Source organism: Ictidomys tridecemlineatus, chromosome 3 (genome assembly GCF_052094955.1).
Source record: "Ictidomys tridecemlineatus isolate mIctTri1 chromosome 3, mIctTri1.hap1, whole genome shotgun sequence".
Taxonomy (NCBI): Eukaryota; Metazoa; Chordata; class Mammalia; order Rodentia; family Sciuridae; genus Ictidomys; species Ictidomys tridecemlineatus.
Window position 1 is genome coordinate 18,610,848 of NC_135479.1, and position 112,931 is coordinate 18,723,778.

The 112,931-nt window shown below is 49.9% G+C and overlaps 6 protein-coding genes and 1 non-coding gene across 21 annotated transcripts; 3 read left to right on the forward strand and 4 right to left on the reverse strand.

Moving 5' to 3' along the window:
- The first annotated feature begins 4,786 nt into the window (after positions 1–4,786).
- On the forward strand, positions 4,787–12,470 carry Atxn7l3 (ataxin 7 like 3). Of its 6 annotated transcripts, none has more exons than XM_078041037.1 (13): positions 4,787–5,037; positions 6,380–6,490; positions 6,782–6,914; positions 7,125–7,296; positions 7,453–7,550; positions 7,736–7,758; positions 8,060–8,126; positions 8,278–8,363; positions 8,788–8,856; positions 9,120–9,163; positions 9,427–9,498; positions 9,591–9,748; positions 9,853–12,470. In XM_078041037.1, the coding sequence occupies exons 2-13, from the start codon at positions 6,440–6,442 to the stop codon at positions 9,999–10,001; spliced, it is 1,122 nt and encodes a 373-aa protein (XP_077897163.1). In that variant the 5' UTR covers positions 4,787–5,037; positions 6,380–6,439; the 3' UTR covers positions 10,002–12,470. The 6 variants fall into 6 exon arrangements, with proteins under 6 accessions (XP_077897163.1, XP_077897167.1, XP_077897168.1 ...); XM_078041041.1 differs by having other exon boundaries at positions 4,788–5,037; positions 8,081–8,126; XM_078041042.1 differs by having other exon boundaries at positions 4,790–5,037; positions 8,335–8,363.
- Positions 12,471–12,549: 79 nt separating this feature from the next.
- On the reverse strand, positions 12,550–16,602 carry Tmub2 (transmembrane and ubiquitin like domain containing 2). 3 transcript variants are annotated; one of them, XM_013359878.4, is made up of 4 exons: positions 16,442–16,593; positions 15,828–15,887; positions 13,976–14,542; positions 12,550–13,740 (listed from the first exon to the last, which is right to left on the reverse strand). In XM_013359878.4, exons 2-4 carry the CDS (start codon positions 15,860–15,862, stop codon positions 13,377–13,379), a joined length of 966 nt encoding a protein of 321 aa, XP_013215332.2. In that variant the 5' UTR covers positions 15,863–15,887; positions 16,442–16,593; the 3' UTR covers positions 12,550–13,376. The 3 variants fall into 3 exon arrangements, with proteins under 3 accessions (XP_013215332.2, XP_013215333.2, XP_005328163.2); XM_013359879.4 differs by lacking the exon at positions 15,828–15,887 and having other exon boundaries at positions 16,442–16,602; XM_005328106.5 differs by lacking the exon at positions 16,442–16,593 and having other exon boundaries at positions 15,828–16,414.
- A 6,869-nt stretch (positions 16,603–23,471) lies between these two features.
- Asb16 (ankyrin repeat and SOCS box containing 16) lies at positions 23,472–32,857 on the reverse strand. The gene is made up of 5 exons (XM_005328105.5): positions 30,934–32,857; positions 28,155–28,422; positions 25,294–25,786; positions 24,795–24,908; positions 23,472–24,381 (listed from the first exon to the last, which is right to left on the reverse strand). Exons 1-5 carry the CDS (start codon positions 31,232–31,234, stop codon positions 24,196–24,198), a joined length of 1,362 nt encoding a protein of 453 aa, XP_005328162.2. The 5' UTR covers positions 31,235–32,857; the 3' UTR covers positions 23,472–24,195.
- A 1,866-nt stretch (positions 32,858–34,723) lies between these two features.
- Positions 34,724–49,547, reverse strand: Hrob (homologous recombination factor with OB-fold). Its single transcript, XM_040268718.2, has 10 exons — positions 49,279–49,547; positions 48,199–48,249; positions 44,647–45,834; positions 43,100–43,183; positions 42,016–42,156; positions 41,323–41,431; positions 41,049–41,134; positions 40,539–40,661; positions 38,947–39,067; positions 34,724–36,195 (listed from the first exon to the last, which is right to left on the reverse strand). The coding sequence occupies exons 1-10, from the start codon at positions 49,279–49,281 to the stop codon at positions 36,104–36,106; spliced, it is 1,998 nt and encodes a 665-aa protein (XP_040124652.2). The 5' UTR covers positions 49,282–49,547; the 3' UTR covers positions 34,724–36,103.
- Positions 49,548–57,130: 7,583 nt separating this feature from the next.
- LOC120884558 (U6 spliceosomal RNA) lies at positions 57,131–57,235 on the forward strand. Its single transcript, XR_005726993.1, has one exon. It is a non-coding gene; the product is annotated as a U6 spliceosomal RNA (small nuclear RNA).
- A 13,013-nt stretch (positions 57,236–70,248) lies between these two features.
- On the forward strand, positions 70,249–105,957 carry Hdac5 (histone deacetylase 5). 6 transcript variants are annotated; one of them, XM_021728323.3, is made up of 27 exons: positions 70,249–70,406; positions 75,774–75,984; positions 82,523–82,689; positions 93,585–93,844; positions 93,926–94,070; positions 94,170–94,284; positions 94,537–94,667; positions 94,824–94,970; positions 95,058–95,170; positions 95,499–95,630; positions 95,849–96,071; positions 97,804–98,015; positions 98,264–98,548; positions 99,273–99,438; positions 100,088–100,221; positions 100,551–100,671; positions 101,148–101,197; positions 101,330–101,437; positions 101,845–101,900; positions 102,024–102,111; positions 103,748–103,867; positions 104,124–104,221; positions 104,395–104,513; positions 105,018–105,151; positions 105,368–105,452; positions 105,584–105,749; positions 105,833–105,957. In XM_021728323.3, the coding sequence occupies exons 3-27, from the start codon at positions 82,539–82,541 to the stop codon at positions 105,870–105,872; spliced, it is 3,399 nt and encodes a 1,132-aa protein (XP_021583998.2). In that variant the 5' UTR covers positions 70,249–70,406; positions 75,774–75,984; positions 82,523–82,538; the 3' UTR covers positions 105,873–105,957. The 6 variants fall into 6 exon arrangements, 5 of the variants coding, with proteins under 5 accessions (XP_021583998.2, XP_005328160.2, XP_005328161.2 ...); XM_005328103.4 differs by having other exon boundaries at positions 82,615–82,689; XM_005328104.4 differs by having other exon boundaries at positions 82,618–82,689.
- A 1,860-nt stretch (positions 105,958–107,817) lies between these two features.
- On the reverse strand, positions 107,818–112,720 carry G6pc3 (glucose-6-phosphatase catalytic subunit 3). Of its 3 annotated transcripts, XM_013359899.4 has the most exons (7): positions 112,384–112,601; positions 110,005–110,083; positions 109,815–109,921; positions 109,356–109,446; positions 109,062–109,180; positions 108,712–108,853; positions 107,818–108,482 (listed from the first exon to the last, which is right to left on the reverse strand). In XM_013359899.4, the coding sequence occupies exons 1-7, from the start codon at positions 112,457–112,459 to the stop codon at positions 108,119–108,121; spliced, it is 978 nt and encodes a 325-aa protein (XP_013215353.2). In that variant the 5' UTR covers positions 112,460–112,601; the 3' UTR covers positions 107,818–108,118. The 3 variants fall into 3 exon arrangements, with proteins under 3 accessions (XP_013215353.2, XP_005328159.2, XP_040124658.2); XM_005328102.5 differs by lacking the exon at positions 110,005–110,083 and having other exon boundaries at positions 112,384–112,720; XM_040268724.2 differs by lacking the exons at positions 109,815–109,921; positions 110,005–110,083.
- Between the last annotated feature and the right edge of the window lie 211 nt (positions 112,721–112,931).

Here is a 112,931-nt window from a genome sequence, read left to right on the forward strand (position 1 = left end):
TGCCAGGCGAGCGCGCTACCGCTTGAGCCACATCCCCAGCCCTGTAATTTATTTTTTAGTTGGATACAATACCTTTATCTTATTTATTTTTATGTGGTGCTGAAGATCCAACCAAGGGCCCTGCACATGCTAAGCGAACGCTATACCACTGAGCCACAACCCCAGGCGCCCCCCCCCCCCCCCCCCCCCCCCCCGCAAAGACTTTCTTAAACTGGTCTTCCTATTTGCACTCTTGCCCCCTACAGTTCATACTGCACACAGCAGCCAAAGTTGTTTTAAAAACAAATTTGGAGAGATGGGGTTGTGGCTCAGCAGTAGAGTGCTCACCTAGCATGTGTGAGATGCTGGGTTCAACCCTCAACACTATTTATGTCTAAATCAATCAATTAATTAATTAAAGATATTGTGTCCAACTATAACTAAAAATTTTTTTTAAAAAAAATTGGTGGGCTAGGCTGGGGTTATGACTCAGTGGTAGAGCACTCACCTTACATGTGTGAAACCCTGGGTTCAATCCTCAGCACCACATAAAAATAAATAAATTAAAACAAAAATTGGCGGGCTGGGGATATAACTCACTTGGTAGAGTGCTTGCCTCACATTCACAAGGCCCTGGGTTCAATCCCCAGCGCCATAAAAAAAAAAAAAAAAAAATGGCTGGGTGGGTGGCTTGATGTACACACCTTTAATCCCCAGTGACCAGGGAGGCTAGTGCAGGAGAATACAAATCCAGTCTGGGCAATTCAGTGATATCCTGGCTTAAAATAAAAAAGGGCTGGGATATAGCTCAATGATAGAATGCTCCTGTGTTCAATCCTAATACAAAACAAACAAACAAACAAACACAAACAAAAAAAAAAAAAGAAAGCTAGGCAGTGTGGTGCACACTATAGTCCCAGCTCTTGTAGTGCTGAGGTAGGAAGATCACTTGAGCACAGGAGCTCAATGCCAGCCTGAGCAACATAGTGAGACCCCATTCTCAAAAACAAAAAACAAAACCAAAAATCTCTGATCACTTCAGTTTTCTTCAGATTACTCTGGTACTTAAAATTTACCATGGCCATAGAGGATGGACCCTGCATCCTCTCTTTCCTTTTGCTCCACTCTTTCTAATCATTCACAGTGATCCAGATAAGTGATCTTTCTTTTGTTTCTTGAGCATGCCTACCACAGGGTCTTTGTACTTCTCATACATACAACTGGTTTTCTCATCTTTTAGGCCTCAGCTCAAATGTTACCTGACAGATAGGCCTTTCCCAACAAGCCTCCCAAAGAGGCCTCCTCCTACATCTCCTTGTTTGTTTACTGGTCTATTCTCTCTCCCAAAGGAAATACTTTCTTGTTCATTGCAGTAATCCCACCACTTAAAACTGCCCAGCATATATATGATAACCAAGAAAAATGGTCTGAATGAATGACTAAGTATGGCCCACAGGTCCAGGATGAGGGGTCTGCTGCTCCTGCTGGGCTCCAATTCCAGCCAGCCACATTAGCCCTCTATGCTTCAAACATACCATCTTCTCTTCTAGGGTCCATACACATACTGTTCTCTCTGCCTAGTTCTCTGGGGGAAGAGGGAGGCCCTGAACCCCAACAAAAAAAGGTCTCAATGTCATGTTTCTTTGGCAGCCTGGACCTGGATGGACACCTTCATACTCAGACTTGTTTCTTCCAAGCCAGGTTTTGCTAGGCAATCAGCCCCATTAAGACAAGGTCTGTGTGACTCTCTTGTTGCTGTAACCCTAGGGCCTCACCCAGAGCCAGAATCACATCAGTCCTTAGAGTTTATAAACTGGTGCTAACTGTGGAGACTGGGCCTGTGCCCAAAGAGGTCACCACTACAGAATAGCCCTGGCCAAGCACCAAATAAATAGTAAGTCCAGTGGTAAAGAAGTTTGGTACAAGGGGCTGGGGATGCAGCTCAGTGGTTAAAAACTTGTCTCGCATGTGCAAGGCCCTGGGTTCCATCCCCAGCAGCAGCAACACCACAACAAAAAAGTTTGGTATGACAATGGCCATGATGGGGGGTGGGATATGAGGAAAAAATTAGGTAAAGAGAGAAGAGCCATGAAGGTTTCTTGGGCATGTGCAAATTCCTTAGGGGAGGATGTTGTGGATATGTTTAGGTAAGAAACAAAGCAGCATCACTGGACTAGAGAGGTAGAAGACAAGAGGTAAGGAAGGCTGAGGCCATGCTGTATAAGTTCCTAAAGATATATCCTCTAGATCCAAGTTCAACCACCTTCTGAGTCTCTACAGATTAGTCCCACAGTAACCCAATATATTCCAAACTGAACTTGTCGTCCTCCTGAATCCTCTGCAGAGTTCCTCACTAGTTAAACACGGTTTAAAATGTTTTCAGGACCTCCTTCTCCTTTACCTGATACAGCTCAACCAATAATGAAAACCTACTGCTTTTCAGAATGATAAACTTAAAGTGCAAGTCTGCTCAAACAATTCCCTTTCAGGACTCCTCACTGCTTATAGGGTTAAAGCCCACAAACTCCTTGGTGCACACTTAGACCTGTATGATCTGGCCTGCTCACCTCCTGCAGTTTCCCCATCCATTCCTGTCCCCAACAGTCCCAAGAGTGATCCCTATTCTGAAGCTCACTGTTGGGATATCTAATGCTGTCTTGACCTTCTAGTTCACCTTCCCCTGCAAGAAGCCTTTCTTTAGGGCCAAGTGCAGTGGCACACCCGGGAGGCTGAGAGTTCAAAGCCAGCCCCAGCAACTGTGAGGCGCTAAGTAATTCAGTGAGACCCTGTCTCTAAATACAAATAGGGCTGGAGATGTGGCTCAGTAGTAGGCTGCCCCTGAATTCAATCGTCGGTACACGCCCCCCCCCCCAAAAAAAAAAGCCTTTCTTGACCAATTCTCTTACATCCTTTGCTGCTTCTTTCTGGCTGTCTCTGAACTCTGTGCATATCTTTTTTGTTTTTAATCACACTATTATGCAATTATTTTCCAACAAATCTACCTACCTATCCCACTAGATTGTACATTTCTTGAAGAAGCACACTGTCATATTTCATATTTGTATCCCAGCACCCGCAGCGCATTAAGAATAACAGCCAAACCGGAAGGGGTGGCTCACGCCTGCAATCCCGGTGGCTGGGGAGGCTGAGGCAAGGAGGATCTAGAGTTCAAAGCCAGCCTCAATAAAAGAGAGGTGATAAACAACTCAAGTGAAACCCTGTCTCTAACTAAAATACAAAATAGGGCTGGGGATATGGCTCAGTGGTCGACTTCCCCTGAAGTTCAAGCCCTGGTACCAAAAAAAAAAAAAGAAAGAAAGAAAAAAAGAATAACAGCCAAGATTTACCAAGCATTTACACTGACCTACAAATCTCACGCACTGGCTTATTAATCTTTATGGTTTTTATACCCACTGACAATGTTAGAAACTGAGGTACAGGGAATTCACTTGCCAAATCCATTCACATCCGACTCCTTGGAAAACTAAAAGATCCAATCATGGTCTCAAGTATGTGATTTCAGACTTTAACCCTATCTCCTGAGGAAAGAGGGCTGTCACACAATCATTCTAGGGCACCAGACAAGACTGATGGCAATGCCAGTCTAGGCATCTACTGCGGCTGAGAAAAGGTCCGTTCGTCCGGAAAGGTAAAGGGGACTGAAAGCGTGCGGAATGTGCACCCCCTCACACCCCGGTGAGTAGCACTGGGTCGTAGGAAGGGTCGGAGGAAGGGTCTGGCCAGTGTCAGGGAGGCAGGCTGACACTGGGGGGTCCAGTTTGAGTTCCGGAAGCAGGAAGGGCGAGCAGGTGTGGGATCTAAATTAGGATGAGAGCTGAAAAGGCGCTTCGCTCAGAAGAGCGCAGCTCGGCCTCCGCCCTCAGCGGTGGACCCTCATCGCGGGAGCTTGTAGGTTCACAGGCCTGGAGTGGGCTGAGACCCGCCCAGAAACCGGGAGAACGAGCGTGAACGAGCCTCTTCGGCTCCAAGGGTTTTCTGCCCTGAAGTCCTATCTACGCCCCACTTCAAATCCGTCCTCTTCTTAGAAGTGGCTGCACGCCTCGGGGTAAAAGTGGGGAGCGGAATGGAGGGGGGGGAGGAAAGAGCGGGGAGCCCCGAGGGAAGGGCGGGGGAGCCTGGGCCGGAAGGCGTCCCAGGCTCGGCTGGGAGCCGGCGCTCTCTTTCGACGCCACCCGCTGCCCCCGCCCCTGAGCCGGCCGGGACGGCACAACGTCTCCGCCCCCAGCGCACCGCGCACCTCACCTTGAACGCTGCCCCACCCACCCTCGTCCTATTGGGCCTCCGGTGCCGAGAAGACACAGCGATTGGCTGGGGTGGTCTACGAAGGCCCCGCCCATTTCTCCGCCCCCGTCCCTGTCCGCCGGTACTTTGGACGGCGGCGTGGCGCCCCTCCTCCCCTCCCGGTCCCCGCCCCCTGGAGCAAATGCTGCCGAGCTGCGGCCGCGGGGCAGATGCACGCGCTCGGGCCCTTCTAGCAGGCGCGAGCCGTCGCTGGGCGCGCGAAAGCGAAAGAAGGAAGTGGAAGGGAGGGCGAGGGCGGGGTGTTGAGGAGGGGCGGGAGGAGGAAGAGGAGGAGGTTGGAGCGCGCTCGCGCCTGGCCTCGCGCCCGCGCGGAGGGAGGGGGAGAGGGGAGCGCGCGCGCACGCTCGCGTTCTCGCTCGCTCCATCCATCCATCCTCCGGTCGCGGCACGCGCGCGCGCTCCGGGCTCGCGCCGCACCCCCCGCCCGGGAGAGGCGGGCTGGAGTGGGGGGCGGGGGGAGGGGCGCGCGGACGGCGCGCGGACTGCGCGCGGGCGGGGTGAGGTGAGGAGGAGGAGGCGGCGACGGGACGAGAAGGGAGGGGAAGGGGCCATGGCCGCCCGGTGAGGCGGCGAGGCGGGGGGGCGGCCCGACCCCCCGGCCCCGGGCCCTGGGCCCCGGGGAGAGGCGAGGACGGACCGACGGACATGGGGCTCCGGAGCAGCCGCCGCCGCCGCCGCCGCCGGAGGACGCGGCCCTGAGAGGCCGCCGGGCCCCGGCGCGGCCCCCCGGGCGGGGTGAGTACGGGACGGAGACGGGAACGGGGGAGGGGCCTGCGGGGGGCGGGGCCCGAGGCGGGGCTTGGGCCCCCTCCCCCCCAGGTCTGGGTCAGCGCCCCTTCCCCTCCCCCCGGGCCGACGCGGAAACGCCCGGCTTCCCCCGGCTTCCCGGCCCGGCCCGGGCCCCCTGCTCTCCCCCTGGCTGGGTCCCCCTTGGGCGGGGCAGGGCCGGCCGGGGAGGGGGCGCGGGGCCTTTGTTAGGGAGCCAGGCCCCAGCCCCCGGGACAATAGACACCCTCCCGGACTCCTCTCCCTGGCCGGCCGGGGCTGTCGGCAGGCGGGGACCAAGAGGGGCCGGGACGCGTCCCACTCTGCCCACTCTCTGGGGGTCGGTCTGTCCCGGCCCGGCGCTGGCCTCGGGCGGCTCGACTCTCCTCCCCCCAGTCGGTATGATGCAGCAGCAGTGCCGCAGGGACGGGGGAAGAGCCGCGGCCCGGCCTCCTACCCTTCCCAGTGCCCCTGGCTCGTTTGTCAGTTCCCACCCCACTCTAGGCCGGCAGCTCCTTAAACTCGTACCCACCGTTCAGAGGGGCCCCCGGACTATGGGCGCTGTTTCTGAATCCTTTGGTGGGGGTTTCTGGACTTTGGGGCTCTTGGAGAGACTTCCGGGCTGGTCCTGAGGGAGGGAGGGTGTTATCTAAAAGAAGAACAGGTAAGGGGAGTGCCCACTCCTCTAGTGCTAGCCCACAGGGCTGTACCCCCTTCTGCTCCAGGTGGCTGGAAATGCCCCTTTGACTCTGCTTGTCTGAGCTCTGCTCATCTCCATGCAGTGGCAGGCTTATTTCAAGGGAAGACAGTGGGGTGAAGGTTGTAGGGTCCTAGGGCCATTCCTACTTCTGGTAGCAGTACCCCCCCAAGTGGACATCCTGGCTGAAAGCAGAGGTGACTCTGAGGAGAGCCTTTAGGGAAGGGGGTGTCTTTAGGATTCTGTGCAGTTCTTTGCCACACCCTGTGGGTTTGCTTTGAGGCCTTAGAGTTCCTTCTCCTCCCCCTGCTGCATTGCACCATGGGTATCAAAGAGGGGTTTGAGTTTTGGGGACCTGGGGTGAGCTGCTGCCTCCTAGAAACCCACACTCTGATTGGCAGTAGAGACCAGGGCCTGGTCTCAGGCCTGAGAAGGACTAGGCTACCTCTGGTTTTTAGTCTCTGAGGGACTACCCAGGCTTAGTGGTCCTGGGCCTTGGGGAGGGAGATACTCTGATGCCAGGATTAAGCCCTGGGCAGTGAGGTGAGGAGGGGAAGTGGCAGTCTTCAGAGATACCTTGTACTCACATCAACACCCCCATCCCCATGTGTACAGCCGTGTTGCCGCCCGCTGTGCTATGAGCAGTCAGAGCTCCGTCTCCACAAGAGTTTACAAATGAAAATGGAGGAAATGTCTTTGTCTGGCCTGGATAACAGCAAACTAGAGGTGAGGGCTCCCCCACGTGTGCCTCTAGTTCTTTTTCTTGATGTCTCTACATCGCTATATCTGGCATCCACGCCAAAGAGGAATTTGGATAGTTAGCCTTGTTCCTTAAAGGGAATAGCCAGCTGAAAAGACCCAACAATTGGGGAAGAAGAAAGAATTCAAAATCAAGATGGGGAAAATGGCAAAGAAAGCATGATATTTGGCCAGGGCCAGGAGATTTGGTTGGCGAGAGTCACTGGCAGTCTAGAGGGCCATGACTCTTGTGATTGGATATTTTCCCCTGGGGCTCAGGCCATCGCTCAGGAGATATATGCGGACCTGGTCGAGGATTCTTGTTTGGGATTCTGCTTTGAGGTACACCGAGCTGTCAAGTGTGGCTACTTCTTCCTGGACGACACAGACCCTGATAGCATGAAGGATTTTGGTGAGCTTCAGGGTAGAAGGAGAGTAGTCTAGCTAGCCCTGCCCAAAGAATGCATGGAGGGTTCTTCTCTGGAAACTGCCTTAGATGTGGATCCTGGAGCTCCTGCTAGTTTAGGCAGGGGGTTTTGAAGAGGCCATGGGACCACGCATGGGTGGGTATAAGGAGAGGGTTCCCTGCCCACCCTGATCGCCACGCCTCTCCTGTCCCCAGAGATCGTGGACCAGCCCGGGTTGGACATCTTTGGACAGGTATTCAACCAGTGGAAGAGCAAGGAGTGTGTTTGCCCTAATTGCAGCCGCAGCATTGCCGCCTCCCGCTTTGCTCCCCATCTGGAGAAGTGCCTGGGAATGGGGCGGAACAGCAGCCGAATCGCCAACCGCCGGTGAGGATAGAACTAGAGCTGCTCATCTTTTGCATCCTGTAGGCCCCTAGGGCATTTGTAGAAAATAGAGGGTGGGTTGTTCTTGACTCCAGATGTTCCACAGTACCTTTAAAAGTTGTAGGCACCATAACTCTTTCTCTCCCCTACCTTTGGCAGGATTGCCAATAGCAACAACATGAACAAGTCTGAGAGCGACCAAGAGGATAATGATGACATCAATGACAACGACTGGTCTTATGGCTCGGAGAAGAAAGGTGTTTGGGGACCTGAGGAGTCTTGGGGGACACTGGGATGAGGTGGACAAGCAGGAATTGAGTATACATTGATCACAATTACTGTTATAAATAAGGGGGGGAGTGTGTTTTTGCATTTTTTAAAAATAGTCTTAGATTGAAGACTTTTAAAAGTAACCTTGCTTTATATCCTTTCACCCTCACAGCCAAGAAAAGAAAATCAGACAAGGTGAGAGCCGGGGCGAGCATGGGGGAAATTTGGGCGAAGGACAGATACCCTCCCCTTTGGGCAGGGAGTCCTCAGGTGTCTTGACTCAAGTCTGAGGTCACTGGTCGCCTCTGGGTTTGGGGGTGAGGGTGTGTCTGTGGTGGGCAGGGAGGCAACAGAGGCCTTGGCATGGGGGAGGAAATAATAGGCAGACAGGCCTCTTAATGGGGGAAAAGAGTAGGAATTTGAGGATATTCTTTGTCAAATCTTTTTTCCTTCCCTGGGTTCTCGGCTCCCCCTTATCGTTGCCCTTTCCCCAAAGCTATGGTATCTCCCATTCCAGAACCCCAATTCCCCTCGAAGATCCAAGTCTTTAAAACACAAAAATGGTAAGTGGGGCTGGAGCAACAGGGGTGCTGCTAGCTGTGTCTTCTGGGATTCATTGTGGGCCTGGGGTGGAGGGAGAGGTGGGGGATAGGGGTGTGGAGGGAGGGCCTATGATCCTTCTGTCACCCCCACTTCCTCTCTGGTTATTTTCAGGGTTCTCTGTCTGTACCTCTGCATCAAACACCCTTCCCCTTCTTTTTTCTTCTTCAGGGGAACTTAGCAATTCGGATCCTTTTAAGGTGAGTAGAGGCTGCCCCCCTTATGCTCTTCCTCATTGTCTTTATGAGGTGGTTGGGATTTGGATAAGTAGGATCCGAATGTTGACAGCCACCAAGTTGGGCTGTTTGAATCTTGTGTTTATTCTTTCTGCGTCCCACTCCCTTATCTGTGTACAGGTGGAATGAAAGGACTCATTGGGAAAACTGTTCTATCACAGAGGCAGGAATGGGAGGGACTAATCCTCTGCTCCGTGTGTGTGTGTGTGTGTGTGTGTGTGTGTGTGTGTGTGTGTGTGTGTATTTGTGTGTATTTTACTGGGCATTGAATCCAGTACCTCACATGTGCTAGGCAAGTGCTCTATCACTGATGTGCATCCCCAGTTTCTTGCTCCCTTTTTGTCTGTGGCTTCTTTACTTCTCTGACATGCACTTCTGGTTCTCACAGTATAGCAACTCAACTGGGATCAGCTATGAGACCCTGGGGCCAGAGGAGCTGCGAAGCCTTCTCACCACGGTGAGGAACTGGGGCTGGGGAGGCTGTTGGGAGTGGGCTGGAGCCATAGACAGGTCAATACCCTGGAGGAGGCTGGTGACAGCAGTTAGAGCCATAGAATTCTTACTCTAGAAGTAAGTTTCCTGGCCCACAGTGGTCTGGACTGTATTGACACCCTGGGGCCATTTCTGCTTGTGCAGTCTATCCTTGATGCAGAAGGGAGCATCTAGTATCTAGAGTAGGTTTCCTTCCATCCCTCCTTTCAGCTTATATTCCTCTTCCAGCAATGTGGGGTGATTTCTGAACACACCAAGAAGATGTGCACAAGGTGAGCACAGAACCTAGAAAGGGGTTCGGGGCCCCTCCTGCACACTCATGCTGGGCATGTGTCAGGAGTACCCCTGGACTTGAGCAGTGGGGCTCCCGCCCTTTCCCTCCCCTCCTTCAATGATCAGGCCTTAGGCTTCCATCTGGAGGCTCTCCGCTTACCCCTTCCCTGTTCCTTTGGCCTCTGCTGAGGGGAGGGGCTCTCCCTGAGTTCCTCAGGTCCTTCCCTATTTTGTCAGGGTCTGATAATTATGTCCCCACCAGGTCTCTGCGCTGCCCCCAGCATACGGATGAGCAGAGGCGAACTGTGCGGATTTATTTCCTCGGGCCCTCAGCGTAAGTGATCCTTTCAGAAGGTTGTGGGTTGTAGCAGGTTAGGATGGTGATGGTTATCCCTAAAACCCTTTTTTGACGCTTTCTCTTTCCAGAGTCCTTCCGGAGGTTGAGAGTTCCCTGGATAATGACAGCTTTGACATGACTGACAGCCAGGCCTTGATCAGCCGGCTTCAGTGGGACGGCTCCTCTGATCTCTCACCCTCTGATTCAGGCTCCTCCAAGACGAGTGAAAATCAGGGATGGGGTCTAGGTATGTGATACAGTTGGGACCCAGGAATTTTCTGTTCACACTCAACCGATTGACACCTCTCTTGCCACAACCCTATTCTCATCCCTTGTAACTTTTCTCTGCAGGTACCAATAGCTCCGAGTCAAGGAAAACCAAGAAAAAGAAATCCCATCTGAGCCTGGTAGGGACTGCTTCTGGCCTGGGCTCCAATAAGAAGAAGAAGCCAAAGCCACCGGCACCCCCAACGCCCAGCATCTATGATGACATCAACTGACTTGGGTGCAAGGGATAGCCTTTGGCTGAGCAGAGCCCTCTCTCCCAACCCCCACCCAGGTGGCATAGCCTGGCAAATGGACGGCTGCTGGGGGTTTGGGCTTGGGAAGTTTGGTGGGCCAGGCAGGCAGAGGATCCATTTATGCACCCCTGGGGGGTGTCAGGGTCCTCTGCAATAGAGCACGACCCCTCAGCGTGCAGGACTCAGACCTGGACTTATTATGCCTTGGACATAAGTTTGGTGGGGAGGCAGTTTTCCTATTTATTCTGTGAGTTACTGGATGTCCAGCTAGGCCAGGGGCCTGACCTGGGCACTGTGCCAGCGCACTGCCTGCCCCCCACCCCAGGAACTGGACTAAGCCCTGCCGAGGGGCACTGTGGCTACCCGGGAGGCTGTGGGTTAGAAGCTGAGCCTGGAGGGGGCCTCCCCTGGCTGCCCTCAGCAATGTGAATGGGTCCGGTGCTTGGAGCTGAGGGGCAGGGCTGGGTGTGTCCTGTCTGTGTGCAGCGTCCTATCAAGTGCCCCCAGTCCCAGGGGTGGCAGGCACAGAGTGCTCTCTGCTGAGGTAGGCGTCCAGAACTGCCACCGCCTTCCCTGCCTCACAGGGCAGCCCTTTCCCCTCAATCCCCGTGGGCCTCCTTGGCAGCAGGAGCTGTCCTTTTGTTGTTGGGTGCCAGGAAAGGGCCTCCAGCCTCTACAGCTTCAAGGAATGGGAAGGGGAGGGTAGGAGGAGGGAGCTGCGTATCAAAATGACTCCCCCCTTCAATCCCTCCCTGACCCAGGGCTGGTGAGGAGTGGGGCCCCAAGGTGAGAGGGAACGGTGCTGCTTTATTTGAAATGTTTTCTTACCTCATTCCCTGCCCCAGGAAGGGGCCCAGCCTCACCCTCCTGGGGTGGCCCCATGTTCCTCCTGCCCACCCTGTCCCACCGCCCTGCTGGGGCAGCCTGAGTTCCCAGCTGCTGCTTGCCACCCCTTCACCTTGACCAGCTTCAGTTCCTCTCAATGCTCCTGCCTCCAAAGCCTGCCCTGTTTCCCTTTCCTTCGCCGCTTTTAAGTTATTTATTCTGTATTTGTGGTTTGGGGCTCTGAGGAAAATCCTAATCTTGTGCCTCTCCCCTTTGCTAGGAGTAGGGTGGGAAGAGGGTGGTCTCTGTGCCCTGGGTTGTCAGTGGAGAGGGAAGGGGTATCATTGCCTCTCTGGGACTGTCATGCCAGTGTGCCCACCTGACTGGTCTACATCCTGAAAAGATGTACCATCCCACCTCCACGCGGGCAACACCACCCCTAGGAGCCAAGCTGGAGGACTGCAATCTGGGCTGGGAGCAGAGCAGAGCTGACTGACACAGGGATGGAGTTGACCCTGAGCCGAATTATCTGGCACTTGCTGGACATGTCCCCTGCCCTTCTCCCAGGAGGAGCCACTCCCACATTTGGGTAGCTAGTACCCAGGACTGGTTGGACTGATTTGGGTTAGGGACCCTAGAGGGTTAAGGGAACAACAGAGATAGGGCAGCAATACCCTGTCTGGAACCCCAGTCTCCCCCTGGGGTGGTTCTGATTGTGGCTGATGCCTGGTTACGAATTGGTTTTTAACCCAAGCATTGTGATTATTTTTTAAAAAGCCAAACCAATTTTGGCAGGAGTTAGAATAAATCCTGGGGCCTGGGCTCCTCTGGTCTTGGCCCTCCACAGCCTTTTCCCTCTAAGGGGAAGCCAGAGGGTGAGGAGGATCTCAGCAGGCCTCCAGCCACTTCCAAATGAAGTTTTGGGAGTTGGTTGAAGGTGAAGGGAGGAAGGCCTAGGGCCACTCTCCCTTCTGAGAGGCAGCTGTAGCTCAGGCCCTAACATACCCTTTCCCCTCTGGCCTCCCGCTTTCCCCCTCTGGTCAGAGGAGGGAGAAGTGGGGAGTAGTTTGGGAACTGGTTTATCCACATAACCTTCCCCAGTGTTCCTTGGCCCACCCTCAGGGCAGAGCCCCCTGCCCAGGCTGGGTAAGAGATGGGCTTGGTCCAGCAGGGACCCTGAGGGAGCAAACCCCTTCCCTTCTGGGGAGAGTGCCCCCTCTACCATGTAGTTGAACAGGGGCTAGGAGCTCCCCGCCCCCTCCCTCTAACAGCAGGCTGTGTGGGTTTCAATTCCCATCCTCCCCGCCCCGGCTAGGTGTCGTCCGCCCTGTATCCTATCATGTGTCTGAGTGTGTGTGGGGGGGTTCTGTACTAATTTCCATGGCCGGTGGCTTTCCCTTCCATGCATCACTCCCCCCCGCATGCCCAGGGGCCACCCGCCTGGCATTACCGCATGCTGGGGTCATTGGGGGAGGGGGGTGGGGCTCACGCTGTCCTGTGGTCTTGAGATTTTTATTTTTGCATATGTAATCCATCCTGTACAGGTAGCTAACTTTGTAAACGCTGTGTATTCTCTCTGCCCCCATGGCTGCTGGTGTAAATAAACTGCATCTCCCGTTGGTAGCTTGGCCTACCCACCCTCATTACCATGTGCAGGGGGCAGAGGAAAGCCATCCTCAATGTCACAGAAAGAGGCTCCAAAGCCACAAAATGGAACTTTTATTTAGTCAGACACTGACCCTCCATCCAAGTGTCCCAGAGGCGAGGGCCCAGGGCTGAGTGATGCATACCCAGAACTCGTCCTTGGAAGTCAGGCAGGGTAGGATGCTGGCTGAAAGCCAGTGCTGTCTTGCTTACAGCCTTAGGCCTAGGGTAGCAGCAGCTGTGGCCTAGCCTCTCCCAATGCTAGGGGCTTGGCCTTGTGCCCCAACCCCCTTCCTGACTGAGCTCTGTAGAAGACTCTTTAAAAAAAAAGAAAAAAAAGTGCTTTGAAAAAAGGGGGAACACCCTATTCCTGCTACAAGGGTAGAGGGAGCAGGTGGAAGTAGCTGGGTGCCCATAGGGTAAGCTGGCACAGCCTTCATCCCTGTCTCAAAAGACACTTGTCTAAGGAATGGAAGGATACTCCAGGATCCCTACAGAAGTATGCCAAGGGTCATGCTGAGCTGCCCTGGCAGTGGCTTTGGGTGCTGAGGGGTAAACATGCAAGACACAGGGCCACAGCTGGGAGGGTCTCAAAGCCTGGCCTTTCTGTTCAGCTTGGCCTTTGGCTCTGAGCTCTTTCAGGATTCTAAAAGCATATGAAGGTGATATCCTTGTTTCTACCTGAGTTGTGCTTGCACAGGGGGAACATCTGTACCCCTGTGGACATAAGGGGAGGCCTTACACCTGCCTCCTGTGTCTTATGGATGGGGTGCGCACCACATCCTTTCCACCCCTCCCTCCCAGGCCCTTGGGCCCAGCTCTGGCCAGGAAAGTGGGGAGGCCATAAAGGAGGAAGACCATGCCTTTCATTTTCTCCCTATGTCCTTATCGTCCATACATCCCAAATATGAGGAAGCTGAAGAAGACTGTGACACCCACCAGGGAGACAGTAGCAGGTGCTGTGAAAAACTGACGGTAATTGATCCGGAAGTACCAGACAACACCCAGAAGCACTACAAACACGGGCACCATGAGACTGCCCACACTGATGCCAAGGCTGGGTGGCTCAGTGGCCGAGGGTGCCAGAGAAGTTGAGGGGCCTGTACCAGGTGCCCCTGGGGGTGAACGGTGGCAGTGAATCACACAGTTGTCAGTAATGTTCAGAGAACGCAGTGTGCGTGCTGGATCTTGTAGCAGGCGGCCCTGGTAGATCAATTTCATTTGGCTCTCCTGTCCAGGGAAATATTTGCTGAAAGGATGAAAAAGAGAGGCTGAGGCATAACAGAGCAAACAGGCCTGGACCAACAAAGGTGGGCAAAGGGAAAAACTGATGAGTAGATTTCTAAGGAAGTCTCCTCTCCACCCTTGGTAGGGGCCAAATTTTATGACCCCTTGCTGCCCTCAATTCTGCACCAGTTTCCTCAGAGGAGGCAAAGCCTTGGAACATGGGACATGAGCAGCTTCCCACTTTTCAACCCACTCACCTCTTCAGGGCACCCACGGTGTCCTCTGGCCTGGCCACAGCCAGCTCCTCAGTATCATTGAGGAACTTGAGCCGCACGTTGATGAGGCTGGGGCTGGGAGAAAGGCAGGTGCTATCCTCAGAACTCAGCAGGGCTTCTGGACTGCTGTTCTCTGTGCCCACTTGTCTTTTGGACAGGCCTTGGATGTCAAGGAGATGCTCAAGACTGGACTCCACACCACCCCCAGCAACAGGTTCCCCTGTGGAGTCTCCTCCACCTTCGCCAGTCTCTTCAGTCTTCTCATCATTACCCTCTGATGGATGGGGAAGTTCGGTAGGCTCTGAGGTGTTTTGGCCTGCCACCAGCTGGTCCACATGCCCTAGGTGAAGGACGGATGTGTCGCCTGCTGACACAATAGTGCCCAGGAGCTGGTTGCTACCGCTGTCTGCTACGTAGGTAGAGAGCCAAGCTAGGACCAAGGCTAGAATCAGCACCACCACACCTGCCACCACCATCACCTCATTACCCACACCCTCAATGAGGGTGACATCAGGGAGCTCCATGGCCTGGCTGCTGACTGGGTCCACGCTGCAGGAACAAAGGGGAATAGCATCAGCAGAGCCAGAGGGGTTGCAATAAGGCTCCTAGTTTAAGTTTTGAACTAAGCCAGTCCTGAAAATAAGTGGAGTTCAGTATTCTGGGGTGGGGTGGGGGGGGACGACAAACCTACACAGGAATCACATGTATTTCATTTGGTACTCTAGACTTCCAACCTCAAGCTAAGGACTTGGCCTTGGGCGCTATTAGAAAACTAGCTCACAGATGTCATGCCCACAATTTGCAGATCATCAGCCTTCTCATCATTACCCTATGAGGAAAGCCTCATAACTTTACTGCTGTGTCTATTGCAACTGCTTTTTTTTCTTTTGGTCGTTGATGGGTAAAACATTTGCTTCTTTGAACTTGGAGTTTCTCTAGGATTTCTAACACTTAGTCAAGCAACTATGCCCCTTAAACAGCCTCCAACTTGACTGCTGAGAGAGAGACTTTTAAAAAGCCTGAAATACTTTATTTTGGAGCTCCTCTGGAGGTGTTATACAGTCACCCTTGTTGGACTGTCTCATATGAGCCCCATCTCTTTCATTGTCACAGTTCATACCCAAATATCAGGGGCCAAAGAAAACTAATCTACTGTCAACAGAAGAGTTAGATTACCCTAAAGGGTCAATTCTTTAGGAGCCATAAGCAAACAGTAACTCTGCCTCCTCTCAAATTCTCTAGCAGGCCCAGGGGAAATCGTATGGGACAAACACCAGAAACACTACCCTTCTGGGTCACTGAGGGCTCACAACTGCAAAAACCGCTGTCTACATGCAACTGATTTGGAAATGATTCCACAACAGCTCTCACTATCACTAACTCAAGTCTCTCATATTGTGAAGGTTCTCACTCTGCAGTTTCTTACTGCATGGTCCTTGGAATACCTATTTCTTCCCTTGGAGAATCTGTTTTCACAGCTGTCCCTGGGCAAATCCATCTGACCATTATCATTATCAGACTATTCTCACAGCACCTATAAAATTTCATTATACTTACCTACCGGTCCATTTATTAGACTTCTAGAATATAAGGCTCACATGTATTTCTCTTTGTAATTAAGAGCCCAGCATAATGCAACCGTAGTTACTTCAAAAATAGTTGTGGAACATATCAACATCTGAAGAGTTTACACATCCTGACTTAAGAGACTGACCCTGAAGTCAGAAAACAAAATGAAACTATAATCTTGTCTCTTACTGGCCATGTAACCTCGATCATCTTTCCCAGAGACTTAGCCTTCTCATCAGTAAAATGGGTTAAAAATAGTACCTACCTCATAAGGTTGTTTTGAAGATGACGTGAAATCATTGAAGCAAAATAATCAGCACAGTGCCTAGCACATTGCAAATGTTCAATAAACAAATGGTAGGAATTATATATCACTCCCACAACTAACCCCCGACAGTAAGAAGGTTAATGCCATTAACCGTGGTTTACAGAAAAGGAAACTGCGGCGGAGAGAGACGAGAAGGACTGGCACAGACACAGGGAACTGTCGTGGGGAAGGGCCGGGTAGGACCCCAAGTCTCCTGCCTCGGAGGCCTTTGCTTTCTCCTCAGCCTGTGAGCGACCCTGACCACGGTAAGGAGGGGTCCCGGACCCTGCCTTTTCTGAGGCAAAGACTCCGCGTCTGGGCGGTCTTATTTTCGCGGCAATGGAGTGAAGTCCATGAGCCCCTGAAGCCAAAGGGCTACCGGGTCCAGGCCGCAGAGCTCAAGCCCAGATCTTTCAGTCGATGATGGAGAGGGGGGTCACAAACCATCCACACCCCTCAAACTTCGGGGCGGGGCTGGGGAACTAGGGGCGGGGCTTGAGGGCGCGGGGAGTCATGGGAAATTAAAAGGAACTTGGACTGGTACTATACTTGGATAGGAAGAAGGTCCTCACCTGAAAAGTCCAGGCTAAATGTTTTGACTTCGCCAGGACAACCCCTGGACTCGTCTTCCCGTTCGGCCGGGGGAGGGGCGGGCAATCCTCGATTTTGCTCAGGGTCCGGTCTCTTCCGGCCTTTCCCGGAAGCTGTTAGAACTAGGGACAGGAAGTCCCTCCTCCGCGCCTTGCACTGATGACGCAAAGCTACGTAAGGCGTGTTCTTTAAATAAGGGACAGGTTTCTCAGAGGAAAGAGGGGCGGAGTCATTGTTGGCGGGATCGTGGCCCTCCCCACATGGCACGCCTGGTGGGCGGGGCCTTAGGCTGTCGGGAAAAGAGGCAGTGCCAAGAGGGGAGGAGTGAGTTGAGGGAGGTGTTTGAGAAGGGGCGTGGTTTCCCTTCTGGAAGGTTTGCTCTGGTTGGCGCTACTGGGTAAATCCTTTAAAGAAGTTTCCCGCTTCCGGGCTGATGGGATTCATTACTGTTCTGCAATGTGCCCCAAATTCTAGGATAGTGGGAGCAATTAGGTCTCGTCTTTCTGATCTCCAAGAATTCCTCTATGAGTCGGAGCACGCCAGCTGCTTGGAAGGCTGGTAGAAGGGTCGCAAATTTGAGGACAATCTGAGCAACTCAGAGAGACCCTGTCTCAGAATAAAAAAGGAAAGGGTCGGAGATGTAATTCAGTAGTAGAGCGCCCTCAGCTCTGGATTAGTCAGGAAAACATACAAGGAGACAAGTTATTTGTCATCCAGTGCATGAAGAGTGCGGTCCAGATAGTGTGGAACCTTGATAATTTCGGTAAAGCATTTCAAAGACAAAGGTTCAGCGCAGTCTTAGGGCCCAAGAAAAGCAGGAACCAAAAAAAGAAAAAAATTCAACTTATAAGAATTTTTCCAATTTATTTTTTTTCTAAAGATATGCTGAGGGATTTTGTTTTATGATGGATTATTTTTCCTTTTCTTTTCTTTCTTTTTTTTTTTTTGTGGTCCCGAGGATTGATCGTTGGGGTGCTTAACCATTGGGCAACACCACCAACCCTTTGTTTGTTTTTGGTACTAGGGATTGAAACCGGGAACACTTAAACACTGAGACACATCCCCAGCCCTTTTTAAATATTTTATTTAGAGACAGGGTCTAGCTAATTTGCTGAGGCTGGCTTTGAACTTGCGATTTTTTAATATGATAATTACTCATAATGTAAAATTTACGATTTTAGCTGAAAGTGTATCTCCGTGGTAGAGTGCATTCCTAGCATGATTGAGGCCCCTGAAAAAAATTTTTTTTCATCCCAGCACTGGAAATTTTTTTTTTAACATGTATACATGTAGAGTTAAAACTTTTTAACATGTACACTTCAGAGGCATTGAATACATCCACAACATTATGCACCCATCACGACTACTGTCCATTTTCTGCACCTATTAAATAGTAACTCCCCATTCCTCCTCTTTCTCTAGTCTGGTTTTTATCTGTAAATTTGCCTATTCGATTTTGCTTACTTAAGTGAAATCATGTAATATTTGTTCTCCCCCAACCCCGTTTTGTTTTTTTTTTAATATTTATTTTTTAGTTTTCAGCAGACACAACATCTTTGTTTGTATGTGGTGCTGAGGATCGAACCCGGGCCGCACGCATGCCAGGTGAGTGCAATACCGCTTGAGCCACATCCCCAGCCTCTTTTTGAGATGAGATCTGCTTTGTTGCCCAGGCTGCCTTTGAATCTCTTTCCTCATCCATCCAAGTAGTAGCAGGGATTATAAGCATATGCCACAAGCATATGCCACTGTGTCCATCAAGTTCATTGCTTTCTAAGATTAAATAATATTCCACTGACTGTATATACCATATTTAGTTTATCTATTCATCTGCTCGTGGACATTTGGGTCGTTTCTACCTTTTGGCTATAGTGAATCATACTATTATGAACATTATTATACAAGTATCTGAGCTTTTTTTTTTTTTTCCTCCGCCATACTGGGAACAGAACTCAGGAGTGTTCTACTACTGAGCTATGTCCCCATGCCTTTTAATTTTTTATTTTGAGACGGGGTCTCACTAAATTGCCATGGGTGGCCTCAAACTTGTGATCCTCTTGCCTCAACCTTCCAAATTGCAGGGTTTATGAGGTGTGTGCTACCACACCTGGCTTGTATCTGTTTGAGTCCCTGCTTTCACTTCTTTGGTCTGGCTTTTTTTTTTTTTTTTTTTTTCTCCTCCTAGTGGTGAGGATTGTAACCAGGGGCTTGGACTTGCTAAGCAAGTACTGTACCAATGAGCTGCACTCTGAGCCTTTCTTAAAATTTTGAGACAGGGTCTTACTAAGTTGATAGAGATGGCCTTGAACTTGCCAGCCTCTTTTCTTAGTCCGGAATTGCTGTGTACCACAATGACCTGCTGTTAAGGTCTTTGATACATGGTGTCACATTGTCCTCTGGGGAAATATATATCTAATTCCCTTATTCCCAGCTATGTGTTGAGGTACCCCTAAAGTTCCCTTCCCCAAAGATATAAGGTAGAGTCTAGAGAGGAACAGACTAGATGGGGGAGGTTTTAAGAGATGAGAGAATCCTAAGGATGTTTATATGCCAAGGAGGAGGAGCAGAGAAGGGAAAAAATGAAGAGAAAGGCAATTTGAGAAGGGAATAATTACTGAGTAGTGTTCTCTGGAAGTAGAGAAGGGTCCAGCAGGTGATTGGGCTTGCCCTGGGCAGGAGGTGGGGTATCTGGTCTCCCCAGGGCACTGGGCACCTGACCCATTCATTTGGGTGGATTTAGATAAACACACACTATGTTCTTCCCCTCCCCCCACTACATGGACTGACATCTGCCATAACATTACACTATATTTGTCATTTTTCATTATTGTGTCTTACCAAATTGCCTCCCCCCACCAAATCTATTTCAGATTACTTGATACAGATTTTCCCCCAGTACTGAACCCAGGATGTTGCACTACTAAGCAAGTGGTCTACCACTGTGCTACATCCTCAGCCCACTGATAAAGACTTATTAAGTGAATGATGGTTAGATTCAGCAAAGTTGTGGGAAGAGGTGGGGAACTTGAGAGACTTCTGTCATCTACTGGCCAGAGGCAATGTCTCAAGATAGACTTGGCAGTGAGGTGAAATAGATGGAAAGAAGAAGGAAAGACTTGTTAGGGCTGGAGACATACTCAGAATGCCAGCACCTGGGATGAAGGGTTGGAAAAGTGAACAAAGCTGACAAGTTGATAGAGATGGCCTTGAACTTGCCAGCCTCCTTTTTCAGTCCAGAGTGTGAGAGTTTGAGGAGTGTGTCCAGCAAAAGAAGAAGAGGTAGCTGACTTAAAGGTGTCTTGAAAGAGGAGATTTTAGGGTTGGGTTTTTGGGGTGGAGAAATTGCAAGAGGAAAGCAAGAAAAGAAAGAAGTAGGCTTCTTTATATATAAATATAACAATTCTATATATAAACATGTTTCTATTTCCTCTATATAAATATAACAATTATATTTAAAACTAAGCTTTTTGTTTTTGTTTCATTATCAGGGATTGAACCCAGGGGTGCTTAACCACTGAGACACATCCAGAACCCTTTTAATCTTTTGAGACAGGGTCTCACTGAGTTGCTTAGGGCCTCATTAAGTTGCTGAGTCTGCCATGTGACCAGCGCTGGCTTCATGAGTAAATGCTAGGGAGTTTTAAATTAAGGAGATGAGACTCTTATTGCCTTTAACACCAGCTCGTAGATGGCTTCTCCTAGCTCCCACCTCCAGCCACCTAATGCTGTAGCGGGGTTTACAGAAGAGACTAGTGAGAGAGAGAGAACACGCTAGGGAGTGGGCTTTTATTGGGGAACCAAAAATTCCAGGGAAAATCCCATCCAGTGAAGGTTAAGGGGGGGCAGCATCCCAAGGTCAGGGGTGACAATTGGGTCTTCGGGGCAGTGGCCAGGCATGCCTCTGCAAGGACAAGCCCTCAGACCTAGAGAAGGGTGGGGAATAGCTCTGACACAGCTGTGTCTAAGCGCCTCTCACCCAGCCAGGGAGGTAACTCAAATCATGTGCGAGGATGGCCTCCCACAGCTGAGGCTGGCTTTGAACTTGTGATTCTCCTGCCTCAGACTCCTAAGCCAAGGGGATTACAGGCATACACCACCGTGCCCAGTTTGACAGACTATTTTAACGGATCCTTGGACATTTTAATGAGATGTTATTTTTATTAACTATTGAACTTAAGCATTTTTATGCCTTTATGTACAATTATAATAGCTATCGAATGGTGAATATATCTCTAAATCCTGCCTTAAATGCTTTTAGTGAATGCATTTTATTAAAAAATAGGACTGAGAATGGATATAGGTCAATAGTAGAGCATTTGCGTAGCATGTGTGAGGCCCTGAGTTCAATCCTCAGCCCCACAAAAAAAGAAAAAGAAAAAATATATACAGAGAAATGTATATGAGTGTGTGTATAACTTCAGAAGAATTCATAGATATCCATTTTAAAAAAAACAAAACTCAAATACCACAATAAAAAAATCCATCAGGTCAGTCCCTCTCCCTCTCCCCTCTCTAAAGGGGAATTCTTGGTCACCAAACTTCCAGGTTTTTTTTCTATTTTATTCTCATAGAGTTTCGTTTTGTTTGCTGTACATATCATATTCCAGACTGTTTTTGTCTCCTTAACAACAGTCTTGGAAATCTTTCCAAAGCAATACACATGCTGGTCAGTTGGAATTCTTTCCCAGTTCTATCTTGCTATGACTACTACCTTTTGTAAAGGCTAAATTGTATTCCATAGTATGGTACCCACATTGGGTTGCTCAAGCAATGCTGAGATGACTATTGTGGTAAATGCTCACCTTTTATGTAAATGGGGAGCAGTGTTTACAGATACTGCCAAATTGCTGGCCAGAGAAGTAACAGGATTTGCAAGAATCCATTTCTCCATCTCTTGTTATCATTATTATTTTTTTGGGGGGGTGGCGTATACTGGGGATTGAACCCAGGGGCACTTATCCACTGAGCCACATCTCCAGCCCTTTTTATTTTTTATTTTGAGATGGGGTCTCGCTAAGTTGCTGAGGCTGGCTTTGAACTTGTGATCCTCCTGCCTCAGTTTCCTAAGTCACTGGGATTACAGATGTGCACCAAAAAGCCCTGCTCATTTTTAATTTTTTCCAGTACTAGGGATTTAACCCAGGGCCTGGGGAATACTAAGCAAACACTCTACCACTGAGCTTCATCCACCCCTTTATTTCTTCATCTCTTCACCGGCACTGCATACTACCAATCTTTAAATTTTTTTCCAAACCAGTGAGGGAATGATAATGTTTTATTTGAATCTGTATTTCCCTGGTTGCTGGTGAGGTAAAGCATCAAAATTCATTTATTGACAGGTATGTGAGTGTCTACTCTCTGAAAGGCACTGAGTCAGCAATGGTGGATAAACTGGGTACAGTTAGCTCATGCCTATAATCCCAGCCAATTGGGGAAGCTGAGGCAGGAGGATTGCACCTTTGAGGCTAACCTCAGCAACTTAGCAAAACACTTTTTTTAATATTATTGTAATTTTTATACCTTTATTATTTACTTCTTATGTGGTGCTGAGGCTTGAACCCAGTGCCTCACATATGCTAGGCAAATCCTTTGTCACTGAGCTATAACCACAGCCCTGAAGACCCTGTCTTAAAACAAAAAGTAAAAAGAACTGGGGATGTAGCTCATTGGTAAAGTGCCTCTGGGTTCAATCCCCAGGATCTCCTTCCGCACCAAAAAAAAGTGGTCCTTCCTGCTCTCACTAATTGAAGAAATGAAGAATTAATGAAATAATACATCTTTATACATGTATCTTTAAAAACAAACAGGTTATCTTGTAGTTGTAATAGAAAAAGGGACTGGGGCTGGGGCTCAGTGGTGGAGCGCTTGCCTTGCAAGTGTGAGGCACTGGGTTCAATCCTCAGCACCACAAAAAAAATAAAGATATTGTGTCCAACTTAAAAAAAAAATAAGTATTAGAAGAGGCTGGACTGGCTGGGGTCTGTCTGCTATAACAGGAAAGTTTAACATCTGAGTCTCCCATCCAGGGCCCAGGACTAGGGACATTTCCTTTTCTTCTGTTAGGCCTTTTTGGCTCTGTGAAACTAAAACAAAACTTCCATCCAGAAAGGAGAGGTTGCTGCTCTGCTTAACCATGTCAAAGACTGTCTTGTGTTAGTGAAAGGGAATCCCTGCAGACACAACTCCCTGGAGAAGGGAAAGCTCAACAGGCTGCCAGAGGCAGACCCAGGGCTCCTGATCTCTGTTGCAGCCACCACTGATGCCAGACTCCAACTGGCAATGGGAGAGCCCAGGATCCCTCAGCTGAAGGACAGGAGCTCAGGCTTCTGGGCGACCCTCTGTTCCCTCCTGTGGTGGCTGCCATCTGCTGATCTGTGAGGGACCTTGTGTTCTATAATGTTTTCCTATTACCAGTACTAGTAGCTCAGGGCAGAAAACTTGGAAGCCACAAAAGAGCAGAGTGGGAAAATAAACAGTGATGGGACCTTAGTCACATTGAAACCTAACAAAGTCCATGCTTTTGTTCTATGCACAGATCATTTCTTTGTATTCACAAAAACTGGCTTGCCTTGAAAAGCTCCCTCCTAAAGGTAAGTGTACTTTTGACTCTGGGATCAGAAGTGACAGGGGGAACAGCTGGTCCTCCCGTCATGGGCCCTCAGAGATTATTTTGTAGTGACTGCTATTTAAGATACCATGTGTTACTTGGGGGTGGGGAGGCCACATCATAAATGTCCTAGGCTTTATACATTTACTGAAATGCCTGTTTAAGGAACAGAGCTCTAGTCTCAGCCTAGTGGAGGCAGATACTGGTACTTAATGAATAAGTACTAAGCCAGGGAAGGCTACAGCTGGGATGGTCAAAGGAAGGCCCTGAACTGACTCTTGAGGATCTATCTGAACTGAGTCTTGAGGATCAAATCAGCCCTGACTAGGCCAAAAAAAAATGTATATCAAGCAGAGGGAACCACACAGGCAAACTCCTGAAAGCAAAGAAGAGCTGGTCATATTCAGCAATTGGTAACTAGTTTACTAAGGTTGGATTCCAGGAATTTGGGACAAGAAGGGGAGTCTGGAAGCCAGAAAACATGCAGAGGCCAATGTCTAGAGACTTCATTTTGTTGAGGTCTTTTTGTTTTTTTGTTTTTGCAGTACTAGGGATAGAACCCAGGGCCTTGCACATTCTAAGCAAGTGCTCTACCACTGAGCTACACCCCAAGGACCTCTTTTGTTGAGTTTTGATTTTGCCTGAAGGTAGAGAGAGCCACTACTGGAATGGTCAGAGGTGTGACTCAAAGATTATTTCAGCATCCATTCAAGGCATGGGTTTCAAGACCCGCCTTGAGGTGACAAAGGCAGGTTGGGTGGGAACAGGGCAGGCAGAGGCAAGATCTTGTCACTCTTTAAGAGGCAGAACAGGTATATGGGTGGCAGGAGAGAGAGGCACCAAGGACACCACAGTAGATAGAGGAGCCATCCAATCATGCCCAGGCAGGGGAGGTGAACATTCCTTGAGTCTGGGAACAGGCTGAGTACAGATCTTCCCCTGGGGAAAGGGTCTGAAGCTCTGGATGGCTGATGGTCATCAGGTGGCTCAAGAAGCTAGTGGAGGGATGAGCTGGTCCAGGAGGGCGTGTGAAGCACAAAGATGAGAGCCAGCAATCATTTCCTTAGGGTTGAGGACAGGGACAGATAGAAGGGGCAGGACAGCCGTCGCAGTGGCCTGTCATGGAGCTCACTGGATGTGTCCCTCCACACGAAGCAGCAGGTAGTCTCGGAGAAGTGGGGGCAGTGGGAGCTGAGTGGCAGCCTGCCGACAGCGACTACCCAACTGGGCTCGCACAGCCAGTCGGGCCAGGTGCTGCAGCCGCCGCGGCTGGTTTACCATACATAGGGCCGAGCTGTAGAAGGCTTCATGCTCCTAGGCCAGGAAGGAAAGAGGGTTAGTTGGCTCAGCTCCCTTGACTCTGCCCTTCCATCTGGGGCAACCTAGCAGTGAGGTGCTGGGCTTCTACAACCTGCATCTACTTGGTATATCTGGAAGGACTTGGATTCATAGGTGAGAGGCCCTGGCATGGTAGGGGAGCTGGGGCTCTCTACACCTCAGGGCAGGGTCTCAGCCATGTTGGTGAGCAAGGCTGGGCAGGTGTGTAAAACCAGAGGTCAGCCTGTACTGCAAGAGTTGGGAGGCCAGGGGTTTCACTCTGCCCATCCTCTTCTGCAGAGGGCTTTCCTGCGCCTCCCTCCAAAAGCTGGTCCCTGAGAGACAAGCATGTGGCTCATCCTTTCTCGCCATCCCCTCAGGGAGGAGCTCTGCCCTTGGGGTGGACATACCTGCCACAGCTCAGGAAGCACTGCCTCCACCCAAGTATCACAGGATGGGATGCAAGGATAGGCATTAAGCAGAACTTCCAGAGCCCGAGGAAAGTTGGCACAATGTTTCAGCATCTAGGAATCAAAAGAGGGTCTTAGGGGCTCCTTGCCTCCCCCATCCAAGGGCAGATCCAAGCTCAGCCTAATCCAAATCCCCACTCACACCCTTGTTTGGGGAACTAAGATCTGAGTTTCTCATCCTTCATCATGCTTCTGTTTCCCCAGCCTCAAGAGTGGTCCAACCTCTTGGCTAGAGTTTCCTTCAATGCTTGGACACTGCACCCCCAACGCTCTCTCCACTCCCAAGATGGGGAGGAACTTCTGGCCACTGAAGGTGGCCTTTCTAGTCTCTTGGAACACCCTCTTCCCCAGAGGCAGCTGGGGAAGAGAGTGTTCCAAGTGCTGCAACTCAGCCCCAAAACCCTCATCCCAGCCTCCTTCCTCAGCCTCCCCCACTCACCTCAGGGCACACAGGCTGGGCCCCATAGTCCAGCAGCACTGAAAAGAGGACCTCGGGTTCCCAGTTGGGGGCATCCTGCACAGCCTGCAGAGCGCAGTCCATGGGTGTGTGGCCCGCTCCGTTGGGGAGCCAAGCGCAGGCTCCATATCGCAGCAGCAGCTCAGCCAGGGCCCCGCAGCCGTTGGCACAGGCGTTGTGCAGTGGTGTGTGGCGCTTACGCCCAGCTGCCCGGGGGTCAGCCCCGGCCTCTAGGAGGTGCCGTGCCGCAGCCTCATGCTGTCGGCTGCTGCCTGGGCCCTCAGCTCCAGCGCAGGCTGCGTTCAACGCTGTCTCCCCCTGGCTGGTGCGCAGGCCCACTTTGGCACCGTTCTGTAGGTAAAGAACCACGTGCGCCTCCAGGCCGCGCGCTGCCGCCACGTGCAGGGGCGTCACCTCGCTCTCCTTGGCTGCTGAGTTCACGGTTGCTCCTGCCTCCAGCAGCAGCTTGGCACACCTGGAAACAGGAATGCAAGGGCCCAAGGTCAGGACTGAGAGCAACCCCCTTCCTTCCCACCCCTCTACTTCGAGGTACATACAGCCTCATGTTCTCCAGATCACAAAAGCCCCATGACAGACACCAGAGATGGAAGGCCCCATCAGAGCTACCAGAAGCATCTTAATTTTCACATGAAAAAATTAAGGTCTTGCACAGCAGCTAAGGACACATAAATTAGTGGCTGCACCAGAATTTGTACTCCCTCCTTGATTTCATCCTTACTCTTCATTAAAATGGGACCCCAAGGCCTGAGCTTAGATCATTTGCCCGTGGTCTAACATTATGATAGCACAAGATTTTGAAAACCCATTCCTATGTGCAGTATGAAACAAATTTTAAAGCACATGAGGCATAACAATAAATAAATAGAAATCTTAATATTATCTCCCTGCCCCCAAATTTGAAGACTATTCTTCTAGACCAAGCCAGGTTCATTTGGGCAAAGAAAGGTACTTGGGCACCTCCCTACTCAACTTTCCCCCTAGACAAAACAAAATTAAACAAAAAGCATTTTAAAGAGTACATGTTTCACAGTCTCCAAGATCCTGGAAAAATTATTGGCCCAAACACCACTGCTGCAAACATGCATTATTACCCACCGTGGACAAAACCAAACATGCAACAAACTAATAATGATGAAACTAAACTAAGAGTCATTTATAATTAAAAAGCCAGAATGGGGGCTGGGGTTGTGGCTCAGCATTAGAGGGCTGGCACAGCATGTGTGAGGCTCTGGGTTCAATCCTCAGCACCACATAAAAATAAATAAATAAAATAAAGGTATTGTTTCTAACTACAACTAAAAAATAAATAAATAAATAAAGCCAGAATGGCAGTTGCTGGAAAGCTAAAAGCAGATTCATCAACCCCAGTGAAACCCTAATAATCAGGTATCCTTTCCCCAGATGGCTAGGATGCCAAGTTCAATAGGTGTTTTTCTCAGTGTCCAAAAGTCAAGTAGCAACCAGTTTTCCAAGAACTTCTGAACTCATTTCCTCAGCGAATTCTAATCATGGGCTAATTTTTGTTTCTAAATACTTAATTTAGCAGCTGGACATGGTGGCACGTGCCTGTAATCCCAAGCAGCTCAGGAGGCTAAGGCAAGAGGATCTTTAGTTCAAGAATAGCCTCAGCAACTTAGTAAGGCCCTAAGCAAATTAGTGAGACCCTGTCTCTAAATAAAATATAAAAGGGCTGGGGATGTGACTCAGTGGTAAAGTGCCCCTGCTTTCAATCCCTGGTACTAAAAAAAAAAAAAAAAAAAAAATTAAAGAGTCAGGCATGGTGGCACATGCCTATAATCCCAGTGGCTCAAGAAGTTGAGGCAGGAGGATCCCAGGTTCGAAGCCAGCCTCAGCAATTTAACAAGACGTAAGCAACCTAGTGAGACCCTGTCTCAAAATAAAAAATAGAGGGCTAGGAATGTGGCTCAATGGTTAAGCGCCCCTGGGTTCAATACCTGACATCAAAAAAATAAATACTTAAGTTTAAGTAACACGTAAAATTTCATTCAATAGGCTTCCAGAAAGTGGCCATTTTCACTTTGCATAGAAGGATAAGTCTGTTGGGAAGTGCTTGTTCCCAGCCACATCAGACACACCTATAAAAACCTAAGAAAGAGTTGGCAAATTTGGATCACTTCCCGGTCCACCACTGGCCTAGATCTAGCAGGGAGAGAGATCCCCAGCATGTGGGCTGTGCAATGTCTTGAATCATTACCTGCTAGCCCAGTCTGTTGACTTGACTTGTAAAAGGGCAAATATCATGTAAAAGGGGTCAACCACTGTTGACCTTAAAAAAGGAAGGAAAAGAAAAGAAGAGGGACTGATGGTGAGGCTGGGAAACATGGCTAGATGTTTCCTGGTGCCTTTCTTGATCTGGCTATAGAGGATTCACAGGGAATCTGAAACTAGGATTGGAACAGGGGTTTTCCCAAAAGAAACAAGGCTTCTGCCTCCTGAGTTTAACACATGTGATATTGGACAAGACACTAAATCTTTCTGAGCCTCAATTTCCTCATTCATAGACTGAGGCCTGTCTGCAGGTTGTTATGAAGATGTATATGGCAGTGGCTCACGCTGGCAACCCCAGTACTCAGGAGACTAAGGCAAGGGATCCTAAGTTTGAGGTCAGACTGGGCAACTTAGCAAGACCCTATCTCAAAAAAAAGGGGGTGGTTTGGGGTTTGTAGCTCAGTGGCAGAATGCTTTGGGAACCACAAAGCTGTGTTTGGATGTCAAGTTCTTCTTGTCTTGGCCATGCAAGCTAAAGACACAAATGCACACACACACTCCTGCCCAAATCATCCCCACCCATGGGCACTTACTGCAAGGACTCAGGGGTTGTGCAGAAGTGCAAGGGGGTAGTACCCTCCTCTGACAGCACGTTAGCCTTGGCACCGAAGGTCAACAGCAGCCGCACACAGTCAGTCTGGGCTCTGGCACAGGCCTCGTGCAAGGCAGCCCGGCCTCCAACACGGGCATCCACCTCTGCCCCCTGCAGGATCAGGTGGCGGGCGCAATCCGTGTATCCTCTGGCTGCAGTGATGGTGAGGGGTGCTGTCTGCTTGGTCTTGGGTGTCAGTACCCAGAACCCTAAGAACAAGTAGAATTGGTGGACTGGGTAAGAGGGTGGGAAGGGCAAGGTTGGGGATACTGGCTTGTAGCTGACAGTTAAGGCTGGTCTCCCCCTGCAGAGTCCACTAAACACACGCACTGTCTCAGGCTGTATCTGTGGAAAGGAACTCAAGGCCTGAATTGGAAGTATAAATTAGAACAGCTTTTTAGAATGATTTCTCAGTCTGTAAGAAAACATAATATGTATCACAGAAAAGAATAATTGCTATAAAATCACAATAGCCTTAGGGCTGGGGTTATGGCTCAGCGGTAGAGCGCTCACCTCACACGTGTGAGGTCCTGGGTTCGATCCTCAGCACCACATATAAATAAATAGTTATTGGGTTCAAATACAAAAATAAATATTTTTTAAAAAAATCACAAACGCCAGTTAAGGAAACCTCAGGGTCTTTGAGCTGCTAATGGATTTGGTGGCTCTTTTTGTTCACCTCTGACTTTGTGGTATAGTTATGCACAGGTGGGCCTGGGCCTGAGCCTAGGAAAGGCCAAAGAACAGAAATGAATTGTAGGATACTCCTGGACAGAGAGAATTGGGTGGAAGTAGGGGGAAGGATGAAGGGGAAGGATTAGAGGTGGAATGGAGAAAAAAAAGGATTGAGGAAAGGGGAATGATCATGTGACTAGTGTTAGATTCAAAAGGTGGAAATAGTTCAGGACTTATTTAAAAGGCATTGATACTTAATAGGTTATTTGCATGCTAGCAAAGTAAGTCCTTGGTTTCTCCAAATCTTTGGTAAAGCATGTTTTGCTTTTTATTAGGATTGAAATTAAGGCTAGGCCCCATCCAGGGAATGAGCCGCAGGATAAGACCAGGATGCCCTGGGTGAGGTCACAGTCTCACTATCACGGTCAGACAGAATTTCCAGCATGGAGTGACTGTGACTCATCTGGATCTGTAAGCTCTCCCCAGGATTTTGAAGGCCCCAATCCAAGGATGGGGTTTGAGGCAATCTTCTGCCAATCTTCATTGTAGTCTCACTTGAGGTATTCGGTTGATATGAACAAATCTGCAAGCCAGAATACATCCTAGAAAAATCTTTTGGCAAGTACATAAAGATGTTCATCACACTGCTATTTAAAATAGTTAAGGGAGCATGAGGCCCTGAGTTCAACAAAAAAATTAAATTAAAAGAAAAGTTAACGGGTGACTGGGGATGTACCTCAGTGGTAGAGTGCTTACCTAGCATGCCTGCATTTGAACCCCAGCACCACAAGAAATAAATAACTAAAAGTTTAAAAAAGCTTCTTTTTATGGGGAGGGGGTACTAAGGGTTGAACCTGGGGAGCTTTATCACTGAACTGCCTCCCTATTTCTTTTGTAATTTTTCATTTTTAGACAGGGTCTCTCTAAGTTGCTGAGGGTTTTGTTAAGTTGCTAGGACTGGCCCTGAACTTTCGATCTTTATGCCTCAGCCTCTCAAATCACTGGGATTACAGGTGTGCACCACTGTGCCTGACTTAAAGATACTTATGAAAAAACAAACAAAAAAAAAACTAATCTACCCACTGTATCTGGGGGCTTGTTATATAAATCATGGTGTACACCTGCATAGAATTTATGCACCTATTTAAAATATTTTATAGACTTATGGTTATTGGCATGGAAAGATGTTACATGAAAAAAAAATCAGGTTATCAAATTGCATGTGAGGTGGGGGTGTAGTCCAGTGATAGAATGCATGCTTAGCATGCAAAAGGCCTTGGGTTCAAACCTCAGCACCAAAAAATAAAATAAAATTTTAATGTGGGATGTAATTTTATTCTTTTTTTTAATTTTTTTTTTTTTAGTTGTAAATGGACACAATACCTTTATTTTATTTTATGTGGTGCCGAGGATCAAACCCAGTGCCTCACGCATGCTAGGCAATGATCTACCACTGAGCCACAATCCTGGCCCCTCATTCTCTTTTTTTTTTCCTCTTAGTTGTCGATGGACACAATACCTTTATTTTATTTTGTGTGGCGCTGAGGGCTGAACCCAGTGCCTCACTCGTGTGAAGCGAGCACCTTACCACTAAGCTATAATCTGAGCCCTGTAATTTTATTCTATGAAAGAAAAAAAATTCAAATGTGTGGGAGATATGTCTATTCAATTATCAATATAAAATTTACACAATCTGAATATAATATTCTTAGAGATTATAACTTTTGGGCTGGGGTTGTGGTTCAGAGGTAGAGCACTTGCCTAGCATGTGTGAGGCACTGGGTTTGATCCTTAGCACCACATATAAATAAATGAATAAAATAAAGGTCCATCAACAACTAAATATATATATATATATATATTTATTTATTTTTAAATAACTTTTAATTCTGAAAAGATACATAAACCACCACTTCGGATAGGTGGTGGCAAGGGATGGTCTAGTTTTGGGTGTGCAGGTAGAGGATGAACCTAGACTCTCCCCCTCCCCTCCCCCACCCCTCTTTGTTCTCCCTCCTCCCTGACCTCTCCCTGGTGCTCCTTACCCTGTTCTGCTGACCAGGCCAGCTGGTTGCTCACAGTCTCCACAATCATATTGGCAGCCTCTTCATCTTGGAACAGAGCTTGAACCTGCTGTAGGTCACCAGAGAAGAGGGCATTGTGGACAGCTGGGTCCCTGCAGGAGCGGCGAGGCCTTGTGAGTCGGGCCTGGAAACTTGAGGGGCACCTGTGGCTGCGGCACTGCTGGGCAGCTGCACGTCGCCGATCCTCCCATCCCAGCCACTCCCGCTGCAGGCGGAGAGCACGCAGCGTAGAGGAGGTGAAGGGGAAGGTCTCCCCTGCCATGCGGAGGGGCCCAGGAGACTGGGCAGTGGCACCTGGGCAGATCCTTGTTCCTCAGCGGGACTACCACCCTTGTTCTGGAGAATCAGCCTGTCTCCTGCCCCTCCCCGGTGAGCAGGGAGAAGAGCAGCTGAGACTATAAATAGGCTCTTCACTACTCTGGTAAACAGTTTGCCGAGAATCATGATCCTGGTGCAGAGATGGTGCTGGGCCAGTTCCTGCCCCATTTGATTGGTCAGCAGGTCCTCAACTGAGGCTACCTCAGGACTCCAGGACCGCATCCTCCTACATCTCTAGTGTGTCTCGGTTGGCAAGGTCCAAGGTGAGTGAAGTAGGCAGCCATGGGATGGGATGGGATGGGATGGGATGGGAAGGGCAGGGCCGGGCGGAAGGAAGGTGATACAGCCTCTGTGACGTTTACTAGAGGGCAGGAGCCCAGGTTGACCCATAGGGAGGAGAGAGGGCAGATCTCAGCACAGGAAGTAAGGGGAGGTTGGGACTGATAACTGAGAAGATGAACAGCTCTTCCTGGCACCTAGAGTAATAGCAATCACTGCATGTGGTGTGAACCTTTACAATTTAAGTCACGTTCATATCCATCCTCATTTGGGTGACCAGGTAAATAATACAGTAATACAAAACAGGTTTTGACAGTAAATGATATGGTTAGGCTAATTATCAATTGAACTCCCAAGTTGGGAGGTCTTAGCTCTGTTTTAAGATTTAAGGCTGGGGGCTGGGGATGTGGCTCAGCTGTAGAGTGCTTGTCTCGCATGCGCGGGACCCTGGGTTCGATCCTTAGCACCATGTAAAAAATAATTGAGTGAAATAAAGGTATTGTGTCCAACTATAAAAAAAAATATTTTAAAAAAAAACAAGATTTAAGGCTTAACAAGGAAAATCACTAGCTCATGGTCACATGGCTTGAGGGCCAGAGCCAAGACCCCATCATGGGCCTGATGCCATTGACAGTGCATTTTGGCCCCAGCTGCTGTGACCACATGTAGTGAAGTCAGTTCTGTAAGCCTCCCCACTCCCTGAGCGGGATAGTGTGGTCTTTGGTCTCCACAGACTACCCTCAATGATTACTGTCCCTCCAGCTCCTAAGGGGATGCACATGTGTGCCTGATGGGGGCAAGGGATTGACCTTGAAACTCTGGGGACTGAACTAAAGAGATCTTCAAGCTGCAAAACTGTTCACTCTGAAGAGAAGGCAGCTCTGCCTCCAGGAGCCTCTAGGGGGAGGAATGAGACCGTGAAACCACCCCAGCTGGTGTGACTGACATGCTGTGGAAGGGGAGGACAGAGGACACCACCCACCGCCCACTGAAGTTCTTCTAACTCCAGAATTGGCAGGATGAGGCTGGGCTGATGTCTGCCCCACAGTGCAGTGCGCTCTTGGTGCTCCTCCCTGCCCTTGCCCTGCCATAACCTCTGCATGGGTATCTTTCACTTTGTCCTCTCCCTGGTCCCTGCACACAGACTAATTCTAACTCCTGTTCTCACATTCTCAGTCACTGTCAAGTTCAGGCTCTCAAAGCCTTAAAGCAGGATCAGCCCAACTTCTGATTGGTGTTCCTACCTCTGGTCACACCTACCTCTATTTCCCTGCCAGAATGATCTAAAATGGCAATTCACTTGCTTAAAAACTAAAATTTATGCCAGGTGTGGTGGCACACGCCCATAATCCCAGCAGCTCTGGAGGCTGAGGCAGGAGGATTGTGAGTTCAAAGCCAGTAAAAGCAAGGCACTAAGCAATTCAGTGAGACCCTGTCTGCAAATAAGATACAAAATAGGGCTGGGAATGTGGCTCAGTGATTGAGTATCCCTAAATTCAACCCTCAGTACCCCCCTCAAAAAACAACAACAAAAAAAAAACCTAATGACTTCTAGCATTAGAATGTTGTCACTGCCCTCTCTAGCTAAGCCCCAGTTCCTTGGGATGGTCCCAAGACATTAGCATTCTCCTCAAGGCTCCTCCCTCCTCCCTGCCATTCCCTGCTTAAGCTCATGCCGTTGTATACTAACTCCTCCAAGCCCACTTCCAAGATCACCTGCTCTGGGGAGATGTCTCTACAGCAACCCCAGGTGCTCCAGCCTATAGTTCCAGCTACTCCCCAATCTGTGCTTCTAAAGAACTCCGGGCAGGCTTTGCAAGCACCTATCCCATGCTGTAGACATTACTCTACCATGCTGCATGGGGCTCCAGGGCACACAGTCAGTCTGGATGTGGTGTCTAGGAGCACTTGGCTCAAGGCAGGCCAGACTCTTAATGTGTAGTGCATTGAATGGAGGCCCCTACTCTCTGCCAGAGCAAACACTCATCCGCCCACCCAAGTGGGTGGCAGCAGCTTGGGCTTTTTCTGGCACTGCCCTGGCCCTCTGTTCACTCACTCTCTGCCTGGCCCCAGCATCTTGGTAGCATTCCAGGGTGGGGGATCCCAGAAGAGGAATGAGGTCATGCACAGTGAGGGCTTGGAGATCCTCAGAGAAAGGCTCCTCTATAGATGAAGCTGTGATTAACCCTATTGGAACCCATTCAGTGTTTTATTTGTCCCGCCAACGGCCAGGCTGAGCACCTACAGCTGGGTTCCCAGGATTGGGAGTCTGGCAAGGCCAGCTGGGGCCAAGAGGGGCCCAGGTGGTAGGCGTCCCCTTTCCCCCTAAGGCACACAACAGTTCCAACCCAGCCTCTTTTCCTGCCTTCATGCCACACAAGCATGAAGGTGCTGACTACAGCTCTGTCCCTTAGAGATCCTGTGTGTGGGTCTCCTTGTACTTAGCATTAGCTTGCTGAAGGCAGAGAAAGAAAGCCTTTGCTTCAGCCTGCCCATGGTCCCACAGGAGCCCAGAAGTGCTGGAGGAAACAGTGCCAGGAGATTCGATGCCCAGCCTGGCTTCTGAGAGCTCAGAGCCTGAAGCACACAAGAAACCAGGACATGCAGTAGTTTGGGATGAGTCGAGGCTGAGCAGTGGGGTCCAGGACTCCACTCCAAGTGTCTGGAGTGAGGGACTATAGGTCAGGGTGCTGGGTGGTCTAGCTACCATGGGATAGATGGGCTCTGTCCCAGATCTAAGCTACAGAGGTTAAAGCTGTGAACTGTGGGCGGAAGAAATGCATGGTATGTTCAAGTAGGAAGACCAAATGGGAACATGAAGGGGAAAGAGTGCTGGGAAATTAGCCCTCTCCTGCCAGGCCTAGGAGCACAAAAGCCTTCTGGAACAGGGCCCGCTTCAATCAACAGTCAACTGAACATGGAGTTTTCAAGGTGCTTGTTCACTTCTGCCTCTATAGGATCCACTGCTCTCTGGGAAAAGGAGATTAATACCTCCTCCCAGAGCAGTGCAGAGCCCAGGTCCATGGGAGGCCCCTGGCTGAGGCAGGGGAGGCTGGTGTCAACTGGGCTCTTTAACCTGCCCTTGCTTGTCCAGGAGTTGGGAGAGTTTTCCTCTCTGCCCTTCATCCCGGAAAGGAAAACAATGTTTGGTAACTTGAATAATTAATCCTTTTATGCCACACCCATGCCATTGTCAACTCCTGTCTGAAAGGTGGTATTGAGAAGCTCCAGCAATGAGGAGTTACTTGGCAAAGAAATAAAGTACTATTTGATTAGAACCCAAAGTATGAAATAAATTCCTGAGTCCATACTGATATAAATGAGGGAGAACAGACAAATTTCCTGTGCAGAAGAATTCAAAATAATATATGTAGCTCTTCTACCTTTAAAGAGGTGGAACAGAACTCCCCCCGCTGAAGTGTGTACTGTGCAGGGCGACTTCTAGCACAACAGGAAGGAGAAGGGAAAAGAGCCACTCAGCAGCGCAGAAGCCTGAACCTTACCCCAGCCAGGTGACCCAGGGCCACACAAACCCTGACAAGATGTTGAGGGAATGGCACCTTACCTCTTTCTTCCTCCCCAAAACCTATATAACCCCAGTCCAATCATGAGAAAAACACCAAACAAATCCTAACAGAGGGCATCCTACACTATGCCCAGCCAGTGCTTCTCAGAACCGTTGAAGTTGTCTAAACAAGGAAAGTCTGAGAAACTGCCACCAATAAGAGAAGCCTAAAGAGACAGTAAAATTAAATGTAATGTGGGATTCTGGATTGGACCCTGAAACTGTGGAAGGACATGAGGGGAAACTGAGTAAATCTGAAAAAAGTATGAAGTGAGTTAGTGATAATGTACTGATATCGGTTCATTCATTATGATAAATGTACCATATTAATGTCAGAGGTGAATAATAGGGGGAAACTGGATATAGAGTATACGGAAACTTGCTGAACTATTTTTATAGTAAATCTGTAAGTCTAAAATTTTCTAAAAGAAAAGGTGTTAAAACACACACACACACACACACACACACACACACACACAAAGAACCAGAGTTGCTTGGCTCTGCCTGAGGCTTCTTATTTCAGAACTAGGTACAAAAGCCCACATGGCTGCCCCTGCACCTGGGAATCTTGTCTTTGTCGTGGTACAGTCCTTCTTAGCACCTCAGCTTCCCTGGGACTGGGGAGTAAAGGGACAAGCAAACTAGGTCTAACATTCTCTCAAGTTCAGCTGAAATGAAAAGATGACACAACTTTCCTATTGGTGACCAAAGGAATGGAGGGCCAGAAGGCTTGAAAACAGGAAGGCTAAGAGCCAGTCCTTGGCTGAGGTCTGGGATGGCAATGCCAAGGACGTCTCAAAGCCGCAGCAGTGCAGAATCCGAGACGAGGGACTTTTCAGGTGCAGCGTCCAGGGTAGGAGCACCACAGAAGCCCAAGCTTTGGCAAGTTTCCAGTCATGTGGGCCTTCTTTCCCTTGGATGTGACCAGACATACCCAGAGCCTTGCCTGGGAGCTGAGAGGCTGCTTGCTTATGGTGGGTACCCTGCCTTGGGGCAGTCCCAACTCCTGGTCCCACAGAAGAAGTCCTCAGGGAGCTCACTCAGAAGTCCATCCAAGTCATCTGCAGGGGTAAGGAAGGCAGCCTCAGTGACAACATTAAGGTTCTGCTTGCCTGGGGTCTAAAGTACCTGCCCTTCAGGAGGGACAGGGCCTGGCCAGACGGAGAGGTAGCTCCCCCCAGTCAGTGGTGCCCATGCCAGTGGGCCTGAGACTGACCCGACTTCCATCTCCTTCCGCTCCCCAAGTACACGTGCACAGCAAAAGGCAGGACATAATGCCTGGGCTGTTCTGATAAGAAAGGGAGTCCCCCTGGGCTCAGTGGTTCCTCCCCTTTCATTGAGAGGCACAGCACCAAGCAGGAAGGCTTCTGAGGTCCCCTATGTAACTCTCTCATTGGATAGCAGAAGGAAGATGCAAAAGCCACTGGATATGTTCAAAATCACAAAGCTCATTCATTAATCTGGTATCTCTTCTAATGGTTGGAGAGAGCATCACACCCTTCCCCAAAATTCCTGAGTGGGAGTAGGGAATGAAAGTAACCATTCCTGCCAGGTAAAGTGGCACATACCTGTAATCTCAGTTACCTGGGAGGCTAAGTCAGGAGGATCATAAATTCAAGACCATAAATTCAGCAACTTAGTGAGACCCCACCTCAAAATAAAAAATAGAGATGGGGTTGTAACCTAGTGGTAAAGAGCCTTTGGGTTCAATTCCTTGTATCATACAATTAAAAAATTGTTACCGAACCACAGTTCTCAGATAATGTATGCTTAAGTCCAAGAATCTGGAAACAGAGCCAACCTTGTAATCCTCTCCTCACCACCACCCCCCCTTTTTTTTTTTTTTAAGATATTGGGGATTGAACCCAGAGGCTCTTTACCACTGAGTTACATTCTTTTTACTTTTGGAGACAAGTTCAAGTTCTTACTAAGTTGCTCAGGCTGTTCTCACTCTTGCAATCCTCCTGACTCAGCCTCCTGAGTAACTGGGATTCCAGGCATGCAGTAATCTTTTTTTTTTTTTTTGGTATCCGGGATTAAACTCAGGGCACTCAACCACTAAGCCACATCCCCAGCCCTATTTTATATTTTATTTAGAGACAGGGTCTCACTGAGTTGCTTAGTGCCTTGCCACTGCTGAGGAGACTTTGAACTTGCAATCCTCCTGCCTCAGCTTCCCAAGCTGCTGGGATTACAGGTGTGCACCTCCACGCCCAGCTTGCAGTAATCTTTATTGACCTTCTTTTTGTTAATAAGAGCAGCTAATAACTTACTGAGTACTTTCTCTGTGTATCAGTAACCTTTCATAGGGCATCTCATGGTGGTTCTGTGATAAACCCCACTTCACCTGAGAGAACAGGATATAAAGAGGTAAAACAAGTTTCCCAAGGTAAGCATACTCTGCTTCCAAGTGATACCAGAACCACTATTGGCAATCCTTCCTGAGTAGGATCAGGAAGCCCTAGGAGTTAAGTCAGACTGTTCGTATACTACACCAAGAACCTAGTTCCAAGTCTAGCAAGAGCACTCAATGCACACTGCTGCTGTGTATTAAAGGAAGTAGTTAGTTTGGGAAGTATTCAAAATTTAATTAAGGTGATTAGCACTGTACTTAGTGATTGCTAATGCAGAGCGATTCCTTATTTATTTTGGTACTAGGGATTGAACTCAGGGATGCTTTACCACTGAGCTTCATCCCCAGTCCTTTTTCTTTTTTGAGACAAGGTCTTCCAAAGTGCTAAGGGTCTCACTAAGTTGCTGAGGCTAGATTTGAACCTGTGATCCTCCTCTCTCTCAGCCTCATGAGTCACTGAGATAACAGGCATATGCCATCACACCTGGCAAACAACATTCTTATGATGATTGTGCTTATGATCAAGCTTTCTTATAAAGAGAGAGCAAAAGATTCCAGACAATGCAAGAGCCCAGCATAGGGAGATATTCTTTCACAGAATATAAATAAATGGGTTTTAGTCCATCCATTGGCATACTGTGAATTGTTAATGTGAGACAACTACCCATAATCCCATGAACTTTGGGCTCAGACAGGACTGAATTTCTGGAATCAAAAAGCTAAGGAAGCACCAGGCTCGGTGGCACACGCCTGTAATCTCAGCAGCAGGGAAGGCTGAGGCAGGAGAATTGCAAGTTTAAAGCCAGCCTCAGCAAAAAGCAAGGTGCTAAACAACTCAGGGAGACCCTGTCTCTAAATAAAATACAAAATAGGGCTAGGGATGTGGCTCAGTGGTCAAGTGCCCCTGAGTTCAATTCCCAATACCTAAAAAAAAAAAAAGCCTAAGGAAGCAACTCGGGACTCTGTTTCACTGGATGATGTAGCCTCCTGGGGCCTGCCCACAACAGGTCTGCATCTGGGCCTCTCGGGTTTGTATCCTGGGCCCCCACGTAAGTACATGGAGATGTGGTTTCTCAGCACCCTTTAGTGGGCCTTTGAGCTTAGTCAGAATGGGGAAATCTGCCTCTATGGTCTGGTCATCAGCCCACAGAGGAATCAAAATGTGGCACAAAGATAGTGTCTGTCTATCTGGACAGAAGATGGTAGTGTATCCTGAGGTGAAAAGCACAGGGCCTGGAGGCAGGGGAGACATGTGGATCACACTTTACATGGCCCCATCACACTGTCAACTAGTTTGTGGACTGTAGCCTTGACAAACGAGATACCATATTTGATTTCTATAAAATTATGCAAGGTCCAGAGACTCATAGGAGAAGGAACAAAATGTAACCAGGAGGATTTTGGCCCAGTTATGCTAGAGCAAAGGATTTTCCTGATCCTGACGAGCTGACTCTCTTACCTGTTTCTGGAAGTTCTTCCTCAGGGGACACCCCTGCCACTGGATTCTGTTCTGTTCTGAGATCTTCCCTGGGCTTTGTGGCCACATCATGCTGGAGGTCATCATGGAAGCTTCCTGGATCCTGGGGACAGAGGAGCTCGTCACCAATACCCATGACCCTGAAATCCCTCCAGATGGTACCACCTCTACCCAGATGACCTTAAAGGGCCTGGTGGGGGCTTAGGAAAGAAACATAATGGAGGAATATGGTAGAGGCTGGGGTCACCCATGCCCAGGCTAGGGGAGGGAGTTAAAAAACCAAACATCCAAACCAGCAGACAATTAAAACAAAACAAACCATTAGGGGTGAGTTTCTTTTCTAATTTTGTTGATATCTAGTGTTCTAGGGAATCTATATAAGTGGAGCAGTGAGTAAAGAGGCCATTCGGAAATATGTTGAAGAGTTAGCCTGAGATTAAATATGAGCTGTTAATAATCTCCAAACTAGCTAGTATATGGACAGGTAATTAAAACTGGCACTTAAATTGTTAACTATGGTTAGCCCTAGGGGATGAAAAGTGGAAGAAGATGAGTTTCATTCTTTGCTTTTCTATGCCATAACAATGAGTATGGATGATTAGAAATTTAAAAGAAAAATAAGGATTATTTTTAGAAGTAGGGTGATTTTAAGAGAATGTGAGGGACTTGTGGCTCAGCAGTAGAGTGCTCGCCTAGCATGTGCGAGGCGCTGGGTTTGATCTTCAGCACCACATAAAAATAAATAAAGGTATTGTGTCCATCTTCAACTAAAAATAAAAGAATGTGGAGGTGTTAAGGGGAAAAAATAAAGGAACTATAAGTAGAAAAATTAGAGCTAATGGCTTAAGTGGACTAGATGTTATCAAGTCTAACACTCTTGTACTGTAGATGAAGCAATGGCAGGGTAGGAGAAAGGACTTGCCCAAGGTCACAGCGGAAACTATCAGCAGAACTGGGACAAGACTCAAGCCTCCCGCCCTATTGGGCCAGGATCCCAAGAAGGGTGCAGACAACTAAACAAGCCTAGCTCTGCACTCTCACCTTGGAGTGGAGCTGCCTAGAAAGCCATCACCTCAGAGACAGTGAAGCTACCTCGGTTCCTAGAGGAGCGCTCCCAGTGCTTTGGGTAGTTTCTGCCTGACTCAGCAAAGGCAAAGGCCGGAGGGAAGGCAGAGCAAGAGCTAGTCACCTGAAGGTCCACTGTGGCTTGCTGTTCTTTGTAGATACCCGCCCCACAGCAGATCTGACCCTTAGTCATTTTCTGTCACCACCTCTGGTGAGCCCTCACCTTGGTTAGTTCTGAAATGACTGCTATCCTCTCAGATGTTCAAGCCTGCCATCAGACACTCAGGGATCACCAAGAAGCCAACTGTGCCTCTAGGTACTATTACTAACCTGTCCAGCAGGTGGCTAGACCAGGAACAGGAGGAGATAGTTCTGTCCCCAAATGTATCTTTTTGCCTCAGGGCAAGTGTCCCCTTCACAACTCCGCTTCTCAGGGGGGAGGAGAAAAGAACCGAGAAGATCCAGGCAGAAGGAACCCTCTGTGAGTTCATCCATCCTGCTCCTCTTACCTTGGAGAAAGGCTGAGATGGCTTGAGGTTCCCGTCCCCAGAATCTGGGCTGTATATATGGACCAGGTTGTTGGGTGTCACGTTGAGATAGTGATTTCGGAGTGAAGGAGAAAACACTCCAATCTGGAATTGAGGAAGAGGAAGGTCGGTGACCTGATGGAGAACTGGGTGCTGCCAGATGGCCACCTGGTACTCGCCTGCTGCCTGTTAAGGGTTCTCTGCATCAGCATCACACAAATCACTCCTGTCCCGGCCTTGGTACCAAGTAGAACCCTTACCACACCTTTCCCCTCAACCCTCCATATCCATCCATCTCCAAGGAACAGGAGCAGCTCAAGGGCCTCAGGCCTGCCCTCAACTTTAGCAAGCCAGGGCCTACCAATAGTCCAGTCCCTCCTTGCTTGGGCATAAGGAGGGAAGGCAGCCAGCCAGGAAAGAACACAGGAAACCTGAGGGTTCTCTCCAGGGTAGGAGGGGTGGAGGGCTGGCCGCCACTTAGAGCTCCCATACCTGCTTCAGCAACAGCACTGAGCCAGGCTTCAGTTCATTCTGGCGTGTCTCCAGCAGTACCCTGTGCACAGTCCCTTGCATTTCTCCTGCAAATACCATATGGCCCATCAGTCTCAGGATCAAGGGCAATACAGCAACTGGTTTGAGTCCTGGCTGGCAAGTGGGGTTCTCATTGCCTCAATGTTTCTGCCTGCAAATGGAGGGAGTGATTTCTCCTCCTCTCTTGACCTCAACCGAGGCTACAACAAGACATTCCCAGAACCTAACTCCTTACCTGTAGGGTCCTTGAAAACCACACTGGCGTCCATTGTACTCCGAGTCAGGGATTTGATCATCACTGCCATGTTGGGGACCTTGTTCCTGGGGAGCTGCTTCAAGGCTGCCTACTTACAGAGAGAGGCATTCACAGAGCTGATCAGGGCTCACCTGCACCTTCCCAAGTCCCCAAGTGTGCTGGAGGTAACCAGGGACTGGTGATGCTCTTCTGTCATGGAGGGCAAAGGGGGCAATTGGAAGGGCATATCTTATCTTCTCTGGCAGGCCTGAAGCTGGCAGCCCTTCATGTCTCTCCCCTGCCTCCTTTCTTTTGTGTACATGTATTTATATAGCACTCCATCATGGTGGACATGGGAAAGGATATAGCATATACATGTACTAACATGTATCTCCACGTGGCCCTTGATGGCTGGGGAGCTCTGAGGGTAGCATTGTGCTTAACTCCATCCAGTGCCTAGAAGTACAGAGGCATACTCAGAGCCTGCTCTCCTTGTGCCCAGTACTGTGGATGATAGGGAATAGGCAGGCCAGCGAAGGTACAACCAAAGGAAATTCACTCATGCTGCTCCTCAGGGATAGGCCTGGGGTAACAGGAAGCAGATAACCCCCTCTTACGGTGGACTAGGGCAATAGATTGTTGAAAGGGAGAAAAATGGTCTTCTCATTGGGTCTCAGTGCTCAGAGTCCTTACCTTCCGCAGTACCATGATGATGCTATAGGTACAAAGGAAGCAGGTTGGGTCTCTCTCATCCAGGCCCAGAGAAGATTTCATGGTCAGCCAGGGCCCTCGCTCAAAATCCTCCTCCACTGATGACTGGGAACTAACAACAACCTGGTATAGAGTAGAGTAGGAGCCTGCGTTAATAGGTTTCTCTTCCTACAGACGCTTGACTGAGACAGGATGAATGGTGGGAGACAAAGGGTAAGTCTCTAGGAAAGACCGTAGCATGGTAGAAACAGTCTCCCAATTATCTCCAAGGTCAGAAAATATTATGTGAAATCTTGCTGCATATCACATTTTTCACTAAGCAGCTACAACAAAGGTGTTTTGTTTTTTTTTTTAAAATCAGATCTTGACTTTAATTACATTGAAGCAATAGATTAACCATGCTTGTCTCTTGTGGTACTAATTTGGGGTAGAGATCCCCCACATATGTATATAGGATTCCAGGAGTGTCTTTGCCATTTTGAATTCTGTAATCTTATTTTGTCTCTGGCTTTAACTATTAGCCTTATTATATTAATAACTGATTTTAATTCAGATGACTATTGCCTGGTTTGGATCTGAAATGGACTGGCAAATCTGGGGAACTGCAGCAAAGAGAAGAAATACTTCAGAGAATTAAAAGCAAAAGTGGGCCCAGGGGTAGAGTAGGCCAACAAGAACTCCAGAGAGGAGAAAAGCTGGTCTCACACATCAAGAGAGACCCCCTTGGAGGCAAGATGAAGGCAGATTCTCCCCTGCACAGTTCCCAGAAACCTCAGAGAAAAGGTTCCCAAAGCACAGTCTCATAATATGTATTACACTCTCCTTCCCTGAGGGAAGATGGAGCTAGCTGGGCCTTTATTTCTTAGATAGGAAAGAAGGCCAGACCCAAGGCATTGGTTAATGGCTGGCTGGCATCAGGACAGGCCTTATTTTATGCCAGTAAAATCACCACCTCCCCCAGCTGCCTTCTCAGCAGCACTTTAATTCCCAACTCCCCCAATATGCAGGGACACTCCCCACTCTCAAATGATGCCCAGGAAGTTAACATTTACATGGAATAAGTTACCTCTGTCCGGAATTTAGCCAGAGCACCATGAGCTGGAGTCTGGGGTGTGGAAACCATGATTTCCTCCAGATTCTTCCCACTATGCTAAGAGGAGAGAGAGAAGAGAAGGTGAGAGCAAGCTCAGCAGCTGTTATTTACAAGTACAGCGTCTTGTCTGGATTACATAATGAGTTCAGGAAACTATCAGGGACAATTAACACATATTACATCTCCTAACGCAGTCTCAAGAGCCTTACTAGCAGCTCAAAAAAGACACTTTGGGGATCGTTTTGGGAATGTGAGGAAGCTGGAGCTGGCTCAGGAGCAAAACCCAGGGCTGCCTGAAGGGGGCAGTGACCCACATAGAGGGGCCAGTGAGGAGTTAAGGGACAATTTTCCCCAGGTCCCTTCTCAGGAACCTAACCCTTTCCTCTAGGGAGATCCAGCCCAGAAGGAAAACGGACAGCCTCCCTGGATTTCTCTTGAAGTGCTGTGGAAGAGAAAGTTACAAGCAGAAACTGTTTCAAAACACCCAAGGAAAGGAGCTGGGTACAGTGGCACAGGCCTGTAATCCCAGTGACTCAGGTAGGAGGATCGAGAGTTCAAAGCCAGCCTCAGCTACTTAGTGAGACCCTAAAGCAATTCAGTGAGACCCTATCTACTGCTTAAATCCAAACTTTCAGCAGAGGTGTCTTCCCTTCAGCCCTGACTTCCTCATATTGACCCCATGCAACAGCCACGGTTACCTGTTATGTGGATCTCTGAGAGCACTTGCTTTTGGGCATCTGTGCTTTGCACTGGCTCCTCCCTCTTCCCTCCTTCTGTCTTCCCGCACTGGACTGTCCTCAGCACAGCCCCTCCCCCATACCTCTTTACCTCCTTCTCATCAACCCAAAGCCATCCATCAAGCCCAAGGTAAGCTGTGTCTCCCCAGCAGCCAGGGAATGACTCTTACACTGGGCTCTTTGTGCCTAATCATTTGTACACTGTAAGCTCCTTAGGACAGAAATTGTTCCCCTTTATTTTTTTTTTAAACATTTATTTTTTAGTTGTACACAATACCTTTATTTATTTATTTTTTATGTGGTACTGGGGATTGAACCCAGGGTCTTCCACGAGCTAGGCAAGTGCTGTAGCACTGAGCCACAACCCAGCCCCCTCTTTAATCTTTGTATTTTCAGTTCAAAGCAAATTACCCAATATCTACTCCTCATCAAATATGAGCAAATGAACCCCCCTGCCCTGGTAGTAGGAAAACAAACATGAAAACCAGGAAATTCCCAGAGCCTTATGCACACCTCTTCCCTGGGTGAATTTTCTAGCATTTTTCCTTCCCACTTCTTTTTCTGCCTGGAACCTGGGCCTCACAACTGCTAGGCAAGCGCTCTGCCACTGAGCTACAACAGGCCCCTTCCCACTTTTTTTGACTTCTTCCACAATTTTGCAAATGCTGCCTATCTTCACCTCCTTCCTCTTCAGGAGAAAGATGTTCTAGGGTTGGATAGGGGACAGTGCTGGACTATTGCTTTTCTCCCTTATCTCTGCTCTTAGAGAACCAGGTCACTCACCTGGTGAGGTAGGAGTCCTGCTGGGCCAGGGAAGCGGCGCATTTTGGCTCGGGTGGAGGGGCAAGTAGGCTTCTGGGGAGTCCGGTTGGCAGCAGTGACCAGCTGCACCAGGTGGTTGGTGACTATGGGGGTCTGCAGAGCTACCTGGGGAACCTTTTGGGAGGAATGGGGACCTTTTGGGTTGCTGACAGGAGACTCAATAGAAGACACTGGGGCTCGGGATTGCAAGGGATCCCAAAGAGAGACCACAGAGCTGGTCTTCGAGGGAGTAGACCTGGAGTTGGGAGTTCGAGGTCTAGGAAAATGAGGTTTGCCACTTAACCAGGCACCAGGAGACTGAAATGGCTGACCAGGCAAACGATTTTGAGGGCTGCTCTGAAGAGATCTTCCAGCAACTTGGAGAGGCCGGGGTATGGGAACAGGGGGGGTTTGGGGACAGATTTCCCAGTGGGGTTGCTGAGTAGGAACTGCTAAAGCAGTTGGCATAGGAAGGTTGCCTGCAGCACCAGGTTTCATGCAGGGCCGTGGAGTCCTACAGTGGGAAACAGGCTCTAGAGACTCATCCAGGGCTGACATGACACCTGTTTTGTGGGTGGCAGACATGGGCCCCTGCTGGCAAGATCCACTCAGATCAGCTACCCGGGCCTTTTTAGCCAAGATTGTGTCCTCCTGGTGCTGGGCAGGCGAGATTTGTGTGGCCTCACTGCTAACACCAAGTTCCAGCTCCATGCCAGCTGCCTCCAGCTCCATGCTTGCCAGGACTTTATCAAATTCGTCTTGTTCAGGCCCCTCAAAACCACCCAATCCCTGCTGTTGGCTCTCAAAGGTGAGGAGGGGGCGGGAGGCTGAGGACTGGGGTCTTGCTGACTCTTGGAGCACTTCTGGCAGCGTCATTCTTTTCTGATTGCCAGTCCAGCTGCTGGAAGCTGAGGCAGGGCTTATGGGGACAGTTTCTGTAGAAGGTGGATCTCTGATGGCTCTGGGCATGCTGGAGGTTGGGAGGCAGAGTCCCAGGGTTGGCAATCTCAAAGCCTCTGAAGAAGCAGTGGGATGTAATGGTAGTCTCGTTGAGGACTGCCCCTGCACAGTCTCCTGTGGCTTGGAAGAAACAGGTCGTAGGCACCCAGCATTCACAGGTAGTGAGCCAGCAAATTGGTTCTCTGCATCCTCCACAGCAGATAAGAAATCCTACAAAGAAGCAGAGACAGTAGATCTTTGCATCTGGAAATTTTTACTTTTATTAATGTTTTGGAAAATTTTTTTAAAAAGCTCACTTTTACTGTGCAGGCATGTAGTACATATGTGTGTGTGCTTGCAAGTGGGAAAACAAGGTGTAAAAGACAACAGGGATGTCTCTCACCAATTGCTTATAACCTTGCCCATGAGCCTACCACCAGGCTTCTATCAGAAACATTCTAAGGCTAAGTCTGCAAGTAGTTTCTGTCTTTCTTCAATCTCTAGATTAGGTGCAGAAAAGCAGAAACAAATGTCCCAGAGAACTAAGGAGTCAAAGGATTCATCCAAGGACATGCACCTTTCTCAAGAAATCTAGCTTTCTGGTGTCCAATCAATGCAATAGGGAGCTATCCACACACACACACACACACACACCACATCAGTCTTCAGTAAGCCAGAGAACCCCTGGATCCAGCAAAATAGGTGGAAGTTAAATATAGCTTTTCAGGCAAGTTAAATTAAGTATGGATTCCAGTTGGGAAGCAAGGTGAGATTGACACCTTCAAGAGCAACAGACCTGTTCTGAGGGTGTTTTTGAGTCAGAACTGCTGATTTAACTGACAGAAAGGTCCCCTCCACCTACACCCCTGCTGCCACACTGTATTGTCTGGGCTAAAGAAAGGTAAAAAACCTTTTTTTTTTTTTTTTACCTGTTTTGTATATTATCAAGAGTCCCATACTCTAGCAGGAATACTTTAGGATTTAGCAATAATAATAATATTGATTAGAATTATAGAAGTAATAAAACCCCAATGACCTGGATATTGATGGATTCCTTTTTTCCCAAAGAGCTCACTCTCAAATATGTTATGTGTCTTAGGAAGAGGGAAAGGGACTGGTCTGCCATTTTCAAGGAACAGAAACTTGAACAGTCCCTTAATTCCATTACCTGTTAAGACCCAAGAGGGTCACTTTAAGAGTCACCTTTTCAGCCTGTAATCACACATCTCCAAAGCTGAAAGACAAGGACTCATCTCCTTGACAAAGCTGGTAATTTTTAATTATTTGTAAAAACAAAAATTAAGTTCCAGGGCTGGGGATATAGCTCAGTTGGTAGAGTGCTTGCCTCACATGCACAAGGCCCTGGGTTCAATCCCCAGCATCATACACACACACACACACACACACACACACGCAAAAAAAAAATTAAGTCCCCCATGTAATAACAAAAACTAATATTTTCAACCTCACTGGTTCTAGGTACCATGTATGTATTTTACTACAATTTTCCCAGATGGACACAGTGGTGCAGAATTTACCACCATACCAGGGACAAGTTAGACATCTGAACATAATGGAATTTGGGGGCAAAGCACTGGGAGACAAAAAGTAGTTTTTATTGGTGTTAAGGGTGTGCATCAGCAGTAGAGGCATGCTGAGTAGGCACAAGGCTCTGGGTTTGATTCTAAACACCCCCCACAAAAAAAGGTAATTATTGAATGGCTTGTCTTTGGTAAAATAGAAAAATTCTATTCTGTAAATGTATTTTAGTAGGTTCCATGTCCATTAGATTGGTATCAAAAGGCTGAGTCCTCATCCTGGCTATCTGTGCTATATTGTCAGGCAGGCAAGTTAAACTTACCTCTTTGGGCTTTATTCATTTAAATACTCCTCTTTCTAAAAAGGATCAGAGGTGGTAATTTCCAGCCTCCTGGATGAGGTTATATCCATTGGTTCTAAATGTGAAGAGAGCTACAGAGACCATTAGTTCAGAGGTCTCTGGCTATACTTCAGAAACACCCCTGCCAGCACCAGAAATTCTGACTTAATTGGCATGTGGTAGGGCCTAGATAAAGGTGATTTTAATACCCTGGATTTAGATCTAGTCGAATTCCTCACCTTCAGGAGAATGAGTGGGAAGGGAATAAGATCTGAGGCAGAAGAATGCCCCTTATATTGTAGAACAGAAAGCGGAAGCAATTTGCCCTGGTTTACATGGCCAGCTGGTGATCACAAACCAAAAGCCATCCAGTAACTGTACTGTCTCCTACACTATTTATTCATGCTCTCCAAAAACCTTCTTCCCACCTCCAGTATGCTATCATGAAAGTGATTTAAATCATCTACAGAACAGAGCTTCTGAGAAAAGGCCCTAATAACTTAGAGATAGGACAATTAAGCAACTGATCTCTGTTTTTTTTGTTTGTTGCTAAGACAGTTAAGTAGGTTGTTTTCATTTCTTATCATTTCAATATCTCTCATAGACAAAAAAGATATACATATCAATGGAAAGGAGGCTGCAGCAGGCTGCTCCAAAATGTTCTGGACCTGGATGTTTATATCCTTTGCCATCTCTGATTACCAACACTTCCTTACCTCATCTTCAAACTCCTCTTCCACAGTAAACAGCTTCCGCAAACTGCATGCCTGAAAGGAAAACAAAGCAATTGAGGCTGGAGGAGAAATGCCATTTGCAAGTACATTCTGTCTTCATTGCTTCTTCGCAACTCTGACAAGACCATCAGGTGTACTGTTTTTTTTTTTTTTTTTTTTTTTTGCTAGTGCTGGGGGAGGAATAAGGGATGAGGAGAGAAAAAATGGGATTCAGTTGAAGATTTAAATGACTTAAAAATCTTTTCTTGTAATAGAATCCACTTAGATCCATGTGTGTTAGTCCTTGAAAGAGGGGCAAAGAGAAGGCTGCCAAGGGGAGCGAAAGCAGTTCTTCAGAATCAGCCCTGTGCTGTGATGGGGGTGCAGCTCAGTGGGAGAGTGCTTGTCTGGTATGCCTGAGGCCCTGGGTTCATCCCTAGTACAACACTGTGGGAAGTGAGGATCAGGACTGTGTACACAGACCTGAGGATTTTGCAACAACCCCAAAGTCTGTCAAACATAAGAATCTACCATAAATCCAAATATGCTGGGCATAATGGTCTGGTGTCGGAGACTCAAGCCAAGAATTTTCTTCCACCTAATCCAGAGCCCAAAAGCTAGGCTCCCAGAAGTGTGGGGTGCCCTCGTCCATGGTTCCTACTTTCTAGCCAGCAGGGATGCTGTGGCTAGCTCCAGATGAGTGTCAAGCCAGGGGTGGTGCCAGATCCCAGATGCCAGAGAGCTATGCTGATCTCGCCTTCCCTGGGATCAAAGGTCAGAGTGCAGGGAGGGCGAAAGCAGAGAGGGGAGGGATGGATCCAAGAGATAGGCGTTTGAGAGCACTGGGAAGGATGAACAATTCTCCAAAAAGAGAAGGAAGGCAACAGGAGGGAAACAAGACCAGCGTGGAGCAGGGGAATGTGCTTTCCCAGGGATTCCAGCGCGTCCGGCCAAACCCAAACTAGAACCCTGAGTCCCACCCAGACCCAGGCCCTGCATCCCCTGCGGCTGAGGACCTGGAACCACCAGGTTCCGGGAGCTGGGACCGCAGCTGGAGGACCCCTAGCGTGGGCGCGGCATTACCATGGCTCCAGCGGGTGGGCTCCGGAGGGTGGATCGGCCTAGCCCACCCAGACTCGGTGGGGGGGGGGTCGCCTCGGCCTCAACCCAGATGGAAGTGGAGGACGCTGGGCGATGATACTGGAGTACAGGAATAGAGGGAAGCGTCTTTCCAACTACCGAGCAGGCTGAGGAAGGGTCTCAAGGAGGCTGGGGGCCGAGGCTCCCGGACGCATTCAAAGCCGCCGCCACACCAGCGTCTCCGCCCTCTTAAAGGGACGGGTCTGTTTCTATCCCGCCGACATAAAGGCCTTCACCCTCTCGCCCTTCCGCCTCAGCCTTAAAGGGGAAATGAATGAGCTCTCGGTCGCCCCCCTGCGGCTCCTCGGACCTAGTAGGCTGGTTCAACTAGTTTAGGGGAGACCAAGCAAGATTGAAGAATTTTGGGTCCTTGAAGCCCAGTCCTGCTCCCGCACCTCTGTGTTTAAGCACACTAGGAACTGGGTATGGAAGCGTGACTTCCTCACCAGTACCCACCCGGTCGGTTCGTGTCTTTGTGCATCTGTCCATCCGTCGATGCATGCCACACATGTTATCCAGCCGATGCTCTTGATCTGGTTCTTTTTATTCTTCATGTTTCAGATTAGATTCAGATCTTCCCTGTCATCTTCTCTCTCAAGTAACATCCCTTTCCCCATCACAACACTTTATTTACTTCTCAGCACTTTTCATGATTTATGTTTGTTATGGTTAATATCTTTATTCATATCTTCCTAACTAGAATAAATAGGCTTCCTGAGGGTGGGGACCGACCTTGTTTACCTTATCCAGCTTTGTATCCCCAAACACCCAGCTTGGTGCTCAATAGTTATTGAATGAATGACATGACTACTGTGCAATGGGACAGTGCTGACACTGGGGATAGAGAAATCAAGTTCATAACTAGACAGGGAGACAAAGGCCAACTCTCTTTGGTTATTGACCCTCGGTCCTACCTCATTTTCCTTTCTTGCTTATCACTACAGCAGCAGCTTGTGCCACATAGTTTTGAAGACAACAAGCAGGAGGAAGGTAGGCAACTCCAATGATCTGATTGGAGCCATCCTGGAATCTTCCCCAGGGTGGCCTGGTCTGACCTTACATCAGGATGGCCTGTGGCTTCCATCAGAGCTGTGAGTGGTCCAGTTTACCTGTCTTACATAGGACAACAGGAAAGGAAACCTCAACTGCCAACTCTCCTCTAAGTTAGGGATTCTCTTAAGGCCATTCTGCTTCCCTTGAGGTTTCTAAGCCAGGAGACAAAACCCCAACCCTCCCAGGCTTCTTCTTTTCACAGGAATACCAAGAACAGCTCATCCTGCCCAGCTGTGGATCATCCTAGAGATCCAGTTACAAGGTTCTCGGAGATCTGGGCTGTCTCCTTTAGAGGGATCACAGAGCACAAAAGATCAAGAAGAATAACAAAAACTTCTGTATGTACCATAATTTATAGCTTACAATTTAACATTTGTTCGTTTTGTCTTCATAAAGATTATATGAAGGGCAAAGGACAGGTATTTACAGATTGGGAAAATGAGGACCAGAGGGGAAAAGGGCTTCATCAAGGTCAGGCAATGACTTAATTACTTTTTTTTTTTTTGATGACTTAATTACTTAATAGTGGATCATCTGCTTAGAAATCTTTCCTTTCTTTTTGGTACCATGGATTGAACCCAGGTGTGATTAACCACTGAGACACATTCCTAGCCCCTTTTTGTTTTATTTTTGAGACAGAGTCTTGCTGAGTTACTTAGTTGCTGAAGCTGGCTTTGAACTTGCAATCCTCCTGCCTCAGCCTCCTGAGCTGCTGGCATTACAGGTGTGTGCCGTCATGCCCAGCTTCTGCTTAGGAATGTGTTTTCCTCCATTACCTTTCTTTTTGCTGTTGCTGTTGTTTACAATACTGGAGATTGAATCCAGGAGTGCTCTACCACTGATCTACATCCCTAGCCTGTTGTATTTTTAAGATTTATTTTTAGTTGTCAATGGACCTTTATTTTTATTTATTTATATGTGGTGCTGAAAATCAAACCCAGGGCCTCACACATGCTAGGCAAGTGCTCTATCACTGAACCACATCATCCCTTTTTAATTTCTTAAGACAGCAATTTAGCCAAGATTAGCCTCAAACTTGTGATCCTCTTGTCTCAGCCTCCTGAGTGGCTGAGATTACAAGCATGGCACAGGTTACTCTGCCCAGCTTGTTTTATTTTTTTAAGATGGGTGTTGTGTTGCAGGCTAGTCTCAAACTCATGCTCTGGAGTGATATTCCTGCCTTGGCCTCCCAAGTATCTGTGACTATAGATGTGTGGCTCCTCCTCTTCCCTTTCTTTCCCCCCTCCTCCTCCCCTTCCTCCTTCCCCCTCCTCCTCCTCCCCTTCCTCCTTACCCCCTCCTCCTCTTCCCCCTCCTCCTTCCCCCCTCTCCTCCTCCCCCCCTTCCTCCTTCCCCCTTCCTCCTCCTCCACATCCCCCTCCTCCTTCCCCCCTCCTCCTCCTCCTCTTCCTCCTCCCCCCTTCTCCCCTTCCTCCTTCCCCCTCTTCCCCATCCCCTCCTCCTTTTTCCCAGTGTTGGGGATTGAACACCAGGGCTTTGTCCTGTACTACTGAGCTACAACCCTAGCCCCTTAGTTTTTTTGTCTTTTTTTTTTTCTGTGTGTGTGTGTGTGTGTGTGTGTGTGACATTGGGGATGGAACCCAGGGCCTTATGCATGCTAACCAAGCATTCTACCAATGAACTACAACCCCAGCCCTAGCTGGAACATTTTAGAGAGAGGCTGGCAGGATGCAGTGAGTAGGTTGTCTGTGACTGTAGAGTTGGGAAGGACCCCCATGCTGAAGGTCCCCCCAAATCAAATGCCTGTCATCTCAGAGTAAAGGAAAAGACTGAGTCTCCAAGTGATTGGCCTAGATCCTAGGACCTCTTTTTCCTCTTTGAAAAGGGATTATTTAGCTTCACTTTTTTTTTTTTTTTTTTTTACTTTTGGTATTGGGAATTTAACCCAGGGGTGCTTAACCACTGAGCCTTTTTATTTTTTATTTAGAGGCAGGGTCTTGCTGAGTTGCTTAGGGTCTCACTAAGTTTCTGAGGTTGGCTTTGAACTCATGATCCTCCTCAGCCTTCCAAGCTGCTGGGATTAAAAGCGTGCACCACCATGCCCAGCATGGCTTCACTCTTTAATAAATAGGTTTAAGGATAATGGAAACTCAGACCTAAAAGGAAGGAGTGAGTTCAGAGAACCAAGAAAAATGGGCGCAGAGACACCATCAGATCTCCAGCTGTGAAGTGGGATGCAAGAGTGAGTAAGCGAGGAGGGGTCCTAATAGCACTGTGATTAAACCCATAACAATAATAGCCAGTACTTCCTGAGCACTTTCTGGGTGCCAGATACTGTTCCAGGGTCAAGGTCCTGCCCAGGCTCACATAGCTAATTGATGGTAGAGCTGGGTGTTATGGTTTAGATATCGTGTCCCCCAAAAGCTCACATGTGAGACAATGCAAGAAGGTTTAGAAGAGAAATTATTGGTCTGTGAGAGTCTTAATGCAAACAGTGATTAACTTCTGGGAGTGTTTGAGTGGTAGCTAAAGTGGTAGGGTGTGGCTGGAGGAGGTGGGAATTGGGGGCGTGGCTTTGGGGGGTATATATTTATATCTGGCAAGTAGAGACCTCTCTCTGCTTTCTGATCCCCACTGGAGCTGCTTCCCCCTACCACACCCTTCTGCCATGATGTTCAGGTTCACCTTGAGCCCTGAGGAATGGAGCCAGCCTTCTATGGATTAAGACCTATGAAACCATAAGCCCTCAAATAAACTCTTCCTCCTCTACAGTTGTGCTGGTCGGGTCATTTACTCAAAGCAGCAAAAAAAAAAAAAAAAAAAAAAAAAAAAAGCTGACTAAAACACTGAGATTATAAACCAGGGAGTCTGACTTCAGGATCCACAAACTTAACTACTATGTCATTTTGCTTCTTAGAATTCCAAGGAACTGAGTTCTTAACCTGAGGCTTTGGGGAACATAAGTCCCCTATAATTATGTGCAAAACATCATGTGCCTATGCACACGTGCTTTATTCTGAGGGAGAATCCATAGCTTTCATATTTTTCTATGGGTCAGAAGACTGTTGCTCTGCTCTAGCTCAGAACAGGCTACACCCTCCTCCATCCCTCCCCATCCTTCATCTTCTCCAGATGCCTTATACTCCTAGGACAGACAACAGCTCTTGCTTGTACTATTGCAATACTTCCTGGTGGTCCCCCTAGTCTGAGCTTTCCTTCCTTCTGCTCATTCTTTCTAACATGCAAATGAGATCCCCTGTAAAATTCTTTAGAGCTGGGGGTATAACTCAGTAATAGAGCACTTGCTTAGCATGTGCAAGGCCCCAAATCTTTAAGCCCTTCTCAGTCACCAAAAGATAACATAAAAAAAATCCCTAGAGCCTACAGTGCTCTGGCGCCAGTCCCCATGCCTTACCCTGTCTCTCATCCAATCTCCCCCAAAATACCAATCCCTCTCCACCCCAGTCATTCTTTAAGCCCCAGCTCACTTGCTGCCTCTTCCAAGAAGCCTTCCTTGCCTGCCCCAGGTAGACCTAAGTTTCCTGCTCATTGGTTGCTTGGATTTGGGACCTACTTCCATTGTAGCTCACATCTATTGAGCACTATATATTGTCTTAAGGTTTCTCTCACATCTCCCTAATGGACTTTGCACTCCTTCTGGCCAAGACCTGTGTCTTTTCACCTTTGTGAATCAGCACTTGGCACACTGAAGATACTGAACAATGTCTGTTGAATGACTTAAAGCCTTTGTTAGGAGGCAACATGGAGGAATCTTGGCTCACTGCTATAAATACCTTCAGTTTTGAATAAGGAGCCTTACCTAATTAGTTACAATGGAGAACATATCTAGAATGTGTGTGTGTGTGTGTGTTTAAAGATAGCGTGCTGTACTAGCTGTGGAGTTAGACAAATCTTGATTCATAAACTTAAGTTACTTTATCCCTCTCTGAACCTTAGTTGCTTCAACTATGAAGAAAGAATACTATAATAAAATACTCCATCTTCCTCACTGGAATGCTGAGTTTCAATGAACGAATACATTGAAATGGCAACTCCATGCCTGGCATGTTGGCAGGGCCTCAACAAATGTGGGTTCCCTTTCCCCCATTTGAGTTTGCAAACATGTGCTTGGAAATTGTTATGGGAACCACATGGCTTGGCTTTGTGTGGATTTCAGCATATTTGCAAATGCACTTCTACCTGGTTTGTGTGTTTATCATATGAACAGTTATATTTGAATCAGTGTGATGATGCATGTGTTTATATTTATGTTTTCCTTGGTATGAACAGTGGTATATTTGGACAGCAAATGTGTACATATACCAAGAGTTTTGTGTGGCTATGTTGGTGGGTGGGTATTGCATGTTGAGTAACTGTATGAAATTAAATGTGGCTGTGCACTGCATATGGGGTGGGGGAGGGTGGCTTTGATTATGTGGTTTTGTACATATGAAGGCTGTGGATTCTAAGTGTGTAGCCAGTGTATGTAAACCAACTGTCCAACAGAACCTTAAATTTCTTTCTTTCTTTCTTTCTTTCTTTCTTTCTTTCTTTCTTTCTTTCTTTCTTTCTTTCTTTCTGTTTTGTTTCAGGTATTAAGGATTTAGCCCAGTGATTTCCACATTCTAGGCAAAAGTGCTATTTCTGAGCTATATACCCAACCCTCCAATAGAACTGTGTACATGGAAATGTTTTCTATTTTCCCTATCCAATAGAGTAGCCACTAGCCTCTTGAACTGAGCACCTGAAATGTGGTTTTAAGATTCAGGAATTAAATCAGGTGGTAGTGCATGCCTGTTACCCCAGTTGCTCCCACTCCAGAAGCTAAGGCAGAAGGATGACAAGTTTAAAGCCAACCTCAGCAACACAGCGAGGCAGCAAGACCCTGTCTCTAAATAAAGCATAAAAAAGGACTGGGGATGTTGCTCAGTGGTTAAGCACCTCTGGATTCAATCCCTGGAATCAAAAAAAAAAAAAAAAAAAAAAGAAAAGAAGAAAGAAAGGAAGTAAGGAAGGAAGGAAGGAAGGAAGGAAAGAAAAAAGATTAAGGAACTAAAGATACAATTGTATTTAATTTAAAAATTTTTTTAGTTGTAGATGGACACAATACCTTTATTTATTTATTTAGTTAGTTTTTAGTTGTAGTTGGATATGATACCTTTATTTTATTTATTTTTCTGTGGTGCTTAGCCTTGAACCCAGGGCCTCCCATGTGCTAGGTGAGCACTCTACCACTGAGCCACAAACCCAGCCCCCTTTACTTTTTATTATTGTTATTATTATTATTATTATTATTATTATTATTATTATTTTGGTGTGGTGCTAAGGATCAAACCCAGTGCCTTTTTGTACTAGGCAAGCACTCTACCACTGAGCTACAATCTCAGCCAAATTGTATTTAATTTTAATTAATTTAAATGCAAATAGTCACAGGTACACTGTAGACAGAAACTTCAATCTTGTTTTCCAAACACAAGGTGATGTGCATCCCCCTCTCTCTTACCACGGAAAACCTACCCATCCAGTACCTGCGCAGGTACAAGGCCCTGCTAGAGCCCCGCCTGCGCATCTGCGAGTGTGTGGTGTGATTCGTACAGATGGGGCCTCCTCACCCCCCTCCCTCAAGTCCCCAGCGGAGCAGTGAATCAGCCTGACAATGAGGTGAGTCATTCATGAACTGCTCCGGGCCGGCCCAGCAGGCGGGAAGCGAACGTCAGCCAGCCTCCCAGCCCTACCCACCCCCCCCCCAACCCGGTGGGATCGCTCAACCCCACGCACTGCAGATGTTCGGGGAGAAACTGACGTGGGCCAATCAAGGCTCTGAAGCTCATCTCTTCCGCCCCTCCCTCTGGTTTGCAATCCATTCATCTCCTAGCCCCTCGCTCCCCTCGCTCCCCTCGGGTGGCTTGTGAGTCATCTGAAGATCTCCGTGAGGACGGAGACATCCAACTTCTCTATCATGTATGCCCCCATCTAACAGCCACCTCCCCAAGGTAACCCCAGTTGGTCCTCCTCCCATGCTGAGGGTTAGGGAAGGGGAGGCTGGACCCCTCGGGGGTGCCAAGGTCTAGTTTTGGAAACAAAGCTGACCCATTCAGTGCTGTGGGGCACAGTTTAGGGCAGATTGCAGCTGGCTGGACACCCCCCCCTCCCCCCCCCACACACAAAAAGGCATCCAGTTTGCTTGGGAGGAGCATTAAGACAAGCATAAGGGCTGGGGCTGGGGCTCAGGGTATAGTGCTTGCTTGACCTCTATGAGGCACTGGGTTCGATTCTCAGCACCACATATAAATAAATGAATGAATGAATGAACAAAATAAAGGTCCATTGACAACTAAAAAATATGTATTAAAAAGAAGAAAAGAAAAGAAAAAGCAAGCATGGATGCAGAAAGAAAGGAGATGCTGAAGGGTGCATCCTGGAGCACCAGTGGGTGGTTGGGAGCAGGGAATAGGGAAGGGGCAAGTGTTCCTCTGATTTCCAAGGAAGCTCCACACAGTTATATCCCCAGTGCCCGACCATCTTACAAAATGGTAGCCTCTACGCCCTGCACGCGTGTGTGTGTGTATATACACACACGCACAGTCCCACATTAATCAACCTTCTGCTCTTGGACTAAAAATTACCTGAGGCTCTGGCTTCTGATTTGGACAACCTGGTTCCAAGGTATCATCCCTTACTAGGTCAGAAGCCTTAAAGAAATTTCGAAGTGCTAGGGTACAGCTCAGTGAGAGTGCTTGCCTAGCATGTGTGAAGCTCTGGGTCAAATCCCTAGTACCATGCACACTTCGGCAGCACATATACTAAAATTGGAATGATACAGAGAAGATGAGCATGGCCCTTGCGCAAGTATGACATGCAGATTCGTGAAGCGTTCCATATTAAAAAAAAAAAAAATCCCAGTACCAACCAACCAAAAAATCAAATGAAAATTTGGAAACAACCTCAATGTCCAACAATAGGGGATCAAATAAGGAAACAACACAATGGAATACTGCATTACCACCAGAAATTATATAGGAGATTTGATACCAAGGGAGTATTTTCATGGAATGTTACATAAAAATTCAGATTGTAAGATATGTATAGTTGGATACAATTTTTCTTCAAAATAAGAGCAGAGAGAAAAAGATTTTAAAAAGTATAAAAGTCTTTACCTTATTTTATTTTATTTTTTAGCAGTACTGGGAATTGAAACCAGGGCCTTGCACATGCGAGGCAAGTGCTCTGTGCTGAGCTACGTCCACACCCTTTTTATTTTATTTTGAGACAGGGTCTCACTAAGTTATTCAGGCTGACCTCAAACTTGGGATCTTCCTGCGTCAGCTTCCTGAGTAGCTGATATTAAAGGCATGTGCCACCATGCCTAACAAATCTACTTAATTATTAACAACTGTTCTCACTGGATTATGGCTTTAGGAGTGGTTATATTTTCCTCTTTGCACTTTTCTGATCCTCCTCCCAGAATTTTTTTTTTTTTTCATGGCCATGTGCTGGGGATTGAACCTAGGGTTCAATGCTAGCCAAGTGCTCTACTACTGAGCTACATTCCCACCCCACCCCCAGAACTTCCTACAATAAGAGTTCATGAGTTTACAATAGAAAAAATATTAATATATTAAGAATTTTTAAAAGCTACTGGCCGTAGTAGTGCACACCTGTAATCCCAGGAGCTCGGGAGGCTGAGGCAGGAACATTTTGAGTTCAAAGCCAGCCTCAGCAATGGCAAGGTGCTAAGCAACTCAGCGAGACCCTATCTCTAAATAAAATATAAAATAGAGCTGGGGATGTGGCTCAGTGGTCGAGTGCCCTGAGTTCAATCTCTGGAACCAAAACAAAACAAAACATAAAGCTGTCTGTGGGGGTGGTAACAGGAATGAAATATAAATGGACATTTTATTGTGGTGATGAAAATGTTCTAAAAGTGGATTGTGGTGATAGTTATACAACTTAATAAATTAATAAAAACTATTGAATTGTATTCTTTTTTTTTTTTTTTTTTTTTAAAGAGAGAGTGAGAGAGGGGGACAGAGAGAGAGAGAGAGAGAGAGTTTTAACATTTATTTATTTATTTATTTTTCTTAGTTCTCGGCGGACACAACATCTTTGTTGGTATGTGGTGCTGCTGAGGATCGAACCCGGGCCGCACGCATGCTAGGCGAGCGCGCTACCGCTTGAGCCACATCCCCAGCCCCTGAATTGTATTCTTAAGATGGGTAAGTTTTATGTTATGTACAGTATACTTAAAATTGCTTTTTTTTTTTTTTTTTTTTGTGGTGCTGGGGATTGAACCCAGGACCTTGTGCATGCAATTGACAAGCACTCTACCAACTGAGCTATATCCCCAGCCCTTAAAATAGTTTTTGAAAAAATGTAAGCAAAAGTCATTTGCTGGGCTGTCTGCCATTAAGGTCACTCTTCTGACCTGATGTACTTCTGGGAGCCCTGAAACAACCCAAAGGTGTGAAAGTAGGATGTCAGATGAATTATTTGCTAATTCTAGTAGCCTTAATCTAGGGTCCTTGCTCCAGCAGGATCCCTGGGGCAGGAAAATAGACTTGGGAATGGACTTTCGGGCTTGTATCTGAATCCCCAAGCCCCCACAGAGGATGATTCTACAAAGCCTGGGAGAGTGGGATGAGGAGCACAGGTACTGGAAATAGCAAGGTGAAAGCGGGTAAGGGGTAGAAGTAATTTCCGGTATGGAAAGTAAATGTAGGTTCAGTGAGTGGCTGTGGCTAAAGCCAGAGGACCAGTTTTGGGGTGAGGCTGAGGATTACCCTTGGCCAGGCCCCATGCCCCTCTTCATACAAGTACTCCATATCATCCCCCAACAACCCAGGAGGAAGATGTCACAGATGAAGAAACAGAAATCCAAGCAATTACTAAGTAAACTTCCAAACTCACATAGCTGTTAAGTAGAAGAACCGCAGACCAGATTGAGGATTTTACCTTCTGGAGGTGCTTTCCACAAAGGCAAGGGAGTCCACTGATTATACCAGTGTTAAATCAGGCCCTGGACTCTGATAACTTGGGTTCAGACCTTGTGTCTACACTTCTTGGGTTTATGGCTTTTGGTAAGTTTCCTTAGCTTCAGGTCCTTCATCCTAAAAGTGAGACTGGGACTGGGAATATATCTCAGTGGAGACAGAACACTTGCTTAGCATGTGCAGGCCCTGGGTTCTGCCCCCAGAAGCAAAAGAAAAACAAAGTGGGGATGATAATAATACTGATGCTCTCCCAAGGAGATGTTAAGGGAGGATTAAATGGTATAGGTAAAGGGTGTTACTTGGGCTGGACGTGGTGGTAGGCTGAGACAGGAGGATCATGAGTTCAAAGCCAGCCTCAGCAAAAGTGAGGCTCTAAGCAACTCAGTGAGACCTTGTCTCTAAATAAAAGACAAAATAGGACTGGGGATGTGCCTCAGTGGTCAAGTGCCCCTGAGTTCGATCCCTGGTACCAAAAAAAGAAAAAAAAAAGTGTGTTACTTGCTGCTCTGTCTGCCAGGTAGGCATGTGTCCTCTAGATGTGTCAGGACCCTGTTGCTTGGGAAGGAAGGACTATACCTTCAAGATGCTACAAATTGAGGACTTTCTATTAGGGATTCCCTAGATCCTTAGTGAGTTCCCAGGAAAAACAGATAGGCCTGTTTATGGGAGGCTCCTCAAAGCTAGAGAGAACCTGCGTGGCTCTGGGCGCTGTCCTGACCCATTAACTTAATAATTGCTTAACTTTCCTGAGCCTCTGCCTTCTTATCTATAAGATGGAGTCTGTAATATCTACTTTGTAGAGTTATAAGAATGATAATATGTGTGACAGAGTCTTTCAAAAGAAAAATCTCTGGATGAATACAGTGGCACACCCCTATAATCCCACCTACTTGGGAGGCTGAGGCTCCAGGAGGATTGCAAGTTTGAGGCTAGCATTGGTAACTTAGTGAGACCCTGCCTCAAAAAAAATTTTTTTGTGGGGTACAGGGGGTTAAACCCAGGGACTCTTAACCCTGAGCTACATCCCCAGCCCTTTGTTGTATTTTATTTTGAGACAGGATCTTGCTAAGTTGCTTGGGGTTAGTTGCTGAGGCTGGCTTTGAAATTGTAATCCTTCTGTCTTAGCCTCCTGAACCTCTGGGATTGCAGGGGTGTGCCACTGCACCCAGCTTTCAAAAAATTTTTTTAAAGAAGAGAGAGAGAGAGAGAGAGAGAATTTTTAAATATTTATTTTTCAGTTTTTTTCGGTGGACACAACATCTTTATTTATTTATTTTTATGTGGTGCTGAGGATCAAACCCAGCGCCCTGTGCATGCCAGGTGAGCGCGTTACCACTTGAGCCACATCCCCAGCCCTCAAATAAAAAAAAAAAAAAAATTTAAAAAGAAAAATGGCTAGAGATGTAGCTTAGTGGTAAAGCACTCCTAAGGAGGCACAGAGCCTCTGTGAGAGTGCATTAGGATGTCTGTATGCCACATCAGAATAAATAAAATAAAACAAAAATAAATAAAATAAAATAAAATAAAAAGGGCTAGGGGTGGGACTCATTGGTAGAAGGCTTCTGGGTTCATTCCCCCATACTGAAAAGAGAGGGAAAAGAAAAAGAAAGAAATTCTCTCAATAGGGGCTGGGGAGGTGGCTCAAGCGGTAGCGCGCTCGCCTGGCATGCGTGCGGCCCAGGTTCAATCCTCAGCACCACATACAAACAAAGATGTTGTGTCCGCCGAAAACTAATAAATAAATATTAAAAATTCTCTCTCTCTCTCTCAAAAAAAAATTAAAAAAAATTCTCTCAATAACCATTTATGAAAAAGCTGTACAAAATGTATGTTAACCAAAGATAGCTTGCTGGAGGGAGGGCATTCGGGCCAGTGTTTGTTGCCAATGCGCCATGCCTCTCTATGTGGCGTTTAAGTCCACTGTGTCTTGTCCTCTATTGTTTCATGACCTCAGAGCCAAGAGAGCCTTCCAGAATCACTGGCTTCATACCTCTAATCACAAAGGGAAATTGAGTCTCAGGACAAATGATTTGCCTGAGCTTCTAGTCAGAGGTGATCTCTATTCCCCCGGGGGCATGACCATGCTGTGTTCCACAGGATGGATGGTAAGCTCCCTGAGGGGTAGGCACATTGGCACCTTCTGTCCTTTCCCAGCATTTTTCTGGACATGCTCTGTCCAGAGAAGACACCTTGGGAAGAACCCTTAAAGTATGTTGTCACTTGTGTTCATGTGGCCTTGAGTCCTGAGCTGGTATGCAGGAACCCTAGACAGTCCAGAAAATCTTGAGCCTCAGTTCCAATTTCCAGCAAGAGGGATGGGAAATGTTAGACTTTCTTCAAGTCTCTGCCTTTCTTGCTGTTAGAAGGATAAAGAGGCAGGGCTGGGGAATATAGCTCAGTTGGTAGAGTGTTTGCCTCGCTTGCACAAGGCCCTGGGTTCAATCCTCAGTACAAAAAAAAAAAAAAAACAAGAAGAAGAAGAAGAAAATGAAGGTGGCCATATATAGAGCCATGTGTGGTAATCCCAGCTACCTAAGAGCCTGAGGCAGGATGATTGCAAGTTCAAGGCCAGCCTGGGCAATAAGCAAGACCCTGTCTCAAAATAAAAAATAATAAAAAGAGCTGAGGCTGGGGTTGTGGCTCAGTGGCAGAACACTTGCCTCACAAATGTGAGGCACAGGGTTTGATCCTCAGCACCACATAAAAATAAATAAACAAAACAAAGATATTGGGTCCATGTATAATTAAATTTTAAAAAGAGAGAGAGAGAGCGAGAGAGCGCTGAGCAGTAGAGCACCTCTGGGGTCAATTATCAGTACTGAGAAGAAGAAATTAAAAAAAAAAAAAAAAAAAGAAGAAGGCAGCTCAATGTGTTCCATTCCAGGTTCCTAAAAGGAGCTGGGCTGTGAAGCCTTGTCCTGGGGTCCCACCTCTGTCCCAGGCCTTCTGGTCACCTGCTATTGTTTAGCAGGTAGCCAGGGTTTAGGAAAGCTCTTGACCAATATGCAATCTGCAGTCAAGAGGACTGACCACTTTTCTTTTTTTTTTTTTTAATTTTTAATATTTATTTATTTATTTTTTAGTTTTTGGCGGACACAACATCTTTGTTTGCATGTGGTGCTGAGGATCGAACCCGGGCCGCACACATGCCAGGCGAGCGCACTACCGCTTGAGCCACATCCCCAGCCCTAAGGACTGACCACTTTTCTTGCTTTCTCTTTCTATATATACATACATGCATTATATTTATTATTATTATTATTATTAGGTACCCGGACATGGTGGTAGCTGTACCAAGAATAATTTTTATTTTTAAACAAATTCACCACCCCTGCCTTGTTCTAGGAGTCATGGTGCTGGCTTTCCTAGGCTTAGCCATTGCTAAGTGTGGAGAGAGTGACACCAGTCCCCAACTTCTAGACCAGGAAGGGAGGCAGGAGCCCTAGGAAGTGACTCCAGGTGTCAAAAACTAGGTAAGGGTCCTCACTTCTAGCCAGGTCCTCCCTGTTTTAATGTTGTTTTTGTTTGTTTTGAGCTACGATTCTAGAATAGAGTTAGCTGGCAGAAGTGGAAAACTCCTCAGAAGTCATCTCTCCAACCACAAGTTTTACAGTTGAGGAAACAGGCCCTGGGGGATGGCGGCTTGAGCAAGGCCCCTGTTGCCCTTCCCCCAAACATCTCAGAGTCAAGCATGACTGTGGCTGGATGCTGGCCCAAATGGGTTTCTTTTTGCCTCAAGCCCAGAGAAGAGGGCCCTGGAGGTGGGGAGGAAAGGGAAAGGAGGAAGAAATTGTTTTTCCACCCTTCCTTCTCAACTTCACCTTGTTGGATTAGCCAGAAATGTATCCATCTGGAAGATTATCATCTAGTCCCATCCTCTCATGATACAAATAAAGAAACGGGGCCCATTCACATTCCACTGCTGCAGAAAGAAAGAGAGAAAAAGAAAAGAAATAAGGGCCCAGAGAGAGGAAACAAGCTGTCTGGTCTCATACAGGGGATACCTGGGCCAAACCCAGGCATCCTAGGGGCGGTTTTCCTGAAGTTCTACATCTTTCTAAGTATCATCCCTTGGCTTGGTGCCTGGGGCACATGGAGTTTGCTCTAAAATAAACTTTCCTTTGGCTCTAGCGCTGTGAACAGTCCAAAGGCAGGATTGGGTCTTAAGTACACTGAAAGAATGAAAGTCCAGCTTAAATTTTGAACCTTGGCAACTATGCTGAACATTGTCACATCTGCTGTCATACCTAATTTGGGACTCAAAATGTCAGAACTGAAAGGGGCCTCAGAGAACAGAAGTCTAAGTTCAGTTTCCCAGATATAGAGACCAAGGCCCTGAGGGGAAACGACTCATTCAATCTCACACCAAGATGGAGTTGTCCTGTGAATCCAAGTTTCCTCACCTCCTGACCTGTCATCTTCTCCTCCTCCTTCTTTGCAGTCCCCACAGTACTTATCATTGTGCTGGCCTCATAATTTTTCAATATGCTCAATAAATTCTTGCTGAATGGTGTATACACAAGATGCCTTTGTATATAAGACACTTTACATAATTGATGTAAACCTCAGAGTACATATTGTCTTTGATAATCGTCTAATAAATGATTATTGCTTCGGTTTACCAGCTCAGTCCTTCCTCATTCTATATTCTGTCCAAGAGTGCATTTAGGGAGAACTGGACTGTTTCTCCCACAGTCACTCTTTGGAGGCTACTTAAATATGGGCCCACCAAGGACCAGAACTGTGGGCGAAGGGCATGGGGGTAAGAAAGATGGTGGAATGAGTTAGACATCATAACCCTAAATACACGTATGAAGACATAAATGGTGTGAAAATACTTTGTGTACAACCAGTGACTTGAAAAATTGTACTCTGTGTAATATGAAATGAATTGCATTCTGCCGTCATATATCATAAATTAGAATAAATAAATAATTTAATTTAAAAAAAAGAACTGTAAGCTAGATCACTCTGGGCAGAACCTTTGGAATTCTGCCCATGGATCTAAAGATTTCTACTCTAGAGAAATTCTGGGTGAGACTTTGGAGGTGATGGCACATTGGAACTGGAAACTTGTCTATTTCCTAGGCATTGTTAACCCTAGAGGACACAGAACCTGAGTGAGCGAGGGGTGTGGAGGAGGTGGGGGCTGATGGTCAGCTCAGCAGTGTCCACCATACAGAGAGCAAGGTTGCACTATCTCCTGCCCCAAGTCATGACCAAGACATTCTCATGATTCCAGACAGATATAGTAACTCCCAGAGCCCCCAGCAGTGTTGCTCACCAGTCCTCATTCCTCTCCCAGCCCCTTCCCAAAGTCCAATTCCCGTACCACATGCTGGGCTATAGTTTAAAAGTATGGCTCTCCTCTTCTTTCCACCAAGAGACCAAGTTTGCCATTGGCTACCAAGTCAGAAGTTCCCAGTCAGCTACTGGAGTCCATCTGCAGGTTCACTTTACATGGGAAAACTGAGGCAGTGCTAAGGTGACAGATCCTCAACCCCTGTTTCCATGATGAATGGACCTGGCAAGAGTCTCTGCCTACTTTAGTTCTACTTTCTGTGAGGAACTTGAAGCTTCATAGAGTCAGACGCGTCTGTCTATTCCCAGCACCCACCATGGTACTTAACAAACATATGTAGAATAAATGCTGAATTATTTTAGCCCCCACACACCTGAGAAGGGGAAATCTGAAGGCTCAAGTCCTATAGGGTAAAATTGTTACGTTTTTGTGTTGGAGATTGAAATCGGGACCTCAAATATACTAAGAATGCACTCTCTCACTGAGCTATACCCCCAGTCTCCCATACCACAAAATCTTGTGTCTTCTGGGGCATTTGGGTGCTGGAAGATGGAAGTGATGATCTCAAGAGACCTCCAGAGGGGCTGGGGATGTGGCTCAAGCGGTAGCGTGCTCACCTGGCATGTGTGCGGCCCGGGTTCGATCCTCAGCACCACATACCAACAAAGATGTTATGTCCGCCGAGAACTAAAAAATAAATATTAAAAATTCTCTCTCTCTCCCTCTCTCTCTTAAAAAAAAAAAAAAAAAAGAGACCTCCAGAAAAGAGGACTAGAGTTCTGGGCTGGGGAACCCTATGCCACCAGCTGTTCGTTATTCCCTGTGTTTAGGGAACAGAGTCCAGGGTTTGGATTCCAGCCCTTCCTTCTATGAACTCTGTAATGTTAGGCAATTATTTGGCTTCTCTGAGCCTCCGTTCTTTCATCAGAATGGACACGCCTAACCTAGGTGCTTCATGAGACAAATTTTGACCATCAACTGTCACCCTAAATGGGGGAGAACCCAAGAAAAAAGAAACTGAAATCTTCCAGGACCTCCAAACCTTTACTGAACATCTACTATGTGAGAGATGATGTGCTCGGTGCTGGAAAGGCAAAAAAGGTACCTGATATTGTCTGTTTTCTCCAGTGGCCCATAATCATTTAGCGGAGGCAAACTATAAGCCCTAAGAAAACAAATTTCGAAGCCGGCCCAACCCAACTGCCAAAGGACATCACAAAGCGGTGCGAGAGTAATCACAAACGGTGGCATCATTATAACAGGAAGAAATTGTGGGGACCCCTGCCTCCGAGGGATGATAATCATTTCATGGGAGTGATCTTTGTTTAGAGCCCATTGTTGCATGCAAAAGTGCTCATCTTGGGGCTAGGGATGTGGCTCAAGCAGTAGCGCGCTCACCTGGCATGCGTTGGGGCCCGGGTTCGATCCTCAGCACCACATACAAACAAAGATGTTGTGTCCGCCAAAAACTAAAAAATATTAAAAAAAAAAAATTCTCTCTCTCTCTCTCCCTCTTTCACTCTCTCTTAAGAAAAAAAAAGTGCTCATCTTGGTTTACTAACACTCATTCACATCCTTCCACAAATGTTTAAGTCTCTTTTGTTCCAGGAGATGTGTGGTTTCTACTCTCAAGAAACACAGTAGCATATAGGGCTGGGTGCTGTGGTGCACACCTGGATCCTTAGCCAGGAGGCTAAGGCAGGAGGACTGCAAGTTTGAGGCCTGTCTGGGCGATTTAGTGAAACCCTGTCTCAAAATCTAAAAGGGGTCGGAGATGATGGGGGGCTGGGGTTGTGGCTCAGTGGTAGAGTACTCACCTAGCACGTGAGAGGTGCTAGGTTCAAGGCTAAGCACCACATAAAAATAAATAAATAAAATAAAGGCATTGTGTCCATCTACAACTAAAATTTTAAAAGTACTTAAAAAAAGGGGGCGGTTAGAGATGTAGCTCAGTGGTACAACATATGCTTAGCATGTGCAAAGTCCTGGGTTTGATCCTTAACACACACGGGCACATGCATGCAAACACATGCGCGCGCGCGCGCGCGCGCGCACACACACACACACACACACACACACACCAACTTACAGTTGTTAGAAGCTGGACACTGAAACAATAATGCCATAAATATTATATTTATAAATAATGGGTATATATTTAAAAACTGTGTTATCAGAGTCAATGAAAGCATATATAACAAGGGGACCTAGCTTAATTAAAGGACCAAGGAAGGCCTCTTTCAAGTGATATTTAATGGAGCTCCCACAGATGAGTAACAGCAGGCAAAGAGAAGGGGGCAGGGTATTCCAGAAAGAAAAACAAAAGACTAGCCTGTGCAAAGGCCCTGAAGAGCAAAGAGCACATTGTTCCAGACATTAGAGAAAGCTATGTGGCTGCCTGGAGAGAGCCCTGGGGGAGGAGAGGCTGGGTGGGCAGGGACTGGATCATGTAGAAGTTTTTGGCTGTTTTGTTTTCCCTCATATGAGGAGAAGACCAGCTGCAGCAACATCTCCTAGGGTATTAAAAACTAAGATTTCTGGGCCTCCTTCCCACTAGAAAAACAAGATCTGGAGGTGGGGTCCAAGAATTATATTTTGAAAAAGTTCCTCTGGTGATTTGTTAGCACTCTTAAGTTTGAAAACCACTTTTCTGAACGAGCAGCAGGTTTTAGTAACAAGATTAGAAAGGTATTTATTTATTTATGGTACTAGGAATGAGACTCAGGGTCTTTTTCATGCTAGGTAAGTGGGTTACCACCAAGCTACATCCCGGCCCTTTTTATCTTTTTATGTTATTTTCAGACCGGGTCTCCCTAAATTCCTTGAACTTGCCATCCTCCTGCCTCTACCTCCTGAGTAGGTGGGATTACAGGTATGTGTCATCAAAAATAAGAAAGGCTTTACCAGGCATGGTAGCATACACCTATAATCCCAATAACTCTGAAGGCTGAGACAGGAGGACTACAGTTCTAGGCCAGCCTCAGCAATTTAGCAAGACCCTAGAGAAAAATAAAAATATTAAAAGGGCTAGATGATGTAGCTCAGTTATGAAGTGCCCCTGGGTTTTCAGTACCAGGAAAAAAAAAAAAAAGAAAGAAAAAGAAAGAAAGGCTTTACACACTTCTTTGATTAGATCTGTGTGTGTACACACACGTGTAAATGTGCACACACACACATTTTAATTTTGTTTTTGAGTACTGGAAATTGAACCCAGGGGCACTTCACCACTGAACTACATCATCCCCAGTCTTTTTTTTTTTGGTACCAGGGATTGAACTCAGGGGTATTCAACCACTGAGCTACATCCCCAGCCCTATTTTGTATTTTATTTAGCGACAGGGTCTCACTGAATTGCTAAGCTCCTTGCAGTTGCTGAAACTGGCAGGATCCTTTTGTCTCAGCCTTCCAAGCCACTGAGATTACAGGTGTGTACCACTGTGCCTGGCTTCCCCAGTCCTTTTAATTTTTTATTTTGAGACAGTTTCTCTTTAAATTGCTTAGGGTCTCTCCAAGTTGCTGAAGTTGGCTTCAAAATTGTGATCCTCCTGCCTCAACCTTCTGAGTTCCTGGGATTACAGGTATGTGTCACCTTGCCTTGTTACATTCGTATTCTTAGAAGGTCATGGCTTGGGCTGAGGATAGAGCACTTACCTAGCATGCGTGAAGCACGGGTTTGATCCTTAGCACTGCATAAAAATAAATAAATAAAGCTATTGTGTCCATTTACAACTAAGGAATATTAAGAAAAAAAAAAGGACATGGCTTTCGGAGAAGGCTGGGATGGATGCAGGGAGTTGATTGGTTGGGTGTCACCTATATTATCTCAGGTGAGGGGTGATTTGATTTAGAACATGGGGTAGGGGTGGAGATATATTTTAGGTTCCAGACAGTGTAGTCAGGGAGGATACTAAGTCTCCCAAGTCCCAGGCACCAGGACCCCTGAACCTATGCAGCTGTTGAGATAGTAGACTGGGCTGGGCTGGGCTGGGTGAGAGGGCTGAGTTAGAGGAGCAGGTCCCTAGCATCTCCACTCTGTGCCCGGGTGTGTGCACACAAGCAGGTTACCTGCTGCAGCCACCGCTGCCCACCGCTGGCCAAGCTTAACCAGAGCTTGAGCCGAAGGCGGTGAGCACACCACACTGGTAATATGATTGTTACAAACTACACATCTACAGGAAGAGATAAAGAAGAATGTAAAGATAACATTTTGTTGTATATTGCCCTAGTCTTTTAATATACATACATATTCAGACATATCAATCTAGTTTGTTGTTGCTCTTAAAATATTGGAACCAGCCAGGTGCAGTTGGGAATGCCTGTAATCCCAACAGCTCCAGAGGTTAACCTCTTAAGGCAGAAGGATCACAATTTTGAGGCCAGCCTCAGCAACTTGGAGAGCCCTAAGAAGCTTAGAGAGTCCCTGTCTCTAAATAAAATATAAAATAGGAATGGGAATGTGGCCTCAGTGATCAAGTGCCCCTGAGTTCAATCCCTGGTACCCCTGCCCCCCCCCAAATATATATATTGGAACTTTTCCAATATATAAATATATTGGAATGATTCAGTAATACCTGTTGGATTCTTGATTTTCAAGAAAATCAGGAGCATTTTGATTTTGCCTGGTCAATCCCTCCCACCCCCAATATATGGGGGGTTAAACACCCATATATTGAGTATTGAACTCTGAACTCCAAGAGCATCACATATGCTGACCACATGCTCTGTTATTGAGCTATACCTCCATCTCTAGGTCTAAATAATTTTTAATGTTTGTATGCTATCCCACTGAATGCATGTTCCTACTCTATTTGTAAATCCCCTACTGATGGATTTTGTTTTCAATATTCCATGCCATTGTAAGCATTATCTTTCTTTTTAGGCTCGTTTTGGACCACAACAATATTTATTCCCTTAGAATAAGTGTTTTGTGAGTGGAATTGCTGGGTCACTGACAAACTGTCCAGGTTTAATCACACATATTCATAATATGTTCCAAGGGGCCACTGCAGTGAGGATGGCACCAAAGTCAGGGACCAGCAATTTTGCAGGCTCCTGGTCTGCCCATTTGAAGGCCGTGGACTCTTAGCCATACCCTGACGTTCCCCAGGCTTTTCTTTCCCTAACACGGATGCACAGTTTGTGGTTAGAGTTGACGGATTCGAGACCTGTCCAAGCCACGCAGGCTCCAGTAGGGGCTTGGGCTCCGAGCCCCTAGGAATCCACCCCAGCTCCCCTCCCCCACCACGGGAGGGCGTGTTAGGGAGCCGCTTAGGCAGGCAAAGATTGCACCATCCACAGTTTGAAAAGGAAGTCGGAAGAAAAACCGCAGGGAACAGAGTCGTACGTTCCAAAAACTGAGCCCCAGCAGCGGGTCCTGGTCCCTGAAGGGCTCCCTCCACCACGGCTCGCTGGACTCGGATCCCTGGCCTTTCACCGGCTCGTTCACCGGAGCTTTGGCTGGGTACGGCCCTTTAAGAAGCTGTCACGGTGGCGCTGCTGGCCCCGCCCCTCGGGGAGGGCCGAGAGAGAGAGGGGAGGGGTTGGTGGTGGCTGAAGCTGGGGCGGGGGGGTCTGAGTCTATTTTTAGCTCTGGGTCGCGTCACGTGACGGGAGTGACGTCTCCGAATGTTGTTGTTGGTGGCGGCGGCGAGCGGAGCCGGAGGAGCCGCCGCAAAGATGGAGGAGCCGTCGAGGAGGCGCTGCTGCTGCTGCCGCCGCCGCTGCTGCCGCCGCCGCCCGCGAAGCCGGAGCTCGAGCCGCAGGGGGTGAGCGCACCACACCCGCCCGGAACCCTTGTCCCCCGGCCCCGGGATGCCCGGCGGAGCCCCCTCCTCCTGCCTTCGCTGCTCGCGGGCTCCTCGCGCGCGCGTCGCTCTCCGCGCCCCCCTTCCTTCCTCCTGGCGCCGGGGTGCCAGCAGGCGCCCCCCGGGAGCATCGCCAGCCTGGGAGCTTGGCCTTGGGCTTGCTGAGCGCGCCCCTCCCCAACCCTCCCATGCAGGGGTGCCTTCTCTGCAGGTAAGGGAGGGGCCGCCTTCCCGTGCCCGGCGCCCCCAAATGGCCTGGGGACTGGTCGGGGATGTCTGACTTGTCCCCTTCCCGGCGGCATATGTGGTGATGCAGAATGATTTGAGCCCTGCACCCAAATTCCTTGCAGACCCCTCTTCTCTGAACACTCCTTTCTTGGTACTCTGAGGTCAGAGGAGCTGCCCACCCACAGCGCTTCTCCCCGTCTCCTAGAACGCCTCCTTGATTTTATGTCCTTGACTTCCCGTGCATGAGGAGGGGGACTGCGGGGGGGGGGGGCACCTTACTTCTCTCTTCCATTATTCTCACCCTCTCCCCGTGAGGCGTTACTGCGTTTGTTCCCACCCTCTTCTGTCTGACACCCTGGAGCTAGGGAGAGAGCTAGTAGATGAATTGGAGCTCCCCCCTTCTTGTCTCGGGTGGATGCCCCCCATTTTTCATACTGAGTCTGTATCTCTGGAGGCAGGGGCTCTGTCAGAGCCTTGTTAACTTGGGGGAGTCTGCTTTTTTTACCCTCCCCTTCCCTGGGGCCCGGGGGAAGATGAGAACCGGCTGGGTGATAAGTGATTAATCTGGGGGTCTGGGGGATAGTGAAGAGGGAAGGTGGGGATGCTTCATTTGGAGGAGAAGGGGACCACTTGATATCTCTGCCTTTGGCTTTCTAAGATGAGTCTTGTCCCTAGAGAGGAAGGGTAGCAGCTGCAGTTGCTTTGGGGGGGTGATGTGAAAGGGATCCACTACTCTGACAGTGACCACTGTGTTCCTGGGACCTGGAGTTAGCTTTGGAGCTTCGAGATGATGGTAGTGGTGATAGTAATTGGGTTCAGGGTCCAACTGGGAGGGGAAGGTGGAGCCAGAGCATAGAAACAAAAGGAGGCAGGGGATGGGAGATTCAGGAGTCTTGGCCAGAAGGACCCCTGGCTAGTTTGCCTTGCAGGATAGCATCCTGGGATGGGTCCTACCCTGAGTGTCCTTTTAGGTTCCAGACAGTGCAGTCAGGGAGGATACTGAGTCTCCCAAGTCCCAGGCACCAGGATCCCTGAGCCTATGCTAGCTGTTGAGATACTGGGCTGGGCTGGGCTGGGCTGGGCTAGGGATGTGAGTAAGCCATGTTGGGGGCTGCTTCCTTCTTCATTCCAATCTTCCCTCCTTTTCCCTCCCTATACGCAAAGCTTGGGCAGATCTTGTTTTGCCTCCTTCCCCTTTTCTTGAACCCTCTCTGCCCTCTTTCCACTTGGAGTTGCATCTGGGTTAAATGTTGATGAGGTAGGTTGGGGATCTCCGAGTTAGAGGAACAGGCCCCCCAGCATCTCCACTCTGTGCTGGAGTGTGTGCACACGAGGGGCCAGAGATGCAAGTCCCAGCTGCAGGTTACCTGGGGGCAAGGATGGAAGAGATGTTCACTCAGGCTGTCTTCCCCTCTTCTCCAGTATATACCTCTACTTTGGCTGGATCATGTCATCTGGAGGGGGCAACCATGTCACATGCCCCACCCACCCCAAGTAGCTGTAGAGACAAAGGTTTGCCTTCTCTTTCCTAGGGGTGGCATCTTAGCTGTGTGGGGCCTGGGAAAGTAGGGGGTCATTTGTGTTTCTTCATGGTGGTGGCAGGGAGGGGATCAGCCATAGAAGCTGGGGGTAGTGCAGCCGGCGCTGAAGTACCAGCTGCTCTTTAATAATTAATTCTTCCTACTCACATCCCTTTGAGGAGGGCTGTCTGGAACACCGCATCAGGCTCAGCCAGCCTGCTAGAGGACTCACTCCTGTTGGCTGGGTGGGGGGGGGAGGGAGAGACAGCGAGGGGGGGCGGTTCTTGGCATTTTTGGAGCAATGTCGCTTGCTCATGAATGAAAACCTGATGCAGCCCGTGAGGGGGCCTATTGTAGCCGACTTTGGCTAATTAAACTTTCTCTGCCTTTCTTCTCCCCCACCCCACCTCACCCCAGTCCCGGCCCCAGCCCTTTCTTGAATGGGAACCCTGTCTAGTAGTGCTGGAGAGGGGGTATCATTCTGTTTGAGGTTTTAGGGCAAACAGACCCCTTCTTCTGCCCTCTGCCTCCGCCTCCTCCCTTCCTCCCCTCCCCCCCCTTTTTTTTCTAGAAATAGCAGCCTCCTCCATCTGGCTTGTGCAGATGCCTGGAGCTGCGTCTGAGCAGACAAACAGAAATGGGCCGATTGCAAAAATGAATTTGTCAGCCTGGTGCCTTTTTTCCTCCCCTGTTGCCTTCCCCCTTTCCCTAGTTGGGGGCCTGGACATCCAAGTCAGCACCCTTCATGGCTCTGATCCTCCTGGACTTCTCTTGGCTCAGCTTGGGGGATCCACAAGGCAGTGAACACTGTCTTAGGCTGGAGAAAGTGGCCTGCTGTGGCCAGTCAGGAGAGGTGAAGAGGAGAAGCCCTGTGTGCCTTCGGATCGAATGTCTGGACTTGTAGCTTTTTGATGCAATTGTTGGGGCAAGTAAAGCCCATCCTGGACTCACAAGCTTGGTTCAGACTGCTTGGCAATGCCACCTATGACCTGGGAGCTCCTGACTTGGACCTGCTTCTGTCAGCACCAGACCTGGTGTGTTGGGAGTGGGTGGCATGGTGGTGCTAGAATCCAGGTTCCGGAGAAGCCCTCCAAGGCACACCTGATGCCCCAGGAATTCAGAGGGAGTTGCTTGAGGGACAAGATCCCTGCAGGGCAACATCATGAACTTGTGGCCTTTGGGACATTGCATTGCTTCACATCTCCCTCACTTGCCCTCCTCCTCCCACCTTCTGCCAGAGTTTTTATTGCTCACAAGTGAGGTGGGGATGGATTTCTTTCCTAGGGTTTTTGTCCTACCTCCTTCAGCTTATCCGTGAGCTTACAGGGTGAGAGGCAGCTGATTTCCTGCAGACTTCCCTGCCCTGCTGTCCTGGCTGGAGGTGGAAGGTGGGTTTGGGTCCTGGAGTGGGGTAGAAGTCTATCTGGAAAAAAGAGTTGGCTACTGCGGTAAGGGGAGCAGAGCCAGGGGATCTGCCTACTTAGATCATCGTGGAAGCCAGGCTGCTCATTGGTTTGGCATCCAAGGGATGGATCCTCTGGAAGCCACACAGCTGACTGTCCATTGAGACCCTCATGTAACAATAGTGAGTTCTCTGTAGAGGCAGAAACAAACAGCTCAGGTTTTGAACGTCAGGCTGCCCTCTTTCCCCTTTGTGCCTTGCCCCAGACAAGAATCTATGCCTGTCCTGATCAGGCCCTGAATGGGGTTTTGTTCCCAGGGAGCCCTGGCCAGTGAGTAAAAAACTCACTAGACTTGAATGGAGGTCAGCAGATACTCTTTGCAGATGGACAGGGGCCCAGGTTGCTTCTGAGCTCCATGGGGTGGGGAGAAACAGTGTAACTGGGTCCTGATCCCACTGTGTGTTCAGGGAGCTGCTCCCTTTCTCTTCTCCCTGGTAGGTGAGGATCAGCGCCTTTGTAGGTGAGGATGATGGGACCTTGGGGCTTAGCTTAATTTTTGTTCCATTGGGGTCGCTTCTCTGGAGTGCTCTGATAAGGAGGTACCCCTCACTAAGGAGATGGGCTGAGCCATTCAGGCTGCTGGCAATCGTGGGAATTTCTGAACTTGTATTCCCCAGCCCACGGGAAAGGGTGTGAGCGGGACTGGGCGCCAGCCTTGGTGTGGGCACTGGCTGAGCTGCCAACCCACGCGGGCCCTGCCAGGGCATCAACAGCCCCACCTTCTGCATTCCTGAGTTTGGTCCCAGCCCTGTGCAGTCTCCTTTGTCCTTAGCCCACACAGGTGCCTGTCAGGAGCCATCTAGCCCCTTCGATCTTGACCCTGAATCTGAAAGCACCTTTCTGCAGCCACAGAGTCCAGCCTCTGTGTGTGGGCGAGAGCAGGGGCAGCAGGCCCAGGACCTTCAGGTCTTCTCTGTGTGCCCATGTATATGTGTGTGTGTGTTCCTGTGTTCCTGTCACGGATGGCTTCTGGGCTCCAAATGGACCCCACCCCTGGGAATCCTTGATGAGAATGCCAGGCTTACTGAGAACTAATCCTTCCAGGAGGTGGGGCTGTCCTGGAGGCAGAGCTGATTGCCGGTTGGAGGCTTGGAGAGCACAGTTAGGGCTTAAACTTCACTAGCTCTCAGCCTCCTCTCATTGCTTCCTGCTACTCACTTTCATTGGGTATTGGAGGACCTGCCTTCGTTTGGAAGCAAATGAATGAGATCATGTCTAGGTGGATCATGGACTGTTTAGGGATGGGCCTAGGTGGGTGCATACCTAGCGTGTGAGGCTTGAGGACAAACTGTGGGGCTGGTGGCGGGGAGAGCTGGAGGGGTGGGGACAGCTTGGGAAACCCATGGTCCTGTAGTACATATTCCATTACTATACTGTCCTTAGCTATCTTTGGGCTCTTTGGTGCCTTTGTGCAAACTGGCAACAAGAATCTCTTGTGTTCTGGTGGACTTAGTGTCAGGCCATGGTTAGGCAGGCAGGGCATTGGGGTATAACTTATGAAACATATGTAAAGCTCTGAGTTTGGGTCCTGAACCCCTTAAGCTGGGGGTGCTGGGTCTGGGAATGGATGTCTCTGGCTTTCCCAATTCCTGGAAACACACTGTCTTGTCCAGACCCATTGTTGAGTGGGGGAAGACCAAGACAGAAGCACATCTATATTTCCAGAGTTGAGTGGTACATGGTTCAGATAATAGGGAGGCAATGACTCTCCCCCTGGGAGTCCCCAGCTTAGGCTCTCCCTTAACTTCTGCCAAGAACCCCAGGTCAGCTCTGCATTTCCCTACTTCCGTGGAGGGAAGCCAAGAAGCTCCTGCGTTTCTTTGGTACATACTTAGTCTCGCATCAGGTACCCCTGGTAGTCTGTAACGTCTTCCCACCTGGCAGAGGAAACTGACATGCCTGCAAAGGATTTTGTTTAGCTGTGACCACCGTAGCCATTTCCTGTCCCTTGGGCATCAGGAACCTTATCAATTAGGAAGAGAGGATACCAGCATCTGGTCAAGTTCTGCTCCGTCCCTCTGTGCCCCCAGGAAGGTGTAAGCTGATCACTCCAAGGTCTCCTTTGATTCCCAGATTCCTGAGTTGGGGGCCTCTAACCCTGCTCCATCTCTCCCCAGGGATGCCGTTCTGAGTGCCTGACTGCCTCACCCCGAAGGATGGCCTTGGATGGGCATTAGAGGCACGGTGGCCCCGGGCTCCTGTCCCGTCCATCTGTCTGTTATCGTCTGTCTCTCTTGACATCACCGCAGCTCCATCCCCTCCCGTCCCAGCCCCCAACGCCAGCTTCCTGCGGGCCCAGAGCCGGCATGAACTCTCCTAACAAGTCGGGTAAGAGCTGGGAGGTTGGAGAAGAGCCCCCTGGGGCCACTTTGGATGCAGTGGGCTGTGTGGGTTTCCCGCCCAGACCAGCCGACTGCTGGTGTCTCAGCTGTCCGGGAAGTAGGGGGTCAGGAGTACAGGAGCATTGAAAGGAAAGGACAGAGGTAGTTGTGGGAATTGATGGCCCTGGGAGGGCATCTGTCCACCTCTGCCCTGAGCCTGCCTTCAGTATGGGGGCCTTTGGTCCCTGTTCTGCCTTGCCTTATTGGCCAGGGTAGGTAGGCCTGTAGGGGGTACATACCCCAGAATTTCTCTGGGTGGCCTGAGGTGGTGTTGGAAGCATTTCCCCAGGATAGCTGAATGCCCTGCTTCCTTTTTGTGGTGGCAGCTTCTTTCCTTCTGTAGTTCATATTTTTTTCTTGGTGGAGGTTTGCTGGGCCTGGGCCTTAACCTCTGTGTTTGGGTGTGTGGCTTGGGGTGGGAGTGGGGGAACATGTTTATAGACGAGTCTTAACTCTGCAGAGTCCAGGTAGATTAGATCTCATCCTCTTGGACCCTGGACATGGTAGATTCCTAATTTGGGGTCTTTTCCTCTGATATTTCACATTCTCTTCTGCTCCTAGGACCCTGCCCAGTGCTGCCAGAAATAGTGTATGGGTGGGACTCCAGGCAGCTTTATGTTGGGGTGGGTCTGGATGTGTGCCCATGAGGATGTGTCCAAGTGGCCTGACTTGGACCCTCAGGAGTTTCCCAGGAGGGTCATGGGTCAGTGTGGTCAGAGTAATGACTGCCTTCTCTCTTTGACTGTCTCCTGCACAGTCGACAAGCTCAGAGCCCATGTTGCTCAACTTTAACCCTCCATGGCCCGTCCTGTCCCCACATCTTTTTCTGTAGGGTGGATGGGTACTTTTCCTTCTTTAAGAGACAGGGAAATTGGAGCCTGGGATGCAAGCTCATCTGCAGGGTGGTCCAGAAGCAGCAGCAGGGAGGGAGAAGTCTGGGTCACTCCCACGTTGATCCCCACCATCTCTCCTGTAGGTTTGTGGTTACCCCTCACGTCCTCCTGCCTCTGCCCTTTCCTTCATTCAACCTGTAGGGGCTGTGCCAGGTGGGCTCTTGAGCTCCCTGGCTTCCTGCCTCCTCCTCTAGGCTGGGTTGACAAGGGGACAGCAGAGGTCTGGTGGGTATTCGTCATTTCCTCTCCTGCCTCAGCTGGACATTGCATCAGCAGGTCATTTGTGTCTGGCAATAGTGCCAGCTGCTCCATTCCTCTGAGCTATGACCCTAACCCTTTTGGGAGCCATCTCAATTTCCCGCTTCACATGGAGGTCAAGGTCTAACCCTTGGCCTACGGCACAGAGGCTGCTCAGAGGTATCTAGTAATGGCTTTTGAAGGATATTTCCTAGCTATAGGACTTTACTCTCTGGCAATACAAGGTTGAATAATCTATCCAGCACAGATGAGCTTATAGGGTCGCCTTTCCAGATGCCGGTGGTCCAGGTTCCCTTTGCAGTCACTTCTGCCAGAGCTGGTAGGAGCGTGGGGTAGCTGGAGGTATCTTACCAGCTTGGGCCCTGGCCGGCATGGGCCTTCTGAGTGAGGCATGTGGCATTGGCCTTGCCTCCTGGATGGCTTTCCAGCTCCCCCCAGTAGGGGGAGATGCTGTCTTCTGTGTGTCTGGGAGAGAAGGAGGGAGCCCCAGATTGGGAACCTCATTTCAAGACTGTTGAGAGGCTTCACAACTGGGGTCACTGCTTGGGGGTGTTCTCCTGAGGTCCTTTCCAGTGGTTCTGGGATCAGCTCCGAGGGTGACAGCCAGCCTCCATGCAGCCCTTCTTTGAGGGGTTCACCATCTTCCATTCCCACAATTCTGGCTAGCATCTGGGCCCGGGCTATGGGTGCCCAGCACCTGGCAAAAGCCTGAAAATCATGTGCCTTGGGTACAGTGAAACCACAAATTGTAGCCAGAGCACACAGGTGTTCTTCCCTAGGGACACCTTGGAGAGAGCCCCAAGAAGGAAAGGTTAGGGCCATGGGGCAGGGGACAGAACTGGGAATAATGAGAATGACTAGTCCCCAAAGAAGGGGTGCCCCAGCCCCTGAGCACCTATCGTTTTCCAATCTCTCCTCTTTCCCTAGAGCACCGAGTAGCAGGGCTGGGTAAGGGCAGGGAGTTTTCTGCTGTTCCTCCAGTTCTTCTCAGTGTCTCTCAGTTCTCTAGGAACTTTTTGGTTTGGCAAATCCTCACTGAGTATCACCAGTAAGTTTAGCCTGTGGGGGAACAAGAGATGATATGAGATGATCTATCCCTGCCCTCACAGCGAGCAAGTTAGTAAGAGAGTTTCTAGTGAAGGGTGGCAGATGGACACTGAGTTTCTGGGGCCCACCACCCCCAGGAGTGGGAACTTATCCACTTACCTCTGGACTGGGCTGCATGCCAGCATGTGACCTTATCTACCTACCTCTGGCAGTCCTGGGAGTCTGGGCAAAGGCCATTGGTGGGACTGCCTGCTTTCCTGGGGAGGCCATTCCCTGGCCTCTGTCTTCCTTCTGGCAGGGCAGTAGGGAACAAGAAGTGACTCTGTCCGCATGTTTTCCTCAGTGGGGTTGAAAGACTGACAGAATCTGTCACAGCCAAGGCTCAGCCCAGCCAGGTTGGAAGAGTTGCTCTGGACCTAGGACCTGGACTCTTCTGTGCCATTGCTCAGAGGAGAGGGCAAGAGTGCGGCCTGCTATGGAAGCCAGCTTGGATGGCGGCTGGGCCTGGAGGAGATGGCCAGGTTCCTTATCCCCAGCGTGGGAGGGAGACAGGCTTCATGACAACACCTGTCTGCCCAGCAACTCCCAGAACCCTCCACACTTTCTCTCCTTCCCTTTCCCAGGAGGGGGAGGCAGCTACCCCCTCCTTTCTGGTTGACCAGAGAAACTGGGGCATGGGTGTGAGGTAGAGCCAGGAACCATGGCGTCCTGTCTCCCAGCCCCAGGCTCTGCCTCTGAACCCCTGGAAGGGAGGTAGCCAGCCCTGAGGAAGAGAAAGTGGGTCAGTGCTGGTGTAGGGTAGGGGTCTGGGAAGGGGACTCCTGGCCTCTGTTCTCCCTGCCCTGGCACAGACTGTGCTCACTACAGATTGGGATCTGTTCACCCTTCCTCTGCTCTGCTCTATCATTCCAGAGGGATTGAAGGCTTAGGATAGGATGACCAGAGGAGGCCGTGTTAACTGTGAGGGGAAGTGGAAGATGCCAAAGAAGATGTCCACATTTTTCCTGGAGTTGGTTTCACATGAGAGGGCTCAGCTAGCATATAATGTGGACCTGGCACATGGCAACTCCCAGGTCATGCTGACAGGTTTCCACATGACTGGTTCAAAGGACAGGGAAGAACTAGAAGACAGGCAGGCTCGATGTCTCCAGGGTCCCAGGGCCACTGGCACCTCACAGTTTCAGCGTAGGTCTCCTGAGCCAACCTTTGGCCTTTTTTTTTTTTTTTTTTTTTTTGAGATAGGGTCTCATTAACTTGCTTAGGGCCTCACTGAGTTGTGGAGGCTGGCCTTGAACTTGCAATCCTCCTGCCTTAGCCTCTTGAGCTGCTGAGATTATAGGCATGTGCCACTATGCCAACAACCCTGGGCTTGTTGACTGTGCACAAAGTAAGACTTCTCTTTCTTTCAGTCAGGTCTCCCTGCCAACCTTTTGGGCCCATAAAATGGTAGCCTGTAAGAGCTAGGGGAGCCAGCATTGGCCTTTTCCCTCTCTGCAGCTTCAGAGTATTAGGAGACCAGAATGCAACCTCAGAGGGAGGGGATGGAGTCACCGCTGTCTGGGGAGAATGGTGCTGGCTCTGGATAGGGCTCTTGGACCCCATCCTCAGTGTGTGCTCCATAAGGTTTGTGGGACAGTATGTGGGAGCATTGGATGGACAGGGATAGAGAAGAGAAATGAACCACAGATGGGTGGTATAGCAAGAAAAATTGAAGTTAGACATTAAGAAGACCTTATTGCACTACCTGAATCTCAGAAGAAAAAAGACACTTGTCTTCCTTCCCCAGACCTCCCTTCTTATCCCCTGGAGGATTCTGGGAATTGCATTGAAGATTGTCTGGCTGAGTCTGACACTTCGTTTCCTACTTCTTGGAAGCTATATGTTACTGGGAGCTGGCGGCCACTGAGTGCCCATGTCCTGGTTGTCCTATCTTCCCTATTCAGGAGTCCTCTTTTCTTAGGCGTCTGACTCCCCAGGGTTCTGGGAGCCCTGCTTTTGAATTGTTATAGCTGGTAACTTCCTCTTCTCCAGAGCAGGGCTCTCCTGCCACACTCTCCTGTGCCTGAGGCAGGCAGAGAAAGCCAGGACAGGGCTAGCCAGCCCTTCCGGTTGCTCCTAGCGTGGGTGGGTGGAGTCCTGGGCTGGGAGGGGCTATTGCCCTTGGCTTTCTGGGCTCCCTTATGTCTGCCACCCATCACCCCACTCATGGGGACCTTGCCCATCCTTCTATTCCTCTTAAAAGGGTCTGGTTGGCCAGGATGAAGATGGGGAAGGGGGTGGTGAAGTTCCTACCCTGAGATGTCCACCAGTGCCTGCTCCAGGTTGGGCCTTACTCCATTACCTTTTCCAGCTGGGCAGCTGTGACTCCAGACCCCTGTTTGGTTCCTGGTCCACCACTGGGCACTCCTCAGAACATGTCATGAACATCTCACCTTTCTAGGGCCAGGGAAAGTCTCCTCTGCCACCTCCCCTATCGGTGTGTTCTCTCACCTGAGGGAGGAGGCCCTCTGCCATCCTTGACTGACAGAAGCTGGCTGGAAAGCTGGTCTCCAGGAGTCACAGCCACCATGTCCTTGGTTGGCCAGCCTCTCTCAGGCTCCCTACAGGAGGGTGAGGTCATCCAGTCCAGAGAGAGGACAGGTGTCCCTGGCTCTGTGCCTGGAGTTGGGGGGTGGGTGGTGAGGCAAGGAGGGACCAGGAGGGGCCTCCAAAATAGCAACTGTGACATCAGGAAGGGGGAGGGGGATAAAAACCCAGGAATAACCAGGCTATTAAAAGGCTTCAGTGAGGTCAGGGGGCCAAGTGGGATCTCTGTACTAGTGGTAGGCACAACCTAGGGAGAAAGAGCAGGCCAGAGGTGGGGAAGGCAGGTGCACTGGCCCCATAACCCAGCGAGGCTCAAGGAGCGAGACCTCTATCAGGCCCGGATGCTGGCAGCTAATGACTCTTCCTGGAAGGGCTCCAACCTCAACTCTGTTCCTGCTTGGGTGCTGGGGGTGATGGTACTTATTGATGGAAACCCTGGGGCAACTTTGTGCCCTCGATCACGCTAAGGGCAGTGGGATATGGTGGTTAGAGCTGGGACTTGAGCCTAAGACCTCTCAGCCCTACCATGTGAGCATCTGTATGACCAAGGGCAAGTGACTTTATTCACTCTGTGCCTCAGTTTCCCCATCTGCACCCCTCTCCTGAGGTCATCATGCAGAGTCAATGAGGTGATGTGTGTTATGCTCTTAGCAATCCACCTGGCACAGCCCCAGGGAAGAGCTGCCTATGCCGAGAATAGGCAGGTGCTACCCGGTCCCCTGCCTGGGCTGGGCAAGGCTTGCAGGCAGGAACAGCATCCCTGCCTCCTGTAAAGAAGCTGAGCAGCCTTCGGAGGTGTGGGCTCTAGGATGGGTGGGAGGGAACTGCCCCTTAATTGCTGCTTAGGGACCTCCCTGCTGGTAAGGGGGTGGAGAAGGTACCTCCCAGCTCTGCAGGAGGGCAGAAGTGAAACCGACCCCAGGGGGTTGTTAGGACTCCAGGGAAGGTGCAAGTTTAAGCCAGGTGGCCATGTCTGTCACCCTTTTCCCAACCCATTACCTGCTCTAGATAGCAAAGGAGAAGACGGAGGATTGAACCTGGCTTCTTGGTCTTTCCTTTGCTTGCCAATAGCAGCAAAGCGGCCAGCGTAGCTCCCAGACGCAGGGATACCCGGGGCTGCCCCCTTCCCCAGCCCAGCCTCTGGCCACCGTGCTCTGTGGCCTTGGCCCTGAGTGCAGGCCCTCTCCTGTCCCCCTCCCCCTTGCCTGGCGCTTCCTCCTGGGGTGGAACGCGCCTCCCCCCCTGGGGCCTCCGCCAGGCCTGGGCTCCTGGCAGCCGGCCGGCGGCTCCCTGAGCATGCTCCACCTATTTATAGACAGGGCCCTCCCCCAACTGCTATTTCAGTCTCCTGCCAGCTGCCGGCGGCTCATTCGGGAAGGAGGAGCAGGGAGCCGGGCCCAGAGCTGTCACCCGGGGCTGGGAGGGAACACAGAGAGCCCGCCTGCCTGCTGAGCTACCCTTCCTGTACCCCGAGCACTCAGCCATACCCGACTCCTGGGAAGTGAGGACGGACCAGTGGTCCAGGCTCCCGTTAAGAGAGCAGGCTTGCAGCTCCCAGGCCTCCAGGCTCGGGCAGCCAACTGGAGCGCCCAGGCCGGATGAGGTGCCTCCCTGCCTTAGGGGGCCCAGTGGCAGTGGCCTGAGGGAGTCCCTGAACAGCCAGTCCATTGACTGCCTTCCCCTGGTTGGCTCCCGCCTCAGGCGGCCCCTCCTGGGCATGCTGCTGGTGCCCAAGGCGCAGGGGCTGGTGGAGATGCTGCAGACCATCTATGAGACAGAGTCCTGTTTCTCAGCAGATGGCATGTCAGGCCGGGAACCATCCTTGGAAATCCTGCCGCGGACTCCTCTGCACAGCATACCTGTCGCAGGTAAGTGCCTCTGTGTCCCCACCTGCCCTCTGGTGTTGGGCATCCTTGGGTCTGGGCTGAGTATCTTCCTCCAAGTCCTGCCTGGATCCTCCTACTTTGGTCTTTCTTGAGAGCTCTGCTGAGCATCCGTGAGATTGGGGAAGCTGTGCTCCCATGAATGACCTCCCTGCCAATGCCCCTACCCTCTTTGCCCAGAGCTGTACTTCGAGTGTGCCTCCTACCTGCACTCTGCTGCATCCCTCCTGTGCCTTTTGCCTCTGGCAGGGTTCATCTCAGCTGCTGGGGGCTGGGGCTTGCTAGAAGATCCTGGCCTAGTTGGCACCATGGTCAGAGGGGAAGAAGTGGGTCAGTGACCTGTCTCTAGGCTGCCTGATCCCCATGTTTGGGCACATCTGTGGTGTCCACAAGCATGAAAGTAATCCAACTCCTTTGGTTTGGTTTTTGGGTTGGAAATTTAGGTATAGAGACTTTGGCAAATCCCCAAACAAAAGTCTCCTTAGAACTGGACACTGGCATAGATTAGGAAGAGACTGACAACTAGGATGTTGGAATGGATGCTTGCTGCCTTAGCTTTTAGCTCCCCCATATCTCTCCTGTCCCAGGTCTTGGTTTATTCCCACCAACTGAGAATAGAGAGGTGGGTCAGGTGGGCTTGAGGACCCTGGACTCTATCCTCTTCTCAGTAGGAACTTTTTTGGCCCTTGGCTGGGGGTGGGGCTCCCCAGAGCTGTGCCACTCCTTCCCTCACTCCCAGGAACCTGTTGGCAGCATCAGGCTCTTCTGGCACAGCCTTCCCACCAAGCCGGCACCACAAGATGCTTCCTCCCGGGAGGGGCCTGCTGGATCCATGCCTGCTTGGCCCCTCCTGGCAGTGGCTTGGCACTCATGAGAGAGAGAGAGAAAGAGAAAGAGAATGTGTGTGTGTACGGTGGGGAGTCCTTGTTCTGGATATGTGGTGTGGATCTCAAGATTTGGATTAGAAGGTGAGAGCACCTGTGATTTGGCGCTGAACTGCCCAGGTATAGGTTGTAATGGAACTGGCATATGTTAGAGGATGAATGTTTTGGGAAGTTTTGAAAAATCCTTGGAATATGATTTGTCATCTGCCTGGACAGGGATGTCCATGCCCTAGTGAAGGGGAATAGCCCTGGAGACCAGTCCTACAGAGTGTCCACACAGACCTCTTGATGGAGGCATGATCCTGGGGCTAACCCTGTAGGGACTTCTGGGATGGGGCATAATACTGTGTGCCAATCCTGCAGGGTACCCACCCACTAAGGCCCCTGGGATGAGATGAAAACATAGAGGACTGGTCCATGCCCTAGTCTAATTGAGCCTCTAAAGCTTCAGCTAAAGACCCTCCCTGACTTCTCCCAGCCCTGGGACTCAACACCTTGAGTCCTAGCATCTCCTGCAAAACAAAGGAATGGTGGGGCAACTCTGCCCGGTTGCTCTCTGTCCACCCTCCTGCGCTGGCCCTACTTTCCCTTCCTACCAGTGGCAGCTAGCAGTTGGCCCAGAGTTTCCTCAGCTTGTTCACTCACCTCCTGCAAAGTAGATGTCTGAAACCTTGCAAGCTGGGACCCCACTCACTGGCCCATTCTCTAGTTCTACCTGCCCTGGACAGACCCCAGCTGGCCCCTTTCTCCAGATCCCTTCTCCCCCACACTGCCTGGCCTTCTGAGCTGCAGTGCAGTCCATGCTGGCAGGAGGGATGTGTGAGTCACCCCAGCGGCTCGGGGAGAGGGCTAAGAATGTAAGAATGTTCCCCCTGAGCAACTCTGATGCTGTGTCTGTGACGCGGCTGGGGACAGATATAGGCCTGGAGCTTGGCTGTTTTTTTTTTTTTTTGGACTCTGGAATGTAAATAGATGTTTCAAATAGAAACACTTTAACCTTTGGGTTACAAAAAAAAGTCCACCCCAGATAAACAGCCATGAGGGCCTAGGGAGTCTGGTGTTTCCCTCCTGTCCACATTCCCCTCCCCCTTCTCTTGATCAGTCTCCAGACAGGATGCAAAAGCCTGTGCTAAAAAGGCAGGTGTCCAGGGGATGCCTTCTTGGGTGGTGTGTGTCGCCCAGGCCTCCCCAGTCTAAGGGATTGCAGAAAGGAGCCTTCCTGCCATCTGCAGGGAACCTTATTTTCTGGACAACCTTTGTTCTCTGGACTGTCTTGTTAGCTGCCAGTGCCCAGCACCTAGCACACAGTACCTGGCACCTGGATGAATGAATGCTATGTGAGGGGCAGGTCTACTGGCAGGGTTTCTGGGCTCTATTCTGGAGTTTGGACCTCTGGGTGAGAGAGAGCTATAGCAGGCCTCAGTGGGCAAGCCAGAGCCTCAGGGACACTCTCTGCTGTTCTTCCTTGAGAAGGGGACTAAGTGTCAGCTTCCACTAGTAGCAGCTGGAGGTCTCCCTTAGTGGATGGGGTCTGTGCTTGGCTACCTTGCCATATCCCAGTGCTCTGTAGGATTCCCAGGCTTGGTCTTGGCTTGGGGAGCTTGAAGTTTGTATTCAACAATGAGATCCCCCAAAACACAGAGCTAGGGAATTCCCTGCCTCTCTTCTGAGAGCTCTGGATTCCCCTCTTTCCAGTACTACATAGAGCTGATACTTGGGCAATGTGCAGGACGTTTTGAGAAAGCATGGAGGAAGAGTTTCCTCTCCCCATCCAGGGAGGGCATGAATCCTGCTAGGAAGTGTCAGGAAGGAATGCTCGGGATGTTGGGAAGTGCCATAGGGTTCAGGTTTGGCACTGGGACTTTCCCTGGATATTCTTATTCATGCTCTCAGACCATTCCAAGCATGACTATGTGTGTGGGTGTGTAGGTGTAGGGATTCCGGGAAGGTAGGAAGGGCAAGATTTGGGTGGGAAGGGAACTAGTATAATATACTAGGTGACAAGGGTTTTAGGGACTTTCCTTACCTTATCTCTTTGGAAGGGTATTAATAACCGTATTTTACAATTGAGAATGAGCAGAGAGGTTAAGGAACTAACCCAAGGTCACAGTAAATTGGAGCTGGGATTTGAACTCAGTTCTCTGTGAAGGATCATTATTAATCCACACAAAAGCTCCTTTTTGCACATTTTAAAAAGGTGGACGGTCCTTTGGGTAGATGCATCCTCACGCTAGTGTATGTGGCTTAACAACTGGAGCAAGAACTAAGTTTCTGCTCCAGTTTGCCCCTTCAGTTGGGTGTCCATGTGTAGTACACAACTTGTACAATCTTATGTGATGGGCGTGTGTGCCTCCAGAGTTTGTGCTCAGAGAGAATAGAGACCATTCTATTACATTTTTTACTTTTTGGTACCAGGGATTAAACCCAGGGGTGCTTAACCTCTGAGCCACATACCTAGCCATTTTTATTTTTATTTTGAGTCAGGGTCTCACTAAGTTGCTTAGGGCCTTGCTTAGTTGCTGAAGCTGGCTTTGAACTTGCGATCCTCCTGCCTCGGTCTCCCCAGCCACTGGGATTACAGGCATGTGCCACCATGCCTGTTTGAGAATAGAGGCCATTCTGGCCTTGGGGAGCTCCACTTGGTCAATTCTCTCTCTCCCTGCATGAATTTTGGCCTAAAGGGAGAAGAGGGCTCAGGAACAGAGCCTACCTTCTATTACAGACCCACATCCCCTCCCCCCATTCCCTTCTGCCCTGTCCTCTCTTGTTTTTGAGACCCTCAGCTGTCCCTTGCCCACTGCAGAGCTGCCAGACAGGAAATCAGATTAACTGTGTCCACACGCAGCTGTAACAGCTGTCAGATTGGCAGCAGAAATGAGTGCAGGTGGTCGGGGGACACTATGAGGTAGTGGCTCTCAAACTTGTCTTACCACAGTTACCAAGGGAATTATTCAGATTATTCCAGATTGGAGGCCGCAGGCAGCTCAACAACTAACATTTTAAGCCTTTATCTCAGGTAATTCTGATGTGAGTAGGTTCAGACCATGCTTGGCGTAAGGGCAGTGAGGACAGGGGCCAAAGGCCCAGCAGTCTGCCAGTGGGTGTCACCAGCATTCATGGACAGCCCTCTTGGGCCTTGGAACTCCTGCGAGGAGTGCCTATATTGAGAGAAAGTGGCTTTTGCCTTGGTCAGAGGCGAATCCAGCTCCCAGCAGCCTGGCAGTCTGGAGAAAGAGGATGTTTTGAGATGCCGAGAGCAGGTGTCTAAACCCCAGTGGAGTGGGGGATTATGGCAAGTGGCCAGGTGGGCAGGGTGCCTTGCTGGACATTTGGGTTGGGTTGTACATGGAGAGTGGAGTCAGATCTCTTGCACGAGGGCCCCTTCCATCTCACCCCAGGTGGGGAGCGAACAGTCCCAGCAACAGCTGCAGACTTTGCACAGTTAGTGTGTCTTTTAATTGCCTCTAGCTTTGTGCCCAAGTATTTCCTGGAAATGGCTTGGAGATGGAAATCTGTTTCTTCTCCCGATAGCATCCGAAGAGCAACTAACTTCATCTTCACTGGTTAGAGATACCCTGTGCCTTCCACCAAAGCTCTGTATCCCCTGAACTTAATGTCCTTTAGAGTCACAGTCTGTCTCTGGAATGCTGGGACTTTTGTCCACCCTGTCTCCTTCCCTGTTCTCCTGAGCTCTGGTGCTCTGGGAGCCAAGCAGGTATTACCTCTTTTCTTGGATCCTTAATATAGAGCCTGGCTTCTTATTCTCTTTCTCACTAAATTTGGGAACAGCCTTTAGGTTTTCCCCTTCTGTTTTTTAGTGGGGGACAGAGAGAGCCAGAAGATTAAGAGCTGGTTCTTCTACCTCCTTTCCAGGTGACCTTGGACAAGCATCTCCCCTCTGACTTCCCTTTCTTCCTTGGTCAGACAGGGAAGTTGAGTTGTTGAGCTTCCCGGTCTTTCCCAAACTGACATTCTAAGGGTCTCTGAGGTCAGTTTCATGTTGCTTCTGCCTTACAGGAAGAAGGGTTTAAGGTTTCCCAGGTCCTTGCTCCAGGAGGATATAGAATAATCCTGGGAGGGTGTCACCTGCAGTGGAGCACCCTGAGGCTAGAGAACAGAGAAGAATTTTGGATTGTTTGGGTCCAGGGGTCCCAGAGCAGGGACGAAAACGTGTGCTTATTTGTGTCAGGCAATGTTTTGAGGCACAAAGGTCGTCCCAGCTATTGTAGCCTGAGCCACAGAAGACAGTGACCCTTCTTGGGGGTAGCAAGGCAGGTGAGATGGACTGAAAATTCTAGAGCTGGGAGCAAACTACCCTCAGAGATTCATCTCTAATATTGGCACCCTGTTGCTGGCTGCTCTGGCTTGTGTGGGGCCCACACAAAGGGCTTTGATAGGAAAGGACCACAAAGTGACCTTTGAACAGTCTGAAATGAGAGCTAAATCCTCACTCTGGCAGAAGTTTGAGCCCGTCATCCTTAAAACTCTGTATTTTAGCCGGGTTTGGTGGTGTACCCCCTATAATCCCAGCTGCTCTGGAGGCTGAGGCAGGAGGATTGTGAGTTCAAAGCCAGCCTCAGCAATTTAGCAAGACCTTAAGCAACTCAGCAAGACCCTGTCTCTAAATAAAATATTAAAAAGGGATGTGAATCTGTGGTTAAGCACCCCTGGGTTCAATCCCAATCCCTTTACTACCCTCCCCACGAAAAGAGAAAGAGATAACTCAGCGTTTAATTTTGTGCCCTTTGGAAATTTCTCTCTCTCTCTCTCTTTCTCTCTCTCTTTCTTTCTTTCGTGCTGGGGATTGACCCAGGGCCTCACACATCCAGGCTTGCACTCCACCACTGGGCTACATCCCTGGCCCATAGAAACATTCTGAGAAGGGGCTAGAGCTGGGGCTCAGCGGCAAAGAGCTTGGCTAGTGCACGTGAGGCCCTGGGTTCCATCCTCAGCACCACATAAAAATGAACAAATAAAATAAAGGCATACTGTCCATCTACAACTACAAAAAAAATTTTTTTAAATAAAATAAATATTTTTTTAAAAAAAGAAACATTCTGAGAAGTACTCTATAGTTTTCACCAGATTGCCAAATGGGTCCAGGACACATAAAAAGTCAGGAGCCATTAATAATAGCCCTGACTAGCACCTCCCGAGCTCTTCCCAGGCCCTGTGCCAAGTTCCTCGGCAGGCATTCTCCCAGGCCTGGCAGCTCTGAGAAATAGGTGCTCTGCTCCATTTTGCAGATGCCTGCGTGGAGCATGGAGAGGTAGCCAACACCTTACCCTAGTAAGTAGCGCTGCCTTGAACCCTCTCAATTTCTCACTCCAGAGTCTTCGCTCTTAACCATTACATGATGTGCATTCGCTTGTGTTGCTTGATGAGTTGTGCAATTTGCTAGGTGAGAGTCATGCCCAGCCTGCACATGTGGAAATACTGTCTGAATTGTGGTAGAACCTGTTGAGCCTAAATTGGCCTCACTAGTCACGTAAGAGCACAGAAATAGATCATGGGAAAACATCTTTGGTGGGGAGGGGTCATCTGTCAAGAAGTGTGAAATGCTATTCTCTGTCTCTTACCAAAATCTCTCAAAGGCAGGACAAGGACAAGAGTCTTTCCACATTCTCCAAAGGACAGAACAAGGTAATTAGGTATTCAAGGAAGCTGCCCACTGTTCATCCTGGAGAGGGAGGTCCTGAGGGCCCATGGATGCTGGTGGAAGATGCCACCCTCTTGGGGGGCTGCCAAGTCTGGGCTCTCTAGAGAGATGCCCTGTGTTGGAGCTGGGTACAGTTGTGTTCAGAGGGCTCCTTCCTGTGCTAGGCGTCAAACCACCCTGGTTTGGATCCCTATATTTCTGCTGTTTAGCCCACGGGTCTTTCCACAGCAGCCTGAGAAGCTTGTTTTCCTTGCTTGTGTCAGGAAGGGCTTGCAAACAGATCAGTGATCTCAAAGTTCCTTTTTACCCTGTCCCCTCTAGGGAAGGCAGCTCCTCAGATCCAGGGATTGCCTGCACAGGCCTTGTTTCTGTCCTTAAATGTCACAAGCAGCTTAATGCTCCCTTATCCTGGGTCCCCTCCTCCCTTAGTCTTTTATGGCTGGTGGGTCCTGGAGGAGGGTTTTTGGAGCTGGTGCCCAGCAGGTTCCACACCCTGGGCCACTCCAGGGCTTCTCTAGGGGAAACTAAAGGTCCTCCTTCCCTCTGGCCAGAGTTCATGGCACAAAGGTTCTGAATTGCTGATGTTGTCTCCCGGAGAGAGCACGGAGTGGGGGCCTGGCTTGTGGCTCAGATCAGGCACCGGCTTGGCTTTGCTCTCAGGCAGCTAGATCTGTTTCTTATTTTGAACCTTGGTTCCCAAAGCACTGCCAAGACCTGCTTCTCATGGCCCAGAGCCTCTTGTCTTCTTGGAGGCAGTAGCCCTCTTTTTGACTGGACCCTCTTTTTAGACTAAGGCTATGTTGGCAGTAGTCTCAGGGTTACCCCATCAGCACCTGCACTGTCTCCCCCAGAGGAGGAGCCCGGCTACTTTTTATGCTGCCTGAAGAATCTGCTATGGGAACCCACTGGGGCTGATGGGTTTCAGGGAAAGGAGAGAGGCAGTAGGTTGAGAAAGAAGTATCACTAAGGTGTCACTGCTGCCTTGTTATAAAGTGGGCAGGGTAGCCCCTCCTGAGCCAGAGCTTGGTTTCTGCAGGGCCACTCTGATGGCTTGAAACACCTGGCCACTGGAGCTTTTCCAGGGAGGCAGCGTGAGTAAGCCTTGCATGAGGCAAGAGGACAGGACGGTGTTGTTACTTGTTCCTTATTCTCAGGAGAAGGAAGGGTCTGAATGCCCTGGGAAGAGTCTGGAGCAGGGTGCCCCTAGAGCCCTGCCACTTCCCTCCGCAGGAGGTTGTGATGGTGGCTGTCTGGCCCCTCAGTTCTCTGCACCTCTCTGGCAGAGTGAAAGCCTAGAAAGTGAGGGAAGGACCCATGTGACACTGACCCTTTTCCTAGTCCTTCAAGGGCTCTTTGCTAGCAGAGCTCCCAACCTATCCTCTTAGGGAGCAGTACCCCTCTACCTAATCTTTTTCTTTTATGAGGTTCTCAGCCTTTCTTGGTCTGCCAGGAGGCAGCCAAGAGCCTAGTCTTATCATGACACACCTACTTCCCCTTCCAGGTGCTTGGTTTGATGGCAGTTGCCACCACCTACTCTGCTCATGCCTAGCTGGCAGAGGCACATATCCTAAAGGGGGTCCAGGGACATCCAGGTTCTAGGTCCTATGCCTGGAAGATTACATCCTTTGGTTTCCAAGACTCTCATTTCTTGATTCCAGCCAAACAGCCATGGCCCCTTCCATTTTTGGATGGTGCCAGGTTGCTTATCTGGCAGCCCCCTGGGGAGCTGCCTGCTGCCGCAAATTAACATTCTCCAATTGTCTGTGCTTGCTCCTCGAATAGGAGCAAGGCTGTGTGGCAGAGCCCTCTGGCTGCCCGCCACCTGCATACCAATGGGGCTGTGGCTCCTGCTGCAGCGCTGGGCCCACCATCTCAGTGGTGGTGGTGGGAGATTCTCCTTGTCTGAACCCGTGTGCTCTCCTCAGGGCTCCTGCAAGGGAAGCCAGCCCTCCTGGCTGCAGTTCCAGCCTGAGGCAGGGTTATCTGTTGGGAGCCAGGAGTGCTTGGACCCCTGCCCTTCCCTGGTCGGGCGGGCTGGCATCCGGCTCCCGCAGCCCCAGTTTTGCCGGGAGTAGCAGGTTGAAGCCCGTCTACCTCTTGGCTTAGTGATCAGTGTCACGGGCCAATCCAGCCTTGCCTAGGAACACATAACTCTCCAGTCAGCCTGGGGCCTTGCCGAACACCACAGGGGCTGGGGAGAGCTGAGGCTGGCCATTGGCTCCTTGCTTGCCACCCTGCTTTAAACCCCGACTAGGGCTGGTCACTTCTACAAAGGCCCTCTGCAGTTTTCAAGGGGCCCTTTCTCCTGGTGCTGGGACAGGACTTGGGTTTGGAGAGAGTGATACTGTGTGTGTGTGTGTGTGTGTGTGTGTGTGTAAAAAACTCCACCCTCTTGGCCACATCTGGCCACTCCTGCAGATGTGGCTCTGGCTTGGTGGCCGCAGAGTCGTCAGTGCGGCTGACGGGAAAACCACAGAGGAATGTGCCCAACAGTGCTGTGGGGAGAAGGGGTGGTGGGATGGAGAGAGACGCATACTGCTCAGACTTTACCTTCTCCCACCCACCCCTGCCTCTACTGGGTCCCAGAGGCTTATTTAGGCATGAGAGTGACATAGCCTTGACCTTCTGTGGCCTTGACCCTGCCTCAGTTGCTGGGTTCTCTGGAGAAATCCAGGCCCCTGGACGGGGTACGGGGTGCCTCGTTGAGCTTTCTTCCAGTGCCCTTCCCTTTCTTATGTGGAGTGGCGGTGGCAGCCTGGGCCTGCTTGCTGGCAGCCATCAGGATGTTGCCATTCCATCTTCTCTGCTTGGGCTACAGTGGACCATTTTGCCGCAGGAGTGTCTCCCAGCCGTTGTGGTCTCCCTGGGCTGTCATAAAGAAAGTGAAGGCTTGCTTTGGAGAAAAAAATGGAAAAGAAACAAGATGGGCTGGCCCTGCCCTTCTCGCTTCCTCCTTCCCAGGCTTCAGTATCCTGCCTTCCCTTTCCTGCTGGCGTCAGTAGGCTTTGTGGGGTGTGGGCTGGGCTTGGGGCTCTCTGCTGGAGTGGTGTTTGCCCAGTTGCCCTGGCAACCACAGAGCAGTGGTGGGGAGTAGTGACAGTCATTGACCAAGGACAGTGCCCAGGGATCAAGAGGTCGAGACCCAGCCTTCCCATAAATCCATTGGAAGCTTTTGCACTCTGTGGAGCCCCTTGGCCCATTACCCACATGGGGGCTGGACCCTAGGTGTCAGCCACCTATTAGACCCCTTTGCCTCTTTCCAGAAGAGACTCCCTGGAGCTGGAGTGTGAGGTCCTGCCACAGCTCCAGCCCTCCCCCTGCCATAACCCTTCTTCCTGTCTGATTCCTTTTCCTTTCCTGTCTCCTCCTCCCACCTCCTCCCTGCCCGCCCATTCTCTCATTCCCCTCCCCCCAAGCACAGCTGCTGTTTGGCTCACTCTATATATAGCGGCATTTTCAGGGTAATTACAATAAAACTGTTGAAAGGAGATAATCCAGCAAAGGAAGCCAGGCTGACTCCCAGCCCCCTCCTGTCCCTGGTTTGGTGCAGCCCTGCACCCCCTTTCCCTGGTCCCACCCCCATTCCTATACCTCCCCTTCCTGCCCCATCTCTCCCAGCTGGCTAAAACCAAGGGAAGTGCAGGGGGTGTCCAGAAAGTCTCCACAGACCTGGATTTACCTGGGTCCCTGGCTGCTAACCACAGCAGTTCTAGATCCAATCTCTATGCCTCAGTTTCTCTTCTACCATTGACTTCAGTGGGGGGCATGATGCTGAGAGATGGAGATAAGACAGTGACGGTAAATAAAAGTATAGGACCTGGATCACATCCTGGTTCTTCAGTCAGCTGTGTGTCCTGTCAAGTCACTTAAACCTCTCTGAACCTCAATTTCCGTATCTATAAAATGAGATATAATAATAGCACCTAAGTCAGGTAACTATGCAATTTAAATGAGTCATTCATGTAAAATGCCCAGTGATGATAACTGTCAATGACAAAATTATTAAAATCTGCTACCAAGCTTTATGCTCATGGATTTAATTTTTTTTTCTCCCTGCTATAGTGCATCAAACCCAGGGCCTCACATAAGCTAGGCAAGCACTCTACCACTAAACCACACTCCCAGGCCTGATGCATGTTTTCTAATTGAGGTTCATGACTTTACCTTCATTTAATGAAGATGGAAGGCTGAATCCATGGGCAGAGGGATTTGACTTTTCTATTCTTTTGGGTCTGGTAGTCCTGCCTGGTAGTCTCCTGGGCCCCAGTCCTGTCTGGCAGGGCCTAGTGAGATCTGGGAATGGGCCCACTGACCACTCCTATCTCTTGTGCCCACAGTGGAGGTAAAGCCGGTGCTGCCAGGAGCCATGCCCAGCTCCATCGGGGGTGGGGGTGGAGGCAGCCCCAGCCCTGTGGAGCTGAGGGGGGCTCTGGCTGGCCCTGTGGACCCGGCCCTGCGGGAGCAGCAACTGCAGCAGGAGCTCTTGGCGCTCAAGCAGCAGCAGCAGCTGCAGAAGCAGCTTCTGTTTGCAGAGTTCCAGAAACAGCATGACCACCTGACGCGGCAGCATGAGGTCCAGCTGCAGAAGCACCTCAAGGTGAGTAAGGGGGGCATGGGCCACACAGAGCCGCTCCCTTGCTTGGTGGCTCACAGCACTCCCACCTCTGTGCCCCTGTAGCAGCAGCAGGAGATGCTGGCAGCCAAGAGGCAACAGGAGCTGGAGCAGCAGCGGCAACGGGAGCAGCAGCGGCAAGAAGAGCTGGAGAAACAGAGGCTGGAGCAGCAGCTGCTCATCCTGCGCAACAAGGAGAAGAGCAAAGAGAGTAAGGCCCTGCCGGGCAGGTGGGCAGGCATTCCACTGCCTGGGAGTCCTGCCCTGCCCCTCGTACAAGCACCCAAGTCACCTGTGCCCTACCCTGCAGGCGCCATCGCCAGCACTGAAGTGAAACTGAGGCTCCAGGAATTCCTCTTGTCAAAGTCGAAGGAGCCCACGCCAGGCGGCCTCAACCATTCCCTCCCACAGCACCCCAAATGCTGGTAACAACTCTGGGAGACATGTGTGGGAACAGGGGTCCTTTTTAAGGTTTGCCTGACTCCGTGATAATAAGCAGCATCTGCCTTGTGGCCATGATCAGGCTTGGCAGGCTCCTTGGGGATGAGACTCTCTTTATTCCCCTCTCTAGGATTCATTTTCTGTCCTTACATATGTGCAGTGGACTTTCCATAACTATAAACTGCCTGGTGGCATGTCCAGTGGTGGGTAGTAACCTAGATCTGTCCCATCCCCAGGGGAGCCCACCATGCTTCTTTGGACCAGAGTTCCCCTCCCCAGAGCGGCCCCCCAGGGACGCCTCCCTCCTATAAACTGCCTTTGCTTGGGCCCTACGACAGCCGTGATGACTTCCCCCTCCGCAAAACAGGTATGTGAGCACCCTGATCTGGCCTCCCGGAATATGGCTCCTGGGGTGGGGGTGGGAACGTCCAGGGGGCAGGACTGCCCTGTGAGCCAGCTCTGACCGTGGTGGGCTGGCTGCAGGTGTGTGGATATGTCTGAGCCCTGGCTACCTTCTCTCCAGCCTCTGAACCCAATTTGAAAGTGCGTTCAAGGCTAAAACAGAAGGTGGCTGAACGGAGAAGCAGTCCCCTCCTGCGACGAAAAGATGGGACTGTTATTAGCACCTTTAAGAAGAGAGCAGTGGAGATTACAGGCGCTGGGCCTGGGGGTAAGGGCTCTTCTGTGTCCCTGTTCTGAGGGCCTGGGAGTGGGGGTGGCTTGGAGCAGGCCCAGGTGACAGCCACTTCTTCTGTAGTGTCGTCTGTGTGTAACAGTGCGCCCGGCTCTGGCCCCAGCTCTCCCAACAGCTCCCACAGCACCATCGCTGAGAATGGCTTTACTGGCTCAGTCCCCAACATCCCCACAGAGGTACAGGCCTGACTGAGGCTGGCGGGGAAGGGGGGGTGGGGACACCGAGCTGCTTTTTTTCCCTTGGAAGGAAGATGCAACTCCTTCCAATCTGGCTGAGAGTGTGCCTGAGAGTGTACCTCTGTGCCCGTGTGGAGTCCATGCTTGGACATGTTGCCTCAAAGGGAGATTTGTCCCCCAAGCCCCAAAGGGCTTTCTCAGTTATCCCAGTTGGAACTCAGGGTGGGGAGAATGGAGCACCATGCAGGTCCTTGGCTGACCCCAGGCCTCGCTCCTTCACTGTCTCCCCTTGCTTGCTCTCATGTCTGTCTCTCCACCTCCTTCCCAGATGCTCCCCCAGCACCGGGCCCTCCCTCTGGACAGCTCCCCCAACCAGTTTAGCCTCTACACGTCTCCTTCTCTGCCCAACATCTCCCTAGGGCTGCAGGCCACAGTCACTGTCACCAACTCACACCTCACCGTAAGTACAGGGCACATACCCCATCTTCCCTCTGGTCTTGGGGGTGTCCTGCATGCTCGCAGCTGAAACTTTTTCATTCCCAAGGCCCTGAGGGAGCTTCCATCTTGGATGGAAGGGTTGGAAGAGGGTAGATGAGGGCTGTATGACTGGGGGAGTATGAGCCTCTGCCTTCTCTCCCTTCTTTTTCACCTCTCCCTTCCTTTGTCATCTCTTGCCAGGCCTCCCCGAAGCTGTCGACGCAGCAGGAGGCCGAGAGGCAGGCCCTTCAGTCCCTGCGGCAGGGTGGCACACTGACGGGCAAGTTCATGAGCACATCCTCCATCCCTGGCTGCCTTCTAGGCGTGGCCCTGGAGGGTGACACGAGCCCGCATGGGCATGCCTCTCTGCTGCAGCATGTACTGCTGCTGGAGCAGGCCCGGCAGCAGAGTACCCTCATTGCTGGTGAGTGGGCAGGTGGCTCTGCCAGGGAGGGGCATTTGGCTATTATGGGGGACCAAATAAGGACCAAATGTTAGGGAGAAGCAGCTAGGGATACTCTCCAGCTCTGCCACGGCCATCAACAGTTTTCTACATTCTGAAAATATCAGATACCTACAGAATTTTCTTTTTTTTTTTTTTTTTTTTTTTTTTAAAGAGAGAGTGAGAGAGGAGAGAGAGAGTGAGAGAGAGAATTTTTAACATTTATTTTTTAGTTCTCGGCGGACACAACATCTTTGTTGGTATGTGGTGCTGAGGATCGAACCCGGGCCGCACGCATGCCAGGCGAGCGCGCTACCGCTTGAGCCACATCCCCAGCCCTTTTTTTTTTTTTTAAGGGATTATTTCTTTTCTTTTCTTTTTTTTAGAGAGAGAGAGAGAGAGAGAGAATTTTTTTTTTAATATTTATATCTTAGTTTTCGGCGGACACAACATCTTTGTATGTGGTGCTGAGGATCGAACCCGGGCTGCATGCGTGCCAGGTGAGCGCGCTACCGCTTGAGCCACATCTCCAGCCCCCCTACGGAATTTGCTATCATCACAAGTTCATATTCCAGAGCAGCACTATTCAGTAGAAACAATACAAACCATATATGAAATTTAAAGCTCTCTAGTAGTTACATTAAAAATTTTAAAAAGAGGGCTGGGGATATAGCTCCAATGGTAAAGTGCTTGCCTCGCTTGCACAAGGCCCTGGGTTCAATCCCTTGCGTCACACACAAAAAAGAAAGAAACTTGGCATAGTGGCACATGCCTATAATCCCAGAAAATAGGGAGACTGGAGCAAGAGGATTGAAATTTTAAGGCCAGGGGCTGGGGTTGTGGCTCAGTGGTAGGGTGCTCACCTCACACGTGCAGGACCCTGGGTTGGATCCTCAGGACCACATAAAAATAAATAAGTGAAATGGAGGTGTTGTGTCCAGCTACAACCAAAAACTATATATATATATGAAAGTTCAAGGCCAGCCTTAGAAATTTAGGGAGACCCTATCTCAAAAAAGAAATAAAAAGAATTAAGGGGATGTAGATTAACAGTTCAAGCCCCCGGGTTTAGTCCTCGGTGCAAAAACAAGTCAAAGATAGAATTAATTTCATACTATATGTTTAACATATCTAGAATATTACTTCAACACTTAATAAATATAGACTTATCAATGAGGAATTTCACTTTTTGTTTCATATTACGTCTTTGGAATCCAGTGTGTAATTCACCCTTCTAGCACATGTCAATGTAGACAAACCACGTTTCAAGGGCTCAGTAGTCACATATAGCCAGTAGCTATGGTATTAGACAGTTTTAGACAATCAGCCCTTAAGTACTTGTTGACATGGTAGAAGTTCTGCTTGAAGGATACGAGATACTGGCCCATGGGGTCCATGGTCAGGAAGGTCGTATTGCAGTTGGAGAAAGTAGTTGCAGTTTACCCGCATGGAGGACCTAGGACAACATGAACACTAAATTAAGCAAACTGAGAATGGTGAATACAGGAGGGCTCGCTGGGGACAGTACCTGAGATGTAGGAGGGGAGAAGTGGGGTTGGAGTTTGGGGATGGGGTACCTCAGGCCCCTCTGAGGTTTTTTCTGAGTATTTAGTGGTGATATTCTAGAAGGGAGATCTGGGCTGTGGGGGGATTGAGGGTGGGCCTTGTGCCTGCCAGTGTCAACAGCATTTACTTCCCTCCCCTGCCTTCATAGTGCCGCTCCATGGGCAGTCCCCATTGGTGACAGGTGAACGTGTGGCCACCAGCATGCGGACAGTGGGCAAGCTCCCGCGACACCGGCCCCTGAGCCGCACTCAGTCCTCACCACTGCCACAGAGTCCCCAGGCCCTGCAGCAGCTGGTCATGCAACAGCAGCATCAGCAGTTCCTGGAGAAGCAGAAGCAGCAGCAGTTACAGCTGGGCAAGGTATTCTAGAAGGGAGGCAAATGTCCTAGGGCTGTGGCCAGGAAAGATCAGGCTGGTAGGAAGAGTTAGTGGCTCAGTCTGTCCTGGGTGGGTGTTTGCTCAGAGGCGCCCCCTTGAGTTTTTCCAGCTTAATAGAAGCTCTGTGTGGGCTGGCAGCTGCCTGGGAGAAGGCTGGGAAGGACAGACCAGGCAGGCAGCACAGTTGCGCCCCTCCCCCTACTGATATGCACCCTACATTCTGCTCTCAGATCCTCACCAAGACAGGGGAGCTGTCCAGGCAGCCTACTACCCACCCTGAGGAGACAGAGGAGGAACTGACAGAGCAGCAGGAGGCCTTGCTGGGGGAAGGAGCGCTGACCATGCCCCGGGAAGGCTCTACGGAGAGCGAGAGCACACAGGAAGACCTGGAGGAGGAAGAGGAAGAGGAGGTGGAGGAGGACGACGATGACTGCATCCAGGTCAAGGATGAAGAGGGCGAGAGTGGCCCCGATGAGGGGCCCGACTTGGAAGAGTCCAGTACTGCTTACAAAAAGGTGCCCCCAGCCCTGGTTCCGGCTCTTGGTCCCCACCACTTTTCCCTTTTTTCCACCCTTGCCTGCCTGTCCCTTTCCCCAACAGTACAGTTGGCAGGCTGTCAGGAGTAGCTTTCTGAAGAGATCAAGGGGAAGAGAGGCCAGGAGGGAATAGAAGGGAGGAGCCGCTTTTCTTGGTCCCTGAGCTGTGCCTGCGCATGTCTGCCAGCCCCCCTGCATCTGCGACTGCCCCCGCCTCTCTGCTTTGGTGTATGTGTGTGCGTGTGTGTACATGCACGTGTCCTGTGTGTATATGCGTTTGTGCCTGCGTCGGCCGCTTGTGCGTCGGTCTCTGCGTGCATGTGAGAGTGTGTACACACACGCCCCCACTGTTACTACAGTCTGCCTTGCTTGCGCGACTAGTGCTCGCTCCATTCATTGCGGACACAGCTGAGCCCTCTGGGCCTGACTCATCCCACCCCCGCTCCGCCCCCGCCCCTCAGCCTCTTACCTCAATGCTACTCTTTGGTGTGACTCATCACATCCCCCCAACCCTCCCCACCTAAGAGGAGATGGCAAGGCTGGAGTGTCTTCTGTCCCTGGAGGGAGCAAGTGGGAGGAGGTGGGGGAAGGAGAAGACTTGTAAGAAAAGTGCTGGATTGGGGGCCCCCTGGAGGCCCCAAGGGCACCTGTCTTCACTCCTATCTAGGCTGAGCCTCACCCAGGTTCTTCCTGCTCCTTTTAGCTGTTCACAGATGCTCAGCAGCTGCAGCCACTGCAGGTGTACCAGGCACCCCTCAGCCTGGCCACTGTGCCCCATCAGGCCCTGGGCCGCACCCAGTCCTCACCTGCTGCCCCTGGGGGCATGAAGAGTCCCCCGGAACAGCCCACCAAGCACCTCTTCACCACAGGTGAGCACCACCACCAGCAGTTATTCTTCTGTGTAGCATCCAGGTCCCCTCATACCCTGGAGGGAGGGAAGGTGGGCCTTTATCTCTCCCTGTCCCCCACAGCTATTCATGGTAGTGGAAGTAACTTTTTGCCCCAGACAGGAGAACGGGTAGCCCTGCCTCTACCAATTGGGCAGCACTGTTTTCTAGGCCAAATCATTACCACTGAGTGTGCCTGATTCTGTACATCACCTCGCGAGCCCTAACACCCTGGTGGAGAGAGCCCACTCTCTTTTGGGTCTTTGCCTTTTTAGCTTCCTCTCCTCCCTGTGGGGTTCAAATTGAGGCCTCAGCCTCCCCATGAGGCTTCCACAGATTGGGTTCTAAGAGGGCACATTTTGCCTAAGGATGTTCCCATCTCACCAATGGGAAGCAGCACACAGGAGCTGGGAGAGGATGGGAGTGAAGGAAGATGTTCCATCGTCGGGGCAGTGGGCCAATATCAAAACCAGTGGGGGTGTCAAGGGCAGGGCAGCACTGTTGGGTGGCCAGTATGGGACAGGGCAGGTATTCAGGCTGGGGGTGGGTGAACACTGCTGAGGGTCATGGTAGCCAGGCTGAGACTCTGGGCCCAGAGCAGTGCTGGCTGACATGAGGGTCTGTGGCCCAGGCGTAGTCTACGACACGTTCATGCTGAAGCACCAGTGCATGTGTGGGAACACACATGTGCACCCCGAACACGCTGGCCGCATCCAGAGCATCTGGTCCCGGCTGCAGGAGACGGGCCTGCTTAGTAAGTGTGAGGTGAGAGCGCTCCCTTCCTCCGGACCCAGCTTCAGTTCAGCCAGAGCCTCCATTTCTCCCCTACTAGTGAAACTTCTTTCCAACCCCAGCCCTTGGAGCACTCCCACAGACACCTCCCTGTGTCCCTCCCTCGTGGTCCCCAGACCATGGGGAAAAGTCCTGGAGTAGGCTTCTCAGGGGGTCAGGACATAGTTGCTCAAAATCCTTTGGATCTCCTGAGACCACCAGATGGGTTCATGGCCCTGGGCTCTGTAGACAGAGTTTGGGCGTCAGGGAAGCTGAGCCTTCAGTGTAGCCCTTGACTGGACTCTCTGCCCTCCCCCTGGCAGCGGATCCGGGGTCGCAAAGCCACTCTGGAGGAGATCCAGACAGTGCACTCTGAATACCACACCCTGCTCTATGGGACCAGCCCCCTCAACCGGCAGAAGCTGGACAGCAAGAAGCTGCTTGGTAGGCTGGCCGGCAGGGTGCGGGCAGGGCATGTCTTCCGGGTGGGTGGAATAGGGGCTGTCAGGAAGACCTGGCCAGTGTAGGTATGCCGTTCTGATGGGCCCAGGTCATCCCTGTGGCAGAGGTGACATGGTTGCCATGTCATGTACCTCCAGAGGTACCATTAACATAAATTCAACCTGGCCAGAACATGCTGGAGGGTGCTGGACAGCAGGATGAAAGTGATGGGTTGTTTTGGTGGGGGTGCTTTGTTCCTCTCCTCAGCCTGTCATACCCCTGCCATCTGTCCCTAGAGGGAGGATGCCCCACAGAACAAGGGACAAACAGTTCCCAACTGGTGTGGACTGCAGAGGCCTGGCCTGTGCTTGGGTCTAAGCCTTCATTTTCTGTGGCTGAGTTCACTGCCCTCTGCAGAGCTCAACCTGTATACGTGGCAACTGAGGCAACTTCCAAAGTCACTCTGTCCTTCCCTGCAGGCCCCATCAGCCAGAAGATGTACGCCATGCTGCCTTGTGGGGGCATTGGGGTGAGTAGGTTGTATGCCAGTTGGGGGGGGGTTGGGCAGGCAGCTCCTACCCACCACTGGTCACTGCTGCAGAAGGCATTTTTGTCCTCCTCGTGCAAGGGGCCACTGAAGCGCACTCTCCTCACCCTGCAGGTGGACAGTGACACTGTGTGGAATGAGATGCACTCTTCCAGTGCTGTGCGCATGGCAGTGGGCTGCCTAGTAGAGCTGGCCTTCAAGGTGGCTGCAGGAGAGCTGAAGGTGAGAGTGTGCTCACGGCCTTGGCACTCCTTGGCTTGTCCTGCATCCTCAGGACTGGGGAACAGGGACAGCCTTGACTTCCCTTCAGAGAGGCACTATCCTTTATAGCCTTAACTCAGGTGCCAAGGTGGGGAGAAGGTGACAGTACTAGGGACAGCTAGGGGTTGAGGGGCATGAGGGACAAGCATTCATGCCTTGTGCTCTGGTGTTTCAAGGGCAGGGACTTCCTTCCTGCCTGCCCAAGAGGCCCGTGGCTGAGGTTGTAACCGTGTGTTGAATTTATACATGCTTTTCTGATCTGTGTTCCCTTCCCTGCCTGGCTCGTGCTTCTTGCTGTGTCCACCCCTCTCCGGTGCCACCTTGCTTTCTTGACTCTTTTTTCTGTACCTCTGCCTGCACCTCTTCAGAATGGATTTGCCATCATCCGGCCCCCAGGACACCACGCAGAGGAATCCACAGCCATGTGAGTGCCACTCCATCCCCACCCTAAGCCTCTGCCCTTGGCCCTTCCTGTCTTTTGCTCTTTAAGTGAACCTCACCTAACCTGAAGCTGACCTCCCCACCCTTTTCTCCCCCGCCCCCTCAGGGGATTCTGCTTCTTCAACTCTGTAGCCATCACAGCTAAACTCCTGCAGCAGAAGCTGAACGTGGGCAAGGTCCTCATCGTGGACTGGGTAAGCAGTGGGCTGGAGAGGCTGGGCAAGGTGGGCAGAGAGCTAGGCCAGGGGCAGCCTTCAGGAAGTCCTGTTCCCTGCAAGCATCCCACTCTGCCTCAGGGTGGCACTGGGACTCACTCCTGATGACTGATGAATCCTACATCCCTTCTGCTGGATCATCAGCCCAGTCCTCAGGTTCCAGTAGGGCTTCCTCCTCTCCTTTAGAGATCCGAGAGGACTTTTAGCCTCTGTCCACCTTGGCCTCCACCTGGCAGCCTCAAGCAGCTGAAGGATTTCCTACAGTAGATAGGTGTGCCACCACCACTGCTAGAAGCTACTTTCTCTTCCACCCTGCAGAATTAGCTGTTTTTTAGGAACCCAACTAGTATTTGATATACCATGCTTCTCATAGCTACCTCTAGTAGTAAAAAGTAGGATGTCCATTTCTACAAATAAGGCCCTGGGTGACCTACCCAAGATCACTTAGCTGAGAATGCTGCATTTCTGCCCCTGCTGCTGTGAATGCATCTCATATCTTGCCCCAATGATAGAAAAACACACACCACTCACTCATTGCTCAGGGAGGTCATCTGGAGCAATCCTTAGCAAGGGTGAAATTTTGGAATTCCAATTTGGGCTTTAAAATTCATTTAGCTGGGCATGGTGGCCCATGTCTGTAATCCCAGTGACTTGGAAGGCTGAGCAGGAGGATTGCAAGTTTGAGGCCAGCCACAGTAACTTAACAAGGCCCCTAGCACCTAGCAACATAGGGAGACCCTCTCTCAAAATAAAAAATAAAAGGACTGAGGATGTGGCTCAGTGATAAAGTACCCCCTGGGTCAATTCCTAGCACCAAAAAATTTTTTATTTAAATTTAGATTCTCAGGCATGGTGGGGCACGTCTGCAGTCTTTTTTTTTTTTTTTTTTGGTGATGCTGGGGATTGAACCCAGGGCCTTGTGATGCGAGGTAAGCACTCTACCAACTGAGCTATATCCCCAGCCCACACCTGTACTCTTAGACAGAAGTAATGGGAGACTCAGGCAGGAGGATCACCAAGTTCAAGGCCAGCCTCAACTTAGCAAGGCCCTAAGCAACTTAAGAGAGACTCTGCCTCAAAATAAAAAATAAAAGGGCTGGGGAAGTAGCTCAGTGGTGTCCCTGCATTTAATCCTCAGGGGAAAAGGCTGGATCCTTCCTCAGAATTGATCTACTTATTTTATTTTTTAACTTTTTAAATATTTCTTAGTTGTTGATTGACCTTTATTTTATTTATATGTGGTTCTGAGAATCGAACCCAGTGCCTCACACATGCTAGGCAAGTGCTCTTGCACTGAGCTACAATCCCAGCCATGATCTGCTAATTTTAGTTCCTTACCATCCCTAATATTTCTCCAAAATATTTCTTCAGTAGAATGGGTTCTGCAGAGAGTTAAACCACATTTGACCCGTGGCTTTGTATAGCCCCTAAGTGGTACATAATTCAGTTGTGCAGACTCCAGTTAGAGAAGCAGGGTAGGCAGTCCTGTTGTAAACAGAGTGCAGATGCCCTGGAGCCACGGGTAAGCTCACCCCCAGAGCTCACCGGAGTGAATTTTTGACCTTAGGGTCAGAGCTTGGGCCATTTTCCTGATGTTTTCACCTCTCCCTACCAGGACATTCACCATGGCAATGGCACCCAGCAAGCATTCTACAGTGATCCCTCTGTGCTCTACATCTCCCTGCATCGCTATGACAATGGGAACTTCTTTCCAGGCTCTGGGGCTCCTGAAGAGGTACAGCTCCTGGGCCTACATGCAGGCCCCTCAGGGAGGTGGCAGGATGGGCCCTGGCAGGAAGCCACTGAAGTCCATAGTGGTGCTGGTCCCTGGGGCATCTCAGGGGCTCCTAGTTGGAGGACCTCACAGGTCTGTCTGCCTCTCAGGCACAGCAGAGGTCAGTGGAGTGTCGCCTTGGAGGCAGAGGTGAGGGCGGGTCAATGTCAGAGATCCCCAGGCAGTGAGAATAACCCCTTCCCAATCCTGGTGCTAGGTCGGTGGAGGGCCAGGCGTGGGGTACAATGTGAATGTGGCATGGACAGGAGGTGTGGATCCCCCCATTGGAGATGTGGAGTACCTGACAGCCTTCAGGTGGGTTTGAGAAGGGCCAAGGGAGAGATGGTAGTCCCTGGGTCTGGTGGTGGGAGGGGCAACAGGTGCTCAGTTCAATGTGGGTGGAGGAGTGTGGTCTCCTAGAAGAGAACAGAGGGGGCGAGGCCTGGCCTGGCCATCTGCTGGGGTTAGCTTGGGCCATCCCTTTGCAGGACAGTGGTGATGCCCATTGCCCATGAGTTCTCACCTGATGTGGTCCTAGTCTCCGCTGGGTTTGATGCTGTTGAAGGACATCTGTCTCCACTTGGTGGCTATTCTGTCACCGCCAGATGTAAGCCTGTTGGGAGTTTGAGGGAGGGTGTAGAACAGTGAAGAAGAAGTCAAGCAGGGACATGGGGCAAGGAACAGACTGATATTCCAGGGGAAGGGAAGGGAAGGGCAGGGGGTAGATAGGTCTAAGGCTTGGAATCATCTTGCTAGTTCCTTTCACCCTCCTTCTGCCAACCCTGGGGGGCAGCAGGAAGAAGTGGGGTAGCAGAGGATATATATCTTCTGCTGGAGCCATGGGGTTGGAGCTTTCCAACCAATCCCTGGCCTTTCAGTGATGCGCCCTAAACCATAGCATGTAACTGATTTTCTCAGCCTGTCTTATGTTTTGTCTCTGGATTACTTAGTCCACTATCATTGATTATTACTATGGATATATGTGGGTTTATATTTTCCATCTCATTTAGTGCTATTTGTCCTCTTCTTGTTTCTTTTTCTTTCCCTTCTTTCTGTCTCTTGAATTGATATTTTTTACCATTTCATCCTCTTTTCCTTCACCCATCCAAAGGTTTTGGCCACTTGACCAGGCAGCTGATGACGCTGGCAGGGGGCCGGGTGGTGCTGGCCCTGGAGGGAGGCCACGACTTGACCGCCATCTGTGATGCCTCTGAGGCCTGTGTCTCAGCTCTGCTTAGCGTGGAGGTGAGGGGGTCACAAGAGGAAACAATAGGCCAGGGGTGAGCGGTCAGCAAAAACGTCTACCTCCCTGGGTTGAGTAGTACCCACAGGCTGCTAGCTGGCTGGGAAAGCTTTTTGAGTATGCCTGCCCCATCATGAGGGATGGCTGGGGCTGAATGAGGACATTTAGAGGGGCAGGTGACATCACCCCAATCTAATCTTTTTTCTTTCTCTTCTCAGCTACAGCCCTTGGATGAGGCAGTCTTACAGCAAAAGCCCAACATCAATGCAGTAACCACACTAGAGAAAGTCATCGAGATCCAGAGTGCGTGGGGACAGGTGGAGGGGCACAGACCTCATCCTTATTGGGGGCAGGGTTTGTGGGAGTGCCAGTGCTGGGGTGTACCTATGGGTTTGTGTGCCCTCCCTGACCCCCTGGCCATCCCTCTTCCACAGGCAAACACTGGAGCTGTGTGCAGAGGTTTGCCACTGGTCTGGGCCGTTCCTTGCGGGAGGCCCAGGCTGGTGAGACAGAGGAGGCCGAGACTGTGAGCGCCATGGCCTTGCTGTCGGTGGGGGCTGAGCAGGCCCAGGCTGCTGCCACCCGGGAGCACAGCCCCAGGTAGGCTCCCTGCCTTCCACCTTCCTGTCCTGGCTCAAGGTGCTGTCCTTCACTCAATGCCTTCCCTGTGCTTGTCCCCACAGGCCGGCAGAGGAGCCCATGGAGCAGGAGCCTGCCCTGTGACACCCCGGCCCCCATCCCTCTGGGCTTCATCATTGTGATTTTGTTTATTTTTTCTATTAAAAACAAAAAGTCACACATTCAACAACGTGTGCTGTGTGGGTCTCTCAGCCTTGCCCTTCCTGTTCCTCTCAGCTGTCCAGCACTCCTGTAGCCTACACCTCAGCTCTGAAAGTGTATTCCCTCTGTAGGGTTGGGGTGCGCTGCCCAGCCAGCTCCCCATGTTGTACCCCACACCCACATCCTTTCATTGTCCTTTTCCCCCTTGGAGCCTGGGCTAGCTCAAGGTGGGCACAGGAGCCCAGATGATACCCTTCAGTTCTGGGGCTCCCAAGTGAGGTGGGAACAGTAAGTTGGTGCCTTGGCTTTGGCTGACTTGGGGGGAATGCCTTAACTTTACCCCGCTTTCCTGATACTGGAGAGGGCACACCAGTAAGATGCAGAGTGGAGTGGAGGAGAGGTGAGCTGTCATGCTACATTTCTCTACTTCTCCTCTATCACCCCCATCATCTCTGCAGACCCCTGCTTGGCCTCAGCATCCACAGCAGGCTTGAGCCAAATTGGGCAGGGCTGTCCTGCCTTGTACTTCTCAGGGCCTGTTTCCCCTCCCAGGGGTCCAGAGGGCAAAAGGGATGGGGGATGAACACCTTGGTTCTGAGGGGTTAGAAGGAGCCCCAGAACCAGAACCAGGCTTGCTCTCCAACTTACTCTTTTGGTGTTTTTGCCATCTGCTAGCACAGCCTGAGGAGGGGGAGGAGGTGGTTGCTACAGGGGCCTTGTAGGCTGGTGAGAGGCCCTTTGCTCTTCAGTAGGTTTCCCCCAGCCATCCAGCAAGATGCAAGTAGAAAGGTCAGGGCTTACCTTCCTCCTGGGGCCTTTTGCTTTGAAGCCTAGGGCTGGTAACTGGATATTTCTAGAAGGGGCAGGACCATAACCCAGGAATCTAGGAGTTTGCCCTCAGCAGGAGCTTCCTTCCTCCCTGAGCGCCACAGTTGGCCACTATCTCAAGGGAGCTGAGACCAAGAGGGTCTGGGCACTCCCCTTCCTCTTTTCCAGGAGTCCTCTGGAGCCCCCTGTTTCAAGGGGTTGGGGGCCCATAGGCTTCCAGGGAATGCTGTCCAACCTGTAGGAAACCAAAGATGGGTAGTGGCTCCTAGGGGATTGACTCTCCTCTCTCCTTCCTGATGCCACACATACTCTACTTTCATCTCCAGGGCCCTACCAATCTGTTTACATATTTATTATCCTAATGCTCCCCCTCCCCAACAGGGTTGAGGGCCAGGGGAGGGGCAGAGTTCTACCCCAATTGGTTCGTTGTGTGCTGTGTGTTCTAGATCCTCCTGGGGATGGGGAAGGGCCAGGCCCATTGTACCAGGCCTCCCCACAATGAGCTCCAGGCTCCGGCCCCTGACCCTCCCTCTTCCTGTGGCTAGTGAGGTTCTCCTGTAAACCCACTCCTTGCTTTGTCTTCCCAGATACGATTTCAGTTAAGAATTTTGTAACCTGTTACACTGTGTGTTCTTGTGTAAATAAACTTTTTGTTTCTGGCAGTGCTTTCTGGGGCCAGTGTCTCTATGTCTGGATTCTCAAAGGGAACAGAGGTTCTTATTCCCCTTCCTAGCCAAAAAAAAAAAAAAACTGCCTTTTCTCCAGCCCTGGACCAGAAGCCAATTTGGAAAATGGTAGGCTGGGGCAGAAGATCTCTGTCCTGTAGATGAAAGACAAGGTTTCACTGAATGTAGCCATTGCATCTTATGGAACCTCTCTTGTGGCCTAAGTGGTGATGTGTGTTGTATTGGGGTTTGGGGACAGGACTGAGAGCTCTCAGCTGAGTTTCCAGTATCCCCTTTCCTTTGAGTTCCTAACTCTAGAAATAGCCTGGCAAGGGTTCTGCTCCTGCACCTACAGGCAGGGTTGGTGGTGTGTTCATGGGCAAGAAAGGAATCCAGAAGTTTCAAGGGTTTTATTGGGGCACCCCCTGAGCCTCCCCTCACAGTGTTGCAGGAACCCACAGGTTACTATTGCCTTTGTTCTTTGTGGACTTGGGGGGAAAGGCAGGAGGAGGCTCAGCCCCTCTGGGAGACTGAAGGCCTTCTTTGGGGCTAAGACCAGGTGGAGGAGAAAAAAGGAAATTCAGGGCAAACAGGGCTTGCTTGGGGGCTGTCAGAGATGGAAATGCCTCCTGGAGTGTGGAGGTCACGGAGTGTTGGCTTTGGAGGAGGGGAAGTGGCAGAAGGAAGCACAAGAAGTTAAGAAGAGTGGATGGATGGTATTTCCTGGGCACTGAACATATGTACAACCCAGGGCACGAGGGCAAGGACCAGACATGGCCAGAGGGTGTACTTAAGGAAGTTGAAGATGTAGAAGAGGCTGATCTGAGGTGGGTGGCCCAGCCAGTCTAGGAGACACAGAAGCACCATGGCCAGCACAAGGCAGGCTACCTTCTGGCCATTTCCCAGTTGTGCCCGTCGTATCTGAGCATAGCAGGGAGAGTGAAGGGCAATGCCCAGCCCCAGGGCAGCCCCTGAGTCACGACTCAAGGAAGCAAAGGGCCGGCTGTCCAAGTGTACCCACTCAGGTCGCTCACACCACTTGGAGGCTAGGTTGATGGACCTGTGGGAAAAAAGAGTCCTTGCCAGGAAAGACTAGAACCCAGAGGGCCTCTGGCTTTTGGTCTTCTACTCTTGGCCCACTCACATGTTCTGCTGCGACCCCAGGAGAGTCTATGTTTGGGAACAAGTAATATGTCTTTTTTAACTCCAGTGAACCAGAGACCCAACACACTGGGTACAGGTGAGGTGGGTCAGGCCCCAGCCAGCCCAAGCTCCAAAGCAGGACTTACCAAGAAAGATCTAGGCCCAGTGATAAGAGAGTCCAATAGATGAGACTAGCACCCAGCATGAGGGCCAGTGCAGTCAACCCATAGAAACTTAATTCTCGCTCCATAGGTACCCGCGGAGTCATCAGCCAGCCCAGGACAGCACCTAGGAGAGTGGGATGACAGCAGCTTCAAGAAGTTTGGGGAAATTATCCCCACCCCCACCCCCTGAGCTGCAGTGCAGCTTGGTGGAAGGACAGACTAAGACCACTTGGGGTTGACTATAGAAACTGGGAATTATGGGAAGATCTTAGACTGGTCATCCCACTGCCAAAGGCACCCTCTTGGCCCACCCTATGGCCCCTATTGCTCACCAGTTATTAGGCCAGCCAACACTTGGTGAGGGAAATGTGCTAAGAGGAAGATCCGGGACAGGCCAACTGCCAATAGGAAAGTGCAATAAGCCAGGCTAGGAATCACCCTTACCCAGCGGCTAGAAAGAAGAGAGACAAATGGCTTAAGAGGTGTCTAGTCACAGCTTGGCTTTCCTCAGCATGCATACACTTCATAGTTTGACCAAATACCCCAGAGTCCCCATGCTGCTGGGTCTTTTGGGTCTAGGATGCCATCACCCCTGTTCCCACTAGTGGGCGATGCCAAAGGTATACCTGCGGGTCCGAGCAGCTACTTGAGAAGAGATGGCTGTCATTATTGGCCAGAAAGCTGCTCCTGTGACCATGCAGTGTCCAGAAGGGCTGCCTGTCAGCGAATACAGAGGTGTATGGTGAGAGAATAAAAGAGAACTTTGGTGATACCTAGACACAGCTACCTCCCCCTGGCTAAAAAGCAGCTTTCCCTAGCACTGCTCCACTGCTCCCTCTGGCCTGAAGCATTTTTTACCTGCACCTGAGGCCATTGCTTCAGGCTTCTGCCCTGTCACTTGGTTCTACCCTGCACATGGCAAGGTGCCCGCCTCCTATAACTCCACTTGGTCTTCCTGGCGTTGCTTTGTTTTCTGGCCTAATAAGTGAGAGGCTAGGCCTCTAGTTGGGCCACCCTGGCTGAAGACTACTCTGAAATGCTCACCTGAACCCTAACCACACCTAGAAAGGGAAGAAGTTTCCCACCTGGACCAGTTTCACAAGAAGAGGGGAACTGGTGAACCCGGGCAGGAGTCTGGCTGTAGTAACCAGACTCATGGACCCACCAAAAGGGCCTGTCTCCAAACAGAAACCTATAAGAGAAAAGATGCAAGATGACTAAAACGAGCACATACTGCCAGGGGGAAGGAAGTGGACAGAAAGACTGTAGAAATACCTGAAGACTCTGGAGGGTCTGAGGAATGGAGTCAGAAAGGGACTCTGATTCTGGCTATTATCTTGCCATGGTTTTCTACCTTGGAACATGAAAAGCATACCATTTTAAAAAAGTGACATGGAGCCAGAGGAGGTGATACACGCCTGTAATCCCAGATACTCTAGAGGCTGAGGCAGGAGGATCACAAATTTAAGGCCAGTCTTGGCAATTTAGCTAAGCTATCTCAAAATAGAAAATTACTGCAAAAAAAAAAATGATATAGAGGCAAGAGATTGTGGTAAGTGTGTGTATGCTCCAAGACATTCAGATGTCTCACTTTTTTTGGGGGTGGTACCAGGAATTGAACTCAGGGGCACTCAATCATGGAGCCACATCCCCAGCCTTATTTTGTATTTTATTTGGAGACAGGATCTCACTGAGTTGCTTAGCACCTCGTGATTGCTAAGGCTGACTTTGAACTCAGGATCCTCCTGCCTCAGCTTCCTGAGCCACTGGGATTACAGGTGTGGCCCACCACACCTATAGATGTCCCCCTCTTACCCTTCCCACTACAGAGCCAGCTCCTTTCTTCTCACTCTGAGTCTAGGACTTGGTCTTTCCCCTCCCTCCCTGTCTCCTGCTACCCGCTCTCCATGTCCCTGATTTCAGCCTCAATTACCTACACCGTAATTATTTAGGTAAACTTCCATGTCTGAAAATGGGAGTAAGGAATATAGAAAGATGCCTGAGAAAGATTAAAGACAAAACTTCAAATTCCCAGGCTGGGGTTTTGGTTCAGTGGTAGAGTACTTGCTTAGCACATGTGAGGCACTGGGGTTCAATCCTCAGCACCACATAAAAAATAATAAAGATATCTTGTCCATCTACAACTAAATATATATATATATATTTCAAACTCCCCTGGTCTAGCAGGTGCTCAGCTGGGCTCTGGAGAACCACACATAGAAGCTGCTGTGGCCAGAAAGAGAAGGAAAGCAGAAGGTATGCTGGCAGGAAGCAGACAGCTGGGGAGTGAGTTTCAGAAGGGACTTGACTCTCCAGAAAACTGGGCCTCATACACGCCAAGAGGACACACTTAAAAATGAATAGGGGCTTTATCATTTGGGGGCATTTAAAGAGTGTGTCTATCAAAGCTGAGCATGGTGACACATACCTGCAATCCCAGCTACTTGAAACTTTTTCAAGTTCAAGGCCAACCATGGCAACTTTGCAAGACCTAGTCTCAAAATAAAATAGAAAGTTCTGAGGATGTAACTTAATGGTAAAGCACTTGCCCCGCCAAGTGTCTTGCCACAGTGCCCTGCGTCTAATCCCCAGTACTAAGGGGGAAGGAGGGTGGGGGAGTGTCCACCATTTGACTCTAGGAGGAACAGAAATAGGGAGAGAAACTTTTACAGACTCTGAGGGAGGAGAAAGCTCAGTGCAAAGAGCAATTAAACAAGGAGGAAATGATTCTGCAACTGCTTTTCTGTCTACAGTGGGATGAAACTCCGTGGAGAAGAGTGGAAAGGAAGGTTATTCCAAGTTTGTTTTGCAGCAAGTCATTCCATCCCATTCAAGTATCTCCTATGAATCTCCCTTTCTTCCCCCAGGCTGGGGACTTGGCAACAGAGGCTGAGGTGAAGGAAGGTGAGGCTGTATGTCTACAGGCTCCCTTATACACCCAAAACAGAGAAAACAGGTGGCACAAAGTGATAAACCCCAAGGGCTGCAGGGCCTCCACCCACTTGCCTGGGATTCCCAGCTTCTAATTCTGTGTGTAGAGCTTACTAATGAATGAAGGGTAAAGAAAAGAAAGTTTTCCCTGGAAGGCAGTGCTTTCTTTCACCCAGTGCTTTTCAAACTTCACTGTGCATTGGAATCACTTGGGGACTTGGCTCAAATGCAGGAAGTATGACCTGGAGCATGAGATTCTGCCTGCATTTCTAGTAAACTTTCTAGGGCTGCCTATGCTATTGGGCATGGACCAAGGACAGCAACTTAATTTGTAAGGCATCTAGTGTGATGCCTGTCACAAAGCATGTTTTTTAACAATTATGTCAGGAGAATGAATAGATGAATGAAAAAGTGAATTGAGAAGTCTCTTACTTAAATCACTGTAGATACTTGTTAAAATGCAGATTTCCAACCCCTCCTTTGGAGTTTCTAAATCAGAAGGGCTGAGGTGGGAAAAGGATATTTGCGCCCCCTACGTGATTTCTCTAATCAGGCCAGTTTGAGGACGCTGGTCTAATGGGCAGAATGTGTGGAGTCTGAGGTCTGGGTCCAAGATGCACAAAGATGCTCAAAAGGGTGGAATGGCCTTTGAGACACCTGCTGAGAGAGACCCGGGCCCTCGAGGGTGGGGGACCAGGATGCCCGAGGGCTTCGCAGTCTCACCACTTGAAGACGAGGTTGAGCCATTCGGTGATGAGGCTGATCCAGAGCACCGCGATGCCCACACGGCGAGAAGCATAGTAGGCCGCGGGGAAGTAGAACAGAAAAAGGATCTTGGGATCGCCCAGAAAGGTGACCCAGAGCCACACGTTCTCCAGCCAGGGCAGCTGGTTCTGCAGCGCCTCAGCCATCACGATGCCCGCGCCCATCGCGGACTCCATGGCGATCCCGGGCCCGGCTGGGCCGGGATTCGCTCTAAGGAGGAAGCAGAGGAGCCTTGGCGACAGTGAAATGGCTACCGGCTGCTCTCCAAAGCCCACCCTTCCGAGCTCAGGTCCCGCCCTTCCCACCAGCGGTCGGAGGTAAGCCCCGCCCCTGCCCCGCCCCCGGCTGTCCCAGGCGCCCGCGAGTCGGGCCTCTTGCCGGTAGTGTCTTCTCGGTCGCTTTTCCCAGGTCTTCTTTCCTAGTGGGCAGCAGAGGGGACAAACCTTTGCGAAGGCGTTTTCTTAGGGCCCCACGTGGCTACTGTTGCTGGCACGTGGACAAGCTGC

Excerpts from the sequence above, each read along its gene's own strand:
- Atxn7l3 (XM_078041037.1), top strand. The coding sequence starts at position 6,440 with ATGAAAATGGAGGAAATGTCTTTGTCTGGCCTGGATAACAGCAAACTA. Across the intron at positions 8,364-8,787 it reads GCAATTCGGATCCTTTTAAG|TATAGCAACTCAACTGGGAT; the intron begins GTGAGTAGAGGC and ends TGGTTCTCACAG. Across the intron at positions 9,749-9,852 it reads AAATCAGGGATGGGGTCTAG|GTACCAATAGCTCCGAGTCA; the intron begins GTATGTGATACA and ends TTTTCTCTGCAG.
- Tmub2 (XM_013359878.4), bottom strand. The coding sequence starts at position 15,862 with ATGATTTCACGTCATCTTCAAAACAACCTTATGAG. Across the intron at positions 14,543-15,827 it reads CTTCAAAACAACCTTATGAG|CGTGGACCCAGTCAGCAGCC; the intron begins GTAGGTACTATT and ends TTGTTCCTGCAG. Across the intron at positions 13,741-13,975 it reads ACCGTGGGTGCCCTGAAGAG|CAAATATTTCCCTGGACAGG; the intron begins GTGAGTGGGTTG and ends TCATCCTTTCAG.
- Asb16 (XM_005328105.5), bottom strand. The coding sequence starts at position 31,234 with ATGGCAGGGGAGACCTTCCCCTTCACCTCCTCTACGCTGCGTGCTCTC. Across the intron at positions 28,423-30,933 it reads GGCCTGGTCAGCAGAACAGG|GGTTCTGGGTACTGACACCC; the intron begins GTAAGGAGCACC and ends ACTTGTTCTTAG. Across the intron at positions 24,382-24,794 it reads TGCTTCCTGAGCTGTGGCAG|GAGCATGAAGCCTTCTACAG; the intron begins GTATGTCCACCC and ends TTCCTGGCCTAG.
- Hrob (XM_040268718.2), bottom strand. Across the intron at positions 45,835-48,198 it reads AAGAGGAGTTTGAAGATGAG|GATTTCTTATCTGCTGTGGA; the intron begins GTAAGGAAGTGT and ends GCTTCTTTGTAG. Across the intron at positions 43,184-44,646 it reads CAGGACTCCTACCTCACCAG|CATAGTGGGAAGAATCTGGA; the intron begins GTGAGTGACCTG and ends CTCTCCTCTTAG.
- Hdac5 (XM_021728323.3), top strand. The coding sequence starts at position 82,539 with ATGCTGCTGGTGCCCAAGGCGCAGGGGCTGGTGGAGATGCTGCAGACC. Across the intron at positions 94,071-94,169 it reads CAAGGAGAAGAGCAAAGAGA|GCGCCATCGCCAGCACTGAA; the intron begins GTAAGGCCCTGC and ends CCTACCCTGCAG. Across the intron at positions 99,439-100,087 it reads CAAGCACCTCTTCACCACAG|GCGTAGTCTACGACACGTTC; the intron begins GTGAGCACCACC and ends TCTGTGGCCCAG.
- G6pc3 (XM_005328102.5), bottom strand. The coding sequence starts at position 112,601 with ATGGAGTCCGCGATGGGCGCGGGCATCGTGATGGCTGAGGCGCTGCAG. Across the intron at positions 109,447-109,814 it reads TTCTTGTGAAACTGGTCCAG|GCAGCCCTTCTGGACACTGC; the intron begins GTGGGAAACTTC and ends ATTCGCTGACAG. Across the intron at positions 109,181-109,355 it reads GTAGCTGCTCGGACCCGCAG|CCGCTGGGTAAGGGTGATTC; the intron begins GTATACCTTTGG and ends TCTTCTTTCTAG.